At 37.3% G+C, this 125367-nt stretch overlaps 1 protein-coding gene across 7 annotated transcripts; it reads right to left on the reverse strand.

Moving 5' to 3' along the window:
• Positions 1–2460: 2460 nt before the first annotated feature.
• PIKFYVE (phosphoinositide kinase, FYVE-type zinc finger containing) lies at positions 2461–112008 on the reverse strand. Of its 7 annotated transcripts, none has more exons than XM_043994205.1 (42): positions 111955–112008; positions 107357–107537; positions 105850–106002; positions 99488–99606; positions 94172–94343; positions 89829–90036; positions 86922–87011; positions 73662–73800; positions 70447–70604; positions 68420–68531; positions 66730–66877; positions 66033–66200; positions 60847–60906; positions 58838–58967; positions 58240–58420; positions 57756–57830; positions 56388–56495; positions 55130–55270; positions 54227–54353; positions 52786–53969; positions 41473–41573; positions 38289–38360; positions 36802–36973; positions 31726–31904; positions 28618–28731; positions 27553–27661; positions 27284–27438; positions 26455–26545; positions 24957–25017; positions 23955–24092; positions 23696–23816; positions 21420–21515; positions 19899–19982; positions 18383–18480; positions 14847–15011; positions 13682–13741; positions 12746–12922; positions 9905–10008; positions 8749–8877; positions 7898–8159; positions 7597–7671; positions 2461–6655 (listed from the first exon to the last, which is right to left on the reverse strand). In XM_043994205.1, exons 2-42 carry the CDS (start codon positions 107526–107528, stop codon positions 6540–6542), a joined length of 6324 nt encoding a protein of 2107 aa, XP_043850140.1. In that variant the 5' UTR covers positions 107529–107537; positions 111955–112008; the 3' UTR covers positions 2461–6539. The 7 variants fall into 7 exon arrangements, with proteins under 7 accessions (XP_043850140.1, XP_043850135.1, XP_043850138.1 ...); XM_043994200.1 differs by having other exon boundaries at positions 111897–111989; XM_043994203.1 differs by lacking the exon at positions 66033–66200 and having other exon boundaries at positions 111897–111989.
• Between the last annotated feature and the right edge of the window lie 13359 nt (positions 112009–125367).

A 125367-nucleotide genomic window follows, 5' to 3' on the forward strand; every position in this document is an offset into this window, starting at 1 on the left:
ATACTCCATACACGTTACTACTAGAGCAAAGTACAATGTAACTATCAACATTCAGATGGGGAACCTAACATTTATTAATGTTATAGGCTGCCCTGTTACACAACTGAAAAACACTGAACTCAAAGTCCATTAAAATAACTCACTTTTTAAAAAAATATATGAAATGGTTTCTGGTCATTCTGTATTTGTACATTGATTTTTTAAAAATCTCCATTACAACTCTTTATGTTATACTTGAATGGATCTATGAGCTCACTGATGTATTCTTTCCATTGATGCAGATCTGAATCCATCTATCCCTTTTAAGCCTGTATGATTCCTGTTTCCCATAGAGCACTGATAGAGAACCAATAAGAAATGCTAGATACCTTCCTATAGCTTCAGTTCTTTTTACCTTACCTGGGGTACCATTGCAACACTTAAACTGTGTATCTCACTCACTTTTTTTATGCCCCATTTGTATTTTGTTTAATTGGCTCAACTTTGGTTTTATCAGAAGAAATGCTTGGTAGTTATACATTTTATTAAAAGTCCATTTTCAGGGCGGCTAGGTGGTGCAGAGGATAAAGCACCGGCCCTGGATTCAGGAGTACCTGAGTTCAAATCCAGCCTCAGACACTTGACACTTACTAGCTGTGTGACCCTGGGCAAGTCACTTAACCCCCATTGCCCCGCCAAGAAAAAAAAAAAGTCCATTTTCCAGGGTCAGCTGTGTGGCGCAGTGGATAAAGCACTGGCCCTGGATTCAGGAGGACCTGAGTTCAGATCCAGCCACAGACACTTGACACTAACTGTGTGACCCTGGGCAAGTCACTTAACCCTCATTGCCCTGCAAAAAAAAAAAAGTCCATTTTCCCTCCTGTAAGTTTTTGGTCAAACTCAATAAGATGTTATTTTGGGGTGCAAGTCATTTTCTTTTACATTCTGGCTACCCCTTTATTATGAGTAATCATCCTAGATAATTCACAAAGTACTTTGGTTCATTGCCTCCTATTGTTTGCAAGATTTTCTTTTTAACCTGGAACATTTGGGAATTATCTAGATTTCTGGGAGAGTTAAACAGATTTCTTCTCCACCGGCATCCTGTGGAGCACCTATCTCACAGGATTGTTGAGGGTCAAATGAAATTTGTAAAATGCTACATACAGTACCAGGCACACAGGAGTCAATATATAAATGCTAGCTATTGTTGCTATTAAGCTGCCTTTTGCCATCCAGTTCCAATACTTCTTGGTAATTATCTTTTATGTTTTCCTGAAAAAATAATTTCAGGGTTTTGTTCCATTGTTTATGATCTGATTGCTGACTCTTATGACTTCTTCACCAAGCTCTGTCTGAGTTGGGCTACACTGGCTTGTAGAGATCATACGTTCTCTTACTTTGGATGGATGTCTTTTGACTTTTCACTTCTTTTCTTGTTGCATCACTCTATTTTTAAAGTAGTCTCCTCCAGTCTTTTTGGGGTTTCCCCTGCTTTTTTAAAACAGCCCATTTTCTGTTACACATCATCAATTCTCCTTCCAAGTCTTTCTTTAAGAGTTCTAATTTCATTCCACAGCTCATTCCTTTATTAGCTGCAGGTTCTTGTTGCCATTCCATTCTGATGTTTTAATTGTAGTAATTACAGAATTCTGTCTTCTAGGGAACTTTCACATTATTTCACTACCCCTTCCATCGCACCCCACCCATTATAGTTTTGCTACATAATGATAGGACTTGGGGGAGGGTTGTTTATTTCATTTGTATTTATGATTTTTATATCAACCCCTTCCTTTTAACAAATTAATACATTTATGCAAATATGACAATCCGATGACTGATTCCAATAGCATATATTTTACATTCCACATCTCCCTAGGGAGAAGAGGAACATGTATTTTGCCATCAATTAACTTATACCAAGATTACGTATTGTAGAATTCAACTGACCTTTTGGTTTTCACTTAAATCAACATAGTGATTTTTTCTATTTTCTCCTGGTTCTGTTTATTTCAGAATGTATCAATCAGTTCAAATAATCCCATGTTTCTTTCTCATGTTTGATCTATAATTTAATCTAGATTATACTAATCACTAATCTGGGTAGTGATTTTTATTTTATTTACTTAGCCTAACCCTGAACAACGAAACTCTCACCAATTGTCTTTTCCCTATTTCTGTAGTTTTTACATACTTGGATTTGTATGCCATGTGTGTAATGTTGGATATTTTATGAATTTGTGATTTTGAATAAAATCTATCATTTCTTCCTGATTTAGTCCTTCCTTGTGTTGCATTTAGAGGCATTGTGGTACACTCAGTGCCTTTGTAGTGAGAAGGTCTGGGGCACTCTTGGAGGCCCCTTACTTTTCCTACCACTAATCCTACCTCTGCTCCTGTAACTTTGGGGGTGCTGAGGAGGTAGTTGGTCACTAGTTCTGGCAGGGGCCCCTTAGAAAATGGCTCAAGAAGCAAACCAAATGAAATAAAATCTTAATTTATTGGAACTCTTATTTATATACAATACAATTTTCCAAAGTCATGGGAAATATCACTTAAATAGTTAGCATGTCAATCATATAAAACATCTAGAATCAAAGTAGAATAGAAATATATACATTATAATACATCAAGTGCTTTCAACAGTTAGCTGGATCTCCTTTAATTAAAAATTATTGTGATATACAACACAAGTAATTTTCCTATTTAAAATGAACAGTCAAAAATTCATCTTACATTTATACAAAACTGATAAAAGCAGTGTTTTATAAAACACTGCCCATGATTGTAATTTATTTTCCTATAATACAATGCACCCTTCTTAAAAAGAAAAAAAGACATTGCACTAGACAATAATGCCTGATCCCCATTAGCTCTGTCAACGATACCTAGGGGTCATGGCCGGTCTTGTTTCCCCAGTCAAGATCACATTTTTCTCAGCTCTCTTTTCGGTCCTTCACCAGGATCTAAAAGCAAATTTCCTAAAGAGTATAGACAGCCTTCCTTGTTAATCAGTTTTGAATAAGTCAGTTTCAAATGGGAGCAGGGCTAAAGAGAAGCTTCTGACTGAAACAACAAAAGCTGGTGTTAACTCTGCTACCCATAGTATTAAAAATAAGAAAAAAATCCATTCCTGTTTCACAGACATAATTAATAGGTTCTTTTTTGTAATGTTAATGGTTTTGATACATTTATAAGTTGAAAGTATCTAAATGTTCAAAGTGCTTGAGAAAGCTCTTATTCTCTTAAATGATGGTACCATTTATTATCTTTACCCTTGGATAATACTTGACAAACTGTTTTTATCAGTCTTTGATGCCAGTAAAAACTATGCATTTTGAAAAAGTTGTTCAAAAGACTGCTGTAAAGTAATATACACAGTTTACTTTCATTCATCAATTACGCTTTCATTTTTTCTAAGAACAAAAACATGAAAGTTTCTTCCTGGTCCCTAATTTTTAAATATTAATATTTTCAAGTCAATGACAGGGAAGGAGAGAAAAGAGGTCAGCCACTTTTAGACATTCACTTTACAGTTATTATATTTGAAAAACCTGTTACAAGTGGCAAAAACAACAACAATAAGCCACCACGGTTTACTCATTTATTTAAAGCAAAAGGCTTAAATTCTAATTCTGAGACAAATTCGTTCTGTGAATTAATTAAAGTTACCTTATATTTCCTACTCTCAGCTGTGAAGCTGGTTTTAAAGGTAAAGGTCATTCCTAGAAGGCAATTGTTTCTGTTGTTTCAAGATTTATCTTGAAAAACAAAACAAAACATGGTTATATAGAAGCTTCTACCAAGTTCTACTATACAGTGGTGTTTTTAAAATGGCATTCAGGGATTTTTCTTTTGTGCACAAAAAACAAAGGCATTATGTATTTAATCATATCCATATTATTTTATAGCCACTGCATATGGTATTGAAAAAAAGGCCATCTTTGATTGGGGGGGGGGGGTTGGGGTTTGAAACAAGTTAAAGCATTCTAGTAAATTCTTCCTTATCAAAGGTAGAGAAAAGTAGTCAGAAGATAAAACCCTTAATACCCTGACAGAAGAAATAAGTTAGCAAGTCAAAGCTTTATTTTGCGTTCAAAACCTGTCTTTCCTGAGCATAGTAACTTGTTTAAGTACTTGTTGAACTAAATTGGTGAAGTTAAGATGTACATCAACATTCTAAATAAGTAGTAAATATCTGAATGTCTTGATTTAGAAATTCTTCTCATAGAAAGTGACTCTTACTGAAAAGGAAAATGACTAGACATGATTACTTGACAGAAGACTATAAAAGCCATCTTCTACTCAACATCCCCAAAATCCCATCACTACCATTCTCTACATTCTAGAATATGGCTATATGAGATTTGAAATTTTCTAAGGCATTGGAAGAGCAATCCAGTCTCAAACTATATTTAGAAATCAAGTAACTGAGCCCAATTTACTGAACTTACTGTGGAAATATTGACCTGAACTTGCTTTCTCTACTCATTGTGAAAAATAAAGAGCACTATTTCTAATGGAGTCACTCTATATAAATGACAAAAGTAAAAATATATTATGATCTTCATGGATTCTGTCACCCACTTTATAGGAACCAAAGCACAATTTTACTATATATTTAAGATGAGAATAACAATGCCCACACTTCTCATCTCTGTAGAAAACCTTCCTTTTTAGTAAAATATCAAAATTTAAACCACTAACCTTTTTTTTAATCTACAAAAGGGCACAGATTTTTTTTGTTAAAGTATAAACAAAAAAGTGCTTATCTTCATGTTATAGCAATCCATAAATCCCTGGAAAGCTTATTTATTATAGCAAACAAGTTTCTAGTAAGCACAAATCAAGTTAGTGCTTTAATTTTCCAAAACAAACTTTCAAAGAATTGTTATTTTGGGTGCCCAGATTTCTGAACTTGAAAATATCCCATTTTTTTTTAACTACATGAAGAATGAATGCTGAATAAATACTGGGGAATCTGTTACTTGAAATAATTATGGCTCAACCACTCATAATGTAGGAAATAATCAAGGGGAAATAATCTGGTTTCAAAAGATTATTATTTTTTTTGTTTGGTTGGTTTTTTTAGTGAGGCAATTGGGGTTAAGTGACTTGCCAAGGGTCACACAGCTAGTAAGTGTTAAGTGTCTGAGGCCGGATTTGAACTCAGGTACTCCTGACTCCAGGGCCGGTGCTTTATCCACTGCGCCACTAGCCTCCCCTCAAAAGATTATTTTTAAGGTATTCTTTGGGGCACCCAAATATGTTTCCTAAGAAAAAATCTGGTTTTCCTTGCTCATATTCTTTTAAATACATTAACCATTAAACGATTAGCAATAAAGGACCATGAAATGGAATATATACACCTGAGAGGTAACACTTTATCTAATATCTCAGAGTACTAAGAACTGGCCTAACAGGAAGAAGGTAGAAAATTAGCTTAGGTGAAGGATGCAGATTTACTTTAGGCCACTAGAAATTCTGAAATGCCACAGATTCAACTTGGGCTGCTTTACAATGGAAGAAATCTGAGCTGATTCACCTTCATAAAACAAACACTAGACTGCCTTCTTCACTTGGTGAATCAGGTAGCTTTGGGGAGGTAAGATAAGAACACTCCATTCAAGATTTAATAAGTGATCAGAGACTTGATTGACTTTTTTTTTTTTAACATGTTAGGGGAAGGGGGAGGGAGATTAAATGGTGAGGACATAGAAACAAGATATAGTTAAAATATATTAAATTGCATAAAATCTTTATACAAAGAAAAAAAAGTTAGTACTGCAAAATGACTTATGGTGATTGCTGTAGGCATCAGTCAGCTAAAATGTTCATAATGGCAGCACTTATAAGAGCCTGAGGACCTATTGTGTAAACCATCATAAATACTTAAGTAGGAAAAAGTTACAGGGATATACAAGTAATACAGTTCTTACAGGAAAGATAAAAACCACCTTCTGACAAATCTTTATGCTACGGTAATACATCACACTGACCTATATGACTGGCCATTAATGGAGGAATACTTCATAAAACAAAAATGAACCCCCACCTAACCACTAGGCAAATGTATACCTATTTTAAAATTCTGATGATAATTCATATTAGATTGTATACCCAAAATGCAAAATAAGAACTCGCCAAAAATGTTTTCAAAAGATGGGGGCAGAACAGTATGTTGGTCGCCCTTCAGTTCTCATGGTTAGACAATACTTAGGTTTCCCTATCACCACCCTCTTATTTACTGTCCCATAGCTGTACATTTCACTTTTGGCCCTTTGATACTTGTCTCTACCCTCCGATCCAAATGAAGAAAAGAGGTTGTTTTTTCCAACGTTTCCTGACAGTGCACAGCTAACTCACTTGTATCAGGAAAAAAGTGCAGATTAAGATGCAGATTTTACATTTGAGGTACATTTGGCCTCTACAAGAATCGAAATTAGAAGCCTTTGCATATAGTGGCAGATGTGAAGGACAGGACAGGCCTGGAGCTTCTTTTTGGTCCTCTTCTTCTGTTCCTACTTCTCTCTAGCTCACTTGAAAACATGGGCTTCATCTCAGCAATTGAGACCCAGTCCTGTCCAGTGGTCAGGCACCATTAGGAAATACTTGTCCATTGCTTCACAAAATCTAGTCCTATACAATTCTGGAGAGACTACTGTTGGCATCTTACCTAATGAAAAGAGAAAGGGAGAAGCAGGCAGGAAAGGGAGAAGTTATAGGATTGAATAATTAATTGACGAGCTGGCTATTAGAGCAGATAATGCTCATCCTTATACATGAACTGGCCCAAGATACATCCACCAGAAAAGCTCAGTTGCCATTTTAGGTATTTCTAACGTGTTAGTGCATTATTTGTCATCATTATAACTCTATTATTAAAGAACAAGAGTATAGTTCACTTTATATTGACCTAAAGTAACAAATCAACTAAGTTGTACTTTATTGGGTGGTATAATAGATAAATCTGCATTGAATTTAGGAAGACCTAAGTTCAAATTCAGGAAGACACTCATAAGTCATGTGACTCTGGGCCAAGACACATCATCTGTAAAATGGGAAAATAAAAGTACCTGCCTCCTAAGTTTGTTGTGAGGATCAAATGAAAACATGTATAAAGCATTTCACAAACTTTAAAGGCACTACACAAAAGTGCTGGCTATTAGTGTTACCATCCCTACCACATGGTACATAAAATCACTTCCAATTCCTGATAAAAGTTTACATTTTTTTAAAAAAGACGTGCATGCTTAGGAAGTACTGTTAGAAATGCAAAAGCTAAACATGTATTAGCAATGCCAATGGAATCTTTTCTCCAGTGAGACGTGCTCCCTTGAAGAAGCAATAACCAAAAAACGGGCATATATTTAATAATCCTAGGATGGTGAAATGAGGGCCAAACAATTTGCTTTTATGAATTTTTAAAGATGAGTATGGAGTCTTAGCATTAAGGGAGTAAGTAGGTCAGTCAGTTACCCAAGCAACTGCTATGTGCTTAACTATGTGCAGACACTGTGCTAACAGCTAGGGAATACAAGGGAAGGCAAGCACAGTCCCTGCCCTCAGGGAGTATAGGGAAAGTGATGAAATAAGTACAAAGACATGCTCACTCACCTTGACCTCCTAAAATTCCTGATGATTTCACTACCATTTCAAGCTTTTTGTCCCATGTAAATGTTCTGATATAATCTGTCAAAAGAAAAAGCAGTATTAATAATAAAGTGAAATTTAGAAGTGCATCAAATTTTGACTTTTCAGATTCAACCGTTTTGGTGAAAAGATGAAAGGCAAAGAGAAAAAACTTTTGGGGGGAAAACTCAATAAGATATTATTCATCAGGGTACAGTAATAATCTATAGTATTTCATTTCAATTTGCATCATCTTAGTAAAAGCAAACTTTGTGTATTTACTTACCAATAATTCCAACTACCAGTTCATTACTGGTATCATCTCGTCCCACCAGTAAAGAATAGTCTATAATGAGGTGACTGGAGAGAAAATGGGAGTCACTATGGATAGAGGCTCTCAGCACAGCTTTGCAATGAGAACGGATGTACAGAGGGTTATCTCGAACCATCTTTAAGAGATTTTCATCTAGCAGAACAACATCGCAGCTCTCTTTCCCAGTGTCTGTTTTTACATTTCGGTTCCTAAGAGAACCCTTCAGATCAAAAACCTGATTAAAAAAGAAGAATTCTAGTTCACTAAAACACTCTGAAGTTGATATTTTATTATATTTTGTAGCAACTGTCAAGTAATGTCATGAAAAATGTGGGGAGCAGTGCATAGTGCATAAAGACCCAGACCTGGGTTCAAGTTCTGCCTTTGACATATATTGACTGTGCAAGACTGGGCAAGTCAAAGCAGTTGCATATGTATGATAAAAGAGGGAGTTTCCACATAAAGAGCTCTTACACCAATGAAATCATAAATCTAGTCCCACCCATCCCCTAAAAGAGGCCATTTAATAAGTCAGTGAAACATATCCATATAATTAACATCATAGAAATTTTAGGTGTATGGACACCTAAAATATGTGATCAATTTATCGACATGAATTATATTATTAAGTTGTAGGAATTCTGCTTCAGCATATTACTATGATTTCCTCAGCGTTTCAGCAGGTCAAAAGTTGAAACTTCATAAAGAGCTATTTAGTGTCATTACTGGACCACTTCACATAAAAAGTTTATTATGACTCACTACATTTAGGTATCTGCAGAAAGGCACAAAACAGACTGTTTCATACAATCCAAAATCCTTACCTGAGCCATCTTTCTCCCATAGAAGAGATTTTCCATGACCAAAAGATCCAGCTTCTTCTCAGTATTATTCTGAGAGTTCTTATAACCAATTCGGTAAACCCCAAGAATTTTGGCCAAAGCTGTGGGCCTCTGATCAAGTAAGAATCATTTAAAGAGAACATTTGGATATTGTTAAAACATAAGTGTCTACATTTTAGTGTTTTAATAGCCCCCAAAATATGCTCAACCGTTACTGACAAGTTAAACAGATAGCCTAAGATCTCAAGATAACTGCATTATTTGAATACAGTAACAACAATAAAACAGTGGGTCATTTATGTACAGCAATTCTACCCAATCTGAATGCTGGGATAGATTTTTCAAGGCATAAACTGTTTCTCAAAAGAAGAGAACAGAGATATAGTCCAAGTGCCGCATTCCTCCCTGATGCTAAAAATCCTATTTAACAAGGCCTCCATCACATCAGTGGTAAAAGGAGAACATGGAGTCACAAAAGATCAGAAAGTGCAGCTGTTTCAGTTTGCACTGATGGAAGGAATACCCACATCAATGAGAGCAAAGATTCAAGTACTTCACAAGAAAGAGCTGTGGGTGCTTATATAATGTTATCTAATGTTATATAACACTGTCTTTTGTAATACACAATGAATGAATGAAAAGTATTCATTAAGCGCTTGTAATATACCAAGCACTTGTCAGGAGACACAAATACAAAATCAATATGGTGTCTGTTCTCAAAGAACAGGCAGAATCTAGGCACAGGACAGTAGACTGTCGCACCCCATACAAGCAGGGCAGATGACAAGATGGTGGCCAGGGTGGACAGAAAGCTGGAACACCTCATCTGAAGTCCCCTCTGAAGCAAAGAGCAGAAAAATCATCATCCCTGAGACCCTGAAGCCCAGAGGTGAAGGGGCCTGTCTGACGTCACACTATTTCTAAGTGGTGGAGCCAAGATTTGAACACAACTTTTCCAAGGACAAAACTTAGATCTTTCCACTCCAAGCATGTGTTATTCATATCTATCTCTTCTGGAAACATGTCCCTTTGATTTCAAGGCTCCAAATTTTTTTTTTTTTGGGGGGGGGGGGAAGGGGATTGAGCAAGGATGCAGAAAGAACTCCAGCATATACAAAAAAGTCCATTTTGTTCCTACCTTCTGCTGTACAGCATTAGTAATGTAAGTGAAGTAGTGCGGTGCAAAGTCAAGGAAAGACTGGACCTCCAGGCGGGGCATCTGCTTCAAAATGAATCTGTCATCTGAAAAGTTTCAATTTCATATGTTCACAAAATATCTCTCAGAGAGAGAGAGAGAGAGAGAGTGTGTGTGTGTGTGTGTGTGTGTGTGTGTGTGTGTGTGTGTGTGTGTGTGTGAGAGAGAGATACACTAGATGATGGCACTCTAAACCCAGCAACTTTGGAACCATCTACTTAAGCATGAAGAAGTGACCCCAGATATAAGAGTCCCTACAGTGATGAAATCTTGGATCCTGTGTTAATATATAAGGATGTATGTAAATATATACATACACACACACACACACACACATACACACAAACGCTGTAGCTATCTTCATAGATAACTTCTCTGCACTTCAGAAAAGAAACACATTAGGTAATCTTATTAGGTAAATAATTCAGGGTCTTATCTAAAATGATTTGCTCTATGAATATATCTATAAAGGGAAATAGTGCTTAAATCTTGAAGGTACTCACAGTAAATCATTTCAAAAATCCTGAGTCTGTCTACTTCAATTACTTTAGCTCTCTAATTCTAACAATGTATACTTGTGTATGTGAATATTCATGTACAATGTTATATAAAGGCAAAAAGCAAGCAGATAAATATAGATTATTCCTTCCCTTTATATTTACTGTAACATATAAATATCGACACATTTGTGTGTATTCTCCCTTAAAACCTTTGAAAACTTTCCTATTAAGGTGGAAGGCACTGTCTTCCCATCACTCAGATTCATAAATGCAGTGTTATCTCTGCCTCTCCCCTGTCCTTTATCTCCTACAATCAATCTCAATGCCAAGTCTCTTCCATTCTAACTACCCAACATCTCTCATTTCTCTCTCCTGTCCACTCACAAAATCATTACCTTAATTCAGTCCCTCATCGCCATTTCCCTAGTTTACAACAGAAACATCCTAAGTGGTATTCCTTTCACCTGTATATCTTCTCTATAAGTAATCCCTCGCCCATTTGCCAAAATAATCTTTCTAAGATTCAAATCTGAATATGATTCAAAACATCACTCAAAAACCTTCAGTGACTAACTACTGCCTTGGGATAAAAAACAAACTTCCCTTGCTAGCATTTAGGGGCCACCACAATCTTTCTCCCAAATACCTTTGCAGACTTATTTCATATTACTCTCCTCCCTGCAGTCTACATTCTAGACAAACTGGACTGCCCAAATATTCTCCAAACTTAACATTCCGATGCTTATCTCCATACATTTACATAAGTTGTTCTCCACATGCATTTGTGCATTTCTTCATGTCCATTTCTCATCATCAGTACCTTCCTTCCAGGCTCAGCTCAGATGCTCCTCCCTCCTCTGCAGATAATGCTATGCTCCATTTGTTACTGTCTCTATTTGTTTGTCTTTCTAGATGCAGTGTCCCTCAGGGAAATTTAAAGTCCATGAGGAAAGAGAATGCTTCCTTTTTGTTTTTGTATCCCCAGGGCTGGAAGATGCTTAATCTCCATAGAAGTGAATACAAACAAAAGATATATGTATACAAAGAGAGAGCCCTATGTATAGAAAGCTGTATGCTTATACACATAGATACATCTAACTCTGTGGGATCTATAGCTATTAAAGATATGTCATGGTTACACACAGGACACCACGTCTAACAAAATATTAAATGATTCATTTGCTTTAATTACTCAATGGTTTTTATGTAAAATATATTGAGAAAATTTGTCAGAATACTTTTTTCTTATTATTATAGGCCTAGGAAGACTATTAAAAGAATATAGGAAAACCTGCATTTAGCTAAGAAGGCATTTCTTAGCGGACAAAAGGCTGGTCTGAGTCAGACAGAGGAGTTCAAAGCCCACCTGTGACAGGTATGGGCTGTGTACCCTAAGCAAAACAACCTCTCAGTGCCCTGGGCAACTCTCCAAGAGGAAAGGTACAGAGAAGATGCAACCTTCATTGTTAGAGGAAGTTCTTCATATGTAGTGATGAAATCACATATTGGGTAAAAAAAAATTTAACCTAAAACCACACCTAGGCAGATGATAATCTTTTTTTTTTTTAAAGAATTATAGCCTGCTCTGGCAACCCATTATAGAAACTAATGATCTACAACATCCTCACGACAGAAATTGTTACTAATCTAAAGAGTTTAAGTCCTTTTCAAATCACCTAGTTCTCAGGAAAAGCTAAAGAAAATTCAGCACGCCATCTAACTTTCATAAAATAGCTGTTTTCTCATCCCCAAGTTAAATACATTTAATTTCTTTTAGCTTTTCTTCATTAATCTACTTCACAGTACTCTTCTGAACCCTCTCCAAGTTATTCAATTTCTGTTTTAATTTCTGGAACCTATAATCAAAATTAACTAATGCTTATTCAAACTATTACATCCCATGAAATGCATATTCCTTGTTATATCATAGATACCTTCAAGCACAAAAAGAAAAAAAAAAGTTTCCTTCTAAAAGATAAAACTATTACACCATATGCCTCAATATTATTGTGATACCTAAGCCATAAGAATATAGGAATTTAGAGAAACAACTTTAGCAATATTATAGTCTAATCACCTTATTTTGAGGCCTAGTGAGAATAAGTAAATTGTACAAGATCACACAGGCAGGGCAGTAATTAGCAGAGTAAGGATTCAAACTCATATCCTCCAATTCCAAAGTCTAATTTCTACTAAATCAAAGTTTTCTCCTAGTCAAACACCTTAAATAAATAAATATATAAACAAACTTAAACACTATCTACCTAGTAAATGGCTAACTTACCTTCCGTCACATAAAATGCAGCTCCTGACTTTCCACCCCTGGCTTGCCAGGGCAAAGAGTGAGAAAGGGAACGGATAAAATCCTCTTCGCTGCTCCCCAAGATTACTTCACGCATCTTATGAAATTCTCCAGCATAATAGAGCCGGCAATAAAACTTGGCATTAGCATCAGAAAACTCTATGAAAAAACACAAAAGAGGAAAGAAAACTTTATAAATCAGAAATAAGACATCTGACTTCAAACAACACAACAAATTCCTTTTTCCTTCCACAGTCCTATACAAAATGACATTGTCAGGATTAAGATTATCCTTCCAGAGCATTATCATAGTTCTGTCAAAATGTTCAGAAAAGATAAAGGACATAATATGAATGGCAAGTCACATACTTTCAGATAAATAAAGAACAAGGCAAGGTAGAGTCAAGAACCAACTCCCTTTTTTACAGGGTTTTTGGGTCTTATTTTTAAATCATATACACTATATAATTTGAAATAATTATTCTCATTACTCCACATGAAATCATCTAAACCCCAAGCAATTTCTTAGGGCAAAAAAGATTTCAATTACTGATATGAGGGGGCAGCTAGGTGGTGCAGTGGATAAAGCACCAGCCCTAGATTCAGAAGGACCTGAGTTCAAATCTGACTTCAGACACTTGACACTTACTAGCTGTGTGACCCTGGGCAAGTCACTTAACCCCCACTGTCCCACACACAAAAAAACAATTACTGATATGAAATATGATATGAATAATACTAGAGATGATGTTCCTAAGTTTCATATCAGCTTGCACAGACTTAGATACCTATTTTTTTCACCATATAGTAAAACAACCAAAAGGCATTATTTGTTTTGAAGCCAGAAGCCCTGGAAGAGATGACTTGTGCAACTACAATCCCTTCCCTCAAAATTACCCTAAATAACTCTGTACTTACGAAGCTCTACATGAGGATTTGTGAGTTGTTTTTTTTGGGTCTCTCCTCCATCTATTTCATCTAAAAAATATTTCAGCAACAGATAAATTAATTTTCATACTAGATGCCAATTAATTTTCAAAAGTAATCAATATCACAACATAATATGGTCCTCCTCCTTAGAAATAACTTGTTCTCCTTAGCTTTTATTTAAACAAATCAATGAAATTATCGAAGTTCAGTTTAATTTCTAGCTAAAATACAAATTCTACCCAATTTATAGTAAAATGGAGGTCAATCTTTCTTTTAAGATTTCCCTGTGGAATATATTATCTTAAGAAAATGAAATCATTTTAAAAATTCATTTCCTCCCATGCATGACACGCTCTCATAACTCACCTCTCCACACTGTGGAATATCTAGTTCCCTCCAAGGCTTAGCTTACGCCACCTCTTAACAGGAGGTCTTTCCTGATACCCCCTGTTGTAACTGTTCTCCCCAGCCTCCAATGAAATAATCCTGCCTACATTTTGTAATAGTTCATCTGTTCATGTAGTCCTTTCTCCACAGTAAAACGTTAGATCCCTGGGGTAGGGACTGTTTTATTTCTGTCTATATACATATCTCCTGCCCCTAACACAATGCCTGTCACACAGTAGGCACTTAGTAATGCTGACTGAATTAAAATGGTTACAAACAGCTAATTAATAAACAACCATTATTTTTCTATTTTCTACATTTCAAAATTTTCCTTTCAGAATACAGACCAATACTTAAAGGATAATATTTATGATTTTACATTCCAGAAGCAACCCATAACACTCCATTTAAATTTTAGTTTAAAAAAGGCAACAAAATTATTCTTAAGGTTTTTTTTTAGACCATCTACTCATACTCTAGTCCTATGCCCAAAATATATTCAATAGATAATGCTAAAAAAAAAAAAATCAAGGTGAGAAAAATATCCTAAATTGTGCTGTGAATTCCTGGGCCAGAGAAGTATGACAAGAAGGGAAGTGTCAATCTTATCAAGTAAACAATATTACTTCAAAGATTCTGGAATTATAAATTCAAAGTCTTACCATGAAAGTAAACACATACTGCCCACCCTACAAGTAACATAAAACAACTAAACTGAAAAACAGTTAACTTTAGGACAAATTACACTTTACCAACATGTACACACCTTGAGGTTCTATTCCTTGGTTCTCTGTCCCTTCTTTGCCCATCTGCCCAACCTGGTAGTAAGCGCTATCTGCACCACGTAAAGTCTCCTTCTTTTGGGAAGACAGGTCGGGGCTCTTCCCCCCTGTGCCACGGAAGAAAGACAACACTCCCGAAGCCTTTTTGGCTAAAAAACAGAACAAGTGAGTATTATTTTCCAAAGATTTATTAAACGTACTTGAAATTCAAATGTTTGACTAAATTCCCTGGCTGGCAGGAGGCAATATACAAAAGAAAGAAATCTGAGTTTTACTGAAACTCTCAAATTCCTGTTTCATGGTTTCTGGTGATATGCCCCTGCTCAGTCAAGCAGCTGTCTCCTAGGTAAGTGCTCCTCATTAGCTAGAAGCATGGAAGAAGAGAAGCTACTCCAAGTCACAAAACCCATAAAATGCTGTCAACAGCAGTTCCTGAGAAACAATACAGCGACTATCAGTGAAAACAACTCTTACTTTACATCAGCAAGCCAGTATATTAAGCTTAAACCAGAGTTGTAATAATACAATTGACAAAACAGGTAAGTTTATCAGGTTTTTAAGATACTAAGAGAATTGACATTTAATTACTAAATATTAATCTTAGTCACATCTATGATCTTTTATATAACCTTTTCTTTCTGAAAGATAAAAATCAAGTTTTGCTTCTGCTATATTATGTGTTTAGGGTTAGAAGTAGGGGCATGAATACAAATGGGCCTCATTTTTATTCTATAGTTAACTACTGCTGAGCTCCATGATGTGCTTGCTGTTAATAACATGTGATCTCATATCATTTGTTCTTTATAAAATTCACAGGAATTGCATTCTTTATGAAGAGCTTGTGGTTATACAAGAAAAAAGGCAATATTTGCTAACAGTATAAAAACAAAATAGTTCACACAAGTGAAAAGAAGTTTTTAAAATTTCATAGTTTTACTTTTCAAAAAAGTAAGGGGGCATAACACTGACAAATCAGAGGAATCTGTATCATTCAAATAAATCAATAAGTCTTTATTTGGTACCTACTATGTGCTAGGCACTGTGCTGGAAATAAAAAAAACAATGAAACAGTCCTTTGTTCTCCAAGAACTTCCATGCCCCAGGGATGCGATGAGTGCACACATGAGTATATGTGGAATAAATATAAAATAAATAAAACAGTTTAGGGAGGGAGAGCTCTAGCATTTAGGTGAGATAAAGAAAGGTTTCATGTAGCAGGCAGTACTTGAGCTAAGTTCAGAAGGAATACTAGACAGAGACATAAGACAGTGCCTTATGTAAGAAAAAGTAGAAGGTTGGTTTGGCAAGATCAAGGATAAACCCAAGATTGAGAACCTGGACTAATAGTAAGAAGAATAATGGTGTAGTTACACTATCAGGAAGTTGAGTTTGGAAGAAAAAGGTTTGGAAGAAAGTGACTGGTGTACAGAGACAATGGGTTCTCTAATGTCCATGGGACTGTGAAAAAATAATTATTAATAATTAATCTCTTGGGGAGGGGGACCCAGAGATCAGTTTCAATCCTTTCTCCACCACTCCAGAAAGTCCAGTTCTTGAGGAATTTCAGCTCTTGTCTGAGACATGTGCAAGGGAACAAAAGAAATGGAGACTGATCCTTTTGTCTAGCTCACTGAAGTGATGGGATCAAACTACATATACCTAGATACTGAACTTCACCTTTGCCTTTCAGGGATGATTTTTTTGCATACTCTTCTCCTACGTCAGCTATAGAGAGTTCATTTTAGTTTAGACTACCCTCAAGTCATGTATCATTCCTCAAAAGAGGATAAAACGGGGCAGCTAGGTGGCACAGTGGAAAGAGCACCAGCCCTGGAGTCAGGAGGACCTGAGTTCAAATCCAGACTCAGACACTTAACACTTATTAGCTGTGTGACCCTGGGCAAGTCACTTAACCCCAATTGCCTCACTAAAAAAAAAAAAGAGGATAAAACCCTTGGCCATCCTGCCTCTATCAAAAGAGGATAAAATCCTTGGCTATGCCAGGGTCTGAGGCTCTCTTGGTGTGCAGTCTTCCTCTTAGGACAGTGTAAGTTTTGTAGGGCTTCTGAGAGACAACATGAGTCTAGGGCTTTTCTCCTGCTTGTGCTAACTGCCACGTGGTCAATTCTTTACTGGAATATATATTAATTAATAATAAATGCTTACTGCCAAAATGGGTACAATAGCAATTAATTTATAAAATACAGGAGCAATAGTTTTAAAAAACACAGGACATCCAGAGTAAGATATAGAACAGGCAGCTCATGATAGATGACTGGAGCTTAGGAGACCAAGGAAGATATGTAGATTTGCCAGTCATCTGCAAAAATAAATAATGTACCCACAAGAGCTGAAATGATCAATAAATAAGTATAAAGGGAGAAGAGGAAAGGCAGAGAATTCAGGAGGCATGGCATGGATGAAGAAGTAGTAATTAGACAAGTAGGAGGAAAAATAGGAGAGAGTAATGTCACAAAAATACAGAGAAGTTAAAATAACGGGGACAGGCTGGTATGAGATGCAGCAGAAAGGTTAAGAATGAGAAAAAAGTATTGGATCTGGAGATCACCAAGAACTCTGAAACAAACAGCATTGGTTAAAATTGCAAAGATTTGAGAAGGGGATGAAAGCTGAGAATGTGAAAGCAAAGACTGTGTGGTTAGCTTTTTCTAGGACTCTAGTTGAGAAAGGGTTAAGTAACCTGAACAACAGTTGGAAGGCAGAGTAGGGTTAGTGAAGGCAATTAAGGATGAAGATATTTGTGCGTGTTTGTAGGTAGCAGGGAAGGTTGGATTAGAGAGACAAAGGGGTGACTGAAATGAATGCTGAAGAGAATGGGAGGGGATGGGATCCAGAACACATGATGATATATTGGCTTTGGCTAGAAGGATGGATTCATTCAGAAAGCAGAGTAAAGGAAAGAGCAGAGGATTGTATGAAGGGGTTTTATTATAGTTAGCGAGAAGAGGAAGCTGACAGAAAATGGCCTCTATTTTCTTGGGTTCGTGACAGTTTACTTCCTTTAGACTAGAGCTCAGTATTAGTAAAGGAGTGGCTTTCTGAAGAGCATCTTGCCAAGCAGAGGTGCTTGAAGTTATTCAATTGACTACCTGCATTAATAGAAGGAAATATTTAGAGCTAGAAGAGGTATATATCAATCCCTTCATTTTTCAAAAATCACATGAGGTACAGAGAGAGGTTAAGTACTTGTCCAAGGTGACAAAGGTAGTAATAAGCAGGAAAGCCAGGGTTCAGACCCCAGTATTTTGATACCAATCCAGTATCGTTCTTCTATACCAGGTTAGAATGAATTACAGGACAATGACAAAGCATGCAAAAAGAAAGAGGCGATATAACCATTCAAAGCTAAAAACCAAAAGAAGCAAATGCTTTTGAGGGTCATTTCTTATTTGTTTGCTTTTCCTTTTTTACCAATGCCTAAAAACACATCTTACTGCCACTGGAATAACAACCTTAGCCAACTATTAGGGCTACCAAACAGCTGTGCAGTCTTACTTACGTGGCTGAGGTTCGGCTTCTGCTGGTCGGCTTGCTGGTCCCCCTGTGATCTCAGGTAATCTGACAGGGCTGCTACTCTTGGGTCTGCTGTCCAAAGTACTGAATTGTCGAGTAGAAATGAGTTTTATACATTGATTTATACATTTAATTCACAGCTTATAGAAACACAGAAAACAGAAAAAAGACCTTTTTATTGGTGAAATGAGAAAATAAGATGAAATTAAATAGTAAGCAGTTCGCTCCTCAGGTAGCTCTTTTGATTTTTATCTCAGAATTCAGAATTTATTTCTTGGTTAAGGTTTTAATGGTAACCATGAAAACCCTACTTGGACACTTCATTTTGGCATGACAGTGGCCCAGGACTGTTAAAGGGATTCCAATACATTTTGTTCTGACATGTTCTACCAAACTGGAAATAGCCTGATAACTGACTGTATTTGATGTCCAAGGACCAGCCAAACTGGACAATGATAGCTCTATAAGGGGGTCCACCAGGTGATAAATTATTTTGGACACAACCATTTTGTAGGGCAGGCAGGCCTTCAGTGTACTCTGTGGGGGTGACAAACCTGAAGATGCAGTAAAATGGTGAAGAGGTTATGTTCTGACTTTTAATTTGACAGGGATTTTTCAGGAGTAGGAATGAAACAAAGTGATAAAGAAGCAGTCATTAAAAAAATTTTAACTTATACTGCTGAAGGCACAAAAACCTAGAATCCAGTTAAAATTTTACTTCAGACTATTTCAGTGACTGGTTTATTTTCCTTATATTCTTCCTGAATGAACTGAGTTCAATTCAGTGAATCCTGAGTTAATGAAAAAACAAAATCTTTCATCTCAGCTAGCTAAAATGTATTAGGTAAACCTAATTTAGTAAAATCAATGATTAGGTACGTAACCTTGGATGACTGAAAGAAGAAATTCTCAGCTTAGGAGGAAAGAAACTTGGCTTATCTTTTAGGAATCTTATCACAAAAATCACTGATTTCCTAACTTTAAAACACAATGCTAATATTAAGTGAAATTAAATATTTTATTCTCAAGCCATCAAATCAATTTCAATGACAGTGACAATATCAAGTCTCTTGAGTTTCAGGGAATGAACCTATTAAATAGGACCAAAGAATCTAGCTCCCAAAAAGTTCCTTGAACTCTTTCAGAAAATTTATCTTTTTTTTTTTTTAATTTTGCAAAGTCAGGCTGTAGCATAATAACTAATTTAACAAGTACCTTATTTTTGAATGAAAAAAAATGGAAGCATCAGAATCCTGCAAACTTTGAGTAATTATACAATTATTGGTCAAATCCCTTCACCATGCTCCAAAAGACTGTTCAAAAAAATCTATTATATTGAATTGTCTTATGAAAAAATGTTCAAAATAAGTGAGTCATCTTCTCTTGGAGTTTTTTATCATAAGTATACTTTGTTATAAAAACAAAAAATGTTAATATTTTTAGAAAAAAAACACTTACAAGAGAATTCCTATCTATGTAATACTCTATGGAATTTCACAAACCTGCTTGCTTGCAGCACTTCCTCAGCAGTATTCCGCAGAGACACTTTGGATAATTCATCTAAGGCATTTTTGTACTCCTTACAACTTAAAGTAGAAAGAGGTTGAAAAATATTTAGAATACTTAAAAATACAGAACAGAAGCTCCCTCAGAGATCACCTAATGGAATCTCTTTATTAATTTCAAAGCTTGGCTCTCCACTTTAAGCTTTCAGGGAACCATAACAATAAAGAAAACCCATGACTGTTAAAGAAATGCTGGTAATTAATCAAAAGGTTATCTAGGTTGCCTGAGGAAATCTAAGCTTGAGGTTCATATAACTGTCCATAACTCCCTCCATAACTCCCTCTACCTCCGTAAGAATACCTGATGCTTACTAATACTTGGTCATTAACCTTCAGGTGAAGCAGATACTTCTATATCATACACAAAGAAACAGATTTAAGATGCAGTTAATTTTTAAGTAATTAAAAAGTTGCTTTAAAGTAATATCTAAGCTAGAAAACCTACTCCTTGCAAGTACAATGGGCATTATTTGCTCAGCTAAATTTTTTTTAGATTTCTCATCTATTAATGTTTTATGGTTCATCATTGCTTATAAGAAGTATTACCATCTTCCTAAAAGCAAAAAGGCAAATGTCTTCCCATTAAAATACAATTTAAAATAAAAAAGACAATTTTAGATTTGGTCATAGCAATGATATTTAATATTAACAAATGGAAAATAAACATTCAGATCTCATTTTAGACATAATATATAAATGAAAAACAAAAGAAGTCTCAAATGCACTGAAAATTACTAATCTTTTTAAAAGACAGGAAAATACTCTGGGCTACTTATAGCCCATGAGACATATCATGGAACAAAAGATATTCTCTAGGCCTGAAAACTCAACCTGTTAAGTAGACTTGCTAGGAAAGCACAGGTTGTATAATGTATTATACCTTCAAGACAAATGTTTTAGAATGTCTCATTATTAGAGGGCATCTATGGAATGAGGTGATAAAAAAAAAAAGGGGGAAAATATGGGACAGCTACGTGGCAAAGTGGATAGAGCACCAGCCCTGGAGTCAGGAATACCTGAGTTCAAATCCGGCCTCAGACACTTAACACTTACTAGCTGTGTGACCCTGGGCAAGTCACTTAACCCCAATTGCCTTACCTCCCCCCCCCCAAAAAAAAAAGGAAAATACAAAGTACAAGAGGGAAGAGGCTCTTTAATATAGTTTGATTAGTCATTATTAGGTTAAAAAATTATCTAGGACTCCATAGCTAAAAGATAAATAACAACGATAATATTACCTTTAAAAGATATTTTAATCATATGAATACATCCTAAAAAGCTTAACTTTACTTACTTATAATTAATGAATTTACTTTTAGACTTTAATAACAAAGGTTCTAAACTTCTTTGAAATCATAGACCCCTTCTAAAAATGTTTGCAAATGCACAAAATAAAATGCAGTTCACAGATTTCAAGTTAAGAACTACTGCTTTAAATGTAAGTGAATAAACAAATACCTGAGAGCAAAAGCAATAATGGAGCTGGGTTCCTTCTCACAGACTGCAATGGGTACACGTTCATGTTCATACATTAAATAGTGCTTATCTGGGTCACTAAACATAAAAAATGTGGTAAAAATAATGGAAGAACAATGTTAAAGACATAATGTTATAGGAACAATAAAGAAATATTCAGCCGCATAAATAGGATAATCATGATCTTATTTTAAAACAACAAATATACAACTTGTTAAGAGTACTTCTAAGTAACTCTAACTTACCTAAACGCTGCTAACTACAAATGCAAATTTTCTAGTCAGATACTGAAAATTCAAGCCTAATAATTCAAAACTTTTTAAATGATAAGACAGGCATGGGTCTCTAATCAGGTGGTTCTAAAACGGTCATCTCACCAACAAAACTATTCTCTTTGTCACATGCCTTTAGCTGTATTTGTATCAATGAGGTTAGGCAATAAAGAACATATTCCCAAAACAATCTGTTTTGTGATAGACTTGAAAGAAGGTTGACATCAGAAATTTAAGATATAATATGCCTAAAACAATGCAACATATCTGCTGTGTATTAGAAAGCACAGTACACAGAAGGTATACAGAAAGTGAAAGATAAGGTGCATCAATTTAAGTCAAAAGTTATGCTGACCAACAAAGAAAAAGGAAAGAGAAAAACAGCAAAACATCCTACAAAAATGTTGCTATCTTCTCTAGCAAGAAAAAAATTCTTATTATGTACAATATAGAAAAAAAGATATTGATAGGTTTCTCTATTTAGCTGCATATATACACGGTAGTGAAACCAATGCTGGATTCCCATACAAGTCAATCAGTTTCATACAGACACAATTTTGTTAGACTGTTAATATTAAATTCGTAATCTAGGCCAGCAATTGTACAAAGGGGGAGATTAGGAAAAAGTACAAATGGCTCCGGGAAAACAAGCATCCCTACAAAGGACACAAAATCTTCCAACTAACAGTATCAGTAGCCTCATATTCATATATGAAGTATAAAACTTAAGTACATATGAAAACACCTGGTAGTCAGCATGTTAAGCAGCTGTATCTTCAGTAAAAGCTGTGTAGTCTTGATACTTACTAGCTGTGTGACCCTGGGCAAGTCACTTAACCCTCATTGCCCCGCAAAAATAAATAAATAAATAAAAGCTGTGTAGTAAAGTGGAAAGAGTCAGCCTTGGAGTCAGGGAGATCTGGGTTCAAGTTCATCCTTTGAGGCCTACTGATTATGTGACCCAGATAATCACTTAACTTCATACTACCCAAGGCAATTCTCTAAAACTTAGCTGCTGAGTAATTGCAGGAATTTCTAATTTCTTCACCAATGAAATCATAGGTCAGGACCAACCCTATATTTCCCTAACTTCAAAAACTATACCAATATATCAAAATATAGGTCCCTTATAATTTGCTACTAATTTTTGTCATTCTTTTTTTTTTTGGCAGGGCAATTGGGGTTAAGTGACTTGCCCAGGGTCACACAGCTATTAAGTGTCAAGTGTCTGAGGCCAGATTTGAACTCAGGTACTCCTGAATCCAGGGCCAGTGCTTTATCCACTGCACCACCTAGCTGCCCCTTTTGTCATTCTTAAAATACAACTACCCAAAGTGAAAACTTAATTCCTTAAGGGAAGAAAAGTTCTATTTTTTTCCTTTGGTATCTCCAGGGCATGCGACAGTGCCAGGCACCTATGAGGGACTTTGTGCTTACTGATGACTGATTAATTAGTTAAGAAGAAGGAATTAAATATTCCAATTTTCTTTATCTAAGTGATAATTCACCACCAAAATTTCAGTTACATACATTTCATCATAAAACTCTATGCCTGTAGAAACACATATATTCAATTCTCAACCACACTAAATCTTATAGAAAATACAAAATATTTATATAAAATAGTATTTTGTGTACAAAAGTAGTAAATATCAAAACCTCTTATCTTTTTTCAGTTCATCTGTTCATGTCCTGAAGGTTTAACTTTTTCAGCATCAATAATTCAAAGTAATGAGTAGTCATAAAAGTGCAACAGCCCAACTAGCCAATTTCTACACAATATATAAATAATTAAACTATTTCATGGGAACAAGTGCTTTCTTATCACAAACTAATAGAACAAATCATATCCACGTCAATTTATAATAAATGTAATATATGAGACTAATTCTCCTGGTAAAAAAAAAAATATGAATATTTAAACCAAATCATACAATAATCAACCAAACCCTTAACAGAATGAACTTGCATTAGACTAATACTCACAAAGGAAAGGGGATAGGATTATAGCTATTTCCTGGAAGCAAATTTGCAAATATAGCCTTCATTGTTGACTTTTCTTTCACTTGGCTGTCTGTAGATCCCAATAAATGTCCATCAAATACATCTGGAAGAAAGAAGAATACTTTATGTAGAGCTGATATTTGTCTTCCATGCTACTCATACCAAGAAAACTGAATTGTGGTACAGCTTGAAATAATTACTCCATGATTTAGGAAAGAAAAAGGAGAAGGCTGTGATGTACCTTCTGAGCTACTCGTTGTATCTGCTTCAGAAGGCCCTCCCATCAACTGCTCAGACAGGACTTCAGGAGGAGTAGGCAGTTGAAGATGTGTGGAGTTTGTGGAACTCTGACTTGATAGGGTGGTTAAGAATCGATCCTCTGAAGAAAAGTGAAAACAAATTTTGGCAAGCTTGTTAAACATCTGAATTTTTATTAGTTACCGTTCCAGATCTGTGATGATTCTATTTTATCTGATATTTTAAAATAGAAAACAAGTTTATCTATATCTAATATGATTTTTAAACTAAAAGTGAAAAACATAATTTATAGAACCTGAATTTACAGAAAATCTGAGCTTGTTTTTTTAACTGACATCTAAGATCTCATAGTTCATTCATTACAGAGCTCCAAATAAAATCCTAATTCCTAATCTAAAGCTCTTCAATGCTATGCCACTCTTTTTCACAATGCAGCTTCCTTTACTATAGTAATGCATAAAACAAGAATACTCTTTTAAAAATGTACATAAATAATTATTTTCAACCAAAAGTAATCTCAAAAAACCTTTTATAAAACTCTCACTTAATCATAGCTAAAATGTGCTGCTCTAAATCCAGATATTTTCTTTGGGAAAAGATTTCTAAATAATTTTTTCCTACAAATTTGACTAGAAGATAACCAAGCTAGTTACTGAATGAAACAGCTTCAAAGACTTAAGTTAGTCAAGACTTTGGGCAGAAAAAAGATTTACGGGTTAAAAAAAAAAAAAAGAACCAAATTTACAGTGAAACCTGAGAATTTTTGCTCTCTAACTAGAAGTTAAATTTCAGTTTATTTCTCTGACTCCCTGCTCATATAGCTTTAATTTATCCACTTCTAATATATTATTCTTCAAAGCTGATAGTATAATTAATGCTCTAGAAATGAAATGCATATCACTAATTCCAAGAGAAAGAAAAAAATTACAATGACCATTTAAAAAGCCCTCAAGGTACTACAGGACCTTTCAGTTTAAAGACAAACCTTTTTCCCCATTCTGAAGTCCAGGAGAAACATTGCGTGGAGATGCATCCATTGCACTTATCTGTAGAGAAGCAGAATACTTGTTCTTAAGAGAAGCTTTCAAGATCTACCACACATGGGCTTGTTTCTTCCAATTACCATTCTAGCATCTAACAGCTAACTTTCCATAATCTACACTCTCAATGGCTAAAGATCTTCTATTCCCCTAAGGGCCATATCCAGGTATGTGATCAGCACTGTACATTTTTACAAATTATTTAATGAGAATTATGTATTAAGATTATATAAACAATTCTCAATGAACTTTCAAATTAAATTCCTTATGGCTGTGCCAAAGGTTATATTTCTGTCTCAATTATATATTCAATTGAACAAGAAGCATTATCTCTGTAACATAAAGCCAGTAAGACAGCAAACTTATCCAGTATCATTCTGCTAAGTCATTAATGACTTCCAGGCATTTTAAATAACACTGTGTGGACCACGGTCTTCTCTACTTATTCCTTTGCTATCTACTGTCATCTATACAATAATACAGTAAGTACCATGCTCTAAAGCTTAAAGAAATAAAAATGAAGAACTCATACTAGCCTAAATGAAACTCAAGAACGCTGACCCAACTCCCTACAGACATAGCTCCAATGACTATCCTGAACTTGATACTAGAGTTAGCATTCCACCAAAAAACACTTGTTATACCTGAAACACCGCAACTTTTTACAAATATGTCAAAATAGGTTCCTGTTAATCAGGATATTAGAAAACCATGCAGAGTCAAAGAATAAAAGAGGAAGAACTGGAAGTTCATTTTGCCTGAAATATTTTCTGTGTAATGATAATCAAGTCACTGAACTTGACAGAGAGAACACCTGACAATATGGTTGCTACAAGGTAGCTATAAGGATAAAAATGAAACACTGTTTGCAAAACACTTTGCAAACCTTAAACCATCCTACGTTCTCCTCACAACAACCTGGGAGGCAGATACAATTATTATTTCTACTTTCCAGATAAGGAAACTGGGTCTGAGGGAGGCTAGGTGACTTGCCCAGGGCTCTCCAAAGTAGTATCTAAAGCAGAATGCTATGAATATTAACAAGTTAATGTGCATTAACTGGTATAATTAGGGCCCTTTGAGAACAACTGTTCATTCAATAATGCTCACAGAACAATTCATAAAACATCAATCTTTGTAAAATAAAATAGAATCCTAATAGAGCAGGTCTTATTACAACACAGATTTGGTAATAACATGATCTGGATCATATTCCTTGAAATGGCCTGACTTCATATACTGGAAAAGCTCTACAAAATAGATTTAACTTATAATGAAGGAAGTTATCTTTCAACATCAATATTTTTAAAATATTTCCTAATACTTAAGAAATGCCTAAGAATATTTATCTTAAGTACATATTACGTGTGTGTGTGTGTGTGTGTGTGTGTGTGTGTGTGTGTGTGTGTCAAAGACCAAATACACAAAACCATATTTCATTACCTTACTATCTTCTCCTTGTCTCATTCTTCCAGGGCTTGGAGGAACCGAAGGACGCTTCCTACCTTTCTCCTGTTGAAAAAGATCCTGTAATCTAAGATAAAAGAACAAAAAGCAAGGTAGTTTTATTAGTCTACAGTACACTCAATCATGTCTACAAATATTTGATGATATCTTTGAAATACATATTAAATGTGGTTAGGTAAAGCATAATAAAGCTTAAAAAAGTTTTATTTATATGAATTAAATTTTTCTCTCATTTCTGAATACCCTGTCATTTCAGAGCTTAGTCTATAAAAGGCTTCAATGGGATAATGAAATAAACATTCCAGGGGAAATTCCTGTTTTAGAAAAGTAAATATTGAATTACTGACATTTTAATACATAAGATGAAGTTGAAATAACATCTTAAAAGTTAATGCCACAGGGGCAGCTAGGTGGCGCAGTGGATAGAGCACCGGCCCTGGAGTCAAGAGTAAGTGAGTTCAAATCCAGCCTCAGACACTTAACACTTACTAGCTGTGTGACCCTGGGCAAGTCACTTAACCCCAATTACCTCACTTTAAAAAAAAAAAGTTAATGCCATAAAAATAAAACATATTTACTAAGACACTTAAAATTGTTATTTTCAGTTTTTTGAAGTTGGTACTTTACAACCTCAATGATAACATATAACAACAAAACAATTTCAAACTTGAGATTTAAGTACAATGAAGAGTTAAACAAGAGAACTTTTTTAAAAATTTAATGTCAGAGTACAAGAAAATTTGAGAATAAAGCAAAAGCAATACAGCGATTAAACACTAGGTGCAAATGTTGTTGTTGTTGTTACCTGCTATTCCAGGCTTGCAACATTTCACAAAGGCTTTGTTTCTTGGCAATTAGAGATTCAAAGACTGACTGCAGCTGTTGAGGGGTTTCTTTTGAGGAAGTCATCAGCCTTGCTTGCATCTTCTCAATCCAGTTCTTGAACTCACCTTCCTCCATCTATAGGGAAGGTAAATATCTTGAATATCTTAAGAGTGTTTCCAAACAAACAATAGCAAAATTATTATTACTATGAGAAAATAGTTGATTTACTTGGACTTCTGAAAAAGTTACCTCTTTTTGTGCAAAGATGTCTTCCATCTTTTCCTCTCTTGTTTTGCTAAATGTATCAGTTTTCAAAGAGGCGAGCCGTTCATCAACAGCAAGATATACCTGTGACACTCTAAAAAAAGAGGATAAAGCCTAAAGTATTCATGATGACTTAAATTTTCTATTCCCAGAGAAGTAGCAAAAAATAATTTTTAATGAAACGACTACAGTATTTAAATTTAAGAAAAAGTAAAATTTGTGTTAGAATTTTGCAGCACGACTGTTCATGAAAACTGGCTTTTTACTTATTTTACTAGTATCTTATTATTTTATGATGAGCTATACATCACTTGATAAGTTTCAAAAGCTAAAAGAGAAATTCACAAATGCCATGAAGCTATACTCAACTATAAGAATAAAATTCAAAATGACAGAACCTTTCTCTGTTCAACTTCTCATCCTACTTGTAAAGATATTTATTTGCAATAAAAGTCAAATTAAAATGAATAACCATATTTAACTTTCTGAAGCAGCCTTCTCTATCTACTGAATGCACACAGCTTTGAGAAGCAGCATACTGTAGTGGATGGAGTGCTGTCCTCAGAGCCAGGAAGAACTAGGTTGTAATCTTGATGGACTGATGAATCTGTGACCCCTAGAAAGTCACTTAACATATCCATGCCCTAATGCTATAACTGGCACATCAGGTGATAACCTGAATTGATAGAAGAAGTCCCCTCATATGGGAGTTCCTTATATGAAAGAAATTACAGGTCCAATCTATACCCCAGTTGCTATTTTTAGTCATATTTGTGGCTGGGAAAGCCACATATTTAAAAGCTCCATGTGCTCCAATTTTTTGTACGAAAAAGAGCACTTAAGAAAATCTGAAGAAAGATTTTTTTTTACCACTAAAAAAAGAACTAAAAATTTGATCCATTTTTTGATTGTGATGGTGAACAAACTTTCATCTTAGTCTCTAATTTCAACAGCAAGGATAGATATATTCTTTAGTCTTAGGTTTCCAGAGCAAACAATATTTAAAGGAAACAGAAAACCCTGACAAAAGAGGTCCTGTAAAACACTTACTTTTGAAAGAAGTCCTTAAGATCCTGAAGAATGGACAGTTTTAATGGGGCCTGACGTTTGATGTATATTTTGGGAAATGGAACACATACTTCAAGAAGCCGAATGGGAGAATAACTGAAAGCAGAAAAAAAGACCGACATGTCATATATTGAATTAACTTTCCATACATGTTACCATTGTTCTGGATGCTGTGGCATTTTTTTGTACACTTTTAATAGAGTGGTATCATCAGCTAAATTCTATGAGACATGGGGGCAGCTAGGTGGCGCAGTAGATAAAGCACCAGCCCTGGATTCAGGAGGACCCGAGTTCAAATCCGGCCTCAGACACTTGACACTTACTAGCTGTGTGACCCTGGGCAAGTCACTTAACCCTCATTGCCCTGCCCCCCCCCCCCTCCAAAAAAAGACCTGAGTTTAAATTCTATGAGACATGAGGGAAAATAACTTTGTAAGAATGACAATAAGAATCACACAACTTTGAGCTTTTACAAAAACAAAATCCTAAAGCATCTCTCTAAGGCATAACACAATGCCCTCATATACTATGTGTCTTAGCATGCAGTAAGCACTTAATATCTGTGAAATTGAGCTGTTTCCTCTTATCTTTTGCAAAAGTGACTTTTGTAGAAAAGTAGTAGCATCATATAATAGATATAGAGCTCGATGTAGAGTCAGGAAGACCTGTATTCAAATTTCACCTGAGATTTAAAAGCTGTTTAACCCCAGGAAAGTCATCACCCTAGGCCACTCTCTGGGACTCTGAGTTTCAAAGTAGGTGCCAATCTGCATTGGTAGGAGTCACCTCTACCAATGAAATCACAGATGAGGTCCGAAAGCTTTTATGGAAATATTCTCTTTGAAAGAACAGAAGGGTTGTTAGAAGTAGACCAAACCTTAAGTAATTTTATCCTCATGACCCTCTAGAACTCTCAATGCAACTCCTCCCTACCTTCTAATTTCTTCACTCCCTTCCCCATCTACTTTTGTTCTTCCTTTTTGGGAGCTCCCAAGAAGAAATGTATTTCCCCCCTGTCTAAATCTACCTGTTATAGCTCTAAATATATTCATCATTTCTCTTCTATCAAAAGCACTAGTGTGCTGATCTTAGCTGTTACAGCAAGAGAGTCACTTCACAACAGAATTCAAACTAAGTTAGTTGTTCATTACTTTCCAAACTCCAATCCTGGATTACTCTATCAACCTCTTCTGCTCTGGTTCACATGCTGCTAAAAGCATAGCTAAAGCACATTACACAACCAGGAAAATAAGCCTACTACAAATCTGTTGTCCGATCTCAATCAGGTCCTCAATGCTGCATGCCAATCTTTTCTCTGATTGGTTCTGTTCTCAAGCCACCTTTACCACACCCATCACCTTCGCAATGAACAGAGAACCTGACCATTTATCACAAGCTCTCTCTTCTCAATTTCATTTTTTACATCACTTCGTTATCATCTACTCTTCTGTCCTTTACTCCAGTCTCAGAGGATAAAAGTGGCCTTTCCATCAATGCCAACCCTTCATCCCAACACCTCCCACCTCACCCAGCAGTTTGCTTGCTTCCATTATCCCCTTCTCTTCAAATCTGCAACCTTTCTTTATCTGCTAGCTCTTTCTGTGCTGCCTCTGAACATGCCTGCACCACACAACCATTTTAAAAAATCCTTCAACTGACCCTACTGTGATGCTGTATTTCACCTTCCCTTCCATTTTTGGAATGTTCTTTTCATAGACCAACCCAAGAAAAAGCTGTCTGCCCTCCTGCCTCCAATTTCCCATCTTCCATTCACTTCCTTATCCCTTGCAGTCTTGCTCTATCCCCACCACTTGAATAAAACTGCTCTCTTAGAGATCACCAATAACCTTTCTCATACTTTTTTTTCTTGCATGGCAATGATGGTTAAGTGACTTGCCTAGGATCACACAGCTAGTGTCAAGTGTCTGAGGCCAGATTTGAACTCAGGTCCTCCTGAATCCAGGGCCAGTGCTTCATCCACTTCGCCACCTAGCTGCCCCTTTTTCATCCTTCTTGACCTCACTAACATTCCAGACTACTTGCTAGCCCCACCCCACCTCCCCCCACCCCTTTCAGGATACTTTCTTCTCTTTGGGTTTTCAAGACATTGATCTATCATAATTTTCTTCCTACTTGGAAAAAGTCTCCTTAGAGGATTTTCATTACCCATGGTCCACTTCCTTATAGAGAAGTATGCCCCAAGGTTCTGTCAGTGAATTCATCAGCTCTCTTGGATTCAATTTTCATTCATCTACTGATGACTCCCAAATCTACAATTCCAATCTTTCTCTCTCTCGAGTTTATCTTGCATCTTCAAATGTCTGCTAGACATCTGTACCTGAATGACCCCCAGAGACCTCAAACTCAACAAGTCCAATACAAAACTCATTACCTTGCCCACCTAAACCGACCTTTCTTCCTAATTTCCCATTTCTTTTGAGGGTCCCACATTGCTTCCAGTCAAAACTATTCTCACCTTTTCACTCTTGCCCACCTCCTATGCCTAGTAACATGTCACGGTTTGTCCATTCTCTCTCCTCATCTCTTGCATCCATCTTCCCCCCTTTTCTCTATTCCCACAGCCACCCCGTGGTTCAGGCCCTCATTGCCTCTCACTTGGACTACTCTAAAAGGCTTGTCCCTGGTCTCCTTGCCTCGTCTCTCAAATCCTCTATCCAACTTCTACACCACGATATCCCTAAAGCATAGGCCTGATCACATCACTCTCCTGTAAAGCAGCTTTAGCAAGTAAGGAATCAAATACAAACTCCTGTGTCAAACTTAAAGCGCTCTACAACCTGATTGCAGGTGCAGGGTACATTACTCCCCTCTGCTCACTCTACGCTCCAAGGAAACTCGGTATTCACTGCTCCCCATAATCAATCACGGGCCAAACACAAGCTGCCCCGTGTTCCTGGGAAAATATGCTTGGAGTAAGAAGACCTTTGGAAAACATGTAAGAGATATGAAGGCAACTTTTCCCTCGTTAGAATCCATTATGGTTTCTTCCCAATACAACAGAAATGCTACATAAAAAATTAAGAGTTTAAAGTACATGCCCTTAGAAATTACAGTGCTTTTAAGTCTTACCTGAAGGAAGCTACCATTTGGTTATAGGAGAAATACTGATGATAATCATGGTGGATAGAGTGACCACATGGTTCAACATTGGCTCTCCGAGTATACTGGTGTCCATAAAATCTAAGCTCAAGGTATTTTGCAAATGACATTGACCAGGAATCATTGGAAAGAGCAACAACTGGTGTTACCTGAAATTCAAAATATGCTTATAGAAATTAGTTGGATTTTTAAAACAAAGCATTTAAGATATTTTGGATATAAGGATCTGACATATTTATTTACATATACACCCCATTCAATCCATGAGTTATACCTGCTTCAATCTCTCTCTGACAAAATATTATCAAACATTTAGCAGACAATAAATGACCTAACAAACAACCATAAAAGATTACAACTGAGAATCAGTGGAAATTTACTTTTCCCACATACAACTGCTTTCATCACAAGGAAATAAAAAATGCCTTCATGGGTGAGGGAGGGGGGCTGGGTGGGAGGAGCTTGACGAATTATCATTTTATTTTGTGCCAATTATAACCACCAGTTTCTAGTGCTCACTATCAACATTTTTAAAACACCTATTTGCCATGGAATGTTGAAAATATAAACAAATGGGAGAAAATTAGGAAGGGCTGGTAATAATGTTCTATAACTTTTCCTGTTCTAGTCAACTAGAGAAATATTTTAAAGTTAGTTTTTAAAAAGCCAAAGCAAGACAGACACTGATGTGCTCTAATTTCACATTACTAATGGTTTGGGTTTTTTTAATCCTTTTAGAATAAATCATCCTTAAAGTTGTTATTGCTGTTGCTTTTTTCTGGAACACCTAGGCATATGAATGCAAGATAGAATCTAGAATGTTAAGGGGATTAATGTGAAATAAAACTGGAAATACAGTTACAAGTCAGAATGTGGAAGGCCTTAAATACTTGGCTATTGAATTTGGTTGGGGAGGAGGGGGTTGTTTTGTTGGTTTTTAACAAAGGTAATAAGGAGCAACTTAAGATTTTTGACCAGAGGAATGACATGATCAATCTAATTTACTAAAACTATTTTGTCACTTAAATTGGTCTCATAGAAAACTGAATGAGCTGTGAGGTATTTTTTTTTTAATTTTAAAACGAGGGGCAGCTAGGTGGCGCAGTGGATAGAGCACCGGCCCTGGAGTCAGGAGGACCTGAGTTCAAATCCGACCTCAGACACTTAACACTTACTAGCTGTGTGACCCTGGGCAAGTCACTTAACCCCAATTGCCTCACTAAAAAAAAAAAAAAACTTAAAAAAAAAAAATTTTAAAACGAGTCATTTTATCTGCTAGATCAATAATCAGCTAAAGATTCAACATAAAAGTTAATGTCCTAGGGCCATTTCTAATTGAACTCCACTGAACATGAAGATGGGTACGAAACAATGATAATAATGATGATGATAATAATAAAGCTATGTCAGTCATGAGTGTTGGCTGGTTTTCTTTAAGCCCTGAATTAATACCTAGTTTAACCACTAGGGAGTGTCACTTCCCAGTCACCTGACCTTCTACATTGATGAGGGCCAGAGTTTGGCAATCCCATGCTAAAACAGTGCTACAGATTCCCCACATACAATTCAATTCAGTTCAACACACACAAGTACCTGCTATATAAACAAAGCACTGTGTGCTTCATTCTGGGGACCCAAAGATAAAAAAAGAACATAATCCCTGTCCTTTGGGAGCTTATATTCTTCTGTGGAGAATACAACATTATGTACAAAGATAATGCAAAATACATACAAAGTATTTCAAGGTAATTTCAAGAGACAGAGAGCACTGACAAAGAAAGGGCGTGAGTCTCATGTAATACACAACTAGCCTCTACTATGTGTTAAACACTGATTTGCATTCTGGTAGAAACTAGAGATAGAAGAAAGGTCACAGGACCATAGATTTAGAGTAAGAGAGAGAAGAAGAGAAGGCAGTGCATTACCGCCAAAAAACCAAAAAAATCCACGTTAGAAGTCAGAAAAATCTAGTTTCTAGACCTAGTTCTGCCCTTTACTAACTTTGGGAAGTTGGGCAAATCAAAACCTCCCCAAACTTCAGTTTCATTTGTGGTTTAAAAAATAGCAACAATAATACCTGAACTGCCAAATTCCAATTTTCTTTATTAGGCTATTGTGAAAATGAAATAATACACACAAAACATTTTGTAAACCAAAAAACATTCTACAAGAATTTCACAACACAGAAATAACTAATAGTCATGAAACAACTGAGCACAATATCAACATGTTCATTATCAACCACGGAAACAGAGGTTAGTATGACCACAGAAAATAAAATTAGGACTTTAAAATGAGTTAAAAATCAAGAAAACTCCAGATGTTTAGACAGTGATCACATCTGCTCCCATGATTCTGTCATCATCAATACAAATCACTTAAATCTATCTATCCAGGTCTAATTGCTCTCCCAAAACTTCATACTTTCTCTCCAACTACCTGTTAAAGACCTCTACCAAATGTCCTACCAGGAACTGAAACCCATCATGTTAAAAATGAACTGAGCTTTTTCCTCTTAAGTCTCCAATTAATCATGCAAACATGTACTGAGCACCTACAGTAGGCTGGCACTATGCTAGGTGCAAGGGGCACAAAAACAAAAATCAAACCATTGTTGTCCACAAGAGAGCTTGTACTCCAGGTTTTAATAAAACCTGTGACTTCGCTGGTAATCTTGAAATCACCAGATGTCTAGCTATTAAGTACACACAAAATAAGTAATACCAGATTCAAGGGAGAGGGGTTCTAGTAGCTGGGGAAAACAGGAAAGGCCTCAAGCAGACAATGTCATTTGAGGTGAATTTGAAGGAAGCTGGGATCCTCAACAGCAGAAATGAGAAGGGAGTACCTTCTGTGCATGGAGTGTAATTTGTGCAAAGGTACTGAGTTCAGAGATGCAGCATTGTGTGTGAGGAAGAGCAAGAAGACCAGTGTAGCTGGACTGCAGTGCACTGTGGAGAATACTACATAAGACCAGAAAGGCAGGCTGGAGTCAGGCTGTAAAAGGCTTCAAGGGATAATAGCCAGTCACTGGAGTTTATGGAGTAGGAGAATGACATGATCAGACCTAGGCTTTAAGAATTTCACCTTGACAACTGTGTGGAAGATAGTTTGGAAAGAAGAAAGACTTGAGGTAGGAAGGCCAATTAAGGACTTACTGCAAGAATTCAGTTAAGTGGCAAAGAGAGCCTAATCTAGAGCAGTGATTGTTTGAATAACGAGGAGGCAGACAAAGAAGAAGCTGAACAAGTACAATCAACAAAACATGGCAACTGACTGGGTATGTGAGGTGAAGGCTGGTGAGGAATTAAAGATGACTCCAAGGTTTTAAACCTGCTTGGCTGGATAGTGATACCCTCAAAAGAAATAAAAATTAGAAAATAAATGGGGGGGGGTAGGTGGCACCGGCCCTGGATTCAGGAGGACCTGAGTTCAAATCCAGCCTCAGACACTTGACACTTACTAGCTGTGTGACCCTGGGCAAGTCACTTAGCCCTCATTGTCCCGCAAAATAAAAATAAAAAATGAATGAATTTGGGGGAAAAGATATTAAGTTCCACTTTAGACTTATTCATTATTTCATTTGAGGCACCATCATCCTTCAAGTCACTCAGATTTGAAACCAAAGAGTCATTGCCTGACTCTTCTTACATCTCCTGACTTCACCCCATCCAATCACAGGTGACCAGTCACATTCTTTCTACCTCCACAGCATCTCACATTTGGCTCTTGTCCATTCAAAACTGCTACTATCCTAGTTCAGGTCCTCATCACCACTCATTGACCTAAATTATTTTAAGAGCCTCCCATACTGGTTTCTGTGCCTCCTGCTTCTTCCCTTACCAAGTCATATGGCTTCCCAAACGATCTTGCTGAGTAGAGATCGGACAACCATTCCCCTACTCAAGTGCTTCAGAGATTCCTTAATGCATCCGGACAAAGGACAACACCCTTCACCTAGCAGTTAAGGTGCTGTAAGAGCTCACTTCACATTACTCTCCATTACGAACTCTACACTGCAGCTAAATTGAACTGCTAGTTGTTCCCCAAACTCTCTAACCCATCTCCTGCTTTCCCTTTGCCGAGAATGCATTCCCTCTCCTCACCTTTGTCTTTCAGAATCTTTATCCTCCAAAATTCAGTCTAGGTACCCGCTCCTTTGAGAACCTTCTCTCATCCTCTGAGTTTCTGGTGCTCTCTTCCTCCTCAAACAGTCCTATCTACTGGGGAAAGCCAGTATGGTCCCAGCCCCTCATTTCAGCCTCTGGTTAGCTTCACATTGTTAGGTTACTCTTCCTACTTCCTTATTCTGCATGACTCCCTCCTTATTAGTGATCCTCTAGTTGTCTCCCATTGGTATCATACTGGCTCTTTGTCTCAAATGACATTTAAGGCTGAGCCCCTGGCAGCTCTGGACCTTTAACTGGAACATACATTACAAAGCCCACCACCACATATGTGCTGCCCACAGTGGGCAGGGAGGCCACACAATGAGGTGTCCTCCCCTCGTAGGCAGCAATACAAGTCTGGCAATCTGTGTTGGCACTCCATCTTAACTCTCCAGCACTAAAATCACTACAGGACTTTGGTTTTTCCCTCCCTCCTTTCGCGCCATCTCATATCATACTTATCTCTGTGTGTACTGAATGTTTACAATGAGCTGCTTTTGGACAAGGATGGTTTCAATTTTGCCTTTACTTCCTTAGGGTCTATTAGCACATAGTATATACTTAAGAAATAGCTGATGTTAATTTAATTCTACCATACATGGCACTAAACAAGCGTTATTTTAATTAATTACTGTTAAAGGCTACTGAAATCTGTAGGCGGCTGATCAATTCTACAAGTACAGTATTCAAACTACACATAAAAACAAATAAGTAACACTCGAGTAAAGTGGGCTGTGAAATCAAACACAATAAACAAGACATAAGTGATTATGCCCAAATATTATATTCTGTGAGTTTAAAAACAATAACAAAAAATATGAGACAAACCAAACAGGCAAATGAATGTTAAGAAATGTTACACACTATACTGCATTACCTGTTTGCAGATTCTACACCAGGAATAGGTAAGAATTGTGTGTTGATATCCAGGCACTGGAGAATCCAGTTCTTTCAATACGATCTGGACACAACCCTGCCCATGCACAAATCGACGAATATGATGTACCATAGGAGTATCACAAAACATGCTGGGACAATGGTAAGAAGGCCTGGGACAAACAAGTGAAGAAAAGTCTTTTCATAGGTCATAAAATGGAAAACCTTCCCAGAATGCATAGAACAAGCATTAGGTCAAGAAAGCTTGGCAACTATGAGTGGTTTCGCCATAAACCTGAGAACTAAACAAACTTAATATGACATTTAAATGAAACAATGAAGAAATTCAAGATAGTAAATCATTCAGATTTCTAAAAGTAAGTATAGAAAACTCAGGAAAAAATACATTTCCTTATAGGTTATCACCAAGACTTTATATATTCTAAGAAAAGTACAAAGTCAACCCAGGACCAAGAGTAAAGTAAATAAAGCCTTTTAAATAGATTCATTCAAGATATTCTGGATTCTGAGATGTGGTTCTCCACACCTTCAGTCAAAGAGGTGATATGATCTAGTACAGTGGTTCCCAAATTTTTCAAGTCTCAGGAAGGGTCCCTTATCAAAAAAAGGTGAAAGATTCTTATAAGAGTTATTTTACTATCGGTATTCATTTATAGAGAAAAAGTATGATGACAAAATGCTACTATAAATTCAGTAATGCTTCTAAACAAATCTGTATTTTATAAATCATAACAGCATCTGTACACTTAAAAATAGTAATGCACATGAGATGTAATTTATTCAAATATATAAGGTATGTTTGCTTATTTATTATATTGAGTTACAGATGACAATCCTTGAAGTACATATAGAAGTGTAAACACCTTCTACCCCACCCCAATTCATCCCCAACTCTTTCCCTTGTCCACAGGTTTCAACAACTTCTGAAATGGGAAGGAAAAAAAAATCACTGAACTTGAAAGACCTAGATTTTGTTCCCAATTCTTTCCATTACTAGTTCTGTAACAATGACCTCTTTGTATCCTCACCAAGAAAAGGGAGGATACATGTGTGATGTTTAAAATCTAAAATTATACAACCTGCCTCATAAAGATGTTGTTTAAAGCTATAACAAAGTTTTCTGTTATCATTATCAAAGAAACAGATTTGGGAAAGCTTTGAAGAGATCATCTAGCTTAGCTTCCGACCTTCAGAATCTCTGATATCCTGTTATTTTACTCATTAAAAAGACAAGTAATTCCCAGGTAAATCTTAGTAATGGTGTGGTAGACAGATGACAGAATCAAGGAAAGCACTACCTGGTAGAACAAGGTAAATTCTGTACATTGTACAGCATCAAGACAGGAAATGTCCTGACAAGGATGACACTCAGAAGTCTATTTCCTAACTCACAAATCTACCTTTCTTCACCAATACACTTCAGAGTATGAGGGCAAAAGTATATAAAATGGGAAAAATAATTCTTACCTGAAACAATACCTCTCTAAAAATATTCCTAAAGTGAGGTCATTCTTCCCATAAAATTCCATGGTCACAATCCTAAAGGAAAAAATGTTAGAAATACATATTATATCAAAAGCACATTAGAGGAACTAGTGTTGCCCAGAAATTTCACAAGACTTCTGAGTTTTCTCATTAGGTATAAAGGGTATCCTCAAAATCTTAGCACAGTTTTAGGTTTTACTAGCTTAAAACTGCACTAAGACTTTTGGGACACCCTGTGTTCACAATACAGCAATAGAAGCAACTCTATAAGAGGCTTAATTTCTCATTTGGAAAAACTGCTCAAACTAGATAAATCTATGGCATCTGACTCCATTCCTAGTGCCAAACCCAAAAGATTCTTCTAAAATTATCTAATAAAAAGAAATAAATGTAATGTTAGTTATCAGCAGATAGTAACACTTAGTTGGCTTAAGATATTTTTTTTTGCCACCTGTGAATGTAAAAGGTTTCCTCACAAGGAGATTAAGTACTATCACATGTAATGGGACTCCTGATCACTGCTTTGAATTTGGAATGGAAAGCCCAGAATTTAGAACCTGACTCTTCTTACAATCAGTGTGACTATATGCAAATCTCTTACTAGTCAAAAAGTCAATAAACCCTGGGCTAAGCACTGAAATCACCAAGAAAGGCAAAAGGAGTTCACAGCTTAATGGACTGGACTTCTCTGGGCCTCAGTTTCCTCATCTGTAAAATGAGAGGGAATAATTTCTGAGATCCCTTCCACTTCTAAAATTCAGTGATCTATGATCTCTTGGCTCTGGGCACTTTCTTTTCCTTTCCCCCATACCTAGAACTCTCTCCCCCCTTCATTCTGACTACTGACCTCCCTGGCTTCCTTTAAATCCCAACTAAAATCCCACCTTCAACAGGAAGCCTTCCCTAAACCCTCTTAATTCCAGTGCTTTCCCTCTTTTAATTCCTATTTATCCTGTATGTAGCTTGCTTTATATAGATGTGTTTGTATGTTGTCTCCCCCATTAGATTGTAAACTCCTTGAGGACAGTGGCTGTCTTCTGCCTCTTTCTGTATCCCCAGTGTTTAGCACTGTGTCTAGCACATAGTATACATTTAATAAATGTTTATTGGGAATAAATAAATAAATAAAAATTAAAAGAAAATGTTTACTGGATTGAATCAAAGATGATCTCTCTAATCTGCAAACAGTTTTTAATAATCACTCTAAAGCTGGACATAGCTCAAGAGCCTGGGTTAGGAGACCTAGAATTCCTTGCAAAGTCCCAAATCCTGAGGAGGAAGGTGTGCCCTTGGAATCCCAGTTAAAACCTGGAAAGCATTTTCTCAGAGAAACAATATTATAAATAATAACATGGTTTTATAAGGCAAGAGTCTTAGATTATCAATATTACAAGGAACCTCAGATTTCCTTTTACAAGATCCTGGTAGAGTGGAAAATGTGATAAAATAATGGAATTTGGCAGACGCCCAGGGGTCCCACCTGAATGATCTAGTACTATTTGGGAAACCAGCTAGGTACCTACTTGGGATGATTGGATATGAGCCACACCTGGCCTGCCCTGAGTGACGTATGCTGCTGATGTCAGCAGGGGAACCGCTCTCCAACATCCAGCTTGAAGGACCTCCCTTTTGGGGGAGGGAGAGTAAAAGTAGAAAAGGGAATGTTCACTGAGGGGAGCACGATGAGCAGACTGCAGAGGGGCTGCACAGCTGTTTCCTACTGAAACTAAAGACCCCAGCTGGGGTCCAGCTCTTTGAATTAACTGAGCTGGAAGCAAGTTTGGGGATTGTGTCAATCTTTGCTAGAGCCAGGGAGCTTATCCATTTTTCTCTTTCCCTATTCCCTTGTCATTGGCTTAATTCATTTCACCTTTGCTGTGTATTTTATTCCCATTAATAAAACCTGATTTGTTTGTGGAAAAGAGGCTGTTGATCTCCTTTCTTATTGGCCTGGGAGAAATAACGAAAAAAGGCAGTTTGGAAGGGAGGAAACTTTGGACCTAGAGGTCCCTCATTATTTTCTGAACCCCAATATTATGGCGAGCCACCCAATTAACTCTCCCCATATTAAATTTGACCCCTACAAAAGAATCAGAAAACCTAGGTTTAAGCCCTGGGTCTCTCTGATACTTACAAACTATGTGCTGTTGTGCTTCAACCAACTACGGACAAGTCATTTTATCTCAGGCAGCTGTAGTTTCCTCAAATATAAAATGAAAATTGGACTAGAAGGCCTCTAAAGTCCCTTCTGTCTTTAAATATATGATCCTCTGAGCCTCAGCTCTAATTGTTGGGAAGGGATTATTTTCCCTCTCATGTTAAGCCTCTCTACAACATCCAATCCTTGCTGCCTAAGGTTTTCTACCCATAGTTCTGAAAAGGCAGCTAGGTGATACAGTGAATAGAGTGCTGTGACACAGAATCAGAAGACATGAGTTCAAATCCAGACACTTATTAGTTGGGTGACCCTGGGCAAGCCACTTAACCTCTGTCTCAGCCTTATCTGTGAAAGAGAAATAATAATAGCACCTACTTCCCATGATTGTTGAAAGGATCAAATGAAATAATATTTGTAAAGCACCTTGCAAGACTTAATGTACTACATAAAGTTAGCTATTATTATTGTCATCATTGTTATTGTTACTGTTGTTGTTGGGCCAAGCAAAACTCCAAATGCTTGAAGACATCAATTAAGCTCTCTATCCACTGTACAACCTACCTGCTTCAAAAGTAATTATTCAGTGCTACTTTTTAACAAACACCACCAAAAAAAAGTATCAGTTATTGGAGATACAGATAGAAAAGCAGGATAGCCTGGCTCTCAAAGAGATCATACGTTCCAAATCCATGACTGGGTTAGGATACCCAGAATTCCTTGCCAGAATCCATTTCTTTTTATACTTCTTAAACATTGAGCTTTATTAAAGAATTATTTTTTTACTTACAAAGCCATAAGATCCAATTTCTTCAATATGGGATAAATGAATTCTTACAACTAAAAATTCCTAATGCCTAAATCTTTGATCAACAACAAATCTGGAAAAACAGTACATATTCATTGTAACCAGCATAAATCAAGAATTTAATAAATATTATTCATTCACCCAAGGAAAAGTGACTCAAAACTAAAGAATGCATATAATAGCATAGAAAAAAAAATTCTTACCAAGGACTAACACATGCACTGGGAGCATTGCTGGACTGGGCAGAAGAACTACTAAAAAGCACACAAAGCCTTTGATGGTTGACAGCACTCAGACAGTCCACCTAAAAAATGAAGTGACAACTTAGTAACCAATAATTATTTTCAAGAAAAAATACCCATTAATGGAAAATATACTAAAGTCCTCCTTCAATAATTCATTGTCAGAAGTGACCCTGCATTGTTAAAGGCTAAACCAGCAGAGCATAAACACAAGCTCTAAAAGTGCTTCCATGCAACTGAAAACCTCCTAAGTAGGGACCAGTGCTGCGATGTATGACTGCTGTCCGGTGATCAGCCTAAGTCTAGAAAGCTTCTTCACCAGGTTGGCCACAAGCTGATAAACTGTTTGACACCACAACCACTCCTGAAGACCATCTATGCTGAGTTAAGGAAGAACTGTAAGTGTAATTCAGAGTCCCCAAACCAATGCAACCATATCACTCTGAAATGTATTTATATGCACATACACATTTTGGTATCTGCTTTTGCCCGGACTTTTGATTTCATACATTATACAGATAGGCACAAATTGACACAAACTATAGTATTTTCCTGGTATACAGGGCTTTGTGACACAAGGTGCAATCAATGTACTTTTTTGTTAATTCCTGTATTTCATTTCCCAAATTCTCAGTAGCATCTCACTCATGAACAAAATGGTTCAATATTAATTTATCCTTGATCCAATATTTATTAAGCACTTAATGGGCGTAAGCACTGCACATATTAATATCTGGTATAGTGATATTTGACATTAGCCCTCCTCTCCAAGAGTTTACAGTCTAATGGGAGGACACAGAAGTATACATGCAGACGAGATAACTGTTAATACAAAGGAAAAAAAGATAATGCAGACAAAGTGCTATGATATATATATATATATATATATGTATATATGAAGAGGGAAAGATCACTTTATTTACCTGGGAGGGTCAGGTAGGACTCCATGTAGGAGAAGGCGCCAAAACAGGGACTTGCAGGGAGAGATTGCAACAGAAAGAAATCATAGTTATGAGAAGAAATTCATTCTAGACATGGAGCATCATGAGCACCCTAAAAGGTTGTGATGAGTAGAGTGGTGTCATTAGAGCGGGGAAAGAATGAAGTTTTAGAACTTTTTTTTTAAAGATCAGGCATGTGATCTGGGCTTCATCAGGTAAAGATAAAAAATAGGTAATTCTAGGTTCACCTCATACAGTATAACAAAAGCATGAAAATTGCAGAGGAGAGGACATGCATGGCAGACAGAGAACAGTCTAGAACGGTTAGAATATTTGGTTAGAATACAAAATACATAGACAGTATGAAAGGCTGAAAAGATAGGCTAAAGCCTAAATGTGGAGGATCTTATATTAGAGGATCAGGAATTTACATTTTATTCAGTAGGCAAAAAAGGAGACCTTTTGAGTGGACAGTTAACATCATCTGAGAAGTGTGTCAAGGAAGATTATTCAGACAGAAGCATGAAAGATGGCTGGGAACGGGGAAAGATTAGAGGCAATAATCATTTAATACAATAGGCAAGAACAAATTAGGGTCTGAACAAGAGTATCTGTGGTCGAAATGGAAAGGAAGAATTACTGATGAATTCTAGGGGTACTACAGAAGTAAAAGCAATGGGACTTCACAAATGATTGGATGTATAAGGTAAGGAGTGATTCCAACAATTTTAGGAAAATCAAGAGGGATAGAGAAGTTAGGAGAAGGTGCAAGTTTGTAAAGGAATGTGTAATTTAAGATTCTAAATGTGGATTCTAATCTGTTCCCCCAGTTTTGGGGGAAACTGACTAAAATCACTGATAAAACGAGTTTAGGTTTTTAAGGGTTTATTGGAAAATAGAAAGAAAAAGATTGAGAACAGAATTCCAACAGCCTGGCATTCCTATCTTTCCTCAAATTTCCTGTGAAGTCCTCTGCCGCCACCACCACCACCAAGTGAGAAACCCAAAAACGCAAGAGCTCTCCGAGCAGGCTCCCTCTCCTCCTTCCAGTCTCCTCCCAGAAAATAGGAGGCTCCTCAAGTTGAATGGCTGGTAGCCTTGATAGACAGCACCCATGAGCAAAACGTCATTTCCTGACGCCAAGGAAAAGCCACATGGCCTCTGAGGCATTTCCTCATGGTGGAGCTTTCCCACAGTAAGTCTCCAGTAGGTGGCATCATTCCAATCATTACAGGAAGATGATTCAGTTTTCATCATGCTAAACTGGAGGTGTTGGCAGGTCCTATAGGTAGCAATCTCTAGCAGAGAGCTGAAAATATGGAACTGGAGTTCGGTGGAGAGATGTACATTTGGTGAGCATTCACATTGAGATGATAGCTTAATCTGTTATGTATATGAACACTTCCTTTAAAAAAAAAACATATAAAAATGTCAAGCTAAATTCACAAGAGAAAGCATCTTAATAGGATATGACATCTAGGCTGACATACCTAGGACAGTGACTGAACCAGAGTAGCATAGGCAGAGAAGTTTGTAGAATGAATGAAATAGTACCCCACTGGTAGATGTCATCATCAGTTATCTCTGAAAGAGTATGGGGAATGGGAGATGCCAAGAGGACTGAAAAAGAGCAGATGTCCTGATTTTCCAAATAAAGAGAAGAGTGGGGTCTGAAAACCATAAGTCGGTGAGCTGGATTTCAATCCCTGGGTCACAAATCAATAAAAGGTTGGTTTGTGAACCTCTATCTAGAAAAGTACAAGGGAAGCTAAGTAGCACAGTGGATAGTGTGCCAGACTTGGAGTCGGAAAGACTCATCTTCCTGAGTTCAAATCCCTGAGCAAGTCACTTAACCCTGATTGCCTCAGTTTCTTCTTCTGTAAAATGAGCTGGAGAAGGAAATGGCAAACTACTCCAGTATCTCTGCCAAGAAAACCCCAAATGGGGTCACAAAAAGTCAGACATAACTGAAACAACTGAACAACAAATCTGGGAAAGTAATAATTTTAAAAACATAGCATGGCTTTATAGAAAATAGGTCTTGCCAGACCAACTGTATGAGTATATTTTATTTGACAAAGGTACAAGCCTGGACATGGTTTTATATATAAGAGGTTCTTCCAATGTCCATCCTCTCCAATCAGAGGGAGAAAAGGGCCCTAGAGGCAGGAATTACTGAGTAAGTGTGAGGACAGAGTTGATGTGATCTTGCAGGAAGATGGGTTTCTGGAAAAACTTATACTGTCCAGGAGAGCAGGAAATGTTAGGCATCTGCCCTGGGCCCATTCCTTAAATAGAGATTCTGTGAGGATTTGGGGTTAGTTGAATGATTAGACCCAAAGATTAGATAGATACTAATTGGATGTCAATTTAGAGAAAGTATATTACCCTCCAGCCCCCATTCCCAGGAAATGTACTTGGTGCTGGGCTTTTTTTTTTTTTTAATAGTATTTTATTTTATTTTTGCGAATTACATATAGTTTTTTTAACATTCATTTTTGTAAGATTTTGAGTTACAAATTTTTCTCCCTCCCTCTCTTCCTTTCCCCCTCCTGAAGACAGCAACCAATCTGATATAGGTCATACAGTACAATCATGTTAAATATATTTCCACATTAAGTCATGTTGTGAGAGAAGAATCAGAACAAAAGGGGAAAAAATGCGAGAGAAAAAAACAACAACAACAAAAGAAATGAAAACAGTATGCTACAATCTGCATTCAGACTTCATAGTTCTTTTTCTGAATGTAAAGAGCATTTTCCATCATGAGTCTTTTGGAATTGTCTTGGATCACTGTACTGCTGAGAAAAGCTGTCTATTGATTATTACACAATGTTACTGTTACTGTGTACACTGTTGTTTTGGTTCTGCTCACTTCATTCAGCATCAGTTCATGTAAGTCTCTCCAGGTTTTTCTGAAATCGGCCTGCTCATCACTTCTTACAGCACAATAGTATTCCATTACATTCATATACCACAATTTGTTCAGCTGTTCCCCAATCAATGGGCATCCCCTTGATTTCCAATTCTTTGCCAGCACAAAAGGAGCAGCTATAAATATTTTTGTACATGTGGGTCCTTTTCCCTTTTTTATGATCTCTTTAGGATACAGACCTAGTAGTGGTAATGCTGAGTCAAAGGGTATGCACAATTTTATAGGCCTTTGGACACGGTTCCAAACTGCTCTCCAGATCTGTTCACAGCTCCACCAAAAATGAATTAGTGTTCCAATTTTCCCACATCTTCTCCAACATTTTTCATTTTCCTTTTTTGTCATATTAAGTGAATCTGACAGATATTACCTCAGAGTAATTTTAATTTGCAGAGTAGTTTAATTTGCATTTCACTAATCACTAATGAGAACATTTTTCATATGACTACAAATAGCGTTAATTTCTTCATCTGAAAACTGCCTATTCACATCCTTTGACCACTTCTCAAGTAGGGAATAATTTGTATTCTTATAAATTTGATTCAGTTCTCTATATATTTGAGAAATGAGGCCTTTATCAGAAACATTGACTAATAATTGTTTCCCACCTTTCTGCTTTCCTTCTAATCTTGGTTGCATAATCTAATTCATAATGTTCTCTATCTCATTTTTGGTCACAAATTCCTCCCTTTTCTATAAATCTGACAGGTAAACTATTCCTTCCTCTTCTAATTTGCCCATGATATCACCCTTTATGTCTAAATCATGTACCCATCTTGACCTTATTTTGGTATACAGTGTAAGATGTTGGTCTATGCCTAGTTTCTGCCATACTATTTTCCAGTTCTCCCAGCAGTTTTTGTCAAACAGTTCTTATCCCAGAAGCTGAAGTCTTTGGATAACCCTGAGTTTTTCAACATCTCATCAATAAGGTAGGAATACTTATCAAATTTTTAAATGGCATCAAACTAGAAAGTTCAGCTAGAATGTGGAAACAACAGAATAAGGAACCAAAAAAGATCTAGACAAATTAGGAAACTTGTGGTTAAACTTGAGAAGGCTGTCTTAAATTAATGCTTCTAAAATGAGAAATGTTGTGGGAGATTTGGGGAAAATGAGACATTAATACACTCCTGGTAAAGTTCTAAACTGATTCAAACATTCTGTAGAGCAATTTGGAACTATGGCCAAAGGGCTAAAAAATCATGCATACCATGTAATACCACTACTAGGTTGGTGTCCTAAAAGAGATTTAAAAAAAAAAAGTTGAATTCAAAATTGGGGTGATGCCCATCAACTGGGGAATGGCTGAACAAATTGCAGGATTAGATTAGGATGGAACACTATTGTGCAGTAAGAAATGATGAGCAGGATGCTATCAGAAGGACTTATGAAAAATGCAATCCATCCACAGAGAAAGAACTGAAGATATCTGAATATAAATTAAAGTATAATTTTTTTTGTTAGTTCCTCTTTCTAAAGTTTTTTTGTCTGTTTTCTTTCACAACCTGACTAATGTGGAAATGTTTTGCAAGACTGCACATGTATAACTAACTTATATTGAATTGCTTGAGTTCTTAAGGGGGGCTGGGGAGGGAGAGAGGAAGAGAATTTGGAATACGAAGTTTTCAAAATTGATGTGAAAATTTGTTTATACATGTAACTTGGGGAAAATTCTAAACAAATAAATTCATTCATGTTAATGGCTCCACTTCCTTTCCTCCCATTCTCTTAACTCTTTGAAGCCTCATTTCTGACCTCATCATTTGACTGAAATGGCTCTCTCTAAATTTACTAATGATGTCTTAATAGCCAAATCTAAAGGTCTTTCTCAATCCTCATCCTTCTTGACCTCTCTTCCTGATATTCTCTTTCCTCTAGGTTATCATGCTGCAGCTCTCTTCTGCTTCTCCTGCTATGTGTATGAATCTTGCTGGATCTTCATCCATGTCATGCCCACTAACCACAAGTGCCCCCCAAGGCTTTGCCCTGGAAATTTTTCTCTTCTCCCCCTATACTATTTTACTTGATGATCTCATCAGCTCTCAAAGGATCAAATGATCACCTCTATGCAAATGCTTCTTAGATCGTTTCTCCAGCCCTGACCTTTCCTGATCTTCAGTCTCCTATCATTAAATGTCAAACATCTCAAACTTGATGTCCTGTAGAAATTTTAAACACAACATGTTCAAAACAGAACTCAGTGTCTTTCCCTGAGGAGCTTCTTCTCTTCTGAATTTTCTTATTACTGCCAAAAGCATCACAAACTTCCTCACCTAAGCTTGCAACCTAGGTGTCATCTTTGACTTCTCCCTCACATTAGCCCCATATATCCCATCAGTTCCCAAATCTCTCTTTAATGTTAATACCTCTCCTTTTAGATTATCTTCAATTTATCCTGTAAAAATGTAGTTTATACATGGTTGTTTGCATACTGTTTTCTCCATTCAATTGTGAGCTACTTGAGGGAAAGAACTGCTTTTGGCTTTCTTTATTTTTGTTTTGGTTTTGGTGAGGCAATTGGGGTCAAGTGACTTGCCCAGGGTCACACAGCTAGTGTCAAATGTCTGAGGCCGAATTTGAACTCAGGTCCTCCTGACTCCAGGGCCGGTGCTCTATCCACTGCACCACCTAGCTGCCCCTTTTGCCTTTCTTTGTATCTTCACTCCTTAGCACAGTGCCTATAACACAGCAGGTGCCTAATAAATGTTTGTTAATGTCTATCAAATATTTTAAGATATAAATATGATAGAGAAAGATCAAACTCATTCTTAGACACAAAGGTCTATAAGGCAAAAAACCTAATAGTCATATATATAAATTATAGAGGTAAATTGAAGGAAATTTAAGGAAAATTTTACCAACCACATAAAAACTAATCAAAAGTGGAATACATTGCTTCAGGAGGTAGTAAGTTTCTCTATATTAGAGGTCCTCAAATGAAGACTATATGTTCACTTGCTGGGGTTGCTTTAAGTGAGGATTCCTGGCAATATGTACATAGGACTAGATGGTTTCCATAATCCCTTCCAATTCTAAAATACTGTGATTTCCTAGAAATTTCACCATGTCTACCTCAAAAAGGAAGTGACATACCTCACACTCAGCAGGTTAGCAAATATGACAAAAGATTATAATGGTCACTACTGGCAGGCAGGTACACTAATACATATGCCTCAAGAAAATAAACACACACACACACACACACACACACACACCCCTAAAATATTTATGATGACAATTTTTATTATATTGACATGACTCATTCATGAAATTTGAAAAGAAACAGCCATTGGTAGATGAATTCTTCACCAAATGAGAGGAAATTATAAAAGATAAAATAATTTTGATTCTAAGAAATTGAAAAGCTTTTGTACAAATAAAATTAAAGCATCTAAGATAAAAGAAGCAGTCAAACAAGAAATATATTTGTATTAGATTTCTCAGATAAAGTTTTCATATCCAAGATAGATACAGACACAGAACAGAAATATTTAAAACAAAAAGTGATTCCCCAATAAAGAAATGGTCAAAGGATATAAATAAATGGTTCTCAAAGGAAGAATTACAAACTCTGACAACCACATGAAAGAATGCTGCAAATTACTAATGGTAAGAAGAATGCAAATCAAAGCAACAGCTTACATCCCCCCCAAAATGGTAAAAATGATAAAACAGACACAGTCAGTACTAGTTTTGAGGGCACTATGAACTGGTAAAAACCATTTTGGAAAGCTAGTTGGAATTATGCAAATAAAGTGACTAAATGGCCAATAACCTTTGAAATAACGAGAGACAACTGCAGAGAATCCTGGGTAGTACAACTGATACAAAACTGAAGTGAGAAAATTCAAGAAAACAACATTTCAAAGAAAATTACTTCAAACTTTGATACATGCAAAGACCAACCAAAGCTATCCCACAAGCTGACAGAGATAATAGCTTCAAGATGCATCCGGGAAACATATTTTTGGTCATGGTCCTTTTATAGATTCACTTTGTTTGAATATGCTTATTTGCTACAAGCAGTTTGTTTGTTTTTTCCTTCTCAGTTTTTAATTATGTTAGGGGTTAGGAGGGATTAGCAACATAATAAAGAGGGCTACTGAAACTTTATTTAACACTGTAACAGAAAAGAACAGAAAGACGTTCAGGTGGATGCATAAATAAATAGGGCAATTTTGAAAGTAAACATGGAACTAGGAAAACAATTTATATAATAACAACATAGTAAAAAAAAAACAGCTTTCAAAGATTTAAAAATGCCAACCAGGGGCAGCTAGGTAGCCCAGTGGAAAGAGCACTGGCCCTGGAGTCAGGAGTACCTGAGTTCAAATCTGGCCTCAGACACTTAACACTTACTAGCTGTGTGACCCTGGGCAAGTCACTTAATCCCAGTCGCCTCACTTTAAAAAAAAAAAAAGCAGAGGGAATAAAATGGGAAACAGATGATAATGACATAAAAGTTTCTTTTAAAAAAAAAAAGAAAGAAAAAAGGGGCAGCTAGGTGGCACAGTGGATAAAGCACCATCCCTGGATTCAGGAGGACCTGAATTCAAATCCAGCCTCAGACACTTGACACTTACTAGCTGTGTGACCCTGGGCAAGTCACAACCCTCACTGTCCTACCAAAAAAAAAAAAAAGAAAAAAGGGAAATTTAAAATTTAAAAAAAGAAAAGAAAAAGGAAAGGCTTTCCTAATGCTAAAGTTAAGATTATACTGAAATAGCATTTATTTCATCATTTACATGCTCAAAATCTTTCAAAAAGTTCTCATTTCCTACTGTAGCAAACTTAAATTGCCTGATGTTCCAAGCCCCGGATAACCTGGCACTGCCACACCTATCAATCAACAAACAGTTATCAGGTACCCACTATGTACCAGGCACTGTGCTGGTTGCTAGAGATACAAATGCAATCTCTAAGCTCAAGTATATTCTCAAAATTTTTCTCTATTATGGCACCCTTGGAAATCATCCCTGCTGGAAGAAGCTATAAAAATTCAGGTACTAGCAGACCTGTGAATTAGTTCAAAAATTCCAGAATTATATGATAAAAATTACTAAACGATTCATGCCCTTTGCTCTCAGCAATCCTAGACATGGGCATATACTTGTAAGGTCAATACTGGGAAGAGGAATACCATATAAACAAAAATGTTCACAGCAGTTTTTGAAATAGGAAAAACAATAGAAACAAAATGAGTACCCATTCATTATTTGGGGAGCGGCAGAATTTTGGAACCAAAATAGAAATGGAATGTTGTTGCAGAATAAAAACTGATTAACATGAGGAAGTCCCCAAATCATGCTTAGATTTCCATTAACTTCTGCAGTAAGGAGAACCTGGAAAATAACATCTATCATATAAATGAAAGCAATCCTAAAGGGGCATAAAATTCATACCAAATGCAATAAACAATCTTGGTTCTAGAAGAAAAATCTGATCAGGCTCAATTCGACATGCATCTACTGAATGTCGGCTATTGGGGTGGTACAGTGGAAACAGTGCTGGACTAGAAATCAGGAAGCTTTAAGTTAAAATCCTGCCTCGCAGACTGACATAGCTGTGTGACAATCGCTTAACCTGTTTGGTCTCAGTTTCCTCATCTACAAAATGGGCATAATGTTAGCGCCTATTTGCCAAGGCTGTTGTGAGGATCAAATAAGATAATATATGTAAAGCATTCTGAAAATCCTAAAACACTATACAAAGCTAGCTATAATTATCATTGTTGTTATTGATGATGATAATGGGAAGAGGAAGGGAACAAGCATTTAGCAAACACCTACTATGTGCTAAGCTATTAACATCAGTTTATATTGTATTAATATAGCTATATTAATATACCAGCACTATACAAAACACTGGGGGATACAAAGGCAAACACAAAAGTCTCTTCCCTCAAGGTACTTAAAAGTCCACTGGACAGGAGCAGCTAGATGGTGCAGTGGATAAAGCACCAGCTCTGGATTCAGGAAGATCTAAGTTCTTATCCGACCTTAGACACTTGACACTTAATAGCTGTGTGACCCTAGGCAAGTCAGTTAACCCTCATTGCCCTGCCAAAAACAAAACAAACAAAAACAAACACACACAAAAAAGTCCACTGGACAACTGAAAACATTATACTTAGTAAAGAGGAAGTAGAGGTGCATATATGCAATTTTTTGCCTTTTTTATTGTTTAGATTTAGAGATCTACTGAGGGATGGGAAAGATAATGGAAAGTGACTGGTGCAAAACACAAAAACATTAATAAAATATTAACATGAGCTTTTGAAAGTTTTAAAGCTACACAAAACTAGACCACAAACCTTTGGACACTGACTATTAAATGTTTTACTTCACTGAATAAGTATTTACTCAGTACCTATTACTGTCAAGGAATAAGAAACATATTTTAGTCCATCTTCTTGTATTTCAATAGAGTTCTTACAGGCAGCATGATAGAGTGAATAGAAAACTAGGCTCAAAAATATAGGAAATCTGAATCTTGCTGCATAAACTAATTGTGTGATCTGAAGCAGGTCATTTAATATCTTTGGGCTGGTTTTCTTAGTTGCAAAATGAGGGTGTTGGACTTTGAGCCCTAACCTATACTCTTCATAGTTCATCATGATACCAATAATATTAGCTAAATTAATATAGCACATGGGGAAGCTAGGTGGCAGAATGGATGGCATCAGCAAAAGCCAACTTCATGTGTTCAAGTCTCGCTTTCAGACACTTATTTACTAGCTATGTGACCCTGGACAAGCCGCTTAACCCTATCTGCCTCAGTTTCCTTATCTGTAAAGTGAGCTGGAGAAGGAATGGCAAACCACTCTAGTATCTCTGCCAAGAAAATCCCAAATGGGGTTGGAAAGAGTTGGACACAACTCCAAAGGACTGAACAACAACAACAGAGCACATACTATGTGCCAGGCACTGTGCTAAGCACTTTACAAGTGTTATCTCATCTGATCTTCACAATACTGAAAGTTAAGTGCTATTATTATTATCCCCATTTTACAGATGAGGAAACTGAGGCTAAATGACTTGCCTAGCACCACATAAATAGTAAATGTTTAAGGCCACATTTGAACTTAGGTCTTCCCGACTCCAGGCCCAGCACTCTATGCAGTGTGTCACCTAACTACTGTTAAGTTTATTATAAACTATCCGATCTTACATCAAAAGCACTTTATAAATTTTCCTGTGTGGTTTGTCAAATCATTGTTGCTGCTTTACTACTTAATTTGTTTTTATTACATAAATAATCAGCATTGGAGTTGACATGCTTAAGTCAAATAAGAATAAAAGTAGGAAGGAAAGCATTTCATGAATTTATGACCTCTGATCTATTTGTTTAAAATAAGAGACCTAAAATGTCAGTTACCCATAAAGAATTCTCACTTACCTTTGTGGCCCATACTGCATCACTCTGACTTGGAACTCTATCTTCATCTCCCTCAGTTTTACTTCCAGATCTTCCACCAGAATTATCTGGTGAATCCTTTGACTGAACAAAAGGGTCTGCATTTTTCTGCTGTATGCGTCCTCCTCGGGCCCGGTAATCTGCCAGCATTCTACCCAAGCTCTGACTCTCACCCAAATGTTCTGTAATTCTGGTGCTCACTAGCTCATGGGATGGTAATACTTGAATAGGTTTTGCTTGAACACTTCCATTCATGCCTTGAAGTCCAGAAAGATCTCTTAGAAGCTGTTTCTTCCTTCTGCTCTCTAGCTCCCTTAACTCTTTATTGAGTAGAGGAGACAAATAAACCTGCTCTGGGAAATAGTCCCGTGTAGGGCACTTCATGCCTTTTTCAGTTAGGAGGAAGGGTTCCCGGAATGTGATTACTGGAGAGATACAAAGGATAACATCTTTCAATTCTTGTTTAAAGGCTAAAGAATGAGTCTTGAGCTTATCTTCAGAAGATGTCACTTCTTCTGCAACATAAAATCCTGTATCATCCTGAAGAGGGTCTCTGAAGACTCTCATCTGATTTTTGGGCTCCTGTATCTTATCTCTTTGCAACAAGGCCTCTGATTCATTATCAAACGCATCATCCTGGTCTTCAATGTGGATGGGCAATAATGAGTCTGGTACTGATGGAAAGAGAGTGGGTATCACTGATGGTCCAGGCGTTGCAAAATGCTCCTGATGTTTCAAAGAGGCACTATCCTGTGGAACACTTTCACTTTCCTGGTAAGCTTTCTCAAACAGAGTCCTTGATTCCAGCTGGTTACTATCATCAGAAGACAAAGACTCAGATATTACAGGCAATTTGTCAGGAAGAAAGTCAGCCTCCCTAGGAAGGGGGCTCCCACTGAACTGGTCCTTCATTTCCTGCTGACCCCCATCATTTCCCTGTTCTTCAATTAGAGAATGAAATGAACTATGTTTTGTTAATGTTGGTGGCATGGCAAATTCATCCATAAGGAAAGAGATTTCCAGCTGAGAATGGTAAGCCACACAGATCATGAATATAAGGATATCCTTCACTCGAGCTAGCTCATAATCAGAGCCTCCTCTCAATTTGATGGTACACCCCAGATGCTGTGGACAGCCTTCAAAGAACATTAGTGTTTTTGTTTGATCTGTAGGTCATGAAAAAGTTAGAGAAGGTTAGGCAGCATATAGGACAAATATATTACAGTATTTAGAAGGGTGGCATCAACTAGAAAACAAATATCTCTAAATGAAAAAAAGACTTTCAAGTGACTGTGATACCGGAGCTTGCATTGACTAATTTTTATGTAAATCAGTAATTTTTACTACTTCAACTTTATTACAATGATTATTTGTTTCCCATATCTTCTAAATTCTTGGTGAAATATGCTAATATGTTACTCACCATTAGGGAGCTGAAATGTCTGCATGTAAAATTTATGACAAGTTCCTAAGTAGGGCTTTGTGAGCAACTGATCCATTGACATCACTAGGTCACCTTGGGTCATCCGACTTATTCGATCTAAAACTTGCTAGAAAACAAAAATTACCTCATCACAAATGAGGATAAAGATACTGCAGCCTTAGTAAAGATGACATAGAAAAGTAACAAAAAGTTAAATCGATGGCCTTTTAGTATCAAATTATATAACAACTTCTCATTATAGCTGAATAACCATAATAATTATATAAGCAGGATTTTTTTGGTCTTTTTTCTTTAAAATCAAACACTAACTTATTCAACAAAATACTAAAATACTTTCTATCATATCATCATTAAGAGCATTATTAGGCATCTGATTTGTACAAAGTGCCGCACACAAAGGAAATTACAGAGAATTTTTCCTTAGGTGATTGGTCTACTTCTCCCATTTTAAACCACTTAAGACAGTATTTTCTACTTTTCTGCAATTCCATACATGGTAATTCGTATGGTTAGTTGTCTAAATACAGAGAATATTTGTTAAATATTATTGACTAACTTTAATGCTCATTACCAAGACCTCTTATGTAACTAAGGGAGTGTTTTAAGGTCACAAATATTTGCTCTTTATTCTCTTAATTCTGAGCTTTCTCCTCTTGGGGAAAACAGAAAAAGGAAGAGGAGAAAAAGAAACTTTTTGAAAATAACCATTTCTTCTATGCTGTGGCATGTTTGTGCTCCAAATTTTCTCACTATTCCCACCTCCAATCCATGAGGGATAAAGCAATGAACACAAAAGTAATTGAGAAATTCTACATTAGTATCTAAATAAACAGCAATAATTTTTAAATTATGTCTACATTTTTATGAAATACTACTACTCACCGGTTTTACATTAATGACTAAAGTAATACCATGTTCCAGCAACATATCCTGGGCAATTCGTGACACAGTTTTTTCAACTAGAACCAAAGTAGGTCGGACATCGACTATCCGCTGTACATAATTCTTCAAGAATTCTCTTTCCTAATTAATATAATAAACCACAAATGTGCCAATCACAATGCAAAGTAACTGTTAAATAATAAATAATATAAAATAACTGTTAAAATTAGAATTAGCAATAAAATTTGATAATTAATGTTAACCTCAACAAAGTTGTTTCATCCATTAGTATCTCCTCTAATACTTTATCAGTGACTAAATTTAAATATCTGCCTCCAGTTCTTTTTAATCTAACATCAAAAATGTGTTACTAAGCTTTAATGGATTTTCGAAGTAAGATATTTCTTTCAAGGCTTTTATCAATCAACACGTATTTATTAAGCACATACTACATGTCAGGCAATGAGGATACAAATAAAAAGAATGCAACGAATCCTACTCACAAAGAGCTTACATATTCATCTTGCAACAAGTGCAATCATTCTTTGGGAAAATGTGTGTTTAATTTATATATACACCCCCTTCTACCTCTTACTTTTCAAGTACTGCAGTTGTCAAGTATCATCTAGCAGCAATTATAACAACTATATTCTACCAATGGAGAAAGTGACAAATTGGGCAAAAACACATAGTAATCTTTTTCAAATCTCCTATGGAAAAGAACTCAGGAATCTAGAATTCCCCTTTTTCAGATACATGTTGCTTGGTCGTGTTCATTTTAGAACAGTTTAGGAAAACTTACTACAAAAGTAATTTATGATAAACTATATTAAATAATACTTGACAACAAACAATTGTCTTTGTCTCACTTGATAGTTATTACAACTAAAATGAATAAAATAACTGAGAAGTAGTAAATACCTAACATATAAAAAGATAGAACAGCTATGACAGAGCAGCTAGGTGGCACAGAGGATAGAGTGCTGGGCCTGGAGGCAGGGAGACTTATCTTCATGAGTTCAAATCTGCCCTCAGACACTTAGTAGCTGTGTGACTATGGACAAGTCATTTAAATCTGTTTCCCTCAGTTTCCTCATCTGTAAAATGAGCTGGAGAAGGAAATGGCAAATCACTCCAGTATCTTTGCCAAGAAAATCCCAAATGAGGTCACAAAGACTTGGACATAACTGAAAAAACCGAACAACAAAAATAAAATGATAACTACTGTCCTACATACACTTCTATAACAAATTCTAACCTGAAGAACAATTGGATCAATGCAAGTAAATTTGGTTTCTTCTCTGTAGAGATACTCAATGGAACACTTCAATAAAAGGATTTTGGGATTTTTAATAGAAGAATTCATCTAGGAAGAAAAAAAGCAGAAAATTAATTATTGAAAGCATTTAGAGGCTTGAATGCATAAAACAATTTTTACCCCTTTTACCCTGTGTAGTCTCTCTACAAAACATTATTCCCTTACTATAAACCTTTGCTACTCATTAAAATCTCTTGACTTAGATCATGACACTAAGGTGGTATTCCAATATTCTCATGGTAGTTGCATTTTGCCTTAGAAATCCTTCTCCCATCATCCAACTATGTTTATATTATAACAAGTAGTTTCATTCCATGAAACGTGAAAAAAATGTTAGCCTACAGGAAGTTGTTGAAGAATGAAGGTATATTATATTCTATTTTTTTTATTATTCATAGAGCTTAAAGAAAAATTCTTTCACATTTTCTTTCAATTTTCAGTTTTAAAAGAACATTTCAGTTAAATGTCGCCTTACTAAAAGTTAAGAAGAATTAAAATATTTTGAAAACACTTCAAGTGTTATGTGTTTCAAGTATTTATTACATTAATAAGTATAGGAAGAAATGAAGAAACCTCTGAGTGAAGAAAAACTTCATAAATTATAACTAAGGATTAATAAAAAACTACTGCTTAAATTCAAAGGACAGTTAGCAAACTCATGAGTTAGCAATTAGCTGGCTTCATCCTTGTATGGGTGATACAAATTTGTTAGCTTCAGTAAACTATAAATGGAAAGAATAACTGAGTTTGCATGTCAGTCCTTAAATATACAACTTATAAAATTTGGACGCCTATATAAGTCAAATATACTAAACTAAATTCAATAATCAATTATGATTTAAATTTAAATAAAGTATAATATTTTTCTTAAAGAAATAATAAGCAGGGGCAGCTAGGTGGCGCAGTGGATAGAGCACCGGCCCTGGAGTCAGGAGTACCTGAGTTCAAATCCAGCCTCAGACACTGAACACTTACTAGCTGTGTGACCCCAGGCAAGTCATTTAACCCCAACTTCGTCACTAAAAAAAAAAAGAAGAAAAAAGAAAAAAGAAAAAAAGAAATAACACGCCTTAACAAAGACAGGAGAGAATACAGAGCCAGAGTTTCTGAATTTGCTAATCATTCTTCCTATTAGCACTGGACATTGTTCATCATTAGCTATTTTTTTTATCATTAATTAGAGATATAGTTTTTTCCTTTATCAAAGAAATACCAGCTGGCAAATACCTGGGGAAAAAACTGGTCAATATTATCATTGATTAAAAATCAGTAAAATTACTTCCTATATTTTCTGATAAGTTACAATACCTTTTTATGTGCAATATTCTTGGTACACACAAAGCCATTGACAACCATAGAATCAAATTTCTTCCCACCTGGAATCTAATAATAAGAATTGTTATTTTTTAAAAAGGCAAAATATTTTCTATTTCAATCAGATATAACAGATTATGTTATAGAGATTACTTTTTTTATAGTTTAAATTTACTATATTGGAAAAAAAAGAAAAATACCTCCTATAATGCAATTCTTTATACTAAATTATATATGGCATTGTTAGAATGACTGTCTTTTATATTACTACTTCTAGTCACTAAAAAGTTGGGGACACTTTGGGGCTCAGGAACCAATCAAATAAAGGCAACTTTAATCCCTAGGGGCCAGAACAAAAGCAATATAAAGTCCCAATCCCCCCCCCTCAGTCTATCATTCTTTTGATCCTGTCTCTGTATTCCCAGTTCTTACAGCATCCTCCCAATTCTGAAAAAATACTATAGTCAATAAAGCTCACTTTTTTGATGTGGACAAACTGACGGATATCCATGTCATCATCCTTATTTTTGACATCAGGTCGTACAGTCTGAACCACCTGACAGACCACTGGAACAATGATATCTCTCCAGGATGTTGATAATGAGTCATTGTAGAGTAGTTGTTGGAGTAGTGCCATCATGTGGTTATGATTAGCTGAACTATAAAATTATTAATGGAGGAGGAAAAGGGAGAAAGGATTAATGGTAATTTCTAGTTCATTCTTCCATAAGAAGTAATGTTTACGATGCAATAAATAATGTATAAAGAACACAGTCAATGTATTATATGAGTTGCTCTAAGTCAGTTGATTCTTTTTAAGTATATCAGGTTCTTCCTTATGTCCCTTGTCCATAAATGGAAGTTTAATGGGAACTTCAAAAGAAGACTTCCTTCAACTAGCTAGTGGAGTATTTCACCATAGGGAATAAATAGCTAACTGCAGTTATGCAATTTTGTGCTATTCTGTTTAAGTAATTTCATCTGCAAATTTCACCTAATAGTCTTCATGTAAGAACAGAGACTCTGCAGAACAGCTCATTAAAGGAAATGAAAATAAAAATAGCTTACTGACTTACAGTAATCTCTCCATGGCCTGCTTCTCCCCATTTTCCTCCCTTAGGAGCTCCAGGTTGCTATGATGCCAACCTAAAGGTGTAAAAGGCAGCTCCTTGGATTTCTCCTCTACCCGTCGGTTGAATAGGGACTCTAGGGAAGACAAAATAATTTCTTGCTTCATAATCACATCTTTGTTCATAAATGCATATTTTTGGAAAAATGTTAAGGTATAAATCTGGATATTAAGTAATAACAATCAAGCACAGAAACAATAAATCAGAAACAAGCTTTTGATAAGTGTCTCCACAGAGTAGCTCAAGGCACATTCTTGAAACCCTATTTCTGAAAAGCAGATAAAATTGTAGATCATGGCCCATGTGACTTTAAGAGTATTCTCATTTAACTAAGATGAAAAAGAGGAATCTGCTATCCTGATAAATTATGAAGTTTGGGGAAAAAAAAGAAATCTAAATGCTGACAAAACTCCACGTGGCAATGGTGTGGGTGTTGAACTATAAAGAGTGAAAAACTGGCATAAGTGTTTTAAAGTCAAATAACAAATCTAAAATGTCTGTTCAGAAACCAGTGCTTCTAAAAAGTTCTTTTTGACTGCTGCAGAAATATGTTTAATGTTGTTATGTATATGTGTGTTTATATATATATATATATATATATATATACATATATATATACACACACACATACATATATATATACATATATATATATATAGCCTATATCAGATTGCCTGCTGTCTGGGGGAGGGGGGGAGGGAGGGAGAAAAATTTGAAATTGGAAATCTTATGTAAACAAATGCTGAAAGCTATCTCTACATGTAACTGGAAAATAATATAATACTTTTATTTTTAAAAAATTATAATCTGCAACATTTTTGGTAGGTTTAACAACACAAGGCAAAGAAAAAAATGAGAATTCAAGTAAAATAAATAGCTATTAACAAGCCAAGTTTTTCCTCTTCATTTTAAAAAGTATTCTCTTAATCTCTCCCTTATGACAAATTCTTGTTATAAAAACCAGAGAATTACCAAATGATATTAAAAATGTAATGCGGGTCAGCTATGTGGTGCAGTGGATAAAGCACCGGCCCTGGATTCAGGAGTACCTGAGTTCAAATCCGGCTTCAGACACTTAACACTTACTAGCTGTGTGACCCCGGGGCAAGTCACTTAACCCCAGTTGCCTTACCAAAAAAAAAAAAAAACGTAATGGAACTCAGCATCATTTTTGGAATATATGTAAAGAGACAAGCTAGAGGCAGAGGAAAAGTTTCCAAACAACATCCCACCAAAAAAAAAAAAAACCCACCCTTCTTCCAAAGACATACAAACACACACAAAATCCACCCATATAATAAATATATTACATATATAATATCTGAGGTACAGAAGGGCTTTCTACATCTAGATTTCCAAAAGACTGAAACTACATAACTTGCATTCTTTGTGCTAACATGTCCTACCCCTCTCTTGGCTGAAATCCTCAAGGCTAGGAAAAAACAGGGAAGGGGAACCTTTGGTATCTAGTATAAGACTCCTGCCCCCCCCCCCCCCCCGGGTCCAGCCTTAGAGAGAAAGCATATCATGCTCATTTCTCTTCATTCATGTAGCCTTAAGTTACAGCATGGACAGGGCGGGTGAAGAAGTAGCTGCTTTGGACCCCCACATCCACATGGTCCCATGAAGTCATACTTAGGGAAACATTCTTTCTGTTCTACTTAGCTCTCATGACAATATTAAACTGGGTCAAATCTGTCTAATGGTTCCAGAGTGACCAATCCTTGGGGGAAAAATATTTCATATTAAATTCATGAAAAAGGAAAACTTGTAAACCTCAGAGTGAGCAAAATAAAATTTCTCTACTTAAAGCTTTTAAAATTATTATACTAATTAGACTCATTCTGCTCACCCCAAAACAAGTCAAAGCATATACCTAGTACTGGTTCTTGAAGCACTTAAAATGACTACATATACTTACAAGTAGCTGCCTCTATTCTCATATATTAATTTACCTTTAATGAAGGCGTCACTTATTGAGATCTGTTGTCCTCCATTGTCAGAAATCAAATGTTCTGATTAGCAGGGAGAAAACAAAGAGAGAAGGCAAAGTGAGGGATGACTAACATGTTGGTACAATTTCATACAACACACCCACTCCATATATAGAAGGCATTAGTCATAGAATGTAGGTTTCTTTAGGGAGGGACTATTTCATTTTTTTTACTTTGAGACTTAAATATACAACAGGCACTAAAGAGTAAATACTTGCTAATTTACTGAAAGTTCTAATCACTAAGAGTTCTTCCCTATCTAAACCAAAACTTTCTACTCTAAAAACTTCCATACATGAATTCCTAGCTCACTGCAACAGTCTTTCTTATTCCAGGATTAAATATATTAAAGTCTTAATTCTTAAAAACATAGTTTTAGCCCTTGTTCATTACCCTCTTCTAAAAACGCTCTACTTCAGTGGTGTCAAACTCATAGAAACAAGGGTCACTAAATCATACATGAGGATCCCTGAAGGCCAAATATTGACTTATAAAATCATATATTAACATCATCTATGTTTTGTTTTATTTTAAAATTGTATTAAATATTTCCCATTACATTTGAATCCAACATTCAAGAGTATTCCCAGTTCTTGAATCTTGACTGACACCTCTGTTCTACTTAACAAAAAGTATCCATGTTAAAATATACCATCTAGAACTGATCATGATATATTCCAGACATGGTTTAACAAGAGCAGAAAATCTTAAGAATCACAAAATCAAAGAATTTCAGGGTTAGGAAGATCCTCAAAGGTCATTTATATTAACCTTTAACAAAACAGGAATTATCTCTACAATTATCTCCAAGTTACCTTATACTATTCATTTAAAGACCAGAAGTACGGGCATATGCAGTTAGGCAGCGTAGTGGATAAAGCATCAGAAACTAAAGTCAGGAAGACCTGAGTTCAAATCCGGTCTCAGATACTTACTAGCTTGTGACCATGAGCAAATCATTTAACCTCTGTTTGTGTCAGTTTCCTCAGCTGTAAAATGGGGATAATAATTGCATCTATGCCCCAGGGTTATGAACATCACATAGATAAAAACTGTAAAGCACTCAGCAGAATGCCTAGCACATAGTAAGTGCTATATAAATGTCAGCTATTATATAGTGGTTGGTATTTATCCTTTACCTCCCAAGGCAACCCATTTCATGCTTTGTACAAGTTTTTCTTACATCAGTTTATTAGTCTCCTTTCCACTTTCATCCATGGTTCTTGTCCTGTACCGTGGATCACGCAGGATGAGTCTAATCCCTCTTCCACATGATAGACAGCCCTTCAAATATTTCATCTCTACCCATTACCTAGGTTCTAGTGTGGGAGCCGAGCCAGAACCATTCTTGCCCATTTTTGTCATGTGCAAATTTTTTTTAAACATTCTTCCTATGTCTTTATCCAACTGACTGATGAAAACATTAAACTGCATAGCTCAAAATAAGACTACATGGGGTATGATACTTTAAGACCCACTTTCAAAAATCATTAACCTTATCCCAGGCACCTCATGGATGTATTTCTGACTCCAGTAACTTGAAATCACCCAGGGCATGAGGAGACTCTCTAAATATCCTCTCATTTAGAGTACTTGTCAGTCCCTCTTAGCCGCTTTCATTGCCTACTGCCCAGTTAAGGACAATCTTCTTAGCAGAGGAAAAAAGCAAAATATTGAGTAGCTCTGCTTTTTCACTTCAATCCATTATCTTCCTGTGGGCTCCAAGTGGTGCTTCTCTCTAATCAGCGCATCAACACTCCTGACATTTCTCTTACTAATAACAGCTCTCATTCATAAAGTGTTTTACCATATGCAACACTGTGAGGTGGGTGCTGTTATTCCCCTTTTATCAATGAGGAAGATACTGAGGTTCAGTGAGATTAAGCACCTAGTGTGGGGAGCCAGAGAGAGCAAGTCCTTCAGGTAAAATGTAAATGTAAATCCTTCCTGACTCCAAGAGTACAGCCTTCTGGCATGGTCCACTATTACCCAGCCTTGCTTCCACATTTCTAATATGTCTTTTTAGGGACACCAAGATAACACAGTAGGTAGGGCGTCAGGCTTTGGAGTCAGGGAAACTTGAGTTCCAATCCTGCCACAGACCCTTACTAGCTTTGTGATCCTGGATAATCATTTAATATCTCAGCATCGGTTTTTTCCTCTGTAAAACCAGAATTACAATACCACATACTTCACAGGATCATTGTAAATATCAATCAAGGTATTATATGGAAAGCACTTTGGAAACCTTGAAGTGCGATATGTGTGTGTGTGTGTGTGTGTGTGTGTGTGTGTGTGTGTACACATATACATACATATGTGTGTTAGCTATTGCCATAATTACTATTTTTTTTACATCTAAGTTAGTGAGTTCCCCATGCATCTATATTGAACTCTGGCCAACTTACTTTTTCCCTCCTCCTTTTAACTGTTTTCTTTGTGTTTTCAGAATCTTTTTCTTGAGAGTTTCAAATACTATTGATTTTTTCCCCTCTGCAGCCTTTGAAATCTGCTATTCTACAGTCTATGGAATATGTCATACTATTCTCACTTTTGCTCTCTTCTACAACAAATTCTAAGATGGAGTGGTCACTTCTCTCTAAGTCTTATCCTTTAACACACCAACAACCAGTTTCTCCTTGTTGGTAAGAAACAGTTCCCAGGATAAAATGTCCCCTTGTTGGTTCCTCTACCTTTTGGAAGAGAATCAATACATTATTTATTAACTGTTCTGTTTTTGGTAGACAGCACTCCCAAAGATGCCTAGATCACTCCATTTGTGATCTTTCACCCAAGCTCACCTATTTCTTATGTCCAGGTAATTCATCTTTCTTGATACCCACACTTTACTCTTCAGAAAGAGCCTAAAGTTTCTTAGTTCCTTCCTTTCTTCTAAGTAACATTCTTGTACCCTCCAAATTCCTGAAACAAGTGAGCATTAACTTCTGCCTCGTTAGTTCCTTTATTTCTGTTGTTTTTATACTGATCTCTGTCATCTGTTTTCTTTTCAAGGACTACTTCAATCTCTCTAATAACTTTTTCTAAAATAAAAAAGTAAAGACACATAAAGAATGTCTCCCTACAATCCAAATTTCAGATGTTCTATTTTTAGAAAAATGAGACTCCAAGAGATATCTGGATACTCCAAGCCCCCCTATATCAATACAATATCCTGACTCTGTGACATTAGCACAATAAATATTAAGAAAGTAAAATGCACATCTTCAGTCATGTCAGGGAGTCTATGACACAGATAGCTATATCCAAATGGTATCACTTCCAATTTTTTACGTTGTTGCTGTTCAGGAGTGTCCAATTCTTCATGACCCCATTTGGGTTTTCTTGCCAAAGATACTGGAATGGTTTGCCATTTCCTTCTCCAGCTCATTTTACAGATGAGGACACTGAGGCAAACAGGGTTAAGTGACTTGCCCAGGGTCACAAAGCTAGTAAATGTCTGAAGCCAAATTTGGACTCAGGAAGATGAGTCTTCCTAACTCTAGGCCTGGCACTTTTTCCACTGTGTCACCTAGCTGTATGGATTTTTTTTTATACTCACCTAAATTCTTTCCACTTCATTTTGATTGATACAATACACATTTATATCTTCCAGACATATGAAGCTACTTACCTCCTCCTATTACATATTTTTCTCATAAACAATGCATACATTTTCATTCCTTTATTTCAGTTATCTCACTTGGTGATACCCCAAGTTATTTGTTTTAAAATTTTTATTCTCTACACAATTTTTTGTGTAGATGTATAAAGCTCTAGAGGTTAATAAATATTTTGAATTGTAGTTAGGGAATGACAACAAGACAGAAGTCTTACTTATAAACAAAAGGGGAGAGCTAAAATCAACTCTTGTAGAATTAAAAATGAAGAAAAATGTTATCAGTGCATTTTCTTAAACTGATACTCAATGTACTGACTTATAAAAGCCCAATTATTTTATTATTTTCAACAGAATGCCACTACCCCATTACACTTTAACTTAGTATTTAATTATACCTAAAGGTTAAATCTCATCATCCTTAAGAAAGTATTAAGCCTCTAATGTGCAAGTGGTGATAAGTTAAGTGTGATATAATAGCCTATTAGCTATATATTAAAATATGGTCACTCCCATACTTGGGCCAGTAAAAGAAAATATTTTCTCAAAAAAATTAATGGTACTAAGAATGAATTTTTATTTTATTAACTTCGAAAAAAGTTTTCTTGAAATTAAAGGGCAGTACAGAGAAGCATTAAAAGATTTATCTGAACTGATGCAGAATGAAGTAAAAGCAAAACCAGGAAAGCAATATACACAATGACTGTAATAATGTAAATAGAAAAAAAGAACAAAATAACAAAAAGAATGGTGTAAAATTATAATGACTAAGCTTGGCCCCAGAATAAAAACATAAGAAAATACCTCCCCCTACTCCTTTAAGGGGAAAGGGGTCTATGGGTATGGAACACTGCATATATCAGCAGACTTTCTTGATAGGTTACTTTGTTTTCCTGAAAATTTTTCTTTTTTTTTTTTCCACTTTTTATTCTTTATCATAAGAGATAGCTCTCTGATAAGGTATAGGGATATAGAAGGAAATGTAGATAATATTAAACAAAAGACATCAATAAATACCTAATTTTTTAAAACCACAGAAATATAATGTAAAGTATAATGGAAGGTTTCTGTTGTTTTTTAAGAAAACTAATTTGAAGAATATCATTGGATTTGTCAGGCACTATTGTTGCAAGTTATTTGCGTAAGCTAATAAGTCTGAAAAAAACTCTAGATATTTTTAATGGAGAAACAAGGAAAGAATACAGCAGAACATCCACATTAGAACTGCAAAGAAATACCACCTTGGAAGTTGCACATTATGCTGAAGTAAGAGCTATAGGACAAATCTCCTTTGAAAAGCCAGAGGCTTAAAACTGGACATGGGAGAGGGGAGGCAAGGGGCCAGGGGGAGGGGGGAAAAGCAGAAGGAATTAACTGAAAAAAAGGAAAAGAAAAGAGGGGGTGGCAAAAGACCCACACCAAATACCCTCAGCCATAAGGGAAGGAGGGCACAGGAGGAAATACTAAAATGAAATCTCATGGCCAAAGTCTCCATCCTGTGTTCTGATTTCAGATGGTGTCTACCTCCTACCTTTTTGGTCAGCAGGGTGAGGGGGCACATGTGGGTACTTGGAGGGCTTCTTGATATGGAAGTTCACGTTGTCCAGCTCCACGTTCAGGCTGATAGAAGCGGCTGAGTCACTGTCCATTGTGGACTGGAAGCTGCTGACTGATGTACGCTTGCTAGGACTGGCAGAATCTTTTAGTGTTGGGGAAGGGGAAAGAAATATAGGGAGGAGAGGGGAGTAGAAAAATCTGTATCATCAGGGTATTGGGGAAAGGAGAAAAATTGTTTTTAATATACAAGCCCAATGTGCAATACCAAAATGGATACAGTATTTTCATGTATTTTTGAGTAAACTTAGAAACAGTATTTCACCAAAATTTTGAATAGGCTAATTACAAAATCAGTTTAAAAAACAAAGAGGAATATTGGAAGTTCTGCAGGAAAAAAAAAAGCCAAGCCTGATATCAAAGTTAGGAGATGAGCAAGCTGATACTACCAGGTTATTATTAGCACAAAGTTATCTTTAAGTTGCTGGAAACTAGAGACTAAGGAAAAGAGAATATTCCCTGGTAACCTGTAAAGATAATAATTCAAGAAAATACTGTATCAACAGCAAGGGCTACTATGAGATGTTTCTATTTAATTTGATCCATAAAGCCTAGAATTATTCCAGTTAAACAAACCAGCCACAGAAACTGCTTCCTCAAAAGCAAAAACTCACTGGCTAAATTCTCTTCCCCTTCTTCAGCAATCTGCTCCGTGTCACTGTCATCAAACTTGATATCTTTAAACCAGGATGGCTCAGAGTGTCCCTCAACAGAGTTTACTGAGTCACTGTCTGGAGAAGGCGTCTCGGAAAAATCTGTGCTCTGAAAGGATTAAGAGCCAAACAATTTAGCCAGTGTCAACAACTGTAAAATAGAGATGTCTTACATCATTTCTGCTGAATCCTAGTTCATGTCATGAGGTTGTGACAAAACGCTAGATTAAGACTGAACAAATTTCATTTTCTTGGTCTTTCAGAATGACAAATGCATAATAATAATGAGAAAACCTTTCATTCCTCGTCTAACAAATTACTCTATTGGCTGAAATATTTTGAAAAGAGGGTTTTATGGTCAACTCGATTTTTCTGGTCAATATTCAGAAGAGAGTTTTGTTTCAATACTTATTGAAAATCTTTCTAAAATGTATTAATCTACTTTCCTGCATACATAATATGATAAACATGTTTCCATATTTTAAAGATCTCTGACTTGGTTAGCGTGGGCAATCTAGCCACTGATACTGATAATAACCCCCTTATAACTTAGCAGGTAGTCTTCAAGAATTGCAGTGGTCAAAAAGTGCAACTTCTTGCAGGCAACCTAGTGATGAGCTTCCCTAAAATTAACCAGGATGATTCTCTAACAAAAGACATATAATCCATTACTAGGCATATGCCTTTCCAGCTTGTTAGGAACTGCCAAAACTTGTGCTCTGCTGGTATCAGGAACCCAGGGCCACCATCACTCCATGATGAGGTTTTGAATAAAGGACATTAATGAAAGATGAACACAATAGTTCATTGCTAATTCAGTCCTTTGGGGTCATGGAGCTATGGCTAGAAGGGGCCTTTCAGAGGCAATCTATTCCATACCTTCATTTTACACATGATAACACTGGGGCCCAGCAAAGTTAAGTGAAAGTCACTGCAAGTCACACAAGAAACAGGCATCACAGGCACTGGAGCTCAGGTCCTCTAATATTTAACACCAATTGTGATTCTATAGAAAGTGGTTTAGAGGACTGCTCTGAATCTGTAAACTTTAAGGTATAATATTTTCCTCATATCCATTTGTTATTTTCCTTTTGTCTTCCCAAAATCAGATGTCCCTGGCTTCATTCCAATTAGTCGAGGTTCTGCTGTATAAGCATTTATTTTTGCATATCTCTAAAATAAAACTTCAGACAGATAATAAATAAGAAATCCATGGACATATGCAAGGACTCTTCATTTCTCTTAGTGAAAAATAAAATCCCACTGCTGTAGTTGAAACATTCATGAACTTTTTACTATTATTTCAATGCTTACTACTACACTTAAAGATTTAAAAATCTATTTCAGCCACACAGGGCTGTTCATCAGTTTTCTCTCTCATGAATTAATGTTTCAGTTTCTTCCAGCCAAAGTTGAAATGAAACTAAATGAAAGTAGTAAGAAAATGTTATCTTTGTAATCCAACATTTTTTTCCTATTTGTATGGAAAGAAAGCCTTTCAGGGCTCAAGAACAATAATCTTTTTATAGCAGGTATTTTGGTGTGTTAACTTGTCTGGCCATCATGCTGAAATGTAAAAAGAAAACATTTCAAAAAAACCAAGCTCTAAATTTTAAACCATAATAGCCTTCTACCAGGATTATCCATTTACCTGTAGTGGTCTATATAAGGCATATTCATCCCTGAAGATCTGATCATGGTGACTGACACAGTCTAGCCAACGTCCATCAACCATTGCTTGTCCAATTGCTACGGCTTGAGCTCTAATTAAAGATAGGCAGAAATAAATGTTTTTTAAAAACAAAGCTAAGATTACCATGAGGCACAAGATTAGGATAAACAAATTTATTTTTTTAAAGGCTAAAGCAGACTGGGAAAGACTATCTGGCAAAGTGACAGATAACAGGAGCGGAATGTAAAGGCTAGCCTAGCTCCTAGCATCCGTATGGGCCGAACTGCAATAACTTTTTATATAAAATGAGTAAAAACTGTGTTCTCCGTCTTATACCAGACACTTTAGAGTAAAACAAAAGTTGTCATTCTCTCTACTCAATCTCATTGGAAAGACAATATTAAAGACATCTATAAACTTAACTGTAAAATATGTGATTTAAAAGGAAAATAGAGACAAGCTAAAGATAATAGTAATAAAATATATTAATAACGAGCAGTATGGAATAATACTGTAGTAAGTTTAGGTAGGCTTCCTAGGTCAGTTTGAAAGAGGGAAAGAAAAAGAGAGGTGGGGGAGAGAAGGAAGAAAAGGGAAAGGGAGGATAATATAGATTGCATGTCATCTGCAAACATCTTGCAGAAGAAATGTTAAATCATGTATGGAGAAGAGTAAACCAAAGAGTAATATGCCTGTTTTAACTAACGAGTCAGCTCTTAATTTCTTAGGGATTCATTATGTGATTTATAGATCATAGATTCATTTGACTGTTCTTCCTACTTCTAGCTACCTGTCAGTTAAACATTTCACTGTTTATCATCACTTTTACCATTGACTGAAAGAAAAGGAAGAGGAAACACAACTCACTATCAAAAAACATTTACCAGGGGCAGCTAGGTGGTACCGGCACTGGATTCAGGAGGACCTGAGTTCAGACCTGGCCTTCAGACACCTGACACTTACTAGCTGTGTGACCTTGGAAAAGTCACTTAATCCTCATTGCCCCGCCCCCCCAAAAAAATTTTTTACCAAAAGTCTAATTGTATCTGGTATAATGCAGGCATTATATTACCTGCACAACTATACCTATCCATAAACTTGATTCCTATTCTTTCAGTCAATTTTGCTCCCTGTCTGTATATCTAATGATATACAGGTTAAGGTTAAGAAGGAATAAAAGAAGGGCAGCTAGGTGGCGCAGTGGATAGAGCACCAGCCCTGGATTCAGAAGGACCTGAGTTCAAATCCGGCCTCAGACCTTTGACATTTACTAGCTGTGTGACCCTGGGCAAGTCACTTAACCCCAATTGCCTCAGCAAAAAAAAGGAAAAGAAAAAAAGGAATAAAAGACAAACAGTGGCTTAAAATAAGGTTTGGGATTATTTGCAAAATGTAATTCTTTATCCACCCTGTTGTATATCATCTAACAATCAAAAATTACAAATGGTTTAGGTTTACATATAAAATCCTAAAGACTTCATGTTTTTTTTTTTAAAATCATGCTAAAGTAACACTGACTACAGAAAAATGTTCTCAAAATAACCTAGTGAGTCTCTCAAGATAAAAGTTTTATGAACTCACATTCTTTGAGAATCCTAATATCATTTTTGTAATCACCCAATAATAATCTGGAATAGTAACTTCTTCTGAGGAATAATGTTATTTTATAATCGAGAAAGGATTGATTGCAAAGGCATCAAAATAGCATGGCTTCTCAAAAACTTCTGCCTTTAAATTTCCCCAACAATCTTTGAAAGCATCAACTGCTGTTTTTATGCTTATTTTCTTTTTCCATTATCAAAACAAGCTTCAGAATACCCTAATCCATGTCATAGTTGCCCATTCTCTTCTGGCAGTACCTAAAACATGTAGGCTAATTATCGGTCACTTAAGCTGAGTTTTATTCTGCTCCTTTCTCCAAATATACATTTTACCCTACTTAGACAATACAAAACAGAAATATCTGTGATATAAACACATAAAAGTACTTCCAAAGGTCTGAATACCTTGTGGTTACATGTCCATTTCGGATTAACCAATTGACCAATTCCTTTCCTACAATGCAGTTGGGGTGAGTCCTCAGCCAATAGCGGTGATCCTGGAACTCCATTCCAGTACTATGATGGCAGATTTTCTTCCACAAGTCTTTTAACTGAACAGAGTCCTGAAAAAAACATTGGCAACTGCTTAGCATATTGCTAAGTACCAATTCATTACCTGCCAACCATTTACTTTATGGAAAGGGGATGGTACAAATCTTCAAACCATTTTCTAGGCCAATAAAAGCAAATTTCAAGTTGGAATGAACAGCAACAGCTTAAAGAGCTAAAAACAGACACAAGTGAAATACTCGCCTTCCTGGACCAATGAATTAATCAGCTTTTACTGAGTGCCTCTATATGCCAGTTCTATGATTAAATGTAAAATTTTTATAGTTACTGACAATTAAAGCAATTCCCCAAATCAATACCTTTTTCTCAGTAGTCATTCTTTTTTTCTTTTTTTTTTTTTTAGTAAGGCAATTGGGGTTAAGTGACTTGCCCAGGGTCACACAGCTAGTAAATGTTAAGTGTCTGAGGCCGGATTTGAACTCAGGTACTCCTGACTCCAGGGCCGGTGCTCTATCCACTGCACCACCTAGCTGCCCCTCTCAGTAGTCATTCTTCATTTCTCTAAAGTACTTCATTCTTCTTGTTAGTAAATCATTCCCTGAAATTCTCTACTCCCCTGGTTTCTATCACACATTATCCTAAATCTTCTAATATTCCTATGGCTTCTTTTTCCTTTGTTTGTTATCTCTTTCCCCAACCAAATATTATAAGTATTAACTGAAAGTTTGTTCCTCAACCTTTATATACACTTTCCCAGAGATCCCATCTATTAGTAAGGTTTCCACCATCTCTGAAAGCGCGAGTCCCAAACCTACATATTCAGACCTGACCTGTCTTCCATAACTGGACATTTCCATTTTATACATCTGCTGCCACCCAAAACGCAACAACTCTAAAACTCTAAAACAGAACGCATCTCTTTTCCAGCCCTCAAACTGCTCTGACCCATCTCCATCCTGATTTCTTCATTTTTGTTACTAATTACCATTATTCACCTAGTCACCCATATTCCAAAATCTGAATTATCTTTGGATACAGGGAGTAAATGAGTGAATGAAATTGACCAGTTCCCAGGTCCTATCAATTTTTTTCTCCAATTCACTTGTAGGCTATTAGAATAAGCTGCCAAGTAGTCTTTTCTCCTTATTCACATCTGACATACTGCTCCCACTTTATCTTTCTACAAGATCACTTTAATTAGGTAAAACATCAAGTAAGTTATTTATCCACACTGGGACTCAGTTTCTTCATCTTGAAACAAAGACTAGATCTCTAATTTCTCTATCAGCTTCAAAATTCTTCGATTTTATTCCACTTTGCCACAAAACATTAGGCAGTCAAGATAGTCAGAGACACAGGATTTTAAAGCTGGAAAGAGCTAAATCATCTAGTCTAACCAAGTATCTGTTGAATGAAATATAGTACAACACCTTCATTTATAGATGAGAAACTGAAGTCCAGAATTCTCAAAGCTATTTAATGGAAGAACCTCAACTAGAACCTAGATCTCTTCATCTTGGGTGATAATCCATTTCTACTACAAAACACACCATATCTCATCAAACTTCTTATGTTGGATTTAATGTCCCAATCTACCTCACCAACCTTATATTATTCTACTACTCCAAAATCAAACCCTAGTGTTGGACTATTCATTGACCCTCAACCTTTATTTCTTCAATAACAAGAATCTCTGATTGTGTTGGGTACTCCTTCCAGGTTGTGGATCACAACCTTTTTATGATTTAGTAAACAAAAGCTTCAGGATGTTGAAGCTAAAAAATTCACACCCTGTGTGACCAACCTCAAGTGAGAAGTCTTTCTGAATTTAGCTAGTATCCTCTAGTCCTCAGACTGGAGATGAAGGCCCATACTTTCTCCAATATACCTAGCATATTGGTTTCTTCTTGTGTTGTAATCTACCCCACCCGGCCCTTTCAGAAAACCCTTCCCCCACTCTTCCATCCAAATCTCTTTGCTATTCATAGTCCGATATAAGTTTTAGATCCTCAGTCAAGCCTTCCCCACCCTAACTAACCCCACTCCCAGTGATCTATGCCCTCTGAATTCTTCTAGCACTGACTCAGAATCATGTATTTGGTACTTACCATCTAATGCAATTCTCATCTCCCTAGCTAGAATCCATGAAGATCATGACCATTTCATGGGGTTTTTTGTATGACCTTTCCAGAGACATCTCCACTCCAACCCTCAAATCTTACATGTAAAAAGCACTCAAAAAGCATTTGTTAATTTCTGTAACATCTATCCGTTGAAGCCCTACTCTAATCATGATGACATTAAAGTGACTCTGGAATCTCCAAAGCTATAGCAGTGGAAGCCAAGTTCTGGCAGGTCCTTTATCAAGCTGAAAAGGCTGCAAGTACTTAATGGCTGATTTGAGGGGACAAGTTCAGCTGAGATAAGAAAGACTCTTGTCCACAAGGTAATAAAAAAAAAAAAATTTAGCCCCAGCAACTGACAAGAATGAAGTGACTAAGGCAAGAGGGCTAGTGATCTGGGTCAACAAAGAAAAGAACCAAACTGAGAAAAAAATTTGAAAATAAAAAAGAAACCAGATTCTTAAGGTAATCAATACATAGAATTTTCTAATAGAAAATTATTAAATGCCTTACTACTTAAATCAACATGTCCACATCCTAAACAGTTATAACTATAATTCAAGATAATTTCTATGCAACCTAGTAACTTATATTGTGGTCAGTTAAACAAAGTTATATACTTCTAGAAGAAAGGAACCGGGAAGCTATGTGGCGCAGTGGATACAACACTGACCCTGGAGTCAAAAGAATCTGAGTTCAAATCCGACCTCAGACACTTGATACTTACTAGCCGTGTGACCCTAGGCAAGTCACTTAACCCTCATTGCCCTGCAAGAAAAAAGAAAGGAACCAAGAAGAGAATTGGGCAAAAATAAATACTGAAATATACAAACTTCTTTATTAGGCCAAGGAAAAGCATAAACTAATGATTACTTTTCTTTGTTTTTCCTTGCCATTAACCCATGTTATTTTGCACTTGTAAGAATAAAGTGACAAACAACAATAATTAACAGGTCATTAATAGGTCAAGAATAATTGAGCTGCTACCAGAAGAATTTTGCGCTCATCCTCACTGGTCTCTGTTTTCACATACGTTCGATTAGCCTGAGGACTGACAGATGTCTCATAGGAGGGAACCATCGGAGAACCAGACCGATCCAATGACAAGTTAGTAATACTGGCTGATCTGAAAATAAAAGACATAAATATGAAGTCTCAATACACAGGTGCCTTTCACCAATGAACTTTTTTTAATTTAATAAGGTACACTAACATTTTGTTGGTGGAGCTGTGAACTGGTTCAATTATTCTGAAAGGCAATTTAGAATTATAGGCCCAAAAATGTGATCAAAATATCTATATCTGGGGCAGCTAGGTGGCACAGTGGATAAAGCACTGGCCCTGGATTCAGGAGGACCTGAGTTCAAATCCAGCCTCAGACACTTGAAACTTACTAGCTGTGTGACCCTGGGCAAGTCACTTAACCCTCATTGCTCCGCAAAAAAAAAAAAAAAAATCTATATCCTTTGACCCAGAGATCCCATTGCTCAATTTCAAATAAGTAAATACACAAAGATAGAAAGTAATACGTATATGTAAATGTGCATGTATGTATATACACATGCATAGCAGGGTATATATACCTGTGTGTATCCCTCAGAATACATGTGTATTCTTTGCTGCCACAAAAGGTACTGAGATATACATACATCTATATTTACATGTATATATGCATATTTGTATATTATATGTATATCTCAGCACTTTTTTATGGTAGCAAAGAACTAAAACAAAGTTAAGTGTCCATCAAATGAGGAATAGTTAAACAATAGTAACAAATGAATAATGGATCATTGCACTCTAAGAAATGATGATTATGAAGAATTCAAAGAAACATAGGAAGACTTACATGAACTGATGCTATTGAAGTAAGCAGAAACAGAAAAACAAGATACAAAGCTTCTACAAGATAAACATCAAATACCCCCCCAAAAAAAGACAAAAAATTAAATGATGCATAATTACAATGACCAAGCATGCTACTAGAAAAGAGATGAAAAAGTGAGCCACTCTTCCTTCATTGCAGAGATATACATTGATTATTTGGATGAATATAAGTTACTAGGTTGCATAGAAATTATCTCTGGGATGGTGTGTCCCAGTGAGCTGGGCACAGTTCCAAGGATGGGAGATGGCCCCATTTAGGTCACAGTACCAAGTTTTGAGGGGCTTAGGCTTCGTACTGTAACAAATGGAAATGCTTAAAAGTCTAACCCTTACTAAAGCTTATAATTTATTGGAGACCACTCATTAGATATTTTAGACAGTATAGCTATAATTTTAGCCTCTTACAGTACCCTAAGATTCTTGTTATCATGAGGATGCATCAGGTGTTCTTAAAATACCTGAAAACATGTTTGATTAGGAAATTGGTCTACTTCACTTATAATTTATAGGTGACCAAAGAGGTATGCATGTCAGGCCAATTTTCAACACTCTAAATGTCCTTACATCAATGTTTTATCAAATACAAGGTAGAAGTGAAATAAAAATAAAGCCCAGATAAAAGGATAGAACACAGAGTAAACTGAGGCTGTGCTGTAATTTAATTAAGTTAATATGGAGAAAAGAGACAGACAAAACTAGAAGGCAGGAAAGAAGCAAGAATCATCAGAAACAACGCTGTTAATCTAAAATATCCATGTTTGAAACACTTCTTGACTATTCCTTTTTTGGATAAAGAGAGGCCATTTTTAATTATTGCTTTCTATTTATGTAATGAAATTGTCATAAATTTCCATAAAAATATAATATTCAAAAAAATTACTAATAAAAAGAATTTTAATTAAGTACTTTTAAACTTTCCCATTAAGTATAATATTAAAAATAGGAACAAGGAGAAAGGTTTTCAGTCAAGTTTTTATAGATCTAATTTATTTGTTTTTGGGGGTTTTTTGTTTTGTGTTTTTTGCAGGACAATGAGGGTTAAGTGACTTGCCCAGGGTCACACAGCTAGTGTCAAGTGTCTGAGGCCAGATTTAAAATGAGGTCCTTCTGAATCCAGAGCTGGTGCTTTATCCATTGTGCCACCTAGCTGCCCCCTAGATCTAATTTAGACAATAATCTTGTTTAAAATGAAAGCACCATTCTTATACCTCACTTTGAAAATGAGATTTTGAGGGGCAGCTAGGTGGTGCAGTAGATAAAGCACCAGCCTTGGATTCAGGAGTACCTGAGTTCAAATCAGGTCTCAGATACTTGACACTTACTAGCTGTGTGACCCTGGGCAAGTCACTTTAACTCCAACTGCCTCACCAAAAAAAAAAAAAAATTTTTAAATGAGATTTTGAAATCTGGTAAATGCATAGTGTGAGAATGAGACATAACAGTGGACTCTTCTCAGGGAAAAGCATCCCCGTGCCCATGCCCATATAAAGAACAGAAGGGCAATACTATCTAGTGAATTACATTAACTCAAGAAAGAGAAAAGTAAGTTTTTCAGGGCTAGAGATAAAAACCAGTTTGAGCTGGCTCTTGTTGGTGTCCTAATAACAGTAGGTAAAAGGTTAACTCTAGTTGCTACTGTGCTTGGTTATTAATAGGATTATTAATATTAATTTCTCCACCCCTGCCTAAAATCTCCATCCAATTTTTGATCATGGGTTATATGAAGGTGTATGTGTAGGTAACATATCAAGAAGGACTGAGCTAGAACTCTTGAGGAAGATTGTGAACTTGAACCTAGCAACCTATAGTGGGCTCAAGGAAGGGACTGATTGCGGCAGGAAGTATGATAAATATAGGTTAAAGTGCTTTCAGCATTTGCACTCACCTACTATTTTTCTGTGTGTGCCCATCCTCAAGAGAATGCAATAAAGGCTTTTTGTTATACCAAAGCTGCCTCTGAAAGAACTTATTTTGAGGAGGTCTTTGCCTGTTCCTCACACATAGGATCAAACAACCAGAAGAAACCCTAGAATTCACCTAATTGATTTGATAACCTAGAAACTGCCTTTCTAAATGATTTGTAGGGGGTTTATCCCAAGTCCCAAGTGGGACATTTTCCTAAAGCAGTACTTGTCCTACATTCTGGTTAACTGATTAAAAAAAAAATTAGTGCATTTATGCAAAAAGCAGAAAAGTCAGAAGTACCTGCTTAGACAGTATCTTCATCATTCACTTAGAAAGATACAAGAATTTCCAGTTCTTTTGCATACACTCTCACTAATTTTAGCACTCCCTTGGTGAAATGGAATATAATCTTTTAACACAAGATATGTGAGCCAGCTATCTTTTGCCACTGTTTATAAATACTGTAGAGAGTTTTAAATACATCAGTCAATACTCAATTAGAGAAAATTATAACGGGTGTCCCAAAAATCTTGGTGCAAGACTTTAGCAACACCCTGTATTAACATTTAAATCCCCGGCCCCTTGCTTTTCCACTCAGTAAATTTCTAAATATGCTTAATATTACAGATCACAACAGGAATTTATCACAATTTTTTCAGACAGCTTTACCATTCATCACAAGATTAAATCCCACAACCCAAATAACACAAATAAAATCTTTTAAAACCCAAGTCCCAGGGCAGCTAGGTGGCACAGTGGATAGAGCACCAGACCTGGATTCAGAAGGACCTGAGTTCAAATTGGTCCTCAGACACTTGACACTTATTAGCTGTGTGACCCTGAGCAAGTCATTTAACCCCAATTGCCTCACCAAAAAAAAAACAAAAAAAACAAAAACCCCAAACCCAAGTTCCACACAATGGCTCATTGATTCGATATTAACATTCCAATACAAAATGGCCACTTTTTTCTGTTGTTGTACTACAATTTGACCTATGTTGATGTAGGAGGTCAAAAAAGGGTTAATAGAAAAACCTAAGACCCAAGCTCTAGTACAGATATTAGCTCTAAAAGGGAGTCAGATCCCAGTTAATGGATAACTTATGTTAGGTTCTCATACCCAGTGATCAACATCCATAACGGACCAGAATGGTCAGGTCAAAATAACAATAAAGGAAAAAGAAAACCTATAGAAATTCTAATGAAAAATGATTATATTTTGAAACTAGCCATGGGAATCAGAAAGAGACATGTGCAGAAAAGGCCAAATTTGTCCCCAGATTCACCTTATGACGTGTAAACCCCAAAAACATACCTCCACTGAAAAAGGTTCCTGCCTTGAAGGTTGGCTTAGGACCCCCAGGAACCCCAAATTAGGATAAGCCCTCCCTTTTAACACCCTAGGTGGAGAATATTATAATGAGGACAGGTCCTCCCTTGTACCTCCGCCCAAGGTGGAGATTATTAGAATGAGACTGATAATCAATTTATCCATACTATAAATATAACTGTCTTTTCTTTCCTTATTTGAGAGATACCTTTCCAATATTCTGGTTCTCTCCCCGTGGTCACCCACAGTATTGCAATAAAACTTGGGAAACTGAGTCACTGAGTCTTGTAATTCTTTTGGGATGACTCACTATCAATTGGACCCCAAAATTCCAGCCCACATCATTATGTACTCAGCTCATCTTAATTCTAAAAAAGATTGCTTTGTACTGTTTTAGACACTTTCCCATGCACTTTAAAATGCAAAAAAAGCTCAGGACAGAGCTGTCTTCCCTCTCCCTCAGCCCCCCATGAATTCAAACATAGGAAAAAAACATTATTAGAACTTCCATAACTTCTATACAGTCCTACATTATGCAAAACATTTTACAATAACCTAAGAAGTAAACACAGCTTTCACTATCATAGATAAGGTCATTGGGATAAAATGTTTAAGTAAATTTTTTTAAAGTTGACACTGGAAAGATAAAAAACTTATGTCATGGTTTCTTTCTAGTCTGTCATTTTCCCCCACCTAAACTATGCCACATGTAATTTTTCTTTTTCAAAATCTGTTTTCTATTATTACCATTTAATCCTCTTCTCCCATATTCACACACTGTCCATCTGGCAGAATTCTGTCATCTTAATGGTGGAATGTTTTTAACTCTTTAAAGAACCTTCTATTTTAGTCCACGAGTTGCAATGAGACAGAATTCTATGATTCTATGTGAGAGTCATGATCTCACAAAGATGAATAACAAAAATGTAGTTCTTACCATTTCAAACTTTCAGATAATCTAAATTTTATTAGATCACTGTTTCTCTTTGTCACAAGGGGAAGTTCAGTTTGTAAACTGGGTTGAAATGACTGTGATACAGACCAAAAAAATCAACAAAAGATATTTTTTAAACTAAAAGTGTATCAAAATAATAGTTTTATGTCAAATTCCCCTGAAAATCATCTTCTTAAAGACAACTCATGATCTATGAACCCCTGAAATTTGCTATACAAAAAAATCTATGAAGTACTCCTACCTACGTTGGATTCTTGTTTCAGTTTGTCACTAAAATCTACCATGCCTCTGATGTTAATAATCCAGCATACCAAAGAGGAGAGTGATCTATTTATCTATATGTACCAACAATCTTACCTCACCCTCCAAATCCCACCTCTCCTCTGACCACTACCTCCACAAACTTCTCCCTTCCAAGGCAATCATACCAGAAACAAATCACTGGTAGAATTTCTGCCCAGGGCCATCTCCTCTCTGGATTAGTGACAGCCTCTCCAGGAATATCACTTCAAGAAAGTCTAAGCCCCTCCAACCACATTCTTTACAGCTTCCTGTCTAATAGCCTGGTCTTCCTTTGTACCCTCCCAACTAAGTTCTAGAAGCCAAGATGAAATCAACTCTACACATGGGAGGCAAACAAAATAAATGATCTTCCCTGGCCACCAATCACCTTAATGTGGGTTCTTCCCCTAAGAGTGTAAGCTCCTAGAGGTCAGGGACTGTCTCAAGCAAGAGTTAAATGTTTATTTTGTTTTATTATTATTTGATTGTTTCAGTCATGGCCGACTCTTCGTGACCCAATTTGGGTTTTTGGGTTTTTTGGGGTTTTTTTTGGCAAAGATATCAGAATGGTTTGCCATTTCCTTCTCCAGTTCATTTTATAGATGAGAAAACTGAGGAAAACAGGGTTAAGTGACTTGCCCAGAGCCACACAGCTAGTTAAGTGCCTGAGGGCAGATTTGAACTTGGGAAAATGAGTCTTCCTGATTCCATGCCCAGCTCTCCCACCTAGCTGCCCCAAAATGTTCATAGAGGATAAGAAACAAAGGTTTGGGGAGGAAGGAACAAATATAATTTTAACCCCTTGTTTTTTCATTCATATTCACATTTAAGGCCTTTTGGATATATGATCCCAAGATTAAGCAATGTGAGATTTAAAATTGGATATTAGATCATATATCTCCCCTACTTAACCTTTCCCTTAATTTATCTCCCAGACTAGTAAATGGAAGAAGCTTTTGGTTTTCTAGATAGACCTTTATTGTTATGGTAGTCACAAGGTGATGTTGATTAGAAGGACAGGAAAGTAGAAACACAATACAAATCGTCTTAAGTCTAAGCTTAGTCTATATTCCTTATAAAAACTCACCAAACTGAAAAGCCACCTTTGGAGAGAGACCCTCTGTGCCGCGCCGTCAGGAGACCAGCCGAGCAGGCAAAAGCCCCACTTCCGTTCTCTCCACCCCGGAAGTCGAGTCCCCGCAGGCAGTCTGACATGCGCAGCAGGCGGACTGTTCGTCTCCTCCCCAAAAGGGTGGTCCTTCAAAAACTGGCGTTTTTCAGTCATCCTAACCGACTGTTAAAAACTTTCATATTTTTTACCACAGCAACTAATTTGAAGTGTTGGCTGAACTGTTTTACTGAAGGATTAAAAACTAAACAATAATACTACCTGGACTGTATTGTCTATACTTTTAATGAAAGTTGGGTTTTTTTCTTTTTTACATTGCTTGGATATTGTGAATATACACTCATTTGCTTAGGAATCACTCAGGAGACAAAAGTACTCTGGATGCACAATCACAGAGAAAGGATCTTTTCCATATTCCTTAAATACACAATATAGGGGGAAAACTTCAGAATGATGCCTTTTAGATTGCTGCAAGCAGAGTAAATTAAAAAACAACATCTAGAACATCTTGCCTGCCGGGGTAAAAGGAAAAAGTTTTACCTCATAAAATGCCTTCTTTTAAAATAAATTTTATTAATCTTTTATTTTTACATCATCTAGATTTTTCCCTATATCTCTCCCTCTCTCCCTCCCAGAAAGCCATCTTTTATAACAATTTAAAAAGAAAAAGAGAAAGGGAAAAAATTCAGAAAAACAGATCAATACATCAAAAACACGGAGATGACTTGATTTTTAAATTTTTTCTACTGTAAGGGAGAACAGAAACAGTTTACTCCCCCAAAAAAACACTATGCATAAAACCTGTGGTGGTTTCCAGAGAGTATCTGATTTATCAAGGTCCTAACAGAGCATCCCAATGCCTAGCAAAATGTCTGGTACATAGTAGGCACTTAGGAAATGCTTGCTGATTAATTTTAAGTCAATTAACAACAACAACAATTATTATTATTTATCATTTATAAAGTGTTTTAAAATTTTTTGGCAAAGCACTTTACACATTATATCATCTGGTCCTCACAACAACCCTGAGAGACAAGTGCCATTATTATCCCCATTTTACAGTTGGGGAAACTGAGGCTGAGATGAAGTGTCTTACTGAGGGTCACATAGCCAGTGCCTGAGACAGGATCTGAACACGGTTTCTCTGACTCCAAGTCTAGCACTCTTATCCAGTGAAGCTCCTAGCCCCAACCTTTCTTTCCAAGCCTATCAGGATCCTAGTTCCCTGTCTGGTAAAATTCATTACTCAAAAGCTGAGGGTTCAGATAAACAATTCATTTCATTGGAAATGACCAACAACCCCTGAGTAAAAAGAAACCCATAAGGCAGTAAAATATAGGTCAGGAATATAAAAACAGTTCAAAGCTACCAGAAAAGAAAGATTAAAAGCAATCAGCAGGCACAGCTAGGTGGCACAGTGGATAAAGCACCGGCCCTGGATTCAGGAGGACCTGAGTTCAAATTCGACCTCAGACACTTGACACTTACTAGCTGTGTGACCCTGGGCAAGTCACTTAGCCCCAATTGCCTCACTAAAAAAAAAAAAAAAAGCAATCAGCAAGGAGGTTCCTATAGTCTCAAGAGGTCTCCCATCAAAGTCCTAAAGACTTCCTTGCCCAAAGGTTCAATGGCTGGGTCTCTGATCAGTCCACTTAATGGCAATGCCCTAGTGATGCTCCACAGAATCTTGGCTTACAACAGCCGTGGTTAACTCAGGCCTCCTTAGATCCACTCTTGTCGTGGCCTATGCTATAGCCTCAATGGACATGACTTTCCCTCCTACACTCTGCAATCCAAACAAACTGGAATCTTCCTGCTTCCCACAAACAATACTCTTCCTCCCACCTCTGCTTTTGCACTGGCCATACCACTCCTTAAATCCAAATAACTCTGCCTCTCATTAATTGGCTAATAAAATGTTAGTCCCAGCCCAAGCCTCATTTGGCTTTTTTTTGCTTCTGGATGGCACAGAGTGGGCATAAATAGCAATTGTTTCTAGGCCAGAAACCCTATGGGTCTACACACACACACACACACACACACACACACACACACACACTCATTCATTCATTCACTCATTCAATTTATTTATTTGTTTGGTTTGCTTTTGACTAGGTAAAAGAGGCCTTTCTTTGCCTCATTTCTTACCTAGACTTAATCACTGAATGGGTATTGCCTCAGGCAAACTGAGACCTGGGAAAGACCTTGGCCTTAAAAAGGCCAAGGTCTCCCCCAGTATGTGGAGCCATCTCCAGTTGTCCTCATCTATGTCTTGCCACTGGACCCAGATGGCTCTGGAGGAGAGAGCGAGGCTGCTGAATCAGCAAAGCTCTGCCTCATGACTACCAAATAGAAGAGTGGACACTTTCCAGGCTCTCACTTCCTCTTTTCTAAATAGCCATATTCTTGAAAGAGTTTGTCAACTCCTAGTCTACATAGATGACAAACAGCTTAAATCTTTTCTGAGAAGTAACACATGTGTATGCTTTCACATATATATGTGTGTGTGTGTATACATATAGTAGGCTTCCACTAGTTGTGGACGACCATGGATTGGCGCCCTGAAGAGCCACAGGCCACAGTGTGGCTGTGCAGTCCGATACAGGAGCCGAAGCTCCTGCCACAATGAGGACATTGGAAAACTGCGCTCTCTGTTGCCCATCAGTTCCTGTGTCTCATTTGTTTTTCTTCCTCCAGAGCTTGAAGGCCCATCTCAGCTGCGCACAAGCTATTCCTGAGTACTGAACTCCATCGGGCACGGTCCTTGGCCATCTCCTCCCAGCAGCTGATGTCTATTCCCAGAGCCCTCAAGTCTCACTTGCATACATCTCTGTAGAAAAGCTGGGGGGGGTTGTCCAGCCAGCGCAGCCGTCTTTGTTTCAGTAGTGTGTAGATGCTAGGAAGTTGCACACGTTGGAGCACTTCTGTGTTGGTGATCCTATCTGACCAAGATATGCCAAGGATGCACTGAAGGCAGCGCATGTGGAATCTGTTAAGCTTCTTCTCTTGTCTAGTATATGTAGTCCATGTTTCGCTGCCATACAGTAAAGTACTCAGCATGCATGCTCTATAGATGGCAAATTTGGTTCACCTTGTCAGTTTACGGTTTGCCCAGACATGCTTGGCAAGCTTAGCCATGGTTGAAGTTGCTCTCCCAGTCCTCTGATTGATCTCAGAATCAAGTGACAAATTGTCACTGACAATAGAGCCAAGATACGAGAATTGGTTTATGACATCCAACTGGTAGCTACCGATGTGTATCAATGGAGGCGACATAGCCCTCTGACACATGACTTTCATCTTTTTAAGATTAATGGTTGGGGCAGCTAGGTGGCACAGTGGATAAAGCACCAGCCCTGGATTCAGGAATACCTGAGTTCAAATCTGGCCTCAGACACTTGACACTTACTAGCTGTGTGACCCTGGGCAAGTCACTTAACCCCAATTGCCTCACTAAAAAACAAAAAACAAAACAAAGATTAATGGTTAGAGGGGCGGCTAGGTGGCGCAGTGGATAGAGCACCGGCCCTGGAGTCAGGAGTACCTGAGTTGAAATCCAGCCTCAGACACTTAACACTTACCAGCTGTGTGACCCTGGGCAAGTCACTTAACCCCCATTGCCCCACAAAAAAAAAAAAAAAAGATTAATGGTTAGGCCAACATCTGTGCAAGCTTGGGAGAAGGGATCCATCAAGGTCTGCAATTCACGCTCTGAGTGACAGGTAAGTGCGGCATCATCGGTGAAAAGCAGGTCTCTAAGGGTGCTACCTCTCACTCTGGTTTTGGATCTCAAACAGGCCTCTGTTTGACCGGGAATGCAGATAGATGCCATCAGCTGATGAACCAAAAGCATGACATAATAGCAAGGAGAAGAAAATTCCAAACAGCATAGGAGCAAGCACACATCCTTGCTTGACTCCACTGTTTATGATGAATGCTTCAGAGGTGTTGCCTTCGAACTGTACGACACCCTGCATGTTGCAATGCATATATGTGTGTCTGTCTGTCTGTCTGTGTATGTCTGTGTGTATGTGTATGTATATACATGTGTGTGTATATGTATATATGTCTATCCTGAGGAGAAGTCGATTAACAGTGAGCCCCTGCCTTCACAGAGTTAACAATCTAATGCACTAAAAGGGGATATAACATGTACACAAAGAGGGAGAACTTTTAAATGACTGTGTACAGAAGAGATGTCAGAAAGACTCAAGAAGGGAAAAATCACTCTTAGCTGGGGATATTCCGGAAGAGTTCTAATATTCTCTTGGGAATCAGCACTTCCACAAGCAGAAGTATGTATTAATAGTAAGAAAGAAAGGCCCAAATGTCTATGGAGTCATGATGCAGTAGATAGAACACTGGTTTGTTCAGTCACTTCAATCATGTCCTACCCTCTGTGACCCCAATTGGAGTTTCCTTGGCAAAGATACTGGAGTGGTTTGCCATTTCTTTTTCCAGCTCATTTTGCAGATAAGAAACTGAGGCAAACACGGTTAAGTGACTTGCCCAGGGTCACACAGCTAGGGTATAGGAAGCCAAGTTTGAACTCGGGAAAATTAGTCTTCCTGACCCCAGGCCCTCTCATCCACTGTGCCGCCGAGCTGTCCCCACTGGACTAAGTCATTCAACTGGTCTGTGCCTCAGCTTTTTTCATCTCTAAAATGAGGGTTCTGACCTTGATGGCCTCTAAAATCCTTCCTGAGATCCTAGAGTCTCTAAGGGAGATTTTCATAGATTGGCGATCTATCACAGCATTCTCTGAAAAGAAAATATGTTTTAGATATTAGCTAACATGTACTGATCACTGATGTGGCTAGGAAATTCGCTGGTACATCATACTTACTTTTCTCTCCCTATACATGTCCAACTATGACTTCCTATTACAATGATAATGATGATTCAGTAATGAAAAGGATATTTAATCAAAAGTTAGTAATATTCCACACAGATGTCTTCTCCACAAAAATAGTTACCAAGTGAAAAAAAAACAAGAACGCCACATTTGATTGGATTATCTAGCAAAAGTTTTCAATGACAGTTAATATTATAAATTGGCAGTATCTCACCACATCCAATGAAACAAAAACTAAGTTTAAGCCTTTACTTAAAGCTGATTTCTAAAATAAAAGGTTTTTTTAAATGCCAAGATGATTCTGATTATCCACAAGACTTAATTAAATTAATTTAATTAAATCCACAAGATTTAATGTTAAAAGTCTGGTACCCTGCCTAGAATCTAACACAAAACCAGTCACTACACAATGCAATATAGACAGTGGATGCATACACCTTAACTTTTCAAAAGCAGTTTTTAGAGATTAAATTGATCACATGGGGGCAGCTAGGTGGCACAGTGGTTAGAGCACCAGCCCTGGAGTCAGGAGGACCTGAGTTCAAATCCGGCCTCAGACACTTAACACTTACTAGCTGTGTGACCCTGGGCAAGTCACTTAACCCCAACTGCCTCACCAAAAAAAAGGAAAAAAAAAATATATATATATATATAAGAAAAGTTATCATATGGTACAATAGAAAGTGAGGGTCAAATAACAGATTGTCATCTCAGCTCTGCCACTAACCTGTGAAGAGGCCCTAAACCTCCCTAGGATGAAGTTTTCATATCTGTGAAATGAAAAGATTTTCTCCAAAGGTTCCAATTCTAATTTGGGAGAGGGTAACTTGAATGATGTCAAATCATCTATCTGGAATTTCTCACGGGAAGAAATTTAGATTGTTTGGATGCATTAAAAAAAAAAATTGGTCTGTGAACTGTGAACATTTCCATCAAATCATTTTTATAAATTTGGAGCAAAATCCCACTTGCTACTTACAAATAACTGCTAAGAAAAAAAAATACTGTACCTTTATGAGAGATTAAAGAGTCTGGTAGAGTGAACATGGCACTAAACTTGGAGTCTAGAGTCCCATGTTTAGAATCTACTTAAGATATCATTAATAGCTGTAGGGGCAAGTTACTAACCTCTATGACAATTAAAAAATATGAGAGAAATAGATTCTGGGTAATTTAAGTATTTTATTAATAAAGCTGGTAGGCTATTAATAAAAGGAGGTCTATGGTTGTCTCTCTCAGACCAAAGACCCTTTCCTCAGGTAAGTCTGGGTTCATATACCCTTCCCACCATAGGAGGTTTATGAAACAGAATTTAACTCTAATTGGTTAACATCATTCAAATCTAATGATTGGAAGTGGGTCCAGGGATAACATCAGACAAAGGAATGTAAGACCCCCACTCAAGCTGAATAAGGTAAAATAGTTTTCCTTCCAGGTGTGGTTTAATCTTATCAGTCCTTCAGCAATCTTAGACAAAAGGATCTGTCTCCGCCCAAGATTCTCTGTAAACTTGGGGTTGGATTGGGTTTGACACAGATGAGATTTGATAGAATTTCTCAAAGAGAGACTGCCTTAAGAAAGAAGGGAAGCTGTCTGGTTCCCCCAAGATATTGATTATTATAAATTATTTCTGACACCTCTCAGCGATTCACCTTCCTCATTTGTGAAACTAAGATAATGTTATTTGCTAACTAACAAGGCTATTGTGAGGGATACGTTTTGCAAACCTTAAAATGTTGCATGAATGTAAGTTTTTATCATTAATATTACCAGGAAGCCCAAGCAATGGCTTCCAAAGAACTGAAGGGGAAAAGTATAACATTACTGAATCAAAACCTTGTTCCTATCGTTCTGAAGCTGTATATAAACAGTATAATCTGCAGAGACTCCATTTGCTATTTTACCTATTTCGAGCAGGAGATTTCCCAGCATCCTCTTGAACAGACACAAGTCTTGTAGAGAGAGTAGTATTTGAGGAGTCTGGATGAATCAAACTAAAAAGAAAATAATAAAAAACTATCACAAACAGTGAAATAATAAACCAGTTATAAAAAAAACACTATTCTTCTGAGTTATAGTTGAGCCATGAAATAGTATCCGCAGCCCAAAAGTGTCTTAAGTGTTGAAAGATCTGCTTTTAAAATATCAAATATGGAAATTAAATATCACAAATATAAGAACAGCAAATTATTTAGGAGACCTAACTGTGGTTTCCATGTGTGCGGCTTAATAAATACAGTTTTGATTTCTAATCACACTAAAAACAATGAAGATAATTATTAAAGTGCTTTCCTAAAAGAACTAAAAAAAAAAAATCTAATGACCTTGGGCAAGTCACTTAACCCCAACTGCCTCCCCCCCAAAAAATCTAATGCTTGAAATCTAAAGTTTCAAGCTTTCAAAGCTTTCCATATTCCTTTCCAGTAGATAGATAACACAGCACCAAATTTTCATATTTGCAGGTCACACATGAAAGGAGGAAACTACTGGGACTCGACTTATTCCTCCCCCCCCAAAAGAATACAGCTGTTTGAAATAAAAGAACAGGCAATGAACCTAATTATATTACAATTTTCAGATGACTGGTTCATTTACCAAAATGACAGTAAAATGTAATTTTTATGGTAGAGGTAGAGACCCAAGCTGTCCTTGTAAATACAGAAATTATCATTTTTATTGGAAAAAAATCCATTTGGAGAGTGTGATAGAAAAAGCATGTCAGTGTTTTTGGTTTTGCTTAAATGAGAATGTACAAAAACTCAATTTTAACAATCACCAATAATATTTACAAGAAGCATGCAATCTTCCTTTTCCATTCAATTTCATTTCATGAGGTACTAGATCGGGCCCTCATTACCTCCCTCAACTTCTAAGGTGGCTTCTTAACTGCTTCCTAAATCGTAATTCTGATCATTCACTCCAAACTCAAGAAACGTTAATAGTCCCCTGTGACCTAGTGAGTTATTTCCCAATTCCTTTGGTGAATATTCAAGTCCCTCAACAATCTGGCCTTCCAACGCTGATCTGCCACTCTTCTCCACCATGTACCCATTTTCCAACCAAAATGGACTAGTTGCTTTTCCCCATACCCAAAACTGGCATTTCATTTAAACTAGTGTTACATAAAATGGGAATTTGCTGTACTATTTCTAGTGTGAAAGAATTAGCATATCTTTACCAGATTATTAATTCTCAATGCTATGATCAGACCTATATTAAACTAAAATTCAATCCATTAGCCAGTAACATTTGCAAGACTTTGATAGAGCTGTATACCTTGCTGAATCAAGACAACTTTGAATAAATTAGCTTTTGAAAACTTTAACAGTTCAGTCTCTTAGGTTGGCTACAGCTGTCATAAAAAAATTGGGTAGAAGATGAAGTTGGAGAAGAGGCTCAATATCTTCCCCAGAAGGGAACTCCCTCATAGCAACTGAACATGAAAAACATTATATTAACTTGAAAAAATGTTTACAAACTCATTTATCACTCCTTTCTTGGAGAAGAAGAAAATGTCTCTGCCCTTTATTCCTACCCCACCAATCCTCACCCTGATTTTATGCCCTTTTCTCTTCATAGCAATCTTCTAACAAGAAAACATTCTAAACAGTTAAATGGGTTTATAATTAATTTAAGAATGAGTCTGATTCTCCAGTCCCACAAATGGCATACCATATAATAAAGATGCTGATTCAAAGCTATACTCCCTGGGCAAGCAAAAGAAGGTCAAGGCCTTCATGTCTGATACACAAATAAAAGGTTACTTAATGAAGAGTCAAATTCCTCCTATAATTTCTATAGGAGTCTTCAGAGTTCATTTTATGTATTTCAAAATCATTAATTATTCCCGTTACATTTTGAAAATTAAATGTTCTACTTATCAAATATTTTCAGCTTTCTATTTTATGAAATCATAGTCTGAAGCCCCTCCAAAACAAATGGAAAAAAAATCTTCTTTTAGAAATGATTACACTTTCTCTCATCATATTAACAAGTTAGATACATGTTATTTGTACAGTCTAAGTTAACAGGCAAAAATATTTATCTGAAGGCCAACAGTTAAAATGTGATCTTTCTGAGCATGGTAACTACATACCAGAAGTTTGATATTAAACTAAGAAAAAGTAGTTCAAGAAAAGATTAACCAGGAATTGCTGAACACAAGATTCTCAATTATAGCAATTACAGAAACTTTCAGTAGAGTCATCAAAATTCTTTTCTACAAGTGTTCATATACATAGTAGGCTTTTTTTTTTTTGAACAGGGAAAGAGGGGTTGGGTGGATAGCTGCCATTTCAGGGAAAAGAAACCGGTTGGTAATTTTAAAAAATCAATACTATTTCACTTACATAATAAGTAAAACACAGTATCAGTCATAAACTATGTTTATGAGTCTCCTTTAGGCAAATCAAGGGAAAAGGAAGAAAAGGAAGGCTGATTTAAGAAAATGCTTCAAAAGAAATTTATCTTCTAAGCCAGGGGTTCTTAACCTGGCATCCAGAGACCTTGGTCTGTGTACAAATTTCAAGGGATCCATGAAATTCTATGGGACAAAAATTAGATATTTATCTCAATTTATTTGTTTCCTTTGAAATCCTCTATATTTTAGTTTTGGCATGTAAAAACCTGATCATGAGAAGGGGTCTATAGGCTTCGCCAGACTGCCAAAAGACAGGCCCAGTCCAACAAAAACAGCCATATATCTTTAGACTGTAATCCCAAAACTGTAAGATTTTTAACCACCTTCCCCACCACCACCACCACTACCACTGTCACCACACACACACTGATAAAAATAAGACTTTCAGTACCTTTGCCAGGCTAAATCCTCCTCTAGAAATATGTTCCGACTCGCTTTTCTACTACCTACAGGTGTGCGTGGTTCAATGGGATCCAGTATAGAAACAGAGGAGGCAGAATCTGAGAGAGCATTCAAATCCTCCCCGATGGAATTACTATCTGTGGAATGAGCATAACTTAAAGCTATTTTTCGACAATAAGTGCAAGCTCGAAGATCCCCTACAGGAAAAAATGAAAAGGATATGATTAGACATGTTGCCTTATGGAATATTTTCTATTCTTAGGTTAAGAGCTGAAGTCAAGAGTTCTACTCATTAGTAAATCGAAAGTCTCAATGAGTTAACATATGAATAAGCAGAGAAGAAAACCTTTAAAGAACTCAATTAGCTTATCATTACTCTACAAAATTTAAGAACCAATATTCAGATATGTCAACTACCTATCTCAATACTTAATCAGGTGCCAGAAAAACATAGTTCAAAAAATGCTGGGGCAGCTAGGTGGCGCAGTGGATAGAGCACCGGCCCTGGATTCAGGAGGACCTGAGTTCAAATCCGGCCTCAGACACTTAACACTTACTAGCTGTGTGACCCTGGGCAAGTCACTTAACCCCAACTGCTTTACTAAAAAAAAAAAAAATGCTAACAGTTCAAAAAGAGGAAAAGGCCACATTTTAAAGGATACTTTAAGAGGAATGAGCAAGCTTTTGGCAAGGTAAGCAAAGCAATTTAAAAAAAAAAAAAGATTTGCCCCTAGACTACAAGAAGAGAGGAAAAAAATTTAAATTAAGCTCACTTATCAGGCTGTAAGGGGCTAAAATTCCAATCGTTACAATTATTCCAATCATTACAAGGCCCTGAAAAGGGGTTTCTCAGCTAGCGCATCCTAAATGAAAATGCTAGCACACAAATGGAGCCTTCAGTCAGAATGCAGAAACATTTCTTGGGATAAAGTCATTGACTCATCAGGAAACATAACTATAATTAAGGGCAAAAAGTCCAATTCCTAACTCAGTAAACACAGAGGAATTTGCTTGTGCCAGCCAGCTCTCTGGTGCATCTGGATTACACAATAATACATGTAAGCTGACAAAAGAGAAAGTAGAACAGTGGGTCTCAATCTCTTCTCAGTTCTCTGCACAAGGGCCAAAGCAATATTCCTCAAGTACAGATCTAACCATATTCCTCTGTTCTATAAGCCCCACTGACTCTCTTGGCTCCAGAATGAAGCTCTCTTTTTTTTTTTAAAGTTTTTTATTTTTTTAGTGAGGCAATTAGGGTTAAGTGACTTGCCCAGGGTCACACAGCTAGTAAGTGTTAAGTGTCTGAGGCCGGATTTGAACTCAGGTACTACTGACTCCAGGGCCAGTGCTCTATCCACTGTGCCACCTAGCTGCCCCCAGAATGAAGCTCTCTTAAGCATCTGGTCCACCCTTCCTGGCTTCCTAGATTCTTGGGTGTTCCTATGGGCATTCATTCCATCATCCATTTCCATGTTTTGATACAGACTGTCCCCCATGCCTGGAATGTTCTCTCTCCTCACCTCTGCTTCTCAGAATTCCTACTTTCCTTCAAATCTCAGCTCAAGTAGCACTTTCTAGATGAGGGTGGTCCTGATTCCTCAGCTGCTAGTCCCTCTCCCCAGAAATGACCTACTAATTGCTTTATACATACTTACGTGTATACAAGTTGCTTCCTCTATTGCTGTCTCTGTATCCCTAGTCCCTAACATAGAGCAGGTATGCTTAATAAGTGCTTTTTGATTGTCCAAATGTCAGCCAGAAGGGAAAGGTTTTTTATCCACTGTTCTTAAAAAAGTATTGCAGAAGAATTTGTTTTACAGTGGGTATTAACCCATGCATCAGTTTCAACTGCTTGTAAGACCACCCTTAGCAAAGTAGATGCTATTTTCCCAATGTGACAAGTCTTCGAAGTGTACTTGCCAAGCATACCTGCCTTACCTCTTTCACTCTTATTGCTATTCTCTCCAACCACTCTCATTTTAGTGTTAGTATGCTCCATGCTGAAAGATGCTTATATAACACAGGGAGGTGATTTTGCACAGAGCAAAGGTTGGCAAACTGTGACCCCTAAGCCAGAGTATACCAAACTCCTGAAATGCCAGAATTCAGAGCTCAACCTTGACACTGACTTGCTGTGTGACCTTCTATGTGCTTTTAAGTACCTCCCTAAAATTTATCTACTAAATCATAGACAAGCTGCAATCTGCCTCAATGGAGTGAGTGCCCATACTGGTAACTCCCTATGCTGATGCAATCACAGATCTTTTGCAAAGTCACAAACATTAATACTCTGAGGAAATGCATCACATACCTCAAACAAATAGTATGTTTTTCCTAATTCTCCCCAGCTGCTAGTGCCTGTTCCCCAACATTACCAATAGAACATAAGCTCTTCTCCCCAAAAAAGATATGCTGTTTCCCCTAATAAAATATAAGTTTCTTGAAGGCAACTTATGGTCTTTGGGTTAAAAATTTTTTTATTATGAAACATGATTTTTGCCATAGACCAGTAGACCATAAGTTCTGGTATCTGATGAACCTAGTGGTAGGATTTACTGATATTTCATTAAGCAGAAATATTCAAGAATAAGATTTTAAGTTTCTACTCTTCTGACAGAAATACTATGAGGAGATTAAAATAAAATCTATTCTCAAAACACCTAAAGTCATCCCACAAATTTAAATATTTTGAGAATAGTTTTCCAGCTAAGTTGTTGATGACATAAACCTGTCAATCCGTATTTTGATCTCAATCATAATTATAAAGAAGCTGGCTAAAAGCCACATCTTCATGATTTAAGTCCAGATTCATATGTTATAAAATATAATAACATAAGCAACCTCAATATTTAAACAGTAACAAAAGAAAAATTACTCTGGCTTATGTTAAAATGAGAAAAAAGAAGCATGAATGAGCACATCATTCCTTCCCTCGAATATTCCTAAGCACCTAATGTATACAAAGCATTAAAAATGAGAAACACAAACAAAGCTTAAGATCCCTAAACACAATGATTAAAACCCACATCCACTGAGTAACACAACATCAGGAGTTAAGTGGTTTTATCTTCCTTAGGGAAATAAGTCTTGACAGTTTGGAATATTGATATGTATGCTTGTTGAATGCAACTTACCATCCAATAAAGCCTCTTTGATCCTTAATCTGTAATACACTAACCTTGAGAAAGCCTATTCTAGCATGTAATAAATTTGCATATGGATATCAGGAAATAACTTTCTATAAACAGTCCACACTACCAGTCTTATCTCAAATCTGTTGTTGTTGAGTCATTTCAGTTATATCTCTTTGTGACCCCACTTAAGTTTTCTTGGCAAAGATACTGGAGTGGTTTACCATTTCCTTCTCCAGCTTATTTTACAAGTGAGTAAACTGGGATAAACAGGATTAAGTGTCTAAGATGAGTCTTCCAGACTTCAGGCCTCACACTCTATTCACTGTACCACCTAGCTGCCCTTATCTCAAAAAGGTTCACTATTTCTATAAAGCAACTAATTTGAGGGTCAAATGACTTACCTGTTAGTAAGAAGCTAAAATAATTTACAGTTCTCTGAATCACTTCTGTTTAAACTTTCTGAAAACCGTACGACTGGGGTCTGTGAACTTTAATACTTGAATAACTTAAGTTCAATATAATTAGTTTACTTTATAATCCCACATATTTGATTTTAGGCATTTAAAAATGTTATCCTGGGAAGGGGTCCATTGGCATGACAAGATGGTTAAAGGGGTACAGGAGACCCAAAAGACGAAGAATTTCTAAAGCCACATGCTACCTCTCTGATTGGAGGCAAGTTATTTAAGTAAAAGGGGCTTCAGTTTCCCATGTGTAAAACAAGGGGTTTAAATAAGATAACTTCTAAGGTTATTTAGAAGGTTCTGAGGCAATCACAGATACTTGACAATCATATTTCTGTTCAAGAGCTTTTAGCAAATCACTTGGTATATAGTAAGCTATGTACCCAAGAGATTTCTTATAATCTATTTTTATGCATAAATTCAAATTCAAGGTAGCTGTGTATTGTGACTCTCATTTTCTTAGTAATAAAAATCCTACAGGTTTATTTATACTACCATAATAGCATTTACTATGTGCTGCCTTGTATTATTATAGCTATATTACTAGCTTGCCTATTAAATGTTAGGCTCTTTAGTGGGAGGACCAGCTGTTTATCTTTCTATCTCCCATACCAAGTAACCACTCCTTTATACAGTTCACATTCAGATACTTCTCATATGAATGAATGCTGGGTTATATATTACCTAAAGTTTAGTTATAATAATGACCACAACTGTCAGAAGTACAGGCTTACCTGTATAGCCCATAAATTTTCCAGGGATTTCCTGATTACAGCATCGGCTACAAAAGATCTGACCACATAGTCGGCAATGGTGTCTACGCCTAAAGGTGGTAAACTTCTCACTACAATCATAACATTCCTTACATTGGCTGTCTGGCATCCAGTACTGCTTCAGGTCACTATCCTGTAACATAAAAAGTGATATGTTTGGGTTTTGGGTTTTGGGTTTTTGATCACAGAAAATAAATTTTTAAGGCCCAAAAAAGGAAGCAATTAAGAAAAAGAAAAAGCATATATTTACCATCTTAGAAATGTCACAATTTTCCCTCCTCAAAAATGTACATTGGAATCCATGTATACATAAAAAAGTTCTATTACTAGCCTTGCCATTACTTTAAGAAGCACAACAGCACTGTGAGGCTGCTATCTAAAGTAGCCTTCCCTGGCACTGCATTTGCTGAGAATAGAGGATGGTTCTTGACATAGTAGCTTAACCTGCTCAGTTCCATGAAGACTGCCAAATATGAAAATTAGAAGTGGGCTTCCATATACACATTTCTCCTATTTTTAAACACCTGTATCCGAATTCAGTATCTGACATACAAGGAAGATCCAAGAAGAAACCACTACTGTAAAAAAATTGAGTACTGTTGAAGGCTTCTGGTTAACATTCTAGAAAGACTCACTGCATAGAATGGTCAACTGTCTCTCTTATGGAGAAAACACAATTACTGATATAACATACAGCCAGTTTGTTTTAACTCCTACTACTGAAGTACAAATGTTCTCGATCTTAAAGGGTAGTTTGTAACATGTTCTGTAATCTCTGTTATTTTCTATCTTTAAAATAAATCATCAGAATACTGCTAATACTTGGCCCATTTAACTCAGTTCCTTTAAATTGGTATCTAGGCAAGTGTCCATGGCAACTAAGAGCATTGTCAAAACACAGACAAGAAAGAAGGGCATGTGGCATTAATGCCACCAGCATTCATTACCATATTTTTCAACAAACTTTCTGAAAACCCTATGACTGGGGTCTATGAACTTTAATACTTGAATAACTGAAGTTCAATATAATTAGTTTACTTTATAATACCACATATTTCATTTTAGGCATTTAAAAATGTTATTCTGGGAAGGGGTCCACAGGCGTTACAAGACGGTTAAAAGGGTATAGGAGACCCAAAAGATGAAGAATTTCTAAAGCTACATGCTACCTCTCTGATTGGGGGCAAGTTACTTAAGTAAAGGGGGCTTCAGTTTCCCATGTGTAAAACAAGGGGTTTAAATAAGATAACTTCTAAGGTTATTTAGAAGATTCTGAGGCAATCACAGATGTCTGACAATCTTATTTGTTGTTGTTCAGTTGTTTCAGTCATGTCTGACTCTTCTTGGCAAAGATACTGGAATGGTTTTGCCATTTCCTTCTCCAGCTCCTTTTAGGGAAGAGGAACTAAGACAAACAGGATTAAGTGACTTGCCTAGAGTCACACAGATAGTAAGTGTCTGAGGCCAGATTTGAACTAAGAAGACTCATTTTCCTGATGCCATGCCTAGTGCTCTATCCACTGCATCACCTACCTGCCCACATAGTCAAATACAGAGCTATAACCAGAGCTATGACCTCCACCCATTCCTCACTCTCTGACTTTACAGCTTATGATCCCTCTTGAAAACACTAGTCATAATCCCTCTAGAGAATTCTAGAATTGTAGACTTTCCCTTTCTCTAGATGACTTCAGAACTGTGAACTTGGGTGTCTCTCTCTCTCTCAATGTGATCTTTCCCATAGCTCTAGAGCTATGATCATAATCTCTCTAGACTCTACATCTATGATCTCTACAGATGACTCTATATAATCTCTCTAGACCACTCTAAAGCTGTAATCCTATAATCCTATAAGCAGTCAAAGATCTACAAGAGCAGGCATTGATACACATGCAGAAGAAATTTAAGAGAGAATCTCCAACAGAGAGGATCTTATAATTTAGCTGGGAAAATCAGGAGTAACATCCTAGAAACAAACGTGAAAAATAAAAGACAATACACTATGGGGGGAAAAATTCAAACTGTGTAAAGCACTTTATATAGGTTACCTCATTTGAGTCTACCAACAACCCTGTAAGGTAGGTATTAGGGGTATTATCCCCTTTCTACAGATGACATAACTAGTCAAGTGTTAGACAGGATCTGAAGTCAGGTCTTCCTGAATCCAAGTGTAGTATTCTATCCACTAGACTGTTCTGCTTCTCCAAAAACACAAATTCCATGGTAAAAACTCTAAACTGAGAGTTGAAAAGAAAGGAAAATCAACAAAGGCTTGAGTAGCCAAGTATAGTTTTATGAAGAGAGGGGCACTTGAGCTGGGCATTAAAACATACTCCAGGTTTAGACAAATATAGAGAGGCCTTTCTGGTCACAAAAATGATGAAGAGGGGCAGCTAGGTGGCGCAGTGGATAGAGCACTGGCTCTGGAGCCAAGAGGACCTGAGTTCAAATTCAGCCTCAGACACTTAACACTTACTAGCTGTGTGACCCTGGGCAAGTCACTTAACCCCAACTGCCTCACCAAAAAAAAAAAAAAAAGATGGAAGATATTGGATAAAACAGGAAAGTAAGTAATGACTTACAAGTTCACTGCCCTCACCTCACTGACTCTAAGGATTTCTGTTTTTTTCCATTACCCTTAGTTACCACCTATCTTCTTAGGTTGGCAAGCTAGCTACTGGGGTTCATCCCCTATCCTGCAGTCATCATCTCATGCATGCATACATGCATGAGTGTATCATATGTACATCACATGTGTCATCATGTATACACATGCATGCATACAATATATTGTGCCATATACATGCATACAATATACCTATATAGGGCATCGTATGTGGCACATGTACACATACATGGTACGTGCATGTATACATATATAAAATGCCGTGTGTGGCATCCTATATATGTGTCTTGTGTGTATGCACACACACACACACACATATAGCACCTATATAGCACCTCAGTTCTATAAACAGAAAGACCAATGACCAGAGAGTCCAACCTCCAGCTAAGAGCAGCTCAGGCATCTTCCTCTCACCGGACTCAAGAATCCTAGAGTTCAAATCCTGTCTCTGACCCTTCCTAACTAGATGACCCTGGGCAAGTCACTTACCCTCTTTCAGCCTCAGTTTCCTCAACTGTAAAACAGAGATAATAACAGCACCTGCCTCCCAGGGTTGTTGTGAGGATCAAATGAGACAATATATGCAAAGTTTTGCAAATGAGAGCTTTTATTATTATTAACCCTAACCTCCAACTCCATTTCCTTGTGCTAAAGGTCCCCTGGTGTGTCCCCTCTGCCTCCCCTCACTGTCCCTGTGGGAGGTCCCAGGGGAGCAGAACTACCCACTCATGAAGTAGACAATGCACCTGGGCCTACAGCATGCTTGGTTCTAGTCACCACTAGTTCCATTCCAGCTGCCTAGCCCAGGCTGTAGCTTCCAAGGCTAGAACTTGGCCTGGAGCAAGGTGAAAACCCAGGAAGTAGGAGGTACACGGACTTCAGTGTCCACTGATTTAACTCTGAAATCAGTGTGAGGCCAGGACCTAAACAGCCAAGACACACAGAGACTTTGGGATCAAAATTAAGAAACAGACGTAGAGAAAAGCACTAAGAGATATAGGGAGAAAGAAGAAAAATCTTGCTTTGGATGTTAAGAAAATTTTGGTTCCATGAATCCCATACCAACAAAAGATTCTTGACACTGAAGGATAAGTGAAAGAACTATGTACTCATTCTGTAAGCAAAACAAAAAGCCACTAATCATGGCTGATATACATACATGGAGCACTAGTGTCACATCTATGTACATTATGGCAAAAGAAAGTCCTTAAAGAGACCCATAAATCACCTTCAGAATGTCTGAAAAATTTCCATCCACTGTCTCATCGCCCTGACAAAACTTGTCATTTTTCCTAACACCAGCATTAAAGATACACTGAAAACTATTTATTCACATATAAAACTATGAATCCAACTTTCAGATTTTTCAGTACCATTTATTTACAGTATTCTAACACACTGGGAAATCATTTATTTTTAAAGTGTTTTGTTAGGTTCTATGTTTAAAGATATTTTACATTTTTTAAATGTGGCTTCAAATTATTTTATACTTTGATGGGTTTAAAAGAAAGAGGAACTTAACTGACTTACTTCAGTTACATAATGAAATTTAAAATAGGCTTCTGTTGACTAATGTGAAAACCTAATTATCCTTTACTATCTTGTTGCTATGGGAAAATGCAATATAATTCGAAGACAATTAACTTTTAAAATTTTGGAATACGACTCATTTTTAGGTTTGAGACATTACTTGAAGGAGGGGAAGGGAAGGAGGAAGGATGAGAGAAGAGTTGAATAGGAAAAGAAATCATTTAAGGAAACACAGAAGGTATATCTGTATTTGTATCCCCAGGGCTTAGCAGAGTGCCTGACATGTAGTAGGTGCTTAATAAATGCTTGCTGATTTGTTGTTGTTGTTCATCCTTCATTTTCGACCCATGATGTCTTGACTTGAACGTGAATTGGATTTGAGTTAGAGTTGCTCACTCTCTCTTCCATAGTCATCAAAGTCCAGTGGCAGGATAAAAGTCAGGACTGCTGATGGTCTGGGATTCACTGGATGACTTTGATATCTCTGCTGTCTGACAGCTCCTGCTTCAGCCACCTTCATGGCCATTGGAACAAATTGTTCTCATTCATCTATTCTGCCAGGGAAGTCTTCACACACTTGGGATTGACAACCCCTAACTCACCAACAAGTTTGAAGCCTGTTGGTTAGCCTCAGCCTAGGTTAGACTGTCTCCAGAGACAGATTTACCAGGTTGTGGCTCCTACATATGTTACAGCTTCCTGATTTACTGGTTAAGAGAAAAAATATGTATCCCTTTTTTTTTCCTGGCTCAAGAATAAGCCCACATGATTTGCACTCCTGAATGAAACTGTCACATTTACATATACAATAATATCAGTTTCATATTTAATAAGAAAAATGGAGGACACAATACAGGATGCTAAAGTCTCTGCCTGCTTTTGCTTTAAGCTATGAGGAACATACCGAAAGGGAGAACATATACCATTTCTCTCTCTTGTACATTTCTCCCTGTTCAACAGCTCATTCAGGATACTGGTAGTACAGAGAACAAACAGCATTAAATGCTGAAACAAGCATTAGCATGAACTTTTCTTTCAGATAATATTTATAGCTTGTTTTCAGTGATCATGGCATTACCTAAACAGTTGCTTAATAACTGTCCCAAGCTTCTAGGCAATACCTGGCTTTTCCCCTCCATGATTTCCTTGAGACGCTTTAATACTGTGCTGAGACTTCGAAGCTGGACAGCTGTTCGAGGATCATGGCCTCCTACAACAGCTTCAGTTTTCCTTCTGGTATCTGGGAAGGGTTGAAAAGATTATGTTAATTTGGAAACACCTTTTATCAATGCAATGAAAAACCTCCAGGAGACCAATGATGGAGCATGACAGCCACCCTCTGACAACTGAGAGATAATCCCCAAACACAGAATAAGACTCACATTTTGAGTCATGGAAAACTTGTGCTTTGTTTTGTTTGACTCTACTTAATACAAGGTCTGTGTTTTTCCTTTTTGCTGGGGGGGGAGGGGGAGTAGTGGAAAGAGAGAAAAAAAACAAAGCTAGAAAGTAAGACTGTGTTGCCAAAAAAAGAAAAAATAATACAATCATTGAAGAATCTTTAGAAAGAAACAGAAGGAAGTTTAGAGGAAAACACAGAAAAGCAGGACAGCTCTGAAAATAACAAATTGGATGTATTACATACTTTTTAAAAAAGCAATCTGTACTTAACAGATTAAATTTATGGCTTTACACATAACACTGTCTTCTGTATTACTTTATATAGAATTTTTTGGGGGGTGTTTGTTAAATTCAGAATTTTGGGGCAGCTAGTTGGCGCAGTGGATAGAGCACTGGCCCTGGATTCAGAAGGACCTGAGTTCAAATCCAGCCTCAGACACTTGACACTTACTAGCTGTGTGACCCTAGGCAAGTCACTTAACCCCAATTGCCTTACCAAAAAAACAAAACAAAAAAGAATTTTTTTAAATATTAAAATAGTTAGATTCTTTAATTTATGTATGCACACAATGCACTTGATTTTCAGCATATGGTCATGCTTGTGATAAACATGTATGTCTTTATTTTAAAAGGTAAGCATTTATTTTTTTTAAAATAGGTTTGTCACCAACAAAAAAAATAGGTTTGGACTTGATTTTATATGGGTTGAAACTAGCAAAAAATTCTGAGTGAAAAATGTATAGAATAATTTTTCATTTAAAGGTATTACTGAGGCTAACAGCACTGTATAAATTTTGTAAATACAGACAATAGTTTTATAAGGGACTAGGGACCCTCATACCAAAGGAAATAGAAAATGCTGCACCCAAGGAAGAGATTAGGAAAGAAAAAAGAGTGAGAGGAACAAAGTGTTAAAATGCTTCAAATTCCACTACCAAAATCACAGAGCCAATCTGCATTCCTCATAACAAGCCTCAAGGGCAGGAAAATAGTAGCCTTTAAAAAGCAACTAAGATTCAGGAGAACCTGAGTTCAAATCCAGCCTCGGACACTTGACAATTACAAGCTGTGTGACCCTAGGCAAGTCATTTAACACTCATTGCCCTGGAAATAAAAAGGGGTGGGGGAAAGCAACTATGAACTGTTACTTTATGGACTTCTAGAGGCTGAATGAGATGATTGAAGTTATTACTCTTGAGTTCTGTTGTAGGACACAATCAGGAAGTCCTTCTTGAGGCAATTGATCACCCATCCCTACTAAAAGGATCTTCTGTAACCTACACATATTCCTTTAAAAATCAAAGTTCCAAAAGATTCCTGGAATTTAAGATATGTCCCCAGAACACTTCTGATCTAGTTTAACTGTCCTCAGAAGGCCTCTGATCATTTAAGATGCCTTGCCTGTCCTGGTCCATACTGCCTAGCCTGTTGGTTCCATTGCTCAGCATTTAAAAAAGAGAGAATACAAAAGAACCCCAACCCACAGTTTTGGCCAGTTTTACTGTCACTAACTTAAGGAAAGAATAAAGATGAACATATCTAAAAACTGTGCACAAGGATATCGCTCTTAATTAAACAGCTCCCCTGCAGTAACCTTCTAGCCCACTAAAGGCTGCAGACTTTGATGTAACAAGCTCTCCCAAATTCCTGAGCTCCTCTATTTTAGTTCCATTCCATATCATTTCAACACCAAGCCTCCACTCCAGCCTCCTCAAAAATCCCGTCCCGCCAGAACAACCAGGATTCTGCCCCTGGGTCCTAGGGTTCTGATACATGAGCTTTAACCTTTTCTTGCCTATTACTAACCCTCCTCATCACTTGCTGGACATTTCCAAACTTGCTGCCAAGTTTTATCACTTCTGAAAGTCTGGATCAGAGCTGGGAAAATAGAAGGTATGCACTGTGATCAAAAGTAGGAAAAGGAATGTATAAATATGAACATGGAGAAAAGCTTATAAGAAATCTCTTTCAAAAAATCAGACTTTATAAAATAACTTTTCCTATACCTCAACTATACTGCCTGATAAAGAATGACAAAAATTCCAGGTACGATTTCTTCAGAGTCACAGGATAACTGTAAGAAAGTGGCAGTCTGTGATCTGTGATTGAACAAGTAAGGGAGAGATATAAAAAGAAGCTACTTGGGATCACAATGGAGTCTCAGTCATGCACAAGCTACCAGTCTGAAGCCATTTGCATTTGGTTTCTGAGAATCACATGGAGGGGAACCACCAAGAGTAAAATGACACAAACCTACACACACACACACACACACATTCCCCTCAGAAAAAGGCACAATAAAGAATGTGTGAGGGCTAAAGAAGAACATGACCTGTCTATGTTCCTAATGAAAAAGGACAGGGAAGAACCAAGGTGTCCAAGCCCCCTTCTTTTTTAGTTCTTATCTCAAACACTGATCCAAATCCTTGAGTGAGCAGAAGAATAAAGTAAAAATGCAAGAGTAATAGTATGGTACCAAGCAAAAACTGAAGCTGTTCTGCCGCTGTGAAAGAAGCGGGAGCAAGAAAGGAAGAACATAAGAGGAAACCTCTAAAGGGAAAGCAGCCCATGTCAGGAGTGTCACAATATTTCAATGGGCACCGAAAGCATCGATGCACAACTCATGTGTGACATTAAAATGAACCTGATTTCAAGTGGCAAATATAACAAAAACGAAAAGTACTGGATGTTGGAGGGGATGTGGGAAAGCTGGGATGCTAATCCACTGCTGGTGGAGTTGTGAAAAGATCCAACCATTCTGGAGAGCAATTTGGAACTATGCCCAAAGGGCTATAGAACTGTCTAATAACCCTGCTAGGTTTATATCCCAAAGACATCCCCCAAAAGATAAAAAGACCCATTTGTACGAAAAGATTTATAGCAGTTCTTTTTGTTATGGCTAAGAATTGGAAATCAAAGGAATGCCCATCAACTGGGGAATGGCTAAACAAGCTGTGGTATATGATGGTGATGGAATATTCTTGTGCTATAAGAAATGACAAGCAGGATGACTTCAGAAAGGCCTGGAAAGACACGTATGAAATGATGTACAGTGAAGTGAGCAGAGCCAAGAGAACACTGTGCACAGAGACAGCAATACTGTTTGATGCAGAAGCATGAATGACAACATTCTCAACAATACAATGATCCCAGACAATAAAGACTATCTATGAGACACACTACCCACCTCCAAAGAAAGAAGTGATATTGGTGGAACACAGACTGAAGCAGGCGATTTTTCACTTTCTTTCATTTTTCTTTTTTTCAAGTTTCCTTGTACAAAATGACTCATATGGTCATGTTTTACATAATCATACACGGATAACCCGTATCTGATTGCTTACTTCCTCAGGGAGGGGGAAGGGGAGCAAAGGAAGGAGGCATAAAAATTAGAATACAAAACTATAATTAAAATGTTTATTAATTTAAAAAAAAAGAAAGAAAGAAAAGAACCTGAGGCAGAGCCAAGATGGCAGAGAGAAGCCAGGAAGTTGCCTGAGCTCTCCCAAGTTTCCCTCAAAAACATTAAATCAAGCCTCTAAACGGATTCTGAAATGACAAAATGTACAAAAAGACAGACAGACACAATCTTCCAACTTGAGATAATTTAGAAGACTTCAGGACAGGTCGGTCTCACTTGGGCAAAAGGGGAGCGCAGCTCAGCACAGCAACAAGTCATCAGGAGGCTCTTGGCCACAGCACAGCAACTGAGGCCCCTTGGTCCTGGCTCAGCAGGCTGGTGGTGCAGCAGGCCAGTTGTGAGACCCACCAGCACCAGTTGAGAGGGCAAACTGCCAGCCAGAAAGACACCCATAGGACAGGCGCAAATAGGCCAAGCCATCCCAGCACAGGAAGCAGGTCTAGGGCTGTGAGGAATCCACAAGCTACAGAAGCCTCAAAGCAGAAAGCCAGTGACCTGACCCCTATCCCCCAGCACAAGAAGCTTGCAACAGCGGCCCCTGTGCCACGAAGCAGACCTCAACTTTAAAAGTAAAAAAAAAAAAAAAAAAAAAAAAAGGCCACAATATGAGTAAGAAACAGAAAAGGGTCCTTACCATTGAGAGCTTCTATGTCAACATGGAAGACCAAAACATAAATTCAGATGAGAACAATACTCTCAAAATGCCTACATGTGAAGCCTCAAGGGAAAAGATGAATTGGTCTCAAAACCAAAAAGCCTTCTTGAAAGAGCTCAAAAAGGATTTGAAAAATCAAATGAGAAAGGTAGAAAAAAAATGTGAAAAGAAATGAGAGAAATGAAAAGTTACACAAGAAATTATGAAAAAAGAATCAACAGCTCGGAAAGGGAAGCAGAAAAATTGACTGAAGAAAACAATTCCTTAAAAAATGCAATTGGCCAAATGGGGAAAACAATTGGTCAAGTAGAAAAGGAAGTGCAAAAGCTTACTGAAGATAACAATACCTTAAAAACTAGAATTGGGCAGATGGAGGCTAATGATTCCATGAGACACTAGAATTCAGCCAAACGGAATAAAAAGAATGAAAAAATAGAAGAAAATGTGAAATACTTCATCAGACAGACAACTGACCTGGAAAATAGATCCAGGAGAAATAATCTGAGAATTATTGAACTACCTGAAAACCATGATCAGAAAAAGAATCTAGACACCATATTGCAGGAAATTATCAAGGAGAACTGCCCTGATATAATAGAATCAGAGGATAAAATCATCATTGAAAGAATCCACTGATCACCTCCTGAAAGAGACCCCAAAAGAAAAACTCCAAGGAATATTGTAGCCAAATTCCAGAATTATCAGGTGAAGGTGAAAATACTGCAAGCAGCCAGAAACAATGTAAATATCATGAAGCCACAGTCAGGACTGCACAGGACCCGGAAGTTTCAACATTAAAGGATCATAAGGCTTGGAATATGATATTCTGGAAGGCAGAGGAGCTTGGATTGAAACCAAGAATCAACTACGCAACAAAACCAAGCATTCTCTTTCAGGGGAAAAGATGGACATTCAATGAAACAGGGGACTTCCAAGGTTTCCTGAAGAAAACACCAGAACTGAACAGAAAATTTGATCTTCAAATACAAGACTCAAGAGAAGTATAAAAAAGTAAACGGGAAAAAAAAAGTTATTCAATAAGGTTAAACTGTTCACATCCCTAAGAGGTAAGAAAATACTTTAACTTTTGAGATCTCTATTTCTATTAGGGTATAGTTACTAAATAGTGTTTGATGTGATGATATAAAAAAAATTAAGGAGCAGAATAAAAGGAGAATGGGAGAGTAGAGGGAAGGGGAGGGGGAAAAGGGTTAATTACATCATATGAAGAGGCACAAAAAACATATTACAATAGAGGGAAAGAACAGAGGGGTGAGCATTGTTTCAACCTTACTCTCATCAGATTTGGTTTAAAGAGGGAATAACATATATACCCATTTCGTTAAGAAACTTAGCTTACTCTTTAAGGAAGTAAAAGGATAAAGAGAAAGGGGTGGTACTGATAGAAGGGAGGGAAGAAGCAGGGGAGGAAAGGGGAAAGAAATGGGAAAGGAAGGCTGATAAAAGGGAGGACAGATTGAGGGAGGCAGTGGTCAGAAGCAAAACACTGGTGAGGAGGAATAAGGTGAAAGAAGGGAAAAAGAATACAAAGGAGAAAAGAGGATGGAGGAAAATACACAGTTAGTAATCATAACTGTGATGGGATGAACTCTCCCATAAAACGGAAACAAATAGCAGAGTGGATTAAAAACTAGAATCCTACAATATAGTGTTTAAAAAAAAAATTGAACTGATTTCTTCTGAAGATGCTATATACTATGAACCACTGAAACTCAAGCCAGTGACTCAAAAGCCATTCAGAAGCTCTCTACTTAACATGGACTGAAGTGTAATAAACACAAAGAATGGACTTTTTTAAAAACACTAAACAAAGGTCTTCCATTAACTAACTTATAATACTTCATTCATTTTAGACAGCCTCTAATTACTCAAAATCAAGACTATATAAAGGAGAAAGGTAAGTCAAAAAATAATCTAGGAAAATAATGATTAAAAGGACAACATTTTATCATCACAGAGCTCAAAGAAAAACAACTTTCTTTTACCTAAAACAGTAGATGATCGACGATGTAGCTCCTCATTGAGCTGCTTTTTATAGGCTATGGGGGATCTCACAGATTGTGTCCTTGAAGAGTGTTGAGGGCTGGCCCAATTTCCAGTCAGAGACTGCTGATCTCCCTGTCCACCTTCTGGTCTCTCTGTGGAAAAAAGACAACCTGTCATCATTTGAAAAAATCTAAGATATGGTACTTAAGACATAAGGGGAGCTCAATAAGAGAGGGGAATGAGACAAATTAAATCACCTTGGTCTCTACTTTTTAAACTTTAAACTTTGTTTTAGACTGCATTAATATAAACAAGTGTTGGGGCAGCTAGGTGGCACAGTGGATAGAGCACCAGCCCTGGAGTCAGGAGGACCTGAGTTCAAATCCGGCCTCAGACACTTAACACTTACTAGCTGTGTGACCCTGGGCAAGTCACTTAACCCCAACTGCCTCACTTAAAAAAAAAAAAAAGAATAAACAAGTGTTAACCTTACTCATTAAAGACAGGTTTTTTTTTTACATTCTATTGATATCATTAACATTTCTACAAAACTAACTGAACTGAACCTTAAGTCTCATAAATTCTTAAAACAATGGCCATCACCCAGATTGATTTAACCAAGTATTTCACATGACTCAATCACATGTAAAGCAAAACATATTAACTGAGCTCTTTTCTAATTTTCTCTTAGACAAGAAAACTTTGCTTATGCAAGCAAGGGCTTTAAACATTGTCACATTTATAATCTATCACAGTTGAACTTCACTCTAAAAGATTTACTTGGTAACTTCCTGAGTTTTAGGGTTTTTTTCTTTTTAAGTGAGGCAAGTGGGGTTAAGTGACTTGCCCAGGGTCACACAGCTAGTAAGTGTTAAGTGTCTGAGGCCGGATTTGAACTCAGGTCCTCCTGACTCCAGGGCCCGTGCTCTATCCACTGCACTACCTAGCTGCCCCTAACTTCCTGAGTTTTAATAAAATTTTTTTTAAAAACATTTCCTTGAAAAAAATTTTAAAAATAAAAAACCTTGAATTGCTACCTTCGAACACATCTTAATTCTGTTACTCCTATAATTAGAATTTCATGGCAATTTCTCAGGAGAGAGAAAAGAGGGGAGGGGAGAAGAACAGGGAAGGGGAGGGGAGCACACAAGCAAATGCCTATCCTATAAACTTAAAAACCAAGAGAAGCTACCTCTGAGGTGATAAAAAGACATTTGGGATGAAAAAGAAAACTTAAGTATCGATACACTTTTTTTCTATGAAGGACTTCATTTTAATACTTAGTTTTCAATTCAGAAACTCATATATCCAAGGATGTTGGAAATTTAATTGATAATGCCACCTTTTCCTTACTAAGCAGTTTTTCCTTATTGGCAATTGAAGGGTTAAAGCTGCAGCCTTGTTGATATTTCAAGAGGGCATGTAAAATCAATGTTGAAGAAAGGAAGTTCAGATTTCCTTCATCAGAGATGTGGGTTCCTTGACCTTAAAAATCTAAGATTTTACCTTTACTGAATCGAAAAAGATTTACAAAAGAGCTATATGCTGATTTAAAAGGAGGTTCATCCTGATCAGGAGTCAAAGGTTTGAAGTGTGTGAGATGAGAGGGACTAGTAGGAGATCGAGGCAGATCATTAGAAGAGTCCAATGTTGGTGATGTCTTATCATCTGTGGCCATTTCATGTGTCTGGGAAAACAAAGATAAAATGAAAACTTTAAGATATCTTGGAAGTCCAAGAGTCAGCAACAAACAGGTTAATGACTAACCTCTGGAAAGTACATACATATGAAAATAAATGTCTAGTCCATAAAAGGAAAGATTGTATCATACAAGTTGCCATAGGTTGAAAAGATAGGATGTATAGCTGTTGTTTTTCGAGGCAATAAGGGGTTAAGTGACTTGCCCAGGGTCACACAGCTACTAAGTGTCAAGTGCCTTGAATCTGAACTCAGGTCCTCCTGAATCCAGGGCCAATGCTTTATCTACTGCACCACCTAGCTGCCCCCAGGATATGTAGCTTTTAAAATCACAAATACATTCCTTCCAGAGCCAAGTACCAAATAGTATTATGTTTTAAAATGGAAATGAAGATAATGTGACAATTCTGCTCCTTAACAATGAGCAAGAGCACATAACTTATGAGGATTCAATTTTAGAGTATTTAAGGGGAAAAATGTATATCTATATTAAAATTTATTGGAAAAAATGCTTTTAACTGAGTTTATTAACTCCTTTGTTAAGGTTTTATTTTTCATTAAATAAGGATTGAACCTGTAATTTAACTGGTATAGGGTAAGAAACACTTCCCCACCCCCTACCAATACAGAACAGCAATTTATAGCCTTTGAGCAGGCTTAACCTTTTCTGTATCATGCACCAGTGTGGTAAAGACTATGGATCCCTTCTCAGAATTTTTTAGGTACATAAAATAAAATTCACACAATTATAAATCTATAATACTGAACTAGTTATAAAAATACTTTATTAAAAAAAAAGTTCACAAACGCTAAAAGAGATGCCTAGGACACTAAGAGAAAAAATGATTTGGTCCAGGTCACACAGTCAGTTATATGTCAGAGGTGGACTTAACCCAGATGCTCTTAACTCCAAGACCAGCACCTTATCCACCAGGCAAATGTGCCTCTCATACATTTTTCATCAACATGCTTTTAAAAATTTGTCCCTTAACATTACTGGAGAAATAAGGAGAAAGTAGTAATTCCTAAGTAATACTTCCTATACATTTTTTGCAATGCAATGAGATGGTATGCTTGCCTCAAGCTAAGATCTGAAAGAGACAATAGAACCACTATCATTTTACACAAGAGGAAACAGAGGCCCAGAGAGATAAAATTATTTGACTAAAATCAAAGCAGCAGAACCGAGATCTGGACCAAGGTCTTCTGACTCCAAATCCCACAGAGGTTCTACCGACACCAATCTTCCTCTTAAAAGATTTGGCTTAGGGACTTAGGGAGTTTCTTAAGGGATTTAGGGTCATCTGGGGGAGAAAAAAGATTTTAAAACAATTCACTTAGATTAATAGCCTCAAAAGTTTAAGGATCCAAAGTTTCTGCTTTTCTCTGAATTGTCTCAAGAGTATAACAAGACTACAACATTCATTTGGATATTTTTGTTCCCCTACCTACTATCTATATATGAAAGATAGTGCCATTAATACTTAGTTTAATATTGAACAGAATGATTAGTTTAGCAAATACCTTGTGCCTCAATTTCCTTGTCTCTAAAATGAAAAAGTTGGACTAAATATCTAAAGTGCCCTCCCCAACACTAACATTCCATGACTTTGATTTTTACTTCTGTATAATGCTTTCAACTTTTCAAAGTCCTAAGTATTATCAATTCATTTTTATATTCCCAACCCTAAGAGATATATAGGCATTATCCTTTATTGCAGGTAAAGACACTCAAGCAAAGGTTAAATGACTTCTCTAAAGTCATACTGCTGGTTAGTAGGAGAGAAGGAACCCACATTTTAGTCCCAGCTTCAAGTTTTTCACATTAGACCAAGATCCTTTACATGACTCTAGAGCTGTCCAATTCTAATTTATTTGAACACTAGTATTCCAAGCCAAGACCCTTCTTGACCAAAATAACCCCAAATTGTGAGAACTAACTCCTAGTAACTTGAAAGGAATTTTAACATTCAGTAGTCTCCTGTTTTAATAATTCACTAAAGTACAGTATTGGTGGAATGGGAAAATAGGACAAGGCAATCAGGTACTGACTTTCACAAAGAGGCAATCTTGCTAAGCATTTTAGATACTTAAATGAGTAAGGCTTGAAAATATTCACACATACATCCACACAAACCTAATGACCTAAGGTTACTACTACAAATTGTTCTCAAGGAGCATCTCTTAAACACCAGAAAGTGGGATAAGGTAGATGAGTGGCCTGCACTACTTTTGAAAATCATCCATCCACCATATTGGGCACAAATCACAATAAAACAGGGCTGACAATCTTTATAACACTCTCCCAGATGATGTTGGTATCACTTCTACAAGATGACCCTTAGAGGGCCTATTTTCCTATGTAAATGAAAATTTTTATTCTGTCAATTAGCAGATAAAAATATCTACCAAAAAATGCTGCTGTAATGCTCCAACACAATTGTGATCAAATTGTGTTAAACCTAAGTATTATGGGATGCTTCCAAAATTCATGGGGGAAAAACTGAGTGCGTTCCAAAAGTAACAGATTTTTTCAGGTTAATAGTTCCTTAGGAACTACAGACTAATTCCTTCCTTGATAGTCACTTCTTAGAAGTACTGCCACGTATACTGGAACATATGATGAGTTTATCATCAACATTTAACCCTTTCCCACTGAGAAAAGTACACTTATACAAAACTAATCAGTGCCCTAACCAGAAATTAAGTGGAACAGACCCAGGCAATATGTTTTTAGCAAATTAAAAAACAAACAAACAAACCCCTTATGATAGACCTACCAGTGCTTTCTTAGTACATTCTAAAAAACCAAATAGTAACTATTCTGAAGCTTCTCTCATCAAGAAAGTTGAACATACTAAACTTTAACTTATGAGATCATTAAAGATCTTTCATGTGTTTTTGACTGATGGGTTGCTGGAGCCACTGAAGTAGAAAAACCACAGTGTAACATTTTTCCCATTAGTTTGAAAAAAAAATTAAATAAAGCCCAGTCACTCCCATTATAATGGGGTATTGTGCCCTGCAGAAATTGAAGGAGTGTTGGGTGCCATAAAGAAGGCCCTTTATCTCTTCCTAGGGCTTAGCCTGTTTACTGCCTTCAACAAATAATATTAAACACGAAGGAAGAATGTTCTTTTAAATATGTACTTTGGGTGTATTTCCGTTGCTGGTTGTTTTTTTTTTTAGTTTATTTTCAAGTACCAGGAAATAAACTTCAAAGAACTTGGAAATAAGAAAAAGCATTTTTTTATTTAATCTCCATACATGTGTATGCTAACATTCCCATTATGGATGAATTTATTTTGTTACAATTTTAAGAACCCTGGATACAGGGAATCAGTGAGACTCGGAAATATTCACACATCCATCCAAACAAACCTACCAGCCCAAGATAACCATGATAAAGAGGTTTCTTAAAGCAACATTCCAGCATTTCTCATACTGTGCATGAATACTTTACAAAGAGAACGTTTTTCAACTGGTAGATTACCCTAATTTCTATGTTCTTTCCCCAAATCGTAAAATGCTTTCCCTCTCCACTCTTCCCCTGAATGGTTTTCAAGATAAAGTTAAAACCTAACATTAGTAAGTCCAAGCTTCCCTTCCCTTCAAAGGAAAACTTGAAAGCAGGTTATCCAGGAAACCTGGAGGAGTTAGGGGGTTTTGTGGGTGAAGTGGCTTTAAAAACAAAAGAAATCCAGGTAAACACATCAGAAGCCTCCCCGCTGGCAGCCTATTTCTGCCACCCAAAAACTTTCCTTGCGACTCCAGCTCTCTACCATAGAAACAAGGGGCTACCTGACCCCTACTCCTACAGCCTCGGGGTAGCGATCCAAAGAATGCAATGGGCACGGGATCTCCGGCACAGCAGGGACGGCAAGATGCGGGGAGGTTGGGAGAGTGACGGAAAGAAAACTTCCCAAAAGAAAAAGGCGTCGGGGAGCCCCCGCCCCCCAGAGTCGAGGCCGGGGGTGCCGGAAAGAAGCCACAGACCTGTCATGCTCCCTTTCCCATCAGCTCCCCTGCCCCCTCCTCCCTCTTTCCCCGCCCGTCCGGACACAGCACATGACCCGGAGTCAGCCCAGCGTCCTCGGCCGCCTCCCCGCGCCCCACTCGGTGCGCGCGACCTCCCCCGGGACGCCCCCTCCCACAGTCGGATCCCCTCCCACAGTCGGATCCTCTCCCACACCCCATCCTGCCTATCTCCCTCCCCCCCCTCCCGCCCCCAGCAGTTCGCTCCCCTCCCCCCTCCCCAGTACCTCCCCTCCCCCACGCCCGTCAGACCGCCACCCTGGCCCCTCAATTTAACGCGTGAGAAGGGGGGTGGGGGTCAGTAGCGCAGCACCTGGGCGGTGCAGGGGCCCGCGGCGCGACCGGCGACGGCGACAGGAAGCAACGCTTACATGGTTGATGCGGCTTTTCGCTTCCCCCCACGTCCCGCCCCCTCCAGTGGCCCCTCCTCCTCCCAATTCGCTTCCTGTCCCCCGAGCACGACCCCGTCCCGCCTCTCGGGCGGTTTCGCCCTCCCTCCGCGGCCCAGACTCAACGAGAAGAGCGGAGCGCAAGGAACAGACATCTACAATCTACCCACCGAGCGAGCGGGAGGAGAAGACCTACTGCAGGACGCATGCGCGCCCCGGTGGCTATAGTTCGCGTGTGCATGTGTTTGTGTGTGTGTGCGCGCAAGCGCAAGCGCGCGCCACCAAGAGCAGGACTTTACCGTAATTATACGAAAGCCGGACTCAATATTTCTGAAGTAAGCATTTTTGCTGATTTTTTTAGGCAACTCAAATAGTTAAAGCATCAACGAACGCTCAATAACGATCGTGGGATGATGGCAATAATCATAGTAACAATAATTCTAACCACCATTTGTATAATGCTTCTTTACAAAACATTTCACTTAGGTAAAACAGGTTTTCTGGTTTGGTCATGGATCAAAAGGTGGAAGAGACCTCGGAAACTATTTAATGCAACCCCTTCATCTTTGCAGTTGAGGAAACAGGCCACATTGCCTTTATGGAGAAGAGCAGGATTTAAATGAAGCAAAAGTCCTCTAAATCCAGTGTACTTCCCCTAAATCAGGAATGCCTTATCATTAAGATTCTAAGTAACAGATATGGGTCAGGGAAATCTGGTCCTAACGAGACTCAGAGGTCTTAAAATCAGAATTGCCAAGTGCCCTGAAATACCCCCACCCCCACCCTGCAAATCAAGGACGGCTCCTAGTGAGAAAGCTCCATCTGCTAAGAGAGATTCACTTTCATTCAGTCCTTATCATTTCTTCGCTGATGAGTTACCAGCATTTACTAAGCATCTACTAGGAGTCAGGCTCTGTAGTAGACTCTGGGGAGACAAAAACAAGAAATGTCAAACAGCTACTGCCTTCAGAGAGCTTACACTCTTAGAAGAGATAAAATATACATATGTATCCATATCTCCTTCCATATATTGGTGTGTATGTATCCTGTAAGCCTATATGTGTGTACACACACACACACACACACACACACACACACACACACACACACACACACAGAGTCACCGAATCTAACTAGCCTCTAAATTGTGGATGGCTGGAGCCAAACAGAGCAGGCTAGAGACAGGAGAGTCAGAAATTAAACAAGTTTAATTTCGAAGTGAGGGAAAGGGCTTGCAAGCAAGGAGGCAAACTAGACACATGTGCTAAGGCCCTGCCCCTGGTATGGCTAAACATCCATACTTACACCAATGGCTACTCAGTGAGCTGTAGTAGCCCAGACAATGGAAACAGCAACAATGAGACAAATTTAATTCATAGCAGGGCTTCATGACCAGAATGTGGGTACTTGTCCAAGCTTGTCTGGTGCTTATTCAAGCTCAGAAAATACCTGGTACTGTTCAAAGCCATACTATAATTTTGTGATTTTTGCCAGAGGATAAGATCATCCAGAGGGTGAATGCAAAGGATTGTTTCTTTGTCAAGCTCAGAGCACAACTTGCTTGCTAAGCCTTAGTTCTGGAAAACAGGGTGTCTCCTAATACATTGTACATATATGTACATATATGTGCATATATATATAATGTGGGTGCATTGTATGTGTATGCATATATATGCCTACATATACACTTACATATAAATCTGTGTACATATATGCATGTATATGTATACACACATAGATATATACATAAAGATATATAAACACAGGTACATATAGGTGTGTGTGTAAATACATCTACATATAGGTATCTGTATAAACTATATATACATAAATAAACATATATATAGCTTGTATGTATATAAGTTTAAAGGACATATGTATATATTTCATTTGTATATATGAAAGGGGACCGTATTTTGGGAAAGACAGAAACTAACCCTAAGTGTAACCGGTCTATGTTTTGTTCATTCAAGGTCACATAACATGGGGACATTAACATGGGACTTCTTTCTGGGAAAAGGCTTTCTTCATTCTCCCACCAGGAACAGCCTCTTTCCATTGATTGAACAGCTGCAATAAGTTATGTCTTTTAAACAACCAGACTAAGTGTCTGTCTCTCTATTATTCCTTATACAACAAACATTTTTTATCATCAAGCATATTTTTGATTATTTAATTATTAGTAATATGTGGTTAAGTGAAACTTCTGCTTTACTCTGCCCTGGTCAGATCACAACTGATCTAGTTCAATTCTGGGCACCATATTTTAAGAAGAGCATCGTCAAGTTGATGTATGAGGAAGATAAATGGTAAGAGGACTGGAGATCATGTCATACAAATATGAGGATGAAGGAGCAAGGAAATTTGAGTTTGGAGAAGAGAAGTCTTATAGAGAATGAGATAAATATCTTCAGGTCTGTCATGGGAGGAGAGGGATTAGTTTGGGTCTAATGTGTTCCAGAGGAAAGGGATAGGAGCAGTGGATTGACATCTCAGAGAGGCAGATTTAAAACTAAATCAGGGGGCAGCTAGATGGCACAGTGGTAAAGCACCGGCCCTGGATTCAGGAGTACCTGAGTTCAAATCCGGCCTCAGACACTTGACACTTACTAGCTGTGTGACCCTGGGCAAGTCACTTAACCCTCATTGCCCTGCAAAAAAACAAAAACAAACAAACAAAAACTAATACAGAGCTAAGCTTCCTAATAATTGGGGCTGTCCAAAAGTGAGAGGTAGTGGATTTCCTCTCATTAAAACTTTTCAAGGAGAGTAGATGAGCATTTATTGGGACTGTATAGAGATAATTCTTCAGATATAAGTTGAACCATTTATCTTTAAGTTTTCTCCAACTTTGAGATTCTGTAATTATGAGTCTCTGAATTGACTTGTTCACCCACAATGGCAGATCTGAATTCTCAGAGAATTACCACTATTACCTTATTACACTGTAACTGTCTCAGGTTCCTAAGGGTGACACTGTTTTGGGAGATACACTCTCCTCATTCACCACTAAAACTCTTGAGCCTTCCCCCTCCACCTCAGACCTGAGCTCAAAAAACCCAAAGTCTCCCACTGCAGCCAGGGCTATCTCCAGACATCCTAATGTATATCTTGCCACTGGATCAACATGGCTCTGGAGGAAAGAGCGAGGCTGGTGACTGCACAGCCCTCCCTCACTCAAATCCATTTTACTGCAAGTCATGACATCACTTCCTGATGTCATAGTCCTCTTCCAGCAGGAAGGACAAACAATAATTCTTATTTACATAAATCATCTACTCACAATGATAACAAACATAATCATTTCTTTAACAATAAAGCAAAAGCAAACATAAACATTACTACAAAGCAAATGCAGAAATCATCAATATATCATAGTCCACAAATAAACATTTCCCCCAAAGTCCTTGTGAGGGATCATACTCTCCCACCAATGTACTGGGTATCTGAGGAGGGAGGGGTAGGATAGGAATACCATTATAGAAACCTGGCAGCAAAGTCCATGGGAAAGGAAATGCATGTGCTCAGGGTAACCCCCAAGTCTCAACTACAAGCCTGGAGGTCATTGATCCATTCAGGAAAATTTATACCACCCCAAGAGGCTTCTCTACTAATTGCTTTCCTACTAGTCCCTACATTCTCCTACTAGGAAAATACTCTTCAGTTCTCAAACTGATGAAGTTTTTAATAAACAAGAGAAGAAAGAAAGCATATATTCTTCTCTACCTTATATTCTTCCCAAATTGATTTATCACTTCCTTATGTGAAAATACTTTTTTCTGCCCTTTCCAACAACCAGCTTGTATGTTAAAGGGGAGAAGGGCAGTGGTTCACACTTAAACTCTCATAATCCTCTCCTGGGAAATTTATAACACAGTATGCAAATAAGTAAATAGTATGCTTCTACCACAATATGCTTCTTCCCTTTCCACTAAGCTCCTCCATTGGCTAGGCTTGAAAGCCAGCGACTGGGCAATCTGTGGCTGTCTTGATAAGACAACAGTGCTAGTAAAAAGGGAGAAATGGGGCAGATGTCGGGGAGAAACTATGGTATCCCTCTAGAGCTCAGCTTTATGAAACATTTAATTCAAAAGTTTTTCCATTCCATTACAACTCACAATTACTTTTTATTTTAATTGTAAAAAGTCAAGTTTAAATCTCGTCTGCCATCTGGGATTTGTTCAATCAGAAAAGTTAATTAAAATAATGTTTGTCATGAGCCTGATGATTCCCTCCCCTTCCCCAGCTACTATTGAAATCATACTGTGTAGATTTCATTCTTACTTAATCTTTGTGCACGTTGCACAACAGAATGTAGGCTCCATGATGTAAAAACTGTTTGATTTTTTTTGTGTTTTAGCCCCATCACCTAGCACAGTCCCTGGCAAGAAAGAAGGAAGGAAGAGATGAAGGAAGGGAGGGAGGGAGGTACAAAGGAATGAATGAACAAAGGAAGTAAAAGAAGGAGGGAGGAAGAGAGTGAAGGAGGGACGAGGGAAGAGAAGGAGGGAGGGAGGAGGGAAAAGACTAACTTGTTGAGACTTTCCCACTGGACTAAAATATAGGCAAATGCCACTGCTGAGGTGGTAGTAGCAACCTATAAAGAATTCTGGAGAAAAGGGCATTTTCAGGATGAATATAGTCCTAGGGTAATCAGAACTGGCCATGTGGACGGAAAAGGACAATCATGTTGTTGAGTTGTGTTTTTGGGGGGTTGTTTTTTGTTTTAGTGAATAAGGCTTAAATAAACTTTGATGAGAAATTTAAAATGTGCACAATTCACACCTAGAATTTTATAGTTAGAAGTATCCATATTTCGTTTAGTCCAACCACTGATAAGGACCAGAGACCCCAAAGATGAGGTGATTTGCCAAGATCTCCATAATAATCAGTAGAAATCACCCTGACTCCCACCTCATAGTACTACTTCAATATCATACTTAATCAATTCTATTTTTAAATGAGTCATTTTCTTTAGTGAGGTTTTGTGCCTCTCTTACCATTTGGCCAATTCTGATTTTTAAAGTTATTTTCTTCAGTATTTTTACATCTCTTTTCCCAATGTTAATTCTCTTTTCATAATTTTCTTGCACAGCTCTTGTTTATTTCCCAATTTTTCTTCCACCACTTTTATTTGATGTTTAAAATAAAATTTTGCTCTTTTTAAAAAAATCTTTTCCACTAGCTCTTATAGGAATTCTTATTGGTCTTATTTCCAATCTGCATTTTTCTTTGAGGCTTTGCTTGTAGATATTTTTGAGCCATTGTCTTCTTCTGAGTTTGTGTTTTGAGCTTCCTTGTCACCATTGTATTTTTTATGTTCAGGTTCTTTTTTTGTTCTTGTTATTTGCTCATTTTTCCAGCCTATTTTTTGACTTTGGGCTTTATTTTAGAATTGGGCTTTACTCACTTGGGGGGAAGGGGGGCAGTGAAAGATTCATATATAAATTAGTATAAGATTATCCAGGTATAGGCCTAGTTGAAGTGACCTCCAGTTCACCCTTATGTGACTGGAATTTGATAACCTCCAAATTACTTAATGTGACTCGACTCATCCACAGAGTATGTTTATGTCTGAAGTATCCTGAGAATGAGAAGGATAACAACTTTGATGGACCCTGGCCAGGCCCTCAAGGTTGTGCTTAGTTAAACTGCCCTTGAATTCCTGGAACTAGCCATTCCTGGGAATCAACATCAATTCTTCTGGGGTCCTTGCAGGGTTGGCCCCCTCCTGGGACTTTACATAAGGATTGACATTATTCCAATATTCTTTTTTGGGGGGGTGGGTGAGGCAATTGGGGTTAAGTGACTTGCCCAGGGTCACACAACTAGTAAGTGTTAAGTGTCTGAGGTCGGATTTGAACTCAGGTCCTCCTGAATCCAGGGCCAGTACTCTATCCACTGCACCACCTAGCTGCCCCCAATATTCTTAACAGTAAACCTTCTTTGTTCTCAGACTTTTTAAACTTGGTCCTTCCCCATGGGGCAAGTGCATAGTTGCCCAGGACTTTCCCAGTCAGGACTCTGGAAGCTGTGAACCAGGACTCCCCAGCTAGAAAAAATCTAGATGTTGGTGCTCTCCTGACTTGGTGATGTTTTTATTTTCTGTTTCTTTTAGGAACCTCACCCATGTGGCGTACATGCCATTGCCTGGGACTCTCCCCATCAGGACTCAAAGGCTATGAATAAGGGGTTCCCAATAGCCACTAAATGGAGTTGTTTCTTTCCCAATTCAGTGATGTTTTCTTTACTTTATATATAATGTGTGTGTGTGTGTGTGTGTGTGTGTGTGTATTTGCAGGATTTGCTTTATGTGTGATCATACTAAGCTGTATTGGATATTTTCTTTTATAAAACTGATCTGATTTTACCTTTCCTTTAATTATTATAGTCTATTAAAAATCATTTTCATCTCTATTTGAGAGCGTGTCATTTTGTAGGAGAGAATTGAAACCAAACTTCCTTAACTAAACAGGCAGGATGACTTATCTTTTTAGTCTTTTATGTCCTGCTGCTGCTTTCACAGCAAGTGAAAGCTAGGTCTGGGGACCTGTAAGTTTTTGGTGCTTCCAAAGTGATTTGATATAGGGAGTGCTCTGGTCCTTACCCAGATAGGCCTCCTGCTCCCTCATGATCACAACTGTTCCTCTCCACCTTGGAGCTATGACTGGGAACATGAGTGAAGGAGCTGCCAAACAGCACACAGTGCTAGCACAGAGAGGCCCTGAAATCTCTTTCTGACCAGGCGTTCAGTCCCTTTACTGTCCCTGTGCTTTGGGCACTAACTATGCTGCTGTTGAAGCTGCTACTACTACTGCTACTGCCACTACCACTGTGCCTGTGCCCTCAGCCAGCCCCCACCCATCTCTCTCTCTCTCTCTCTCTCTCTCTCTCTCTCTCTCTCTCTCTCTCTCTGTTTCCTTGAAAAATGCTCAGAATTCAGTTTGACATGCTTTGTTTTTGTTTTTTTGTTTTTTTGCGGGGCAATGGGGGGTTAAGTGACTTGCCCAGGGTCACACAGCTAGTAAGTGTCAAGTGTCTGAGGCTGGATTTGAACTCAGGAACTCCTGAATCTAGGGCCGGTGCTTTATCCACTGCTCCACCTAGCTGCCCCCAGTTTGACATGCTTTTAAAGTTGTCTAGAGGGTTGTATTGGGAGAACTCAGGAAAAAATGCTTATTTCACTCTGCCTTCCTGCCTCTTCTCTGTGCCCACCCCATCATGCTGACATGGGACATTCCACCACATGGTCTGGCTCTTGCTGAAAACCCTAACTAAAGCTAGGTACAGCAGCTGGCCATTACCATTGAATTGAATTGATCAGGGAATCCTTCATTCAAATAAACAAATTCTCACAACTGAAGAGAATTCGTCATCACCAAAATTAATAAATTTATTAATAATTGTTGTTTCTTTGGCATTGGCTTAAATTTATTCCTTTTTTCTGACATATTTATTTCATAATATGACTGACATATATAAAAACTAAAGTGAATTTAGATATATCTTTGTAAGAAGGGAGGGTACCCTCTCTCCCATATGCAAGAGGGCTTCACTGGTACAAGTAGTTTTCTATTATTAAGAAGCATCTGTGCCTTAGGTAGGGCCCAGAGGAGAAAGGAGATATAGGTGACATCGATACCCAGATACCTCTTACAAGCGTGATCTGGAATAGTTTTTCAAGGTGCAATCTCTGAATAAGCCACCAAGTGGCACCCTGAACTCAAGCTTACCTGAACTGAACTTAGCTGAACTAGCCTAGTCTTCTTTCAGTCATTCTTCACCTGGACAAGTAAAGCCTAGGCTGGATCTAGTCTCCTGCTAGTGCCTTCCATGTAGAGTTTAAAATGTAAATGTATTACTGTATGATAGTTCATAAATTTATCACTGCTAGTTCATATTTGCCCCTGACCCCATTAAGATTCTTAGCTCCTTCCCAGTGTCTGGTGACCCAAAGGAAAACTCACTTGTATTATAATTAAATGAATGAAATAGGAATTCATAAGATACTCAAAGCTCACTGGCAAATGTTGCCAAGAAAACTTTTAAGGAAGCTCATTCCTTTGCTATTCCTTCAAAGTCAAGGGGCTTTTTAAGTGAACCATCAAGTCAAAGGATTCCAGATCAGTAGACACCTACATGTTTACTCATGGGGAGCAACTTACATCATTCCCCATCCCCCATCTCATTTTGACATGATATTCCACCTTCTCAGAATCACAGATATAGATCAGGGAGCTAGAAAGGACCTCAGAGGTCTTTTAGTCCAACACCCTCATGTTGCAGATAAAGAAATTGAGGCCCAGTGAGGTTAAGAAACTTGCTCATTGTCATACATCAGAGGCAGGATTTAAGCCCAAATTTTTTTATTTTTTATTTTTTTACTCTAGAGGTATTGCACATAATGTTGTATTAAGCTTCCAGCTTTGCAAATGGGCTTTTGCAAGACTCACTGTTGTCTAGGGAACCACATTCTCTTCCCATCCAAGAAGGGGAGACAGAAAAAGAGAAACACACAAAGAGGCAGAGAGAAAGTCCCCTACCCAATTTCTTGGGCTGTCCAACTTTATAAGTTAGCTATAAGTTCTGAAGATCTTACCCTCTCCTGCATGTATCTCTCTAGGTGGTATTTTGGCATGCTTGTCATAAAATAATCCACCCCCTAAAGTTTAAACACCCCAATAAACTAAACAATTAATGACTTTTTGACAGTTCATTTAGTTAATGATTCCTGGCATTTCACTCCTTGACTCTTTAAATGTCCTATTTAGATCTACTGTACCTCTTGAAAAAATACCAGAAGACTGAGAAGAAAAAGACAAGCTGACTAAGCGAGTGTTATCTCTTCAAAGTATTTTATTTCAGTAGCAAGAACTAAAAAGCTTCTTTCCACATGGGTCAAGCCCCTCCAATCATTCCTTCTCCCTAGTCTTCTTTCTTTATCTATTGGCTCCTTCTTGCCTAGAAACTCTGCCAGCATTGCCCAAATCTTTAAAAAAAAAAAAAAACCACACAACCAAAAACCCAACTTCCTTCATTTGACCTCCTACTTTGAAGCTACCACCCTATCTCACTACTACCATTCACTGCTAAACTCCTAGAAAAAAAAACAATAAACAAAAAAAATTCCCTTTCTTATCCCTCTATAGTAATTAATCCCTCTACAACTGGAAGGATTGGGTCACAAGAGTGGGCCCAGTCTCAGGCCCACCGGCCTACAGACTGCTGTCACCTCCCAAAACAAAATATTGTGAAAATCCAACAAACTGGAACCGTTTACTGCAGTTATTCTCAGGCAGTTCTTAAAGACAGACTATGTATTCACATCTTTTTATAGTTGCTGAATGGTCACAGACAGTTCATTAATCTCCAAGAGACAACTGGTGGCCCTTCAAGATAAGAGACCCAAACCAGGAAAAAAAAAAAATCCAGCACTTAACTAATGGAGAACTAACTAAAGATAGAGAATCTAGTTCAATCCTATTTTATCCAAAGTCAGACTTCTGGGTAACAGTGTAAGTAGAAACACACACCTGTGTGACCATTGCTGTTACACAATGAAACCAAATTAGTATTATTACTTGTTTAAAGTAATATACCCACATCTATACATCACTCAGTAGACAAAATGTAAGATCTAGTTAGTGAGGGAATGGGAGGGGAAAAGGAGAGGGAGTAAGTTGTTTTCCTACATTGGTTCTTTCTGTCTTTTCAGTTAAGTCTTTACTTTGTAAAAGCTAATTGATATTAATCAGTTAAATTAATAGGGGGTTGCTACTATAGATGATATTGAGAAAATGTTAACTAGAAGTTGGTATGGCTGGGGAGGGACACGCTAGACTAGGGGCTCAGATTGATACTGTTAGAAGAACCCCCACCCTACCCACTCATCAAGAATTCCTCCCTAAAGCCCAGAAAGGGAAGGTGTAGTCAGTTGTTCTTAGGAGACTTGAGCTGCAGTATGAGTAGGAGATGGCATAAGGACTCCCAGAGCTTATAGGAGAGTAAGTCAGAGTCCATTTAATAGCAACCCTTTTTAAAAAATAAAGTTGGGGGGCAGCTAGGTGGCATAGTGCCATAGATAAAGCACCGGCCCTGGATTCAGGAGTACCTGAGTTCAAATCCAGCCTCAGACACTTGACACTTACAGCTCTGTGACCCTGGGCGAGTCACTTAACCCCCATTGCCCCACAAAAAAAAAAAAGTCAAGTTGGCATTAGATAAAATTTAAAATAAGCTTTATTTTTATATGCCCACTTTATAGCTCCAAAGGTATGTTGTTCATTTAGAATCATTATTTTTTTTAAGTATCATGTTTAACTCAAAACTCAGAGATACTCAAGCAGATGTCTGATCTCAGATTTGTATGTTCTTTCTAACCATGATGATTTTAATCTATCTGTGCCAAGCATCCTGTGTGATGCTTATCCAGGACCTCCCCTAAATTCCCCAATCTGGATCCATCCAACAGCTAAGGGGACTTTCCTCCCTTTCTCTTCAGATAAGTTTTGCTTATAGCATAATTACTTGGCAACTAGGTGGCACACTGAGCCACCAGTCATAGAAGTCCTGAGTTCAAATCCAACCTCAGATATATGATAGCTATGTAACCTTGGACAAGTCACTTCTCTTTGCCTCAGCTTCTTCAACTGTAAAATAGGGATTACAATACGTCTTACAGGGTGGTTGGGAGGATCAAATGAGATAACATGAAAATAATCATTTTTAAATTACTTGATTTTACTTTTAAATGGTGTTTTTGTTTTTGTTTTTTGTCTTTTCTTTATTACAAATAGAGCTATAAGTTTTGGGGGGGTTTTCTGTTTGTGAGGCAATAAGGTTTTATGACTTGCCCAGAGTCACACAGCTAATAAGTGTCAAGTGTCTGAGGCTGGATTTGAACTCAGGTCCTCCTGGTTGTAGGATCAGTGCTCTATCCACTGTAACACATAGCTGCTCCAAGTTTTTAAAATCTTGCTGCTGTAGGTTTGTTTTTTTGGTGATGCAGTTGGGGTTAAGTGACTTGCCCAGGGTCACACAGCTAGTAAGTGTTAAGTGTCTGAGGCCGGATTTGAACTCAGGTCCTTCTGAATCCAGGGCTGGTGCTCTATCCACTGCACCACCTAGCGCCCCTGCTGTAAGTTTTTACCAGTTTATGAAAAGCAGACAAAAAAAAATCCAAGACCATAATAAACCATCAACATTATAGTAAAAGAAGGCTACGTTTGCTGGTTTGTTTCTGTTTGTTTGTTTGTTTTGCCTCAGTCATGTCAAAGACATACAAAAAGTACTCATTTTTCATTGGCTACAACTTTTTCAAAATACAAGTTGTCTAATCAGTCTCACTTGAAAATTAATATTACATTGGATAGTATTTTCAAATTCTTTTCTTTTTCGGAATAACTTTCAATGTGGAAATCTTCCATATGTTAACAACTGATCTCACCAGTACATTAAAGGGGGGAAACTGTTTAATGGTTAGTAAAAATATAAATGCCAAAGCCATACCATGTGTAAATATTAATGGCAGACTTAACTGTCAAAAACTTTTTTGTCTTAACAACAACAAAATTATACATTTTTATAGCATTTTAATGTTTACAAAGTACTTTGGAGACATCCTATTTGGTCAATCAATAAATATTTATTGTACTGGACAAGAAGACAAGTCCAAAAAAAAAGAAACAATTTCTACTCATTATCAGTGTACATTACATTACATTAATGGGAGAGACAAGTAGAAAGAAAAACAGACATAACCTAAATATAAAATGAATAAATACAAATATGTACAAAATCAGTCAGTCAATAGGCATTTTTATTAAGCACAGGTGCCGGGCACCGTGCTAAGTGCTAATGATAAAAAGAGAGGCAAAAGACAGTTCCTGCCCTTGACAAGCTCATGGTCCAAGTAGGTAAATACTAGTTAATTTTGAAGGGAGTTAACGAAGCTTCAGGCAAAAGATGGTACTTGAGTTGGGTCTTAAGGGAAGTGAGGGATTCTGAGCCACAGTTAAGGAAGGAAAGCATTCCAGGCATAAAGATAGAGGATTGCTAATGAAAAGTTACAGAGAAGAGAGGCTGGAATGTCTTGTATGAGGAACAGAAAGAAGGCTTGTGTAGCTGGATCACAAAGTCCAGGTTCAGGAATAACATCCAATGCACCTGGAAAGAGGTTGAAGCCAGGTATTATGGAACATTATTTAAAAAAATAAGTTTGTATGGATGTCTTCTGTTTCTTACATCACCATAATTATCCCAAGTACCCTTCCCCCTCCTTTTCCTCCTTCCAGAAAGCCATCTCATAGAACTGACAGTGTTTTTACAGAGAAAAAAAATCAGCACAACTGATCAATATACATTGAGAAAGTCCTAAAACATATGCAATGTGTAACTCCTGTGGACCTTTCACCTCCCACCTCCACAAAGGAGTGGGTTGGACTCTTCATTGAGTCCTTCTTGATCTCTATAATTTGATTTCATTCACTTTTTTTTTTATTATTTTTTAGTGAGGCGATTGGGGTTAAGTGACTTGCCCAGGGTCACACAGCTAGTAAGTGTTAAGTGTCTGAGGCCGGATTTGAACTCAGGTACTCCTGACTCCAGGGCTGGTGCTCTATCCCCTGAGCTAGCTAGCTGCCCCTCGTTCACTTTTCTTTAAAAAGCATTTTATTATTTTCCAGTTACATTTAAGGATAGTTTTCAACATTTGTTTTCACAGGATTTTTAGTTCCAAATTTTTTTCTCCCACCCTCCCTTCCCTCCCTCCCCAAGATGGAAAGCAGTCTGATATAGGTTGTGTGATATTTAAAATCTAAATTGTGGTCACCTTAAATCAGAAGCTTCAGCTCCAGTCTAGCCTAGAGTTCCAGCCTGGTTGGGTTCTTCCTGAAGTCCTCCTCCACGAGCCTGCTTTAATCAGGAACACCCTTCCTCAGGAACACCCTTTCCCAAGCTGTTTGTGGAAGCTTTTTTATAGATCTGGAACAGAGGAGGTCCTTACACCCTGCTTCAAGGTGATTGGTTGGCGTCATCCAAATCCATTGTCTTTGAAGGTGTTCTCAAGTTGAGTTCACAGTCTAGTTTCTGAGAACAATACCTTCTTAAGGGATAGCCAGGTGTGATTACAATCCAATTAACTTGAAGTAGGCTTAATCAGCAGTCAATCACTCTTACTTGATTCAATCAGTATAGATTAATCTACAGGTGGGTCTTTGAGTATCTGCTAAAATCCCATTATTTCATCACAGTTGCATATGTACAATCACATTAAACATATTTCTACATTAGTCATCTTGTGAAAAAAGAATCAGAGCACAAGAGAAAAACTTCAAAAAAGAAGGGAAAAAAAGTCCAAAAGTAGAAACAGTATAGTTCAATTTGCATTCATAATTC

The sequence above is a fragment of the Dromiciops gliroides genome, chromosome 3 (genome assembly GCF_019393635.1).
Source record: "Dromiciops gliroides isolate mDroGli1 chromosome 3, mDroGli1.pri, whole genome shotgun sequence".
Taxonomy (NCBI): domain Eukaryota; kingdom Metazoa; phylum Chordata; class Mammalia; order Microbiotheria; family Microbiotheriidae; genus Dromiciops; species Dromiciops gliroides.

Excerpts from the sequence above, each read along its gene's own strand:
- PIKFYVE (XM_043994205.1), bottom strand. The coding sequence starts at position 107,528 with ATGGCCACAGATGATAAGACATCACCAACATTGGACTCTTCTAATGAT. Across the intron at positions 58,968-60,846 it reads AAGTGACGCCTTCATTAAAG|AGTCCCTATTCAACCGACGG; the intron begins GTAAATTAATAT and ends TGTCTTCCCTAG. Across the intron at positions 36,974-38,288 it reads TTAGAGAGGTATTGTTTCAG|GCCTTCTTACCATTGTCCCA; the intron begins GTAAGAATTATT and ends TGTTTGTCCCAG.